The following is a 144179-nucleotide window of genomic DNA, read 5'->3' on the forward strand; positions in this document are numbered from 1 at the left end:
TTGTTATGTAGCCCTGTGAAACAAATATATAGACTTTATGTTCCCTGGCTTAGTTCAGCAGAGCCCCAAAGAGCTAAGGGACAAAGGATGGTTCTTGCTCCCTTTCTGAAGCACATCTCATCCAGCCTGCTAATCTGTCTTCCCTGGAAACATTTCTTGCTCCCCATTACAGGTGCAAGAGCCCAGTAGGGACATGTTAGGGACTGGCTTGGGGCTCTGGGTCCCATCACCCATTAAAGCAGGGTCTGGTTCAATGTTTTCCTCAGAGTTACATCTCACATGGTAGAGGGGGCACACGAAGCTTAAACTTAGTATTTTTCTCCAAACTATTGGAATCGAGATGATGGAATAAGTATTTTATTTGGCTCTGTCAACATCACTTGGATCAAAGCCTCATTCCCTGGCTCACACATGCCCAGCACCAGGGCAAAGGTCATCTTTGTCACTGATGAGGCCTCAGACTGATTCCTGATCAGGGCGTCTCAGACCCTGAGCCCTTGATTGGCTGGTCGGTTGTGATATTATTGAATTCCTCACTCCTACTAATGTCCATCTTTGCTCTAGTGACTTCTGAAAGGTTGCTCTCTCAGGTTGACCTTGATCCAGGATAGAGTCTAGAGATCTAAAGAACCCCATGTGGCGATTATACACTTTGGAAGCTGTGGCCCCTACCAAGTCTAAAACATTTTAAGTCATTCTTTACAAAGTGCCCACTAGGTGCCACTTACTTCCTCTAGTCCTCACCAGAGTCCTACAAAGTAGACTACGATATTGTCACATAATAAGAAATAGCTGGACATGGTGGCTCATGCCTGTAAACCTAGCACTCTGGGAGGCCAAGGTAGGCAGACTGCTTGAGCTCAGGAGTTGGAGAGCAGCTGAGCAAGAGTGAGACCCCATCTCTACTAAAAAATAGAAAAATTAGTTAGGTGTCATGGTGGGCGCCTGTAGCCCCAGCTACTCAGGAGGCCGAGGCAAGAGGATCACTTGAGCCTAAGAGTTTGAGGTTGCTGTGAGCTGTGACGTCACAGCACTCTACCCAAGGTGAGGAAGTGAGATTCTGTCTCAAAATATAAATGAAGAAGACAAAGAAGACAAAACGAGGGTGAAGGAGGAGGAGGAGGGAGAATGGAGGAAGAGGAGAAAGAGGAGGAAGGGAGAGGGGAAGGGGGAAGGAAGAGAAGAAGGACAAATAGACATTTGCTCGTTGCCCCTGGTTCCTGGCACAGTGGGTTCCTAAAACTCTTATAATTTCCTCAATTATATGGGTACCAGGAGCATCTTTTGTTCTACTATTTGGTCTTTTAACCTGGTTTCTAACACAGAGCTTCTAATGCCTTAGAATTTTGTGGTGATAGGAGTATCTTTTGTTCTGAGGAGGTGACTCTTAGCGGTGGGCTTGTCACCAGAGATATCAAGCTGTGATTAGAAGCCTGGAGCTTTCAGCACCATCCTCCATTCTCCTGAAACCAGAAAGGGTTGGAAATGGAGTTAATAATCGATTGTGCCTATGTGATGAAGCCGCCATAAAAATGCTTAAACTATGGGGCCTGGAGAGCTGCTTGGGTGCTGAACCATGGAGGGTGGTGTACCCTCAAGGGCATGGAGGCTCTAGGCCCTTCCCCCATTCCTTGCCCTGTGCTTCTTTTCCATCTGGCTGTTCATCTACATCCTTCATAATAAACTGGTAAATGTAAGTAAAGTGCTTTCCTGAGTTCTGTAAGCCACTCTAGCAAATGATTAAAGGCAAAGAGGGGTCATGGGAACCTCCGATTATAGCTAGTTAGTCAGAAGTTCTGGAGGCCTGAATTTGCAATTGGCATTTGAAGTGAGGGATGGGCTTATAGGACTGAGCCTTTAACCCAAGGGAGCTGACTCTAACTCCATGTAGATGGTATCAGAATGGAATTAAATTGTAAGACACCCAGCTGGTGTTGGAGAATTGGTTGCTTGTTGAAACCCCTACTCCCCATATTTGGTCACAGAAGTGGTCTGTTGAGTGTTAGGAGAAAGAGTAAAGTTTGTTTTTTCCTTTAGAGAGGTATAAGGAATGATGTCTATTTTATAGTAAAGAAACCAAAGCCCAGAAAGGCCAGCAGGTGGCCCAAGGTGGCAAGAGCCTGTATAAGGGATAGCCAGAAGCAAAGCTTAGGCTACCTAACAAAGTCCCCAGCTCTCTCCTCCATCCGATGGCTTCAGGGTCAGCGGAAGGCAGCTGCTCCTCAGTGGGGTCATTAATGCTAACAAAGCATGCCAGATGTTTTGAGGATATGCCCAACCTTTTGAAGCCCATGTTCTGCAATGATGTGGGATTTTGTCATTACATGACCCCCGAAAATGCTCTAATCCCTGCTCCCTCACTTTCTGATTTTTATGTCTCCATTTCAATACATCTGTTCCCAAAGAGTTGCAAGGTAAGTGAGCCCTGTAAAAGTATACAAAGAATCTTATATTTAATGATGTCTTAGTCTATTCTGTGCTGCTATAACAGAATACCTGAGATGGGGTAATTAATCATCAATGGAGACTTGTTTAATCTTACAGTTCTGGAGGCTGGAAAGTCCGAGGTTGAGGGTCCACATCTGGTGACAACCTTCTTGCTGTGTCATCTATGGTGGAAGACGGAGAGCAGGACAGCAGGGAAAAGGAGAGGGTGAGAAGGACAGTTACAGAGGGAAAGAGAGGGAGAGGTAGCAGGGAAAGGAAGGAGGCTGAACTCATCCTCTCTCAGTAACCTCCTCCCACAATAACAAATCTATTCTCTCAATAATTGGGCCAGGCTTACTGGCTCTCTCCTGTAATCCAAGCACTTTGGGAGGGCAAGGTGAGAGGATCACTTGAAGCCAGGAATTTCTGACTAGACTGGGCTACCAACACCCTCTCTCTACAAAAAATAAAGAAATTAGCAGGGTGACATTTGCCTGTAGTCCCAGCTACTTGGGAGGCTGAGGCAGGAGGATTGCTGGAACTCAGGAGCCCAAGGCTGCCATGATCTATGATCATGCCACTGAACTCCAGCATGAGTGACAGAGCAAGACCCTGTCTCAAAAACAAGAAAAGAGAGCTCGGGTTCTCAGCATGAAGAGTAATGTGGAAGTTGGAGGTTGTGGTGTTTGTGGGTTGAGCATCCGGCTATCGTGCCCTCCTGCACCTGGCCTTAGCTCATAGGATAACCCCCACTGGACCAGCCCACAAATTTCCTTAAAGGGCACCCACCTAAGGCCCTGGACCTCCCACCACTAACACTTTCCAAACCTGTCTCTGATGTCACAGGGATCTGTATCTCATTTCATCTTAGCAAATTAGACCCCTTGGTTTCCTAAGAGTTGTCTCTTTTAACTCTTTTCCACACATGCTTGGAACACAGGGTTTCCCAGAAGTCTGATTCAATGTTATTTTGAGCTGGATTAGATGGCAGAAATGAGCCGCCCACCTTTGCAAAAGGCAGACTTGGGAAAAGGCTGCCTGCCCAGAGGGAAACTCTTTCTCTGCACAAGTTTAAGCGAGGGTCATGTAGGGCAAGCAGCAGTTCACACGGTCCCCATCAAAGCTGAACTGACAACAGCTCTGGACAGATCCTGACTGGTTTTGTTCACCCAGCTGTTGTGCACTTCTGCCTGTAAGATGAGACACAGACACCTCCCCTCCCTAGTTGGCATCATTCACTGAGCTGGGTTGGAAAGAACAGCAAGTTCAAAGCCCAGAGAGAGGCTGAGCACAAATTCCAGCTGGAGGCCCACAAGGACATTTGTGTCTTGCTCATCCTGGGGTCATGGCAGGGGTGGGTGAGGTGTGATGCTGTGGGCGGGGCGGAAACTGAGCACCTGTGGCTGCCTGAGCCTCTCCCAGTCCTGGCTCCTCCTCACCCTTCCTTCCTGCCTGGGTTAAAGCTTCCAGAAGCCACTTGTCCACTGCAGGTAGATGCTTTTTTTTTCTTTTTTTTGACGTTTATCTTTTAATTTTACTTATCATTTCATATTGATAATGAAAATCCATTAAGCTTTTGCTTTTATATTAGTTTGGAGAAATAATATTTTTCTACTGTTATTATAACAAATGTAACTCATAGAGCACACAAGCCATATTTATCAACCTAAATGGGCAGTGGCTCTTATTGTACCAGGTAGATGCTTTTTAAAGGGTCTTTTTGTTCTCCTTGAGTATGCTAGAACCACAGATACAGCCACTCAAGGTGGTTACTGAGAACCGAATCTGGGCAGACCATAGTGCCCAGAGATGTCCAGCCTTGTTGCACCAGAAGAAGGCCAGACTCACCAGGTCTCCTTTCTTCCTGTGGCTAATTACTGTTCTCTTTCCTCACGAGTCTTTGGCCTAAATTCTCAGGTAGCAAGAAGCCCACTTTTAAGGTGAGTTATGTCCTTTGCGTAGTTTCCAAACTCCTCTTCCGTCTCTTTATGCTTCCTTCCTTCATTCCGCTCCCCCAATCTTACAGGAAGGCCACCCATTCTCAGTTTACTGGGGCTCTTTAATTCCTTTATCCGTGGGGCACACTTCGTTGTTAGCCAGATAAAGAAGCCTCCTCTCTATTCCCACTCCACGGTAGTGACTGGGTTTGGGGTTGAGGGAGGGGCTAGGCGAGACCAGTTCAGTTCCTCAGGCCCCTCGGGTGGGGCTTGGCCAGAGCTGTTCCCGTCCAAAGGAACCAGGCCCTGTCATCCAGACACAACTGTCTACTGATCCCTGAGAGCAAGGGTGTCCACCGGTGGCTCTTTTCCTCCCCCAGAAACTCGGCCTGGGGCTTTTCCCAGCAGGGGCCTCCCCTTTCCCAGCTTCTTCTCCCTTGCCCTGGGTCCCTTCCCTGGCCAACCCCCACCCCCAGCCCAGCAGTGGGGGCGGTAGCACGTGGCTCTGGGCCGCGGAAGCGCTGCCGAGGTTGGTTTCGCCCTCTCTTCTCAGGCTTCCCCGTGACTTCTTGCAAAAGGCTCGCTTCGCCCCCACCCACCTCCACCGGCCCGCGGCTGCCCCCGCCTCTGGCCCCCGCCTCTCCCCGAGGCTGCGCTTTCTCCCCGCCCCTGGCAGCGGCTGGGCTTAGGAAACTGTTGACTCAGAGGGTGGCCGGGCGGCCAGCGTCTGATGTCAGCTTGGAGCTGGGCCCGGGAGTGCAGGGGCCCGAGGGGCAGGAGGGGAGGCGCGGAGGCAGGGATGCGGGAGGCCGCTCGCGGGCCGCGGCGTGGGGGCCGCGCTAGGCGCTCCTGGCTCGGGGGTGCGCGCTGGGCGGCTGCGGCTTCCCGGGCGCCCGTGACTCACGGTGCGTCACCAGAGCAGATGCCCCGGGCGGCCGGAGGCTCCCGGCTCCTGCTGACTCATCAGAAAGCCCTACCGCGCGACCCGCTGGGCTTGGGGGAGGGAGCGGCTAGCGGGCGGCGGCCGAGGTGGTTTGAAGTCAGAGGGGAGCCGGAGAACCCCAGTAGGCGGTTGTGGCGGGGACCTGCACTGCCCAGGTCACCTGCAGCGCGGGCCCCCGGCAGGCAATCGGGGGAGGGAACCTCTCAACCCCCTACCGCGCCGACCCCCGCAGCCGTGTCAGGGGCCTGATCCCCCTCCCTTCCGCTGCCTTGCTGCGCCCTCCCGGTGTCGCACACGCCCCGTTATCTGGAGAAGGCGGTTCCTGGATACCGGTTGCTTGCGGTTCCGGCAAGGGACTCCATGGCACCCGAGGTCGCTGGAGTTCCCCCCTTCCCTTAAGACTTTGGGTCTGTCTGTGGGAAGAGTGTTCACTCTAGTCCTCACCTGTTCCACCCAGGCCCTCTCCAGGAAAACTGCGCTTTGGTGCTGCAGACACCACATGATGGGCCAATGCGTGGGCCCACCTCTCTCCTGTCACTGACTGCTGACCGAAAAGCCCCATGGCGGTCAGGAACTGCAGCAGAGGGGCCAGAGAACTCTCGGGAAGGGGTGTGGGTAGAGAGGACTTCTGTGCGTGACTGTCCACCCAGTCCTAGAACAGGGACAAATTACATAGCATTCAAGAGATGTGAGGCTTTCTTCGTGCAAAGAGCCCCCGCCCTCAGGAGGAGGAGGGGACAAAAAAAGTCTGATACGTCCTCACCCTCCCTGCGTGATAGTCTGCCTGGGAGACAGCCCCAGGTGCACCTTGAGCAGTGTGACAGGAAGGGGAGGATGGAGTGGGGCTTCCAGGTGGAGCTGGCGTGAGGGTTGGGACCTTGAAGAGGAATGATTTGAACAGAGGGGAAAGTACGTTCCAGATAGCAGGGAAGCCTGCAACCAAAACCCAGAGGGAAGAAAGAGCAGGGTGAGTTCTGGGAATGGCAAGGAGTCTAGTTGGACTGGCAGAACCAAGGCTCAGAAGAGCAGCCCAGCCCAGCAGCACAGATGTGGATCTCTGAGGCAGGCACAGTGGTCCAGGAGGACCTGGAGTCACTGGTTGTCTGCTGCCCTGGGGTACCGAGTCATGCCAGTTCCAGACAAGATGGATTTCTTCCAACAATTCCACAGTCCTGCTCAATCACAGCTGCTGAACCTCCTGCCCTGCATGGCTCTTAGTTGTTATCTAATGGAGATCCTCTTTTGCCCAGATTTTACATTTTTTCCTTTTCTACCCTTTGATCACTATCAGTTTGTCTTGATCTACATCAGCATCTGAACCCTGATAGCACTTTGGAAGCACCTACAGGGGCTGTAGAAAGCAAAAACATGGGCCCCCTCCCAGAAATGTGATATTGATCTGGGGTGAGGACCAGGCATATGCAATCTTTTAACAGGCAGCCAGGGAAGAGAACCACTGATACAGGTGGTCACCACCGGAGGTGTCCAGGTCAGACCTCTACTTAGAGTGGAGCCTGCTGGCCTTCAGACTCCAACAAAACCCTGAGAACAGCTTTGGCAGACCTCCAGGGGCAGTTGGACTCCCTGAGGCTGGGAGTTGCAGTCTTTCCCAGGCATCCACTCTGTAGCCAAGGCCAAAGGTTCCAACAGGAAGGGAGGGTGAGGCTTCTATTTGTTTCCCAAGAGCCAACTGACCTTTACAAGCTAATGATAACCACCAGGAACCTCACTGGTGGAAGAACTAGGCATGAGCAGCAACTGCAGCCATTTCCCACCAACTCTGCATACCTGCAAGGGTGGAGGTAGAGCCTCCCCCACGCCCCACGTACTGCAACACTGGGCCTGGAGGTGGAGGACCCAGTTCAAGACAGACTGGGGCTCTGGAAAACAGGTCTTCTGCCTTCTGGGAAAATGAAGGTGATGATTATTGCCCTAAAGGTTCTTGTTGGGGGTATTTTGAGATAAATCACCTAGCAGTGTTCAGCATGGGGATAATTTTCAGTAACTGTTACCTTTTTCCTGTTTTGCTAGTAACTCTTTTCACAAATTTAGGGAGAATCTCCAAGTCTGGACCTCACAATTCCTCTCCCACCATTTGTTCACCCCCATTTCCCCAGTGTACAGGGTTGGTGGAGGGGGACCTTAAAGCCACATCTGAGGCCGTGTTAAGAAGGTCAGGCTTGGGGCTCCAGCCCCATATACTGAGGGTGGAGGGTTCGAACCAGGCCCCAGCCAAACTGCAATAAAAAATAGCTGGGCAGGCGGCGCCTGTGGCTCAGTGAGTAGGGCGCCGGCCCCATATGCCGAGGGTGGCGGGTTCAAACCCAGCCCCGGCCAAACTGCAACCAAAAAATAGCCGGGCATTGTGGCAGGCGCCTGTAGTCCCAGCTGCTCAGGAGGCTGAGGCAAGAGAATCGCGTAAGCCCAAGAGTTAGAGGTTGCTGTGAGCCGTGTGACGCCACCACACTCTACCCGAGGGCGGTACAGTGAGACTCTGTCTCTACAAAAAAAAAAAAAAATAGCTGGGCATTGTGGCGGGCACCTGTAGTCCCAGCTACCCAAGAGAATCGCCTAAGCCCGAGAGCTGGAGGTTGCTATGAGCTGTGACTCCACATCACTCTACCAAAGGCAACAAAATGAGACTCTGTCTAAAAAAAAAAAAAGTCAGGCTCAGGAAGTTGGCAGGGGCCTTCATGCTGCAAAGGAAATGACATTGGTTACCAGGGAGGTGACCAGCTGTCCTTTCCCAGGACTGAAAAGCAGAAACACAGAAACATGGCCTTGAGCCTGGGGAGGCTAGAAGAACTACAGGAAGAATTTCCGACAAGCAACATTAACTAAAGGACTCATAAAGGTCTGTAAAAGTAGGAGACTCCTCCTGAGCACAGGCCCTGTCACCACCATGAAGTGTTGTTCCCATTTGACAGTTGAGAAAACTGAGGCTGAGAAACAGTCCATAACTTGCTGAACCAGCAAAAGCCAGCAGATGGTACAGTTGGGATTGGAATCTGAGTGGTCAGCAGTTAAACGTAATGGGGCAACCCCTCCTGGCTTCAGCTTTAAAGATCCAGGGATTTTGTGTTTTTCTCCCCAAACCTCCAAATTAGGTGTACCTAATCCTAGGGTATAGGCTTAAACCCAAAGACAAGCGTAGTACTGAAGTGCTTGTGCATTCTCCCTTTGAAGCCCTATCACAGAAAGAAAACTATGCAGAGTAACCAGTGTTTATTTGGGGCACTTCCTTAAAAAAAAAAAAAAAAAAAAAAAAACGAAGGTAAACTATTTTTATGGGCCTTTGGAGATGTAAAAGAGGCGTCACAATCTGGCCCCTTCTTGGTTTTAGGACACACAATCGTTCTCTCCTTTGGCCACTGGAGATAGATAGACAAATCCTGGTAATTTTGTTATTGGATCCTCCCGGCACCTCTTGTGGAGTAACAAGCTTCTCAATGTAAGAGCCCGCGGCCCTACTGGAAGGTGGGTATTCTTTTTCCCATTTTACAGTTCAGGAAATCGAGGCCGGACAGTGGAACCACCAGGACCGAACTGTGGGTAGATCAGTCTCCAACCATAATTTTTTTCTCTGATCCCGTAAAGAGGCCCTGACGACCCGCTGAGGACAGAACGGTAATCCAGCTGCCCTCCCAGGCCAGGCTCCCCCGGCTGCTGGACCGCAGGGCCCGGAGGGGCAGGCAGCAGAAGGAACGGCCTCCGCGGGCGCCCACCGAGGCCAAGGTCGCCAGCGCCGGGGAGGCGCCCGTTTCCCTCCCCTTCCCCTGGGAACACGGCACTGGGGTAGGGCGCCCGGCCGTGGCCCCCCACATCCGCCCTGGCCGCCAGGTGCCCCGAAGCCCGGCCTCCCCCGCCCGCCCTCGCGCCAGTTCCCGGTGCAGCCGGAGTCTCGGCGGTCACGTCTCCCCATCCGGCTTCAAAGTGCGAGCCAAGCGCGACCTGGCCAACCCGCTACCAGCAGAGCCGGGGAGGGCGGTGTCGGGGGCGGGAGGGCGGGCAAGGGCGCCCCTCCTCTCTGCGGCGCGGCGCTGGCTGGTCGGCCTGAGGCCCAGCCCCGCCCGCCGCGCCCGGGTCGGTCAGGGCGAGGCGCTGGCGAGGCCGCCACGCGGTGGCCGCCGCCCCTGTCGGGCGCTCGGAGGGCTGGGCCCTGGCAGGAGAAGCCGGGAGGCCGCGCCTCCCGAGCGACGCGCAGGCAGGTGTTGCTAGGGAGAAAAGCGCGCCGCGGCCCTACCCCAGCCCCGCGGGCGCAGCGCCCTCTGCTGGTGAAACCTGAGAGCTGCAGGGGACCCCACCCGGACCTGAGGCGACCACCCGACTTGGGAGGGCCGGGAGGCTAGTGATGGTCAGCAGAAATGTTCGGGTAATTAAGGCTCATAGTCCTGTTAAAAATATAATAACACAAAAGTGAATCATGCGCATTAAAGGACATTTTGAACTGAGGAGAAGAAAAAAAATCACAATGCCTTTACGTAGAAAACAGCTTAGAATGTTAGTCTGTCCTTCCAGCTATTCACATCTGCAAATGCATGCATTCTTTATAGAATAGAAGATGTAGTCTTAGCAGCTGTGTGAACGCAGAAGCCTTATTTTGTTCACTGCTCTCTCCTCAGTGTCTAGAACACTATATTGTTCTGGGTGCTCAAAAACCATTTGATGTCTCTACCAAAATGGGATCATCACTTTTAACACCCTTAAATTTCCTTGCATGATGGCCTGAGCCCCTAGATGAGAATATTTAAGAGATTGATGGTAAAATGGCCCACTGGCTCCTTTAACTAGACTCTGGAGGCCACATGTCTTTGGAATTTAGAATTATTAGCAGTGTACATATACAGTGATCCCTGCCCTGCAGTCAGTGGGGTCTGGAACAACACCCTGTAATCAAATACACCAAATTCCTGTAAAGTATATGATCATTCATATCAAGTGGGATAAAATAAACAGTTTCATGTCAGTTTGGCCAGGTTTTGAGGCCAAATGAGTTCAGCAAACTAAAGACAAATCTTTGGGTTTCCAGAGCAGTCTTTTGGGGGGAGGGGGAGACAGAGTCTTATTCTGTGCCCTGGGTAGCGTGCTGTGGCATCCTCACAGCAACCTTAAACTCTTGGAGTAAAGCGATCCCCTTGCCTTACCCTCCCATGTAGCTGGGAAACAGACACCTGCCACAATACCCAGCTAGCTTTTCTTTTCTTTCTTTCTTTCTTTTTTTTTTTTAAAGTAGAGACAGAATCTTGCTTTTGCTCAGGCTTGTCTTGAACTCCTGAGCTCAGGTGATCCACCTGCCTCAGCCTCGCAGAGTGCTAGGATTATAGGCACATGCCATTGTGACCAGCCAGGTTTCCAGAGTATTCTTAATTTGAAGGGACGATGGACCTGCACAGGCCTCTGGGTACACCCACAGGTTTGGCTACATGTTTGAGTCTCTGCTACAAGCGCATTCTCTCCAACTTGCCTGTCTACAACCCTTAGTGCACAGTTAACCCCAGGCAACTGAGGGTGCCAATGATGAGGTGTGATTGAAGGGGTTATACTTCTGGATGTGGTCATAACCTCCTCTGCTCCCAGCCTACCACCTTCAAACTGATAGACTTAAGCACTGTGTGGTTATCCCTTCTTCCTCCCTGGTTCACTTCCAGGGCTATGCTTGTCCTAAGGGACCCCTTCTGGGGATTTTGCAGGACAGCAGCAGGCCTCTCTATAAACATCCCTACCCAGAGCACTACTGTGACCAAATGGCCAGTAACTTCTCAAGAGGGCATAGGAACCAAGACATACAGTTGGCTAATAGTCATTAGCTGTGCTCTTGCCATAGGCAGCCTCTGTGCTAGGCCTGCCTCCAAGCTCCAGAGTGAATCTTCAGTCACCTACTGATATTTCCACTTGATTCTCAGCCCAAATTCACCTCAACTGCAACATGTCCGGGACCACAAACCTCCCCTCATAACCTGTCAGTGATGGAGCCCCATCATCCATGTGGTCACACAAACTGGAAACCCAGCTCTCTGCTACCTCCTCCTCCATCCTCTCCAGCACCAATAATGAGGATGTGTTGGCCTGAAGAACAGGAAGGGATGCAATCACAGGCTTGGTCTGGACTGGGTTGGGGCTGGCAGAGAGAGTTCTGGAAGCTTACTTGGCCTGTAATCCTAGCACTGTGGGAAGTTAAGGTGAGAGAAATTGCTTGAGTTCAGGAGTTTGAGACCAGTCTGGGCAAAAGCAAAACACTATTTCTACAAAAAAAAAAATTTTAAAAATCAGCTAGGTGTGGTGGTGCATGCTTATAGTCCCAGCTCTTCAGGAGGCTGAGGCAGGAGGATCTAACCTTTAGCTCAGGTGTTTTAAGTTGCAGTGAGCTATCACATTGCCACTGCACTCTAGCTTGAGTAACAGAGTAAGACTCTGGGAAAAAAATGAAGCATATGGGGGAAAAAGGGTCAAAAGAGGGTGTCATAATTAAGTTGAGGCCAAAGCACAAAATAGTCATTCTAATGATAAAGCTAATTACAGGACAAAGAAAACAAAGTGCAGCCTCACGCAACCTCTCCAAATGGAGGAGGACCTATGCCAAGGGTGATACCTAATGGGCAAACTCACCTGATAACATGGAGGCCAAATGTGGATCACCAAGAAAGAGGGAGGTGTCCGTCCTAGGAAGATGGAGGACAGAAAGGCAATGCCTCACCTTGGCAAATCCATATCTTAGGTGAAAGCTGGTTGGGGAATAAAAAAACACATTTAAAATCTGCTGTGGGCCAGGCATGGTGACTCATGACTGTAATCCTAGCACTCTGGGAGGTCAAGATGGGAGGATCCCTTGAGCTCAGGAGCTTGAGACCAGTCTGCGCAGCACAGTGAGACCTCATCTCTATTATAAAAGTATTAAAAATTAGCCAAGTATGGTGGAGTGCACCCATAGTCCCAGTGTCATGGCAGGCTGAGGCAGGAAGATCATTTGAGCTCAGGAGTTTGAAGTTATAGTGAGCTACGCAGGATTGTGCGACTGTACTCCAGCCTGAAGGACAGAGCAAAATTCTGTCTCTAAAACAAAAATCACCTGCTTGTAGCTGTGCTTGGTGGCACACAAGCCTGTAATCTCAGCTACTGAGAAGGCTGAAGTGGGACGATTGCCTGAGGTCAGGAGTTTGGGACAACCTGGGCAACACAGTAAGATCCTACTTTGCAAAAAACAAAAAAATACTTGCTTCTTGCAAAACACCCAGCTGGACACATGGTAGTATACAAAGACATTTAAGACTTGGGTCTCTGAACAACCAATTGACTGGCCGCCTTCAAGGCATTTCTAAACCACAAAAACAGACCCAGGGATCTAGCAAACCCACAAAGAATCGTTTCTCACAGCCACACAGGGAACTGTCCCCTACAGATAAAAAGGTCCCTTGCTTTGAGACTGAACCAATCCCCTTTTCTCCTAAGCAACCAATCCTAACGTGGCAAGACTGCCTCAACCACTGGACCCTACAAAAACCTCTCCTAGCCCTTGTCACTGAGTGGCTCCAAAGGCTTGCCTGGCACATGGGCTCCTGTGATGCATCAAGCTAAGTAAATAAGCTCTGTGTGGCCGTGGGCATGTCCTTGCTGAGCCTGCCATCTCTAGGTGAAAGAGTTCATAGCCCACCTGGAAAAGCTAACATGGAACTGCACATTTAACAACCACACCCCTGGAGGCCAGAGTCTTCTAGCCTTTGGTTACATTGTTTCACATGCCAGGAACATCCTCCCAAATCCCCAGGGCTGCTTCTGGTTCTGCTCAGAGCTCCAGCATTTGTCTTAGAGGCTGGAAACCTAAATTGTACCTTGGGACTCGCAGTGGCAAAGGATTAAGTGTTGTTGGGAAGGGGAGACAGGAACTCCCTCTTCTTTCTGGCTCCTCCCTACCTCAAAACACACTGTAAGCAATGCAAAGGACAGGGAGGTGGGGGCACCTGTAACTCTCAGAAATGACAGAACATGAGCTTGATACTAAGTGCAATCAGCTGTGCCTTGAGCCTCTCACAATTGGTGGCGCATTTCAAGCAGAATGAGCAAAGGTAACCCAAGAGCGCCATCTAGTGGGACAACCTGCGTTAGCAGCCCATGCCCTGGTCTCTTTCTGCCTGGCAGCTACACACTTGCACACCAAGGCCAGCCGGTGCACCTGTCAGAAACAGCACGTCCAGCTTCATTGCCTCAGGTGCTCTGCTCTGCTCTCCTCTGCACTGTAGAAAACAAGCTTCATCTCTATGCTATTGGACACTGAAATTTTTGAAAACATTTTTTGAGTTTTGAATTAAATGTGTTTCCCTTTTATTCCTGGCCCTGAGGAGCCAAAAGAGTTCTTTAGAAGGATTTTAGGATGATCTTTGTGTAATAACCTTACTTCTAGTTTACCTAATTTTTAAAGCCCCTTTTCCACTGTCATTTTCCTTATCTAGTTTCTTATATGAAAGATATTTCAAAGAATTTTTGGAAGATGGGGTCATCAGCAATTCCACGTAGAGTCCAGAATCTCCATTGCCTTCCAAGACCACTTATCAGGAGTCATCAAGGTAAGAGCAAGAACCCAGGAGATAATTACAATAACTACATGTACTGAACTTTACTAAGCACCTGCAATGTATAAACTCATTTAATTCTTACAACAATCCTACTTTTATAGGTAAACACATAAAACTGGGGATAATTCATCACACAGTAATAAATAATGAATATCCATCCCCATTATGGAAGAAGTATCTAAGGCTCTGAGAGGTTAAATAACTCATCTCTGATCACACAGCTAGTGAAGGTACAGGAGGATTAAGACACCCCAAGCCCCTCATTAACTACTTAAGCTCTACTGCAGAGCTCCGAGACGCACCAGCCAAGAGGAGCAGCCCGTAGAGTGCTGGGGATTTGTGGGGCACAGAACAACTTGGTATGCACTTAGGGTTGTGTGGATTTTATAGTTGATACCTGCCCTGCACAGAATCCCTGCATATGAGGGATGTGAAGGGGGCTATCTCATCTAAAGTGTCAGACTAGTTATTATGCCAGGCCTTGGGATCAAGTGAAGGCAGGTCTCTCCCTCAGACAGAACCTAGAGCTCAGTTGGAAGGTTCTAGAAGCCCACTGGAATGGAAGTGCCATGCAGCAGGGATTTGGGGCTGTTCACTGCTGGTCTCAGTGCTAAAATAGTGTCTGGCATCTAAATATATATATGTGTGTGTGTGTGTGTGTGTATATATATATATAATATGTATATATATATATATATATATATATATATATATATATAATATGTTGAATAAATACTAAACGAATGGATGATACAGTTGAAATCTCTCCCAGGCTTTGCTGTGAAGGGTCAAGGTATCTGAGAGGTGCTGGGATGGGTGGGAAAATGGAGGCTTCCACTTGACGGCCAATCAGGGCCTGAAAAGCACAACCCCATCACATCCCAGATAAAACTCTGAAGGGAGATTTAAAGCAGGTTAATGACTTAATCCAACCAGTTTTGGAAGTTCACTGTATTGATATTGAAACAGTCCAGGCAGGAGCTGGGAGGGGGAGGAAGGGCAGGGCTCTGGAACCAGGCATGTCTGGCACGGCCCAGGTGCTTGAGTGGGGCAATGCTGCACATCTGGATGGCAGTATGTGCTGTTAGCAGGCTGAGGCTGAGGGAAATGAGGTACAAGGAACTGGGCCTGAGTTGCTGGGCTGGGGGCTGAGTTATAAGAAGAGAAAGACAGAAATGTTGAAAATTAAGAGTTTATTTTCAGCTTGGCTCCCATAGCTCAGTGAGTAGGGTGCCGGCCACATACACCGAGGCTGGCAGGTTCTAGCCAGGCGGGGGGGCCAGCTAAACAACAATGACAACTGCAACCAAAAAATAGCTGGGCTTTGGGAAGTGGGGGCGGCGCCTGTAGCTGCCTGATTCTCTGCTGAGTCAAGAGAATCACTTAAGCCTAAGAGTTTGAGGTTGCTGTGAGCAGTGATACTACAGCACTCTACCAATGGGCGACATAGTGAGACTCTGTCTCAAAAAAATAACACAAATTTTCAAGTAAAAGTAACTGCTTTTTGGACATGATTTTATGCCCTAAGTCAGTGATTCTCAACCTTCCTAATGCCGCAGTGTATTTTCATTGTTAAAAAGGGGTCGTGACCCACAGGTTGTGAAGTGTTGCCCTAAGCTGTCTTCTGGGCTGGATCCTGGAGCTCACTTTCCCCTAGAGAAGAGGCATTAGGAGGACTGCAAAGCAGTCACAGCCACATCCTTCTAGAAAGTCCAACTGGCATGAATCTACCCTGTTTCCCTGAAAATAAGACAGTGTCTCATTTTAAGATGTGCTTCCAAAGATGCGCTAGGTCTTATTTTCAGGGGACATCTTATCTTTCCTGTGAGTAGGTCTTATTTTCGGAGGATGTCTTATTTTCGGGAAACAGGGTACCAATTCCATTCTCCCAGATCACCTTGTAGGCATCCCAACTAAGGGCTTGCCTATGGTGGAAGTGACTTCAGCAGCCAGGTCACCCTGTCTCTCTAGACTCTCTCCTGCAGATAGGTGGCATCTGCCATACATACATGAAGGCCATTCACTGGTACTATATTTATTAGAGAAGAAAGGTATAAAGGACTGGGAGTGGCAGAGGTGAAATGCTGGGCAGTTAGCTGTGACATCAGACTTTCCCTGGTATGCAGAGAAGAGAAGAAAATGGCGGCTGGAAGGTTGGAATGAAAACAGAAAGGTGTCTAGAAGGCAGTGCCACAGAATATGAAGGCAGGAGTCTTTCAAAAAGCTATTTTTCGAAGAGCTGTCAGGTGATTTTTTAAAAATGGCTTTTTTATACTTTCCTGTATTATTGGAATTTTGAAAATTTAGTAATAGGACAAAACAAAGGTTTCTTTTTTTTTTTTTTTTTTTTTTGTAGAGACAGAGTCTCACTTTATGGCCCTTGGTAGAGTGCCGTGGCCTCACACAGCTCACAGCAACCTCCAACTCCTGGGCTTAAGCGATTCTCTTGCCTCAGCCTCCCGAGCAGCTGGGACTACAGGCGCCCGCCACAACGCCCGGCTATTTTTTGGTTGCAGTTCAGCCGGGGCCGGGTTTGAACCCGCCACCCTTGGTATATGGGGCCGGCGCCTTACCGACTGAGCCACAGGCGCCGCCCAAAACAAAGGTTTCTTAACTTTGTAGAAAAGAAGACAGAAAGCAGGAACACAATGGGAGCTTGATAAGGAGAGAGAGAGAAGGGGCAGACAACTAGCCACTGAGCAAGGACAGCAGCAAACAGGGGCCACCAAGGCAGATGGATCAGGGTCAAGAGTGTTTCGTTTTTTTCTTTTTTTGGAGACAGGGTCTTGTTCTGTTGCCTGGGCACAGCTCACTGCAACCTAAAACTCCTGGGCTCAAGTAATCCTCTCACCTCAGCCTACAGGTATACACCAACACATGCAGCTCCATTTTGTATTTTATGTAAAGATGAGTTCTCACTATGTTTTTCAGGCTGTCCTCCAACTCCTGGCCTCAAGTGATTTGCCCACCTCCAGCTCCCAAAGTGCTAAGACTACAGGTATGACCCACCACCCAGCCAGTGCTCCTGTTCTGAAGGGCCACATACATGATCGTTATGGGTTATAACCCCATCTATATTCCTATGTTGAAATCCCAACTCTTGGTACCTCAGAATGTGACCTTATTTGAAAGAAGGGTTATTGTAGGTATCAGTTCAGTTAACATGACGTCATTAGTGTGAGACCTAATCCAATATGACTGGTGTCCTTATAAAAAGGGAAAACTTGTACTCACATATAGTATATGGCAAGGACACATTTACATTTGGGTTTTTTTTATCTAAATAGAACTTCCCATAGGAAGTTTGAAATCTGGTTGAGATCTGAGTGGAAGAGAATAGGGTCATGGGGAAGAGAATCAATTGACAGCCAGCCTGCCACTAAGTAAGGCCACTTCCTGTGTGACCTTTTTTTTTTTTTTTTGGTTTTTGGCTGGGGCTAGGTTTGAACCCGCCACCTCTGGCATATGGGACTGGCGCCCTACTCCTTGAGCCACAGGCGCCACCCGACCTTCTTAACTTCTGTAAAATGAGGGGCACGAGCCTATCTTGTAAGGTTGGTCTGATGCTTGAGTTCATTCAGAAGACTAAAGGGGTTAATAACCAAAGCCCTTAGAACAGTGCTAGAAACAAAGTAGTATAATGGCTGCATAATTCTGCAACCATCTAGCCAGGCAAGAGGCCCTTGTGCTATACAGTAATGTCAAATTTCTCACTGATGCCATTGTACAGCACAGGGCTTTCAAAGTTCAGGAAACAGAAGAGCTGTTTAGCTTTCTAAAGTTGTCACTGTCAGTTTTTTTAATTACTATTATACTATTATCCATCCTGAGCCTGTAACTTTAAGTACAAGAACATAAAAGGAATCTTCAGGATGGAACCTTGAAACAGCTAAAGATTTGGATCATATAGATAAGGCCTATCAGGAGATGCTTATTATTGGACTCCCTGGCAGATTTGACATTGGTAATCTGGCCCTACCTCCTATCTCACCTTTATAATCCCTTACACCTTGAAGGAGGGCCTGTGCTATTTTTCCTAACAGATCTCAAACACCCTGGACTTAAAGACCTAATCCTCTCACATTTTACCTTGAGGTTATATGTACAAAGGGCCAACAATTAGTTTTTCTACCTTGAAAGAATAAAGGCCTAGGAACAAAGCAGTTCAAAGCAAGCATTTTACTAAACCTTTCACAACAGCAACCCCTTCCCCCTTTTAAAATTTACAGGCCTAACTAATGGTTGGAACTACTAATCAGCGTTAAGAACCGTTACTCTTGGTGGCACCTGTTGGCTTGAAGGAGTAGGGCACCAGCCCCATATACCTGAGGTAGCAGGTTCAAACCTGGCCTTGTTACTCGGAAAAATTTAATCCCCAAGGCAGCAGTGTTTAGACGTAGAGCCTATTACGAGGTGATTAGGACATGAAGCTGGCATTACCTAAACCCATTCATAACCAATTTTAAATGATGTTTTGGAGGGATTACTAAAGTTCTCTTCCCTCTCTCAGTAACAGGATCATATGTTTCAAAGACTATTATTTAAGTTACAAGTCAAAATCATCCCACTCATTAAGTTTAAAAACAATTAAACTTAAAATGCAGAAATTAAAATTCTATTTTTGTGTATCACTATGGTAAGGGATTGTTGGTTAAGTATATGATCAATCCACAAAAGGTATAAAACTTCATATACTATTCCTGTAATCTTGTGCAGAACCTACCTTTTTATATTTTGGATGCCAGAGTGCCTTAAACTTGCCTCTCAAATTTAGCTCCAAGAGGCAGATGGAGGCAGTTTGGATGGTCTCCGAAAATCTAAAGGGCCCCTTGTCTTGACAATTATGTTTATGCAAGTGATACGTATTAAGGGGCATATTATCACTAGTAGACTGAAAATGCATGCCTTTTCTTAGTCCTTTCTAAACTGAAAGGGCACTTTAAAAAGGGTAAAACTCCACAAGAATGAGATCAGAAGATGAAAAAAAAATGAAAGCTGGAAAGTAGATAAATACTAATTTAGCAGCATTAGGAAAATTGAACCCCAAGACCAGTAATTGGGAAAACAAAATACTCAGAAATCAAAAAACCTACAGGAATTGGCAACAGTCTTGACTTCTGCATGTAGGGGCAAAATAAAGATTAGCTATTTAAGCATTTAAATCCCAGATCCTTTTTCCTACATTGCACAGCTAGCCAAGCGCCCTCTCTTTCGGCAAGACTTCATTCTCTAGAGAAGGTAACCAACTATCTGAGGGCAGACATACTCTCCAGAACAGCAGTTCTCAACCTTCCTAATGCCACGATGTATTTTCATTGTTACAAAGGGGTCACAACCCACAGGTTGAGAACCGCTGCTCAGAATGAGAGGTGACCTCCTGCACACTGAAATCAGACCCAACTCTCTCACACTGTTGGGCTTCTAGAATGCTGGCAGGCAGGAGATAGGAAGAACACGGACTTGACAAGCAGCTAAAACCTTGAAATAATGACATCAAAAGTCCTCGTCTCATTTGCCAGGATGTATTTTTTTAGTCAACAAACTGCCTTCATGCACTCAGAGCTTCCTATTGACTCTTCGGCTCCCCACTCAGATACAGGGTTACCAAACATTTTGAGGCATTGATCCCAAACTTTCTGGCACTAGGGACCAGTTTCATGGAAGACAATTTTTCTAGATCAGTGGTGGTGGGGGAGGGAGGGCGTTGAATAAAGCGCATTACATCTCTACCTCAGATCATCAGGCATTAGATTTCACAGTTCACAGCTCATAGGAGAATCTAATGCCACTGCTCTGATAGGAGGTGGAGCTCAGGAGGTGATGCAACTGTAAATACAGATGAGGCTTCTGGCTCACAGCTTTTCACCTCCTGCTGCACAGTTCCTAATAGGCCACAGACCTCAATGTAGTTCCTGGAATAGGGGTTGGGCCCCCAAGGTTTAAGGAATGCCTGGAATCATAAAAGATCAAGGTTAACTCAATAACATAAGACAAGTTAAGATAAACTCTCCAGAGCTTTTTTTTTTTTTTTGGTGGGGGCAGATGTCAAGGTAAGGAGAGAAACTTCCAAAACACTAACATTCTCAGAGATAAAACATATTGCTATAATCTTAGCTTGGAAATTTAAAATTACATGAGTGAAAGATATTTGACTTGGAATATAGAGTTGAGAAAACTTCCCAGGAAGTGGAGCAATTTGAGAAACCTAAAACAGAAGGGAGGAAATTGACAAAATGCTAAGAATTAAAATCACTAAACTTTAGCCAAGTGCCTCCTCCTATACACAGTTAAAAATCGAGTGGTGACAAAATTCTAGGCATAGGCGGAGTGTCGTGAAATCTGGCACCATTCTTTTTTTGAGACAGAGTCTAACTTTGTTGCCCTAGGTACAGTGCTAGAGTGTCATAGCTCACTGCAACCTCAAATTCTTGGGCTCAAGCGAGTCTCTTGCCTCAGTCCCCAAGTAGCTGGGACTATAGGTGTATGCCACAATAACTGGCTACAGACACTTACGTTTTCAACTGCCTATAACTGATCCAGTGCTAATCTTCACATGGGGCCATCAGCAAATAAAACCAACTCCAAAGAGTTTCTGACAGGCATCAACAATATTATGGTAGATTCAAGGTTTGAAAGACCATTTAGGAACTAACTTGCTTTTGAAGCTGCTTTTTATAGGACAAGGAATTCAGGAGAATGAAAGGTGAGCGTTACCTGCTGCATTTAGTATGCTGAGACAACAAAAATCAAGCATGTTGTAAATATTAAACCATTTCTAATTCCCATTTCAAAAACCTTAGTTTGACCAGGACCAGTTCCTAAGAAATAAAACACAAACCCCTCACCTGTTGACCACTCAAGTCAGATTGCCCTTTGAGCTGTGTGGGTGGTTTCAGTATTCCTGCATCTACACTCCTTTCTAGGTGAAGACATACACCCTTATTTAGAAGACACGTGTAGCACCTACCACAAGTCTGTAAAGGAAAAACAATTGCTCAGTATGAATAGGAACTATTTTCAGTCAGAAAACTTTTCAGGTTAGCTTTAAATTACCCAAAGAGAAGATCATACTTTAGTATTTCTTCAAACTTATTAACATAAAATACATCACTATTTGTCTTTCTATAGACTCCCAAATCAGTCATACAAGGGTAAGGGAAAAAAATCCAAATAATCCTTGACTCAAATTTGATTCCACTCCCAGAAGAAAAAGGCTTCAGAAACCAGACATATCTTACCTTTAAGCTGCCCTTAAAGCTGGAGTTAGCTAATACCTTATGTAGTTAAGCTCACCCTCCCAGCAAATTCCAGTCAAAACCAGAACTAGGTTTTGCTTCTTACTCCTAGGCTAGTTTTATGCCCATTATGAAAGCTTGCATCGCCATTACTTGCACCATACTACTTTTCCCCTTCAGGATAGATGAGACTCATAGGATTTGTTTACAACTTGAATGTGGAAGACTAAGTTTTTGCTTTTATATTTTAATTGATTCCTGTTAGGCAATTTAGGTTTCTATAATTACTGTGCTTTTTAGCTAATACTTCAAGGTTATATTAAAAATCAACTAAACAGGAGGTGGACCAAGATGGCGGGTGAGTAACAGCTTCCCTGCAACTGGACACGGTGAGTCTGGGGAGATAAGACTCCAGGCATCTCTGGTTGGTGGAATCTGCCTATGATCATCCCTTTGAGGATACAGGAAGTCAGAAAGGGACTTCTGCACCCCAAGAGGAGGACAAAAACAGTGAAAAACTGGCAAGTGGCACGTGTTCGATTGACCTAATCCCATTCGCAGCCATGAGACTGCAAACCAGAGTGGCCTTACCTGTGAACTGTTCCGGTGTTTTTGGACTTGGCACTCAGTTGAACTGCCTTGGGGGAGAGCTTGAGCAGGAGTATGGAGGACTTTGGGCATTGTCTAGGGCCCCAGACTGAGTCATTGAGCAGGACGGAGCTAATAGTGTTCAGCTGTGGGCCACAGGGTGCCATTGTGAGAGAACTGCCCCGGCAAGCTCTGTCCTCAGGGTTGCAAAGCAAGGATCCGGCGGGAGCTAGTAACCTAGTGACTGAGCAACCTAAAGGTGGGGACTGAGTTGCCTTACAGGCTTAACCCTCAGGGGCAGAGTGAGACCCGTTTTGGCACACTGGAGTCTCGGGGTGTTGCTCTGGGTAGAGTTGTAGCCCTCAAAGATCTGAGAAACACAGTAGAATCCCTCAGTAACAGAATGGAGCAGCAGAAGAAGGGATTTCTGACATTAAAGACAAGCTTTCAAATGCTCCCAAACTCTCAAAGAGGAAGAGAAATGGAGGGCAAAAACAGATCACTCTCTCAGAGAGCTCTGGCATAATTCGAAGAAAACCAATATTCATCTTATAGGGATCCCTGAAAGCAACAAACTGGCTTCACAAGGTGCAGAGTCTCTTCTCCATGAGATTATGAAGAACTTTCCAGACATGCCAGGAGATTGTTAAATTCAGATAGCAGACAGTTTCAGAACTCCAGGACATCTCAACCCAAATAAGACATCCCCCAGACACATTATAATCAATTTCACTAAAGTTAATATGAAGGAGAAAATTCTGAAAGCAGCCAGAAGAAAACCATCAGCTACAAGGGGAAGAATATTAGAATAACTGCAGATCTTTCTGCTGAAACCTTTCAAGCTAGAAGAGGATGGTCGCTGACTTTTAATCTCCTAAAACAAAATAACTTTCAACCCAGGATCCTGTACCCAGGTAAACTGAGTTTCATTTATGACGGAGAAAATAAATACTTCAATGACATTCACATGTTGAAGAAATTTGCCGTAACTAAACCAGCTCTCCAGGATATTCTCAGACCTATTCTCCATAAAGACCAACGTAATCCTCCACCACAAAAGTAAACCCACCCAGAAAATTGTGATCAAATTCCAACTTCCACAGTTGCAAAAGGATTAAAAATGTCCACTGGACTCTCAAAAGGCTTATCAATATTCTCAATTAATGTGAATGGTTTAAATTGTCCTCTAAAGAGGCACAGGTTGGCTAACTGGATACAAAAACTCAAGCCAGATATCTGCTGCAAACAAGAATCGCATCTTACATTAAAAGACAAATATAGAGTCAAGGTGAAGGGATAGTCATTTATACACCAGGCAAATGGAAAGCAGCAAAAAGCAGGCGTTGCAATCCTATTCGCAGACGCAATAGGCTTTAAACCAACTGAAATAAGGATGGACACTTCATATTTGTTAAAGGTAATACTCAATATAAGATTTCAATTATTAATATTTATGCACCCAACACACCTCAATTTATAAGAGAAACTCTAACAGACAAGAACAACTTGATTTCCTTCAGATCCATAGTAGTTGGAGATTTTAACACCCCTTCTGAAACTCTACTCTCAGAAATACGAAAATCTGAAAGATATCAACCAATACCTGGAAGTACGCCACCTACCAAGACTTAGCCAGAATGAAGTGGAAATGTTGAACAGCCCTATATCAAGTTCTGAAATAGCATCAACTATGCAAAATCTCCCTAAAAAGAAAAGCCCAGGACCAGATGACTTTACGTCAGAATTCTACCAAACCTTTAAAGAAGAACTAGTACCTATACTACTAAACCTCTTCCAAAATATAGAAAAAGGAGAAATATTACCCAAAACATTCTACGAAGCAAACATCACCTTGATCCCCAAACCAGGGAAAGACCCAACAAGAAAAGAAAATTATAGACCAATAGCACTAATGAATATTGATGCTAAAATACTCAGTAAGATCCTAACAAACAGAATCCAACAACATATTAGAAATATTATACACCATGACCAAATCGGATTTATCCCAGGGTCTCAAGGCTGGTTCAATATATGCAAATCTATAAATATAATTCAGCACATAAACAAACTAAAAAATAAGGACCATATGATTCTTTCAATTGATGCAGAAAAAGCATTTGATAATATCCAGCATCCCTTCATGATCAGAAGACTTAAGATAATTGGTATAGAAGGGACATTTCTTAAACTGATAGAGGCCATCTACAGCAAACCCACAGCCAATATCGTATTGAATGGAGTTAAACTGAAATCATTTCTACTCAGATCAGGAATCAGGCAAGGTTGCCCATTGTCTCCATTGCTCTTTAACATTGTAATGGAAGTTTTAGCCATTGCAATTACGGAAGAAAAGGCGATCAAGGGTATCCACATAGGGTCAGAAGAGATCAAACTTTCACTTTTCGCAGATGATATGACCGTATATCTGGAAAACACTAGGGATTCTACAAAACTTTTACAAGTGATCAAGGAATACAGCAATGTCTCAGGGTACAAAATCGACACCCATAATCTGTAGCCTTTATATATACCAACAATAACCAAGCTGAACAAACAGTCAAGGACTCTATTCCTTTCACAGTAGTGCCAAAGAAGATGAAATATTTGGGAGTATACCTAACAAAGGACGTGAAAGATCTCTACAAAGAGAACTATGAAACTTTAAGAAATAGCTGAAGATGTTAACAAATGGAAAAACATACCATGCTCATGGCTGGGAAGAAGCAACATTGTTAAAATGTCTATACTACCCAAAGCAATATATAATTTTAATGCAATTCCTATTAAAGTTCCATTGTCATATTTTAAAGATCTTGAAAAAATACTTCGTTTTATATGGAATAGAAAAAACCTCGAATAGCCAAAACATTACTCAGCAATAAAAACACAGCAGGAGGAATCACAGTACCAGACCCCAGACTGTACTATAAATCGATAGTGATCAAAACAGCATGGTATTGGCACAAAAACAGAGAAGTAGATGTCTGGAACAGAATAGAGAACCAAGAGATGAATCCAGCTACTTACTGTTATTTGATCTTTGACAAGCCAATTAAAAACATTCAGTGGGGAAAAGAGTCCCTATTTAACAAATGGTGCTGGGTGAACTAGCTGGCAACCTGTAGAAGATTGAAACTGGACCCACACCTTTCACCATTAACTAAAATAGACCCTCACTGGATAAAAGATTTAAACTTAAGACATGAAACTATAAAAATACTTGAAGAAAGTGCAGGGAAAACTCTTGAAGGAATCAGTCTGGGTGAATATTTTATGAGGAGGACTCCCCAGGCAATTGAAGCAGTATCAAAAATACACTACTGGGACCTGATCAAACCAAAAAGCTTCTGCACAGCCAAGAACATAGTAAGTAAAGCAAGCAAGACAGCCCTCAGAATGGGAGAAAATATTTGCAAGTTATACCTCTGATAAAGGTCTAATAACCAGAATCCACAGAGAACTCAAACGTATTAGCAAGAAAAGAACACTTGATCCCATCTCAGGGTGGGCAAGGGACTTGAAGAGAAACTTCTCTAAAGACAGACACACGATCTACAAACACATGAAAAAAAGCTCATCATCCTTAATCATCAGAGAAATGCAAATCAAAACTACTTTGAAGTATCACCTCACCCCAGTAAGAGTAGCCCACATAACAAAATCCCCAAACCAGAGGCATTGGCGTGGATGTGGAGAAAAGGGCACACTTCTACACTGCTGGTGGGAATGCACACTAATACGTTCCTTCTGGAAGGATGTTTGGCAGAATACTTAGAGACCTAAAAATAGACCTGCCATTCGATCCTATAATTCCTTTACTAGGTTTATACCAGAAGACCAAAAATCACAATATAACAAAGACATCTGTACCAGAAGGTTTATTGCAGTCCAATTCATAATTGCTAAGTCATGGAAGAAGCCCAACTGCCCATTGACCCACGAATGGACTAGCAAATTGTGGTACATGTACACCATGGAATATTATGCCTTAAAGAAAGATGGAGACTTTACCTCTTTCATGTTTACATGGATGGAGCTGGAACATATTCTTCTTAGCAAATTATCTCAGGAATGGAAGAAAAAGTATCCAATGTACTCAGCCCTACTATGAAGCTAAATTATAGCTTTCAAATGAAGGCTATAACCCAACTATAGCACAAGACTATGAGTGAAGGGCCAAGGAAGGGGAAGGGAGGGGGGAGGTTAGAGTGGAGGAAGGGTACTGGGTGGGGCCACACCTATGGTGCATCTTAGAATGGGTACAGTCGAAACTTACTAAAGGCAGAATACAAATGTCTACATACAATAACTAAGAAAATGCTATGAAGGCTTACGTTGAACAGTTTGTTGAGAATATTTCAGATTGTATGTGAAACCAGCACATTGTACCCCTTGAATGCACTAATGCACACAGCTATGATTTAACAATTAAAAAGAAAAAGAAAAAGAAAAAAAATATCAACTAAACAAGCAGCAGTGCACAACCTTCCCCTCACACCGAAAACTCCAATTTCTAAGGACAAAGCATAATAGCCAAGCACATGCTACAGTCATCTCGATATCAAGCATCAACCACAGGTCCATTTGCATCCATGTAGCAGGACTTAGCCAGGCACTTTTCAGAATATTAGTCTTTAATCACTAATGACCTGGCAAAGAGAAGGTTCTACTGCCTCTATCCTATATACAAGGAAACCAAGGACCAGCTGAACTACTTGCCCCAAAGAACGTAATCTAATGGGTGGTGAGATCTGATGTTTACTGAACCCTTGACTGTGTGCCAAGCATTATCTCTATATTGCTACTTTTATAATTGGCACTTTATATCTGGGAAAACTGAAGTACAGAAAGGTTAGGTGAATAACTTATTTTCACACAGGGAGTAAACATAATTTCAATCAGGCAGACAGGAGTCAAAGTCTACACCTGTAACTATCACCGTATACTGCACCACTGCATTGCCTAAATAAAATCTTTAATGTTCTTCTGGAAAAATAGTGAGAAGACCTATATCAAGCCACCCAGTTAACTAGTGTTCAAAGAACAAGAAGATGCTGATTTTCATTTCGGCAAGAGTTCAGAAGACTTCTAAAAGCCAAGACAAGTTAGCGACCATATACTCCAGAAACAAAGGGGAGGGGAATTGCAGAGGGTGTGGTATGGCTTCTCTAACACAATACTCACTTGAATAATATTAGTGCCCATGTTTACTTGGAATAACATCTAGCTTAATTTATATCAATTTTTTTTTGTATCAATATATTCCTTTAGTCCCAGTTTAAAACTCTTAGGCCAGTGAAGTCAATGTACCTAGAAGTAGTAGCTCTAGTAACATCTAAGTGCTCACATATATATTATGCTTTATCAAAACGCTCATTGTTCTAACAATGAGTTTATCTTTATCTAAAACTCTTATTGTTGTAACAATGAATCTCATCTCCGTATCTTATCAGATTCAATTTACTTTGCAATAAAGTAAGATTCCTAAAGAATGTTTGCAAGCTAACATACACAAAGGTGATACATAAAACTTCACCTCTATTTCAAGATAGAAGCCATCAAAGTAAAACATGAGGAGGAATAAAAACACTTTATCTATGTATTCAGAATCACACACAGTTACCTTTACAGTTCAATTTACTATATAGAAATCACTTGGGTTTTATATTTTCAGTTAAATTTTGAACTGAGATTACAATATTGTAACAAAAAAATTTTACATTAGTTCAGTACTTTTTAGCATACCAAATTGAAATACATAGGTTCAAACTTCAAGATTTATGGCAAACAGTCTTCAAATACAATACAGACATTTCTTAAAGTTACCATAATATTCATATGTGTTACTTGCAACTCTGAGCTGTTTCACAGAGAACAGCTCTCCTATGAATATGGCAAAACTGATATGCCATGAAGTTCAAGGCTATATAGTTAAGCCAAGGACTCACAGGTTTGGCATTTCTGGACCACCACAATGCACAACATGTAAAGAAGGTAGGAAACAATTCCTCCTTACGGTTTAAAAGAAGTTGCATGGTAGCTTGGAATTTTGCATAAAATCCCATATCATACCTTGGAAAAGTCCAAGGGCAATTAGATGACAATGGTTTGGGGTCCTAATTTTTTTTAATTAATAGAACCCAAAAAATTCAAATGGGCATTAATCAAAATCAAAAAAATATTAAGCACCTACTGGTTTAAGAGATTGAAATTAGAGATTCATGATCAATTTCTTTCCACCTTGAAATCAAGGTGTAAAAACCAGTTATTAAGTGCATTCCAAACTTCTCCTATGTAGCACAGGTAGAATTTTCTGTCTATTGGCACCAAAGTGAAGTCACATTTCCTCTTGGGAGACAGAAATTCCACATCTGAACATAGAGTAAGTTAGGAAAAAATGACCCCTGTTGTTAATCATTATTGTGATTTTGAGATCTAGGATTATTTATATACTAGCAGTGAACAAAGCAAATTCCTGGCAACAATCGTCAGGTTAGTGATGCTAACTCCTTTCCCCCAACCACAATATTTTGTATGAAAAGAATTAAAATTACTAAGATGAACAAATGGGAAAAAGAAACTAAGGGGAATATTTCAAACCAAAAACAAAGTCCTAAATTTAAAATCATTGCAATTGAGAAACTGAAGAAAGTAAGTGTGCTTTACCCCACACCCCCCAACTCTGAATTTAAATATTCTGTGCAAAAGAGCATCAGGTGTCTGGATAAACATGTAGCCCTTCTTTTAAGTTTTAGTGCTCTGCAGTTTTCTGCAATTTTATTTCCCTCCCCCCAAGCTTTTTCAAAGTATTTAATAGAATCTTCCATCTCAGCCGAAAGATTTGGGATTCAAAGATTTACTAAGATACTCTATGAGACATAGAGTGCATTCATTCTATCTATACAGAAACACCTATTAATTATTACAATTGGTTTATGCAGGATTAACATTTTTGGTGTTAAAATTGTTAAACATCATGCTTACTGCACATCAACTCCCCATAATGAATCTGAACTTCACAATGATTTACCACTTTACTTAAATTACTAATTAAATAACTGAAAAATCCACTGAGCCAAACTAAACTTAAATGGGCTATAAAGAAAAATAACCTTCAAAACAGTCCATATACACATCTATTTCAAACCTATCCTTTGCTAGCTAGCCCCCTTTCCCAAAGTTTTAGCCTGAAAAGAGTAAAATCTACACAAAATTTTATTGCAATCATACAAGGGTTACATTAGGTCAAATACAACAAATACTATGATGCAATTTTACATTTATTAAACTACAGTTCAAAGCACAAATTTACACATTCTAAATACACTAACGTATCTAATGAAGTCACACTGGTCTTCCACTGACATTGGATATATCTGGGTGAAAGACATTAACTTTACAAGACTTTTTAACACGAATCCTTAGTATAAAAACTGTGTACTTGTATGTAAACGGTTTAATGGGGAACCCAACTAATGGGCTTCCATCTCCACTAAGTCATCCATTTTGTTGCATATTTTATTTTAAACGCTTAAGGGGTAGGACAAACTGTAAAGTTTAAATCTGGATACATTATCTAAATCTCCCATTACCCCCAATGAATTCTAGATGAAAGCTGACTTTGTCTGGTCCCAAATAGCTATTACTAATAATTTTTGTTTCCGAGAGAATTAACAGAATAAGATTGTTTGAATTTTTTTCCACACTGGAATGTCGACCAGACAAGCTTAACCTGCAACTTCAGATCTAAAGAAGCGTTAATGCCTGTTTAAGCTTCAGTGGAAAAGTTGTCTTCTTGGCTCAGCTGAATGCAAGAAGGCACAAAGAAGAAGTTCTTCATCATTGTGTCTGAATTAATTCCAGCATCTTGCATCTCGTACCTAAATAAAAATAAGCAAAATTCTAAATTGAAGCCCAAAGACCACACAATCACATTAAAGACAACGAAAAATTAATCAATTTTCTATTATAGTCATGTGCTACATAGCAAAATTTTGATAAAAAATGAACTGTATATATGACTGTGGTACTACCAGATTACAATAGAGTTGAAATTTGCTATTACTGGCTGGACACAGTGGCTCACGCCTACGATCCTAGCACTTCAGGAAGCTGAGGAACATGGACTGCTTGAGCTCCGGAGTTTGAGACCAGCCTGAGCAAAAACAAGACCCCATTCTCTACTAAAAACAGAGAAAACTAGCTGAGCTTATGGCAGGCACTTGCAGTCTCAGCTACTCAAGAGACTGAGGTAAGAGTACTGCTTGAGACTAAGCGTCTGAGGTTACTATGAACTATGATGATGCTAGGGCACTCTACCCACAGTGAAAGAGTGACACTGTCTCAAAAAAAAAAAAAAAATCCTATCGCTTATTGACATCATAGTTGTCATGATATAAACTACTGTGTTTAAATCTCTTTAGATGGGCGGCACCCGTGGCTCAGTGAGTAAGGCGTCGGCCCCATATACTGAGGGTGGCAGGTTAGAACCCAGCCCCGGCCAAACTGCAACAAAAAAATAGGTGGGCGTTTAGGCAGGCACCTGTAGTCCCAGCTACTTGGAAGCCTGAGGCAAGAGAATCGCCTAAGCCCAAGAGCTGGAGGTTGCTGTGAGCTGTGACTCCACAGCACTCTGCCCAGGGTGACAGCTTGAGACTCTGTCTCAAAAAAATAAATAATAAATATCTTTAGATGTACAAACAACTTACAATTCTGTTAGACCTGCCTACAATACTCAGTACAGTCACATATTGTACAAGTTCATAGCCTTGAGGCTATACTATATAGCCTAGATGCAGTCGGCTCTACCATCTTCAACTAGCCTTATAACATTTCTCAAAACAAAATCTCGTCATTGACACATGACTGAAGTTATGCATTCATTATAGAATTAAACTTATTAGCAAGTCTAAAATGTCACTTCAAATACCCCATCTGCTTTAAAATAAAAACACCTTACCAATCACTGAATGACATCATGTAATAAATAGCTGGCCTCTGAAAATCATTAAAAGCAGATGGTTCATGGAAAGAATCTGCTCCCATGTTTTCAAAGATAAGCCAATCTCCCACATTCAGCTCAGGAAGAAGACAGCTTTCCACAATTTGATCAAGCTCATCACAGGATGGACCCCAAAGGCTGCTTGTAAACAGAGGCTCATCTTCCTTGTATTTCTGTAGGAAAAGTTGTTTTAAAAAATTATTTTTCACTCATACTCACATGGGTAGTGAAGTAGGGGTGGATGAGAAGCATTTTTCACTCTCCCAGGAACCATGGAAGAAAGGCCTAGGCAGAGGGAGGGTGTTCCTTCTTAAGCCTCAGTGACACCATTAACTCCACACATAAAGGTAACTTACTGAAGGGATTCAGCCAGAAAAATGCAAATTCTAAAAAGGGTCCATTTTCTCCCCATCCTAAAATATTTCTCAAAAAATGGGAAGCATCTTAAAAGTAACAGTCTACTTCATAAACTGACAGATAGGCTCTGATATTATTTGTGTTAAATCTTACCTTGTGAACCTCTGGAATGGTATTTAAGTCCTCAGACAGTTTACTTGCAAAAGAACCATAAACACCATCATTCATATAATACATGAAGGCTGGTTCATCACTTCCGGTTTTTTCTACTGAAATAAACAGAAAAAGGGAAGTCAAGTTTATAGTAAAATGTCATACAAAAGGCTTTTTAACAAATAGACTGAATTAACATACTTTAAGCTAATGTAATTTTCACATTTCCCAAAATACTTATCAAGACGACTAATATATAGCCATACCTTAAAAACTGTTAACCTAAAAAACTGAACATACTCTTCGCAAGGAAGCAATGAGCACATGAAAAAAAGTGCTCTACATTTGTCATCAGGTGAATGAAAATTATAAGCTACCACTACCACATAAACGTTACAGACTGCCAATAGGAGACATCACTGAGGATAAGGAAGTGATCAGAACTCACATGTACACGGTGCCAGTGGGAACAGAAAAATAGCAACAACCACTCTGAGAACACTCATTCTAGGGCCCAGCAATTCTACTCTTAGAATAACCAAGATGCATTTCTTGTTTTTTAAAATAACTGCTCTCCACAAAAATGAACCAGAGGTCCTTGGAGAAAGCACGGATTACGTGACTGAAACATAGAAAGGGTAAAATGAGCCTGAACATACTAATATTCTAAAGTAAAGAAGTCCTCAGAGACTATGGGGTGACATGTTAAAAGGACCCAAATCTAGGATGGCAGAATAATGAAAGTAACAGGTAATAGATTACAGAAGCTAAAACTAATGCAGTGAAAATCTGATGAGAAACAGGTGGCTTATTTTAACATAGTCATAAATTACCTTGTCATTGCACAAAGGAGAAACCTATCTGACACCAAGTGATCAAAACTAGCATCAAGAAACAAAACAGAAAAAGCACCATCAGTATTAGAAAAGACCACTATCAGGTGGTGCCTGTGGCTCAGTGGGTAGGGCGCTGGCCCAATATACTGAGGGTGGCGGGTTCGAACCCAGCCCTGGCCAAACCGCAACAACCACCAAAAAAAATAGCCAGGCATTGTGGTGGATGCCTGTAGTCCCAGCTACTCAGGAGGCTGAGGCAAGAGAATCTCCTAAGCCCAGGAGTTGGAGGTTGCTGTGATGCCACGACGCTCTACCCAGGGCGATAAAGTTAAGACTGTTTCCACAAAAAAAAAAAGGAAAGACCACTATCACATGGTCTCCTAATTTGATCCACCAAGAACAATAGAGTGTCTTTGGGGAACTTCATGCCCAAAATGCATAGCCTAAAAAAACTTATGGCTGGATGTTATCAAACAAACCAGAAATGAGGAACACCTACAAACCTATTCTCCAAAAGCATCAAAAAAAAAAAAAAAAAAAAAAACATAGTAATGAGCAGATTAAAAGAGAAATGATAAATGTAATATGTAGTTTTTGACTGGATTCTAAGTAAAGAAAAATAAAAAGGTGTAAAGGACAATATTGGGAAAACAGCTAATTTCCCTACAGACTGTAGATTAGTAGTGCACGGTGGGAAAAATTAAGTCTCATTAACGTAGAACATTATTTCCTACAGCGACATTGGTCAACAAAGACTGTCTACTGCCTCTTTGTTGGTCTAACTTAAGATGGATTAAAAGGACTCTCTGTTGGCTTTTGTTAATTCTATTACAAAGTATGAAGCAGATTCCTCCTGTGACCCATCTGAGGTAAAAGGAACAGAAAAGGATCACAACAAAATTTGGCTATCTATCTAAACAACCAGGACAGCTGGTTGTCTTATGGAATGGGACCTTGGCTATGACATTTTGAAAAGCCCCCCAAAATGCTTACAGCTGGCTGAAGACCAACCGTAACTCTATGGCCATCTACTCATCTCCATACTAATTAGAATTATCCACTAACAAAAATAAAACTATAAACCTTATAACTTACCTCCAGGGGAAAACTTATCATTTTCAACAACTTTCTTCGCTATGATGTTAACTGCAAGTGTAAATGCAGAAGACACATAGTAGCTTCCAGGTTCTGAAATAATCTTAATGCCAGATCCTTCAGGAAAGTAGATATTCAACAGAGGGCTGATAACATGATTAACCTACAAATTTTAAATCCCAGATTATAGTTTCAATATTGGATTACATAACTCACAATACTCAGAGAATTAACAGCTGTTAACTAAATTAGCCAGGAAAACCAAGCAGTTCCAATTATAGGCCATATGAAGCTTACTATTTAGCAGTTATCTTCAACCAATTACTTAGACACATTTTAAAATCAAAGTTTATTTTGCAATTATCAGAATGGCATTACTTTTTTATTTTATTTTTAAGACAGAGTCTCACTTTGTCGCCCTTGGTAGAGTGCTGTAGTGTCATAGTTCACAGCAACCTCTAATTCTTGGGCTCCAGGATTCTCTTGCCTTACTCTCCCCACTAGCTGGGACTACAGGGGCCCGCCACAACACCTGGCTATTTTTAGAGGCAGGGTCTCGCTCTTGGGCTGGTCTCAAATTCCTAAGCTCAGGCAATCTACCCGCCTGGCCCAGAATGGCATTAACTTTAAAAATACATATGTACTCTAATATCAAATACCTACTGGTGTTTGTTTTTTAAGTCATTTTTCTATACTTGATTGGTAGAAACAAGAGGCAAAATTTCAAATCTAGACATTACCAAATGAGAGGCAAAAGACAGAGCAAAACGGTGACTAACAGAGGAAAGATGTGCAACTGAAAGGAGTAAGGCACCGGCCCCATAAGCCAGAGGTGGCGGGTTCAAACCCAGCCCTGGCCAAAAACTGCAAAAAAACAAAAAACAAACAACAACAACAACAAAAAAAAAAACAGCTAAAATTGTGTTATGAATTCATTTTGTGTCATTAAGGACAGAAACACAATTGAAATAGAGAATGCTTTGTAATGTTATAGGGTTCCAAGAATTTTTTCTAACTTTAAGTTAGCTATGTCTTCTTATCACCTAAACATTTTCTAAGAATGAAATTTTAAATAGATGTTATAGGCTTTACTTTCTGCCACTGTAAAGATCATGGCCTACACGTCCACCACTGAAACAGGAAAGAAAGTAATTATTCTGATAGGTTCACTGAAATAGGTTTACCTCTTCTAATTGCAGTTTGGTTCCTGTGAAGCCTCCACCAATGTCTAACATGTTCATTGTAAAGCCAAATTCTCCCTAGGGATAAAAAAAAAAAAAATGTTTACATTCCAAATTATAATAAACACGAAAACATTTCAAAAACGCAGGGAGGTATCTATCTGTTCTGACCTTTAGTACAGCAAGTTCTTGGTTTTTTACTAACAGAAATAGATTAAGTCAAAGTTATATTGTTTCACTGTTCTTATCTGTACTCTCTATTTCACTCCTTTGCCCATTTAAAAAGTACACCTGTATAAAGAGCCCTGAATGCTTGTTTATAAAAAAAAAAAAAATTGAGATATTGGTCATATGAGGTGTAATTAGAGTTAATTCACAATACCTAATCTTAGTCTTAAATAAAATCCCGGCTTAAAATATCAAAATAATTTAAGAAAAGAACTTACAGCCATGTCAAACACACATCGAGCATCAGACAGCGCATGTACATATGCTTGAGATTCTTTGCAAGCACTTGAAACATGAAATCTGGAAGAAATACAGTAATAATAATTTTAAAGCAGCAGTAAATTTTAAGGGTAAGTCTTGTAATTCCTTTCAACTGTCATTCACACTGTAAGTTTTCATATTAACTTTTTCTTGGAGACAGAGTCTCACTCTGTCATCCTGGGTAGAATGCTCTGGTGTCATCAGAGCTCACGGAAACCTCAACTCCTTGGGTTCAAGTGATCCTTTTGCCTCAGCCTCCTCAAGTAGCTGGGACTACAGGCACACACCACATTGCCCAGATAGTTTTTCTATTTTTAGTAGAGATAAGGCCTCACTGTTGCTCAGGCTGTTCTCGAACTCCTGAATCAATAATATTCATATTAACTTTAACAAATATTTTAAATGAAGTACCAGTCCTTAATTACCCAAGCTAATTAGTCCTAATTAGCCTTACTAGTGATACTTAAGCTTCCAAATATTTAACTGAAATATGGTCCTGTATACTAGTTAATATTAAATGTTAAAATTCACAGAACTGTATACCTCATGGTCAATTTTACACTAAATTGACATCAAAATAAAATTTAGTTGAAATATGAGCAATACTAACTAAAACTAACATGTCAATACTGTCATCTAAGGTAGAATTAAAATTTTATCTAGGCTGTCATAGCATATTGTCTGTTGTAGAGGGTACAGCAAGATCCCCTTTTTCATTTGAAAGAATTATGCTTATATACAAAGGGGCTTAGCAAGATACACAATAAACTACCCTAAGGGCAAAATAATACTTGATTTATTGAAATGCCCCAAGGGAGTAAGAAGAGCAAAGTCTTTACCTAGAGAACAGAAAAAAAATGAAATAATACCTACAACTTAGGGGTTCAATGACATTCTACTTTATTTGAGACAGAGTCTCACTTTGTCACCCTGGGTAGAGTGCCATGGCATCTTAGCTCACAGCAACCTCAAATTCTTGGGTTCAAGAGATTCTCTTGCCTCAGCCTCCCACGTTGCTGAGACTACAGGTAACCGCCACAGTGCCCAGCTATTTTTTTTTTTTTCTTTTAGATGCAGGGTCCCACTCAGGCTGTTCTCAAACTCATGAGCTCAGGTGATCCACCCACCTTGGCCTTCCAAGGATTACAGGCATAAGAAACCGCACCTGGCCTCAGTGACATTTTGATATCCATGCACTGGAATTCTAGAAAAATCTCTAATTTAAAAGGAGGTGATTTAAATTACTGTTTACTATTTTTTCTCCGTATCAGGAAGAGAAGGTACAGATGCAAAATCGTAAGAAAACGGACAAAGCATGTTTAGTTTGTTTTTTTACCTTAAAAAAAAAATATATTGAAAAACCGGAAGCTGAATATTAGATTTCATGCAAATGAAATCATAAATCAATAATGCTTAAAGTTTTAAAAGCTTAAAACAAACACTTACTTAACCCCAATTATTTGTACATCAAGTTCCTTAGCACATTCCAAGAGATGCCTACAGTTCTTCAGTGTAGTACCAAACTTCATGTTACCCTCTTCACCTCCAATATTTTCTTCTGTTGCAATATGTAGTAAGACCCTAAGAGAAGGGGAAGATGATTGGGGCAGAGTTGGTTTACATCATCATCAGCACATGTGAAGCCTGGAGATTGTAGGAAGTATGTTGATTATGTTGTCAGTGCTCCCAAATCCAGCGACGGATGAATCAAGTGAACCTAATGAAAAACAATCCTGTATAGAGAAAAAACTAGCAATTAGGGCCTAAAGCATGAAGCTTACAAGGATGGGATTTTGGAAAATGCAGCAAGTTAAGACTCTGTTGTAGCACCAAGAGTCGGGTGGGCTCTGTAATGAAAGACGCGACATTACTTTCAAATGAAGTCCATCAGTCCACAATTCACCTAAGACTAAATTGAATAGCAATGCCATTACTGTCTTTCAATAAAAACATCAGGGCTTTAAATGTCTCCAAATTTCCTCAGTTGTTTAAACTAGCTAACCCTCCACCGCTTACTCAGAATATTCCTCCTATTAACCCAGCAGGTTTCTAACTGGAAAAAACTGAGAAGTTTTGAGTTATTTTATGTATTTAAACATTTCAGCGGCTTTCTAGCCTACTGATTTAAATCTATTTGGTGTTTCCTTTCAAACCAAGATGAGATGATCAAGACTGAATAAATTTTCCCATTTTTAAGAGTTAGGTAATTACAAACCACTAAAAGTTTCAAATATATAAAAATGCTATTTGTAAAACTATTTCCCAAGGAAGTCTTTAACACATTAATGGGGAAGGATTAATGCAATTATGAAAAGATATACCTATAGCCCTAATTTGACAATCAGAGCAAGGCTGATAAGAGCAAAATTATTCTACCTAAGGGTAGAATCAACTCTATCAAGAATGGACCACTCAATTTATAATCGAGCACAGTAAATATCCCAAATTAAAGCATGCCTTCCCTAAGTTCACAGAATAGGAAGACTTTTCAGAAAAATAAGTGGCTTTCTACAATTTTGGCAAAAAGGCTTTTATACAAATAAATGTTTTCAGGGTATCTTAAGAATGCCATCAAAATCAGTATGTCAATAAGAAATTTATATAGAGACATACAAAGGCAATAGAGATACAATACAGGTTTTCAGAAACAATAATTTCAAAATGATACAATATGGTTTTAACATATTCTAAAGTCCTCTTGAATTACCAGTTCATGCCAACACAAATTTTGCCTTAAAACCTTTCTGCTTTTGGGCGGCGCCTGTGGCTCAGTCGGTAAGGCGCCGGCCCCATATACCGAGGGTGGCGGGTTCAAACCCGGCCCCGGCTGAACTGCAACCAAAAAATAGCTGGGCGTTGTGGCGGGCGCCTGTAGTCCCAGCTACTCGGGAGGCTGAGGCAAGAGAATCGCTTAAGCCCAGGAGTCGGAGGTTGCTGGGAGCTGTGTGAGGCCACGGCACTCTACCGAGGGCCATAAAGTGAGACTCTGTCTCTACAAAACAAACAAACAAAAAAAAACCTTTCTGCTTTTAAAAAGTAAACTTTTCAGGGCGGTGCCTGTGGCTCAAAGGAATAGGGCACTGGCCCCATATGCCAGAGATGTGGGTTCAAACCCGGCCTCGGCCAAAAACTGCAAAAAAAAGGGGGTGGGGTGGGTAGGAGGACAGGGATGGGAGGGAGGGGACAAGATGGGCGGAGGGAGGGCAATTGGTGGGATTACACCTGCGATGCATCTTACAAGGGTACATGTGAAACTTAATAAATGTAGAATACAAATGTCTTAACATAATAACTAAGAAAATACCAGGAAGGCTATGTTAACCAGTGTGATGAAAACGTGTCAAATGGTCTATAAAACCAGTGTATGGTGCCCCATGATCGCATTAATGTACACAGCTATGATTTAATAATAAAAAATAAAGAAAAGAAAAAGAAGTAAACTTTTCTTTTTTTTTTTTGCAGTTTTTGGCCAGAGCTGGGTTTGAACCCACTACCTTTGACATATGGGGATGGCGCCCTACTCCCTTGAGCCACAGGCGCCACCCTAAACTTTTCAATTAAAAAACTTTTTGGATGGGGTGGTGCCTGTGGCTCAAGGAGTAGGGTGCCAGTCCCATATGCCGGAGGTGGCGGGTTCAAACCCAGCCCTGGCCAAAAACCACAAAAAAAAAAAAAAAAAAAAACTTTTTGGATGAAGGGTAGGCAAATAAAATGTTCCACAAGAAAAGTGTGAGCCTTAAAAATGAAACCTCTTGAATCTATTGACTAGGTTCCTAAGACACTGTCACTAAGGACTACCTTTCAATAACTAAAGCCAAGGGTAGATAGATTAAACTGTTCCCCCATGTCAAATAACTAAGTTTATTGTAAATATAAAAACTTATAAATGGCCCTAATTTGATTATCACCACCAACTTTTCTTCCTTGAATTAAAGATTACAAGATGATATTCCCATTTTTACTTTATCCCAATTCTACGTGCAGGATTAGAAATACATAGCCAATAAAATGTAATTAACATTTTCCATATGGGAACTTTAAAGGTAGGAGACAATTATGATACACACACCACTGCTCTACCATAAATGCTCCTTCTTCCCAAGCTAAAAGCAAAGCCAACCCCCCTGAAATAGTAAGATAATATTCTCAAGCACTTAAATTTTACACTTACTTGGCATTTGGGTGATTACGTGCAATCTTCTTCAATTCAATTTCATTGTCACATGTCATGATATTCACTCCAATTTTTGCTGCAAACTTTAACTGAGACACTTGCTTGCAAGGACTTATGTAAATAATATTTTCTGGAGATACACCCAATTCTTGCACTAAAGCCATTTCGTTCTGTGAAAATAGATTTTAGATTTGTATCTAAAAGGTAAAGTTTCTCTTAGTTTACATTTGGTTGTTAACCTTATACTTGTTACTTTTTAGTTAAACTAAAATTATATGAGGTAATTAAGTACCAGAGAAATCTTACAGTTCAGAACTATTTGCTGTAGTTGGCAGTAGTTTGGTCTAGAACTAGCTCTAGCCTAAGAATGAGTAATAAATTAATTAATGTTTTCCATTAATAAAGATAAAAAAAGCTTTCCAAAAGCTCTTCACATGGAAAATTCTCTTTCACTGGTACACTTGAAAAGTTTGTAAATCCCCAATGAGGCAATTATTTTAAAACACAATTCAAAAGTCAAACTTCCTTGCATTTGTTCTCCTACTGATATAACTAACTAGAAGGTAAATTTAAAACTGTAGTTTAGTGAAAAAGGAAAAATACTTACTTTACTGGAACAAGCAAATCCAGTTCCAAGCGCTGCCAAAATCTCAAGCACAGCTGGAGTAGAGTTGCATTTCACTGTGTAGAATGGCTTTATCTGAGCCACTACATTCTGCCATTGACTGTGCTTCTTCACAATCTTTCCAAGATCTCCCACAAAAAATGCATTTTTCCCCGTCTGTTATGGTTATGAAAAAAGATAAATATGATCAAATAACCACTGAAAATAAAATATTCTAAGTAGAAGATTATTTTCCCTCCACATCAGTCAAGATATCTATTTATATACACTAGTACATTTAAAGCTTGTTAACAGCAATTTAATTAGACCTAGTAAACATTAAAAGAGAAATCCAAATACAGTCGTTCTTTCTTTGTAAACCTGACTTTTTGCTGTATTACAAATAAATAAATATGGCTGGGCACAGTAGCTCCAGGCTATAATTCTAGCACTTTGGAGGATTGAGTGAGGCCAGGAGTTTGAGGCAGCCGTGAGCTATGATCACACCACTGCAGTCCAGCCTGGGTGACAAAGTGATAGCTTGTCTCTCTCTCTCACACACACACACACACACACAAAATCACTTTCTCTTTAAAATCAACTGCCTTGATTTTACTTTTTAGATAATGGAGGGAAGTAGACTTCTCCTACTCATGAAAATGCTTACTTTGATAGTTAAAGACAGAATTTCTTAACATAGTTAAGTAGAATCAACAGTACTAAACATGAGCGGTGCCCATAGCTCAGTGGGTAGGGTGACAACCACATACACCGAGGCTGGCAGATTCGAACCCGGCCCAGGCCAGCTAAAATCAACAATGACAATTCCAACAAAAAATAGCCGGGTGTTGTGGCGGGCGCCCGTAGTCCTAGCTACTTGGGAGGCTGAGACAAGAGAATTGCTTAAGCCTAAGAGTTTCAGGTTGCTATGAGCTGTGATGCCACAGCACTCTACCCAGGGCGACATAGTGAGGCTCTGTCTCAAAAATAAATAAATAAATAATAAAAAAAGAATACTAAACAAGCTATATATATCTCCATTAAAATGGCATCCAAAACAAAATGGTAAAATAAAGGAAAAACTTCACTAGGAAGTCATTTTTAAGACAAAGTTGTCAGTCTATATGCATAGAGATGGCAAAATTAGATTAAAAAATACAGAGGTATCTCAAATGGCAGATAAACCCGAGTAAGGACAATCTTCCCTCAAAAGTAAGAAAACTGATTTTAATTAGGGATCTGGGAGAGATCTGTAATGATTTTAAAGTTGTGGCTATTCTGGGGCTAAGAGAGATGACTGTGTGTATTGGCCAGAGCACAAATTACTCAACATCAGAATAAAATAATAAAATAATAATCGAAATAATCTTATTTATTTTATACTGTCCAGTTAATAATATACGTTATGTAGCTTACTTAATACAGCTTAATACAGTAGCTGTATTAAGTAAGCTACCCATCCTCACAAGATATGGCATCCATAGTAATCTGGTGACAGAAATTTTGCTTACTTTGATGGGGGAACACTAAGGTATTTATAAGTAAGCATCAAGAGAAATGGGATAAAACAAAGTATTCAATTTTCTTTCTTAGATACAATTGTGATTCTGGAGAATTCTCAGTAGGCAATGAAAAACTAATAAATTTAGGGAGCAGGGAAGCTTTGTATATTATGAGTATTCAACCAAATTAAGCAAACTCAGGAAAAAGAACAAAAATTGAAAAAAGCAGAAGTTAGGAGGTTTCTGTGATGACAGGTACAAAGGTAGATGGAAAATTAATGGGCAGAGAGGAGGGAATAAATATAAGGACATTATGGAGGAAAGACCAAGGCTAAGTAAGGGAAGGGGGTAAAAAAAGACAATGACTCAGGAAAAAACACACCTGAGCCATACATTTAGATGAGGCTGCCAAAGAAGAGAACAGAGTTGAAAACTGACCATCACTGAATGTTACTAAATGTGGGATAATTAATAGAACAAGAATTGATAAAAAGAATATTTCAAGGATTATATCTGACCCAATAGTGTTCTAAAAGTTAGAGGAGAGAAGTTAGGTGACTAAGAGAAAGGTCACCAAAATTTGACCAAGAGCTTCCTAGTGACATGAGAATTAACTAAAGAATAGTTTGGCATTTTTTTCATGAAGTTCAATAGCTGAGGAATAGAGAAATAAAGAGATTTTTGCTGAGGTGAGCACATCTGTACACTGAAGGTGAATAGGAGAGAATTTTGGGGGTATTCTATTGCTGAACAATACAACGAAAATAATTTTCCATTAAGTTTGGGGGAATATAGGAAATTAGCTCCAATAAAGAAATGATTTCAATTAGTACACCAGTAAGTGAAAATAATTTTTTTTTCTTTGAGACAAAGTCTCACTTGGTCACCCTTGGTAGAGTGCCGTGGCGTCTTAGCTCATAGCAACCTCAAACTCTTGGGTTCAACTGATCCTCTTGCCTCAGCTTCGTAAGTAGTTAGGCCTACAGGCGCCCGCCACAACACTCGTTTTTTGTTTTTTTTTTTTTTAAGAGACAGAGTCTCATTTTATCGCCCCTGGTAGAGTGCCGTGGCATCACAGCTCTCAGGAACCTGCAACTCCTGGGCTTAAGCAATTCTCTTGCGTCAGCCTCCTGAGTAGCTGGGACTACAGGTGCCTGCCAGAATGCCCAGCTATTTTTTTGTTGCAGTTTGGCCAGGACTGAGTTTGAACCCACCACCCTCAGTACAGGGGGCCAGCACCCTACCCACTGAGTCACAGGCACCACCCAACACTCGGCTATTTTTTTGGGGGGTGGGAGGTCTCCTCTGGCTCAGGCTGGTTTCGAACCTGTGAGCTCAGGCAATTAACCTGCCTCGGCCTCCCAAGTGCTGGGATTACAGGTGTGGAAAATAATTCTATTTGTAACTCTAAAATGAAAATAAGTGAACTTAAGTAGCAGTGAATATGATGCTGCAGACATTGTCTCCTGGGGCAGTAGAGAGAGAGAGAGAGCAAGCATTTAATATAAATTATCAGGTTCTCAAAGTATATAACCAGGATTATATGAAAGTAAATGAAAATCCACTGAAGCTAAGAAAAGTGAGTAAGAATCCATACACTGATAAGAAGGTTAGCAGGCAACACATACAACAATAACATAAACAGAACATATGAGGCCCACGTGCTAAAAAGGCATAGCAGAGGAAAGGCTACCAAGAAGCATTTTCAACAAGGACCAGGGGGAAAAAAAAAAAAAAATCACATCACAAGGGGAGTGGAGGTGGGGGATCGTGTGAGCATGAAGGGGTCAAGACAACTTGGCGAAGTTAACAGTTGAACCAAGTACTTTAATCAGATTAGTATCTCAGAAATTAGCAAAGCATCGGTATTTTAGAGTTTGAAAAACTATAAAAACTATTTGAGAAATCTGAGATGGCACACTTACCAGAGTATGTTCATAAACATAGTTATCAATAACATTTCCAAGGTTTGTTCCTTCATCCAACAGGCCAACAGAGTAGTTTGCATCGTCAATAAATCCTTTCATCTCAGCCGTATTCCACAAAGCCGAAAGTCATAAACCAGGAAAAACAAGAGACGGGCCACCAAGCCTATGTCTGGGTCCTTAGAATATGCAACAAACTGTTAAAACAAAAGTTAAAATCAAAATCTATTATTTGAATAAACATTATATATGAGTTGTCAATGAAAGAGTGCTAAATGCCTTATTAAGTGAGAAATTAATCATTTAGTGCTTTTAGGAATAATGGCTTATCAATATCCTTTAATGCAGTTTTTAAAAAAGCAAATACATATATATTTTATACATTTATAAATCAAAGTGACTGTAACTGAAGGGTAATCCACATGTGCACACAATATACATACTACAAACCTCTATGGTCACCTTATTTATGCAGTGTTACAGACCCAGTCCACACCATTCATCTTACTTTGTGCTACTTCGGTAATACATGCAATTGTACTCATTTTAAGAAAAGAAAGCTAACGAAGAAAGTTATCTACAGTCAAGAAATCAAAATAGTAGACAGGACATCAATACAATGCTAGCCAATGCTCTACTAGCATAGCATTGCCAGTAACTGCAGGAAAGTTTCTTACAATACAATTCCAAACACACATTTAGAGGGGTACAATTGTTACATATATTTTACAGTGATGTGCTCATTGTGGGAACCAGAAATCAGAATCAGACAGTGAGTAGTATCCTATCTGGTGGACTTGGTACACTTACCAGAGTATATTCATAATGTGGTTCAAATACCACTTAATAATATCACTTTGAAAAAAACAATCCAGGGCAGCACCTGTGGCTCAAAGGAGTAGGGCGCCAGCCCCATATGCCGGAGGTGGCAGGTTCAAACCCAGCCACGGCCAAAAACTGCAAAAAAAAAAAAAAAATCCAAAGTAGGTGTAAATAATAGAATTGAGTAGGAGTGGAAACAGTGGCTTCAGGGAACAACTTGTAACTTTTGACACAGACTGCCTAAGTCTGAAACTAAAATGGTACTAACTATATCAAGTTACTAATACAGATCTCTAGTTGGAAGTGATCTGATTTGCTGAAATAACTAGTTAAGGCAGGAGTTGGAAGACCTAGCCCTGGCTATGTTATTTAATAGTACAGGGAACCTACCTCAATTTTTCTGAACATTAATTACCTATCTTAATTATTTCATCAAAAGGTTGTAAAAAATAAAATCACAGGGCAGCGCCTGTGGCTCAGTGAGTAGGGAGCCAGCCCCAGATACGGAGGGTGGTGGGTTCGAACCCAGCCCCGGCCAAACTGCAACAACAACAACAAAAAAAATAGTCAGGCGTGTGGCAGGCACCTGTAGTCCCAGCGACTTGGGAGACTAAGGCAAAAGAATAGCCTAAGCCCAGCAGCTGGAGGTTGCTATGAGCTGTGACACCACAGCATTCTACCAAGGGTGACAAAGTGAGACTCTGTCTCTAAAAAATAAATAAAATAAAATCACAGATTAGGAAGTAAAAATCTTTATAGAGCTAAAATTAAGTTGCTAATAAAAGTGCTATCACAATCAGAAACTAGGTACAACCTAGGTACATACCTTGAGCCAGCTACTAAGCAATCTGATCTTTTAAAAGGCATCAGGCTAACTCCTACCCCTTTCAAATCAATCAAAATAATCCTCTTGCCTCCCCCAGGCCACCCATTCTCCTCTGGGACAATACATACTGACATTTTTATCTTCTTTGCTAAATTTTGCTGGTCCTTAGTTTAATTTAGGAAAATTGCTTATTTTAAAATAGATATAATAAAAACAAGTCCACCAGATAGGATACTACTCACTGTCTGATACTGATTCCCACAATGAGCATATCTCTATAAAATATATGCAACAGAATTCAACTTGTACCTCTCTAAATATCCCAAAATTAGAAAAGTAAAACAGAAATAAATGAATAAATAAATAAAATAGGCACAGAGCTATCTTGGCAACCTGTTTTAAAACGTGCACACCCTTTCTTGTGTCCTTTATTCCTCCTGCCAACCGACTCCTTCTCCTTATTGCCTCATGCTAAGAGTTCACCCTTGGGGGATGGCTGTCATCCACAAAGTATACTCCATACCAGTGGATCCCAAACAAAGTATTCAGCATTTTGGCTGCACCAAAACAAACTCTTCAATAAGCTATAGTGTTAGTCAAATTTCACAAAATAAAAATAGTTTTAACTTTTAAAACACTAACACTGCTTCATTTCTAAGAAGCCAACTATATTCAGTTCAACTTGTCACACATCTTTCACAGTATGAGACTAAGAAGTTGAGGGTAGTTTTACTTTATCAGGAGTTAATCGAGGGCTTTCTGCATGAGACCTAATACTAATGCAGTGAAGTCAAATCACAGCCTGGACATTCTCTAGAGCAGTGGTTCTCAACCTTCCTAATGCCATAGCCCTTTAATACAGTTCCTGTGGGTCGCGATCCACAGGTTGAGAACCGCTGCTCTACAGGTTGTTACATTGGGATTGATGTAAATTTGTGTCCAGAAAATAGGATGCATATTTCCTTTTAAGCAATGAAATTCTAGCTAGAACTACAACCTTAGGGGGATCAACAGGACACTTAGAGCAACAGACAAAAAGACACATTCCAAGGCAAATTTAAGAACATAAGGTAATCACAGCCTGCTGGGAACAAAAAAAAGACAGAAAAGTAAGGTAGAAACTTCCTATTAAATTTAGCATCATCATCTTCTTGGTACAACCGCCAACTTCCACTTATTCTATTAAGTAGATGAAAAAGTATTTAATCAAGATCTTTAGCCTACATAAAATACACTCTGAAATACATAAAAAGTTTTCTTCTAATAATGTTTCACTTACTTTAACTGAACTGACCCACAAGGAAACCAATTCTTTTCCTAACACTGTAACAAGAGGATAACAATGTTATTCAAGGACTTGCTATGTGCCGTTTAACTTTTATTTTTTGAGACAGAGTCTCAAGCTGTCGCCCTAGGTAGGTGGTATCACAGATCATAGCAACCTCAAACTCTTAGGCTTAAGCGATTCTCTTGCCTCAGCCTCCCAAGTAGCTGGCACCTGCCACAACGCCCAGCTATTTTTTGGTTGTAGTTGTCATTGTTGTTCGGCAGGCCTGGGCTGGATTCGAACCCACCAGCTCCGGGGTATGTGGCTGGCGCCCTAGCCGCTACAGGCACCGAGTCGTGTCACTGGACTTTAAAGTCACAGTTTACAAGAACCTACCAATGCTGTTAGAGGACTTGCTGGATCTCTATTTGCAAATTGTGAAGTATATTCTACTATATATGTGGTATTTAGTATTTGCTTGAAAATAATTAGGGACCAATGCAGGAAACTGTTGCCGCCAAGTACGAGAGATTACTTTTCAAGTCAGGACGAGATGAAGCTGAATTCCCTACAGCTACGGTGTGTTTAGGAAATGGAATTTTCCTGTAATGTTCAGAATCATCAGTACTCACAATAACATTAAGTCCAATGGATCTGACTCTGCTAAATGTCTACTACATTCTTCAGAGCTTTTTCTGGATTAGTAGTATATGACCATATGGATAAAGATTTTTTTCTAAGTATTTTCAAACTACATAATCTAATAGGTTCAACTGTTACTGCCTGCTACACTAGTTTAAATCTAATAATAAACATTTATATAGCAGAGTGCCACGTGCTATTCCAGGTATTATATCTATTCAATATTAATTCTCTCAAACTTTAAACCCACAAGGTGGCGCCTGTGGCTCAGGAGGGTAGGGCGCAGGCCCCATATACCAAGGGTGGCGGGTTTGAACCCGAACCCAGCCAAACTGCAACCAAAAAATAGCTGGGGGTCGTGGCTGTAGTCCTAGCTACTAGGGAGGCTGAGGCAACAGAATCACCTAAGCCCAGGAGTTGGAGGTTGCTAAGCTGTGATGTCACGGCACTCTACCAAGGGTGACAGAGTGACACTGTCTCTAACAACAACAAAAAAAACTTTAAACCCAGAAATGCCAGGTGTGGTAGCTCCTTCCTGTAATCCCAGCACTTTGGGAGGCTGAGGGTGGAGAATTGCTTGAGATCAGGAATTCCAGACTTGTCCGAGCAAGAGTGAGACCCTGACTCATTAAAAAAATCAAAAACAGGGCCACACCTATGGCTCAGTCGGTAAGGCGCTGGCCCCATATACCAAGGGTGGCGGGTTCAAACCCGGCCCCGGCCAAACTGCAACCAAAAAATAGCTGGGCGTTGTGGCGGCGCCTGTAGTCCCAGCTACTCGGGAGGCTGAGGCAAGAGAATCACTTAAGCCCAGGAGTTGGAGGTTGCTGTGAGCTGTGTGAGGCCACGGCACTCTACCAAGGGCCATAAAGTGAGACTCTGTCTCTACAAAAAAAAAAAAAAAAAAAAAGTCAAAAACGCAGCCAGGTGCCCTGGTGCATGCCTGTAATCCCAGCAGCTTCTGGAGACAAGGCAGCAGGATACCCACAGCCTGAGTCTGAGACTGCAGTGAGCTATGATGCTACTGCACTATGCTCCGGGGATAGGGTGAGCCTCTGTCTCAACAACAAAACCACAATGATGATATTGTCCCCATTTTACACATGAAGATACCAAGGCACAGAAAAATTAAGTACTCTACAGATGCTGGTGATCAAACCATGTTTAAAATAAAATGAAATCTGCCCCATCATCCCTTACTTCTAATCATAGGACTCCTGTTTAGGAAACCCAATATAGCTCTTGTCTTTTGATGACATAAACATAGTCAACTAACCCTTTTCAGACACACACCCCGCCTTTAGTTGTTGATAAACAAGTGTATTCACACTGGTACAAGACATCCTATGTCCTTTCAGCCTTTTTATCCTTTTTCATGACTATTCTTTATTATTATTATTGGTACACAATAGATGTATATCTTTACAGGGTACATATGTTTTGATACAGGCTTATAATGTGAATTAATCAAATCAAGGTGATATTTGGGATATCCATTACCTCAGGCAATTTCAGATAACCAGTTTCTACATTTTGATATTGATGTTCTCTTCATATCTTTTGTCTGCCAGAAGATATAAGACCCCAAATTTGAAATATTTCCTTTTTTTATCCACTTTATCAATAGTTTACATGCAAAAATGTGCACTGATTTTGACAAATGTGTACAACTAGGTCACTCCACTACCATAAAAATAAGTTCCCAGGGTGACGCCTGTGGCTCAAGGAGCAGGGCGCAGTCCCATATGCCAGAGGTGGTAGGTTCAAACCCAGCCCTGGCCAAAAACCACAAAAAAAAAAAAAAAATAATAATAAGTTCCCAAAAATCTGTCAAATGGTTTATGAAGCGAGTGTATGATGCCCCATGATCATATCAATGTATACAGTTATGATTTAATAAAAAAGAGAAAAAAAAATAAAAATAAAATAAATAAGGAAAAACAAAAAAAAATAAAATAAGTTCCCTCATGTCCTTCTTGCAGTGTTATCCCTGAATCCTCCATAGGCAACCACTGACCAGCTTCCCGTTTCTATAAATGAGATTTCTACAGATGTGAAATATTTTAAACATCAACTGAGGGCCAAACAAAACAGATAACAAATGGAATTACCAACAAGAATAAAAATATACTATCAATATAAATAAAAACATTGGAAAGTATGGCCTGCTCTAAAGAAAAGATGTAATGCTTACAGAGTGGCTATTCATCTTTGAAATAGAACTGTCACTTCAGAAGTAACTGCAGAGACTCGGCGCCCGTAGCACAGGGTTACAGCACCAAACACATATACCAAGGGTGGCAGGTTCAAACCCGGCCCAGGCCAACTAAATGACAATGACAAATGCAACAAAAAATAGCAGGGTGTCGTGGCAGGTGTCTGTAGTCCCAGCTGCTTGGGAGGCTGAGGCAACAAAATCACTTAAGCCGAAGAGTTGAAGGTTGCTGTGAGCTGTGATACCATAGCACTCTACCAAGGGAGACATAGTAAGACTCTGTCTCAAAAAAAAAAAAAAAAAAAAAAAAGACTAACAGAAGTAACTGCAGAGTTGTTAACTAATCCCTGGCTGGCTGACAAAAGGACTCAGAAAAATGAAATAAAATTCATGTGCTACATTGAGAGTACTTGATAAAAGGGATTAAGGCTCACCTAAAACCACTAAAACAGATGTAGCACATGTAACATCTGTTATGATTTGGTTTCCTCCTCACAATGAGAACCACAATAAAATAGCTAATTTAAAATAAAAATAATACTAATAAAGCTCTGAGTTTATCTTCTTAGATGTTCCCTGATGACACAGATTCTCATGAATTTCTACACCTGAGTAGGGCTCAGAAACAAATGGACAAAGGACTAATAGTGGGAGAGTTCTTTTTTCTTTTTTTGAACAAGAGTTTCACTACGTTGCACTTGGTAGAGGGCCATGGCGTCACAGCTCACAGCAACCTCAAACTCCTGGGCTTAAGTGATTCTCTTGCCTCAGCCTCCCAAGTGGCTGGAACTATAGGAGCCTGCCACCAACGCCTGGCTATTTTTTTGTTGTTGTCGTTGTTTAGCAGCCCGGGACAAGTTCGAACCTCCCAGCCCCGGTTCATGTGGCTGGCACCCTAACCACTGAGCTATGAGCACCAAGCCAGTGGGAGAGTTCTTAACTTAGGGGTGATGGCAATGAACTCTCTGAAAATGCCTGTAGCTCAGCAGATAGGGCGCCAGCCACATACACTGGAGCTGGCGGGTTCAAACCTAGCCTGGGCTTGCCAAACGACAATGACAACTACAACCAAGAAATAGCCAAGCACTGTGTTGGGCACCTGTAGTGCCAGCTACTTGGGAAGCTGAGGCAAGAGAATCGCTTAAGCCTAAGAGTTTGAGGTTGCTGTGAGCTGTGATACCACAGCACGCTACCGAAGCTGACAGCTTGAGACTCTGACTCCAAAAAAAAAAAAAAAGACAAAAGAAAAGAAAGTGGCCCATCTTTCATTCTTTATATTGTTTTGCCATCACATTATGCTGACATTGTAATAAGGCTTGAGGGAGGTACATTTCAGGAGTGTATAAACCTATTCATGACATGAAATTCAAAAGGATCCACCTTTTCCATTCTTACCAGGAGCCCATATCCTTAATATGCAAGTGATCCACATGTGCAGTCATGTGTTACATATTTCTGTCAAGAATGAACCACAAGTAAGAAAGTTATCTAAAGTTATCTCATAAGATCCCATATACATTTTTTCTGTCTAAAGACAGGTTGCCTGGCCTAGAGAACAATGACATCATCACAGCTCACTGCAACCTTAAACTCCTTGGCTCAAGTCATCCTTTTACTCAGCCTTCCAAGTAGCTGAGACTACAGGCATATGCTACTTACTGTGCCCATCTAATTTTTTATACAGAGTCTCACTTATGTTCAAGATTGGTCTTGAAACTCTAGTCTCATGCAATCCTCCCGCTTCAGCATTACCAGCCAAGAGACAAGTTTTCTAATATACTTTAAGTCAACAAACTCTTCATTCAACTGAAATGTTACTTGGAAGCCCAGTATTTCCAACAACTGGAAAGGTGTAATAAAATAGGTGGGTGAGGGCGGCGCCTGTGGCTCAAGGAGTAGGGTGCTGGTCCCATATGCCGTAGGTGGCGGGTTCAAACCCAGCCCCGGCCAAAAACCACAAAAAAAAAAAAAAAAAAAAAAAATAGGTGGGTGAGGGTAGGCACACTGTCTTTCCTACTCCTTGCTTGGGATTTTCTTCACGTTAACAGAAATACAACTCCACTGTCACAATAAAGTTTATGGTCTGGAATTTTTGCCTTACTTAAAACACTAAGCAAAGAAATGTTTGCTGAAATGTTTTTAAGAGCTATTGAAGTTAATAAGCAAGAATAAAAAATCTGAGACACAACATGTTCTAGGGACCAGCATGAAAGTGTGCATGTTTTAGGGATGAGCAGAGTTCATATCTCATGCCAGATTTGCTAAGTTAATACACCTCAATTTTAAATACCACAGGGACTCTTTCTAGGAACTCTCCAGCTTCTTCACTAAAAATGCAAGGTTTAAATGGATATATCAAACCTACCTGCAATTTTGGGTGGCCCTAATAATTCCCAACAGACAACTACACTACCTTTTCTGGCTTACATCTTTAATGGGGCTGATTTACTCACTCCAAAACATTACAGATCACTATAGACTATATAGTCTGGTGCTGATGGACTTTGAATTAGTTACATTAAACTTTAAAAAATCTACTCTAGGCTGGGTGTTGTGGTTCACACCCGTAATACTAGTGACCCTGGGAGGCCAAGGCATGAGGATGGCTTGAGGCCAGAAGTTCAAGACCAGCCTGGGCAACGCAGGAAGACTCTTGTCTACAAAAAATTAAAAATTAGCTGAGTATGACAGTGAATGCCTGTTGTCCTAGCTACTCCTCGTTACTCAGGAGGATCGCCTGAATCCAGTGAGTTATGATTGTGCCACTGCACTTCAGTGTGGGTTACCCAGTGATAAATGTTCAAAAAAGTCTACTCTATGTAAATCTTATAATCTTTTCATCAAAATGCTTAAAACCTCTGATGTTTGTTTATTGGTATCAAGAGGCAAGAGAGGCTTGGTGCCTGTAGCTCAAGCGGCTAAGGCACCAGCCACATACACCAGAGCTCGTGGGTTCCAATCTAGCCCAGGCCTGCCAAACAATGACAACTACAACCAAAAAATAGCCAGGTGTCCTGGTGGGCGCCCGTAGTCCCAGCTACTTGGGAGGCCAAGGCAAGAGAATAGCTTAAGCCCAGGAGTTGGAGGTTGCTGTGAGCTGTGATGCCACAGCACTCTACCCAGGGCGACAGCTTGAGGCTCTGTCTCAAAAAAAAAAAAAAAAAAAAAAGGCAAGAGAAAGTGCATTCTACTCAGGTACTCACATAATTTTCACAACCAAACATGTTAGTATATGGTAGAGAGAATGTTTGGGTTACTTTACACTAATACAGTAGCTATAACAACAATGCTACTTTTATTATTAAGTAATTTCCTCTTAGACTCATAGCTGGGAAGAAAAAAAGGATAATATTCCTTATGTATACCTTCATGTTGGGGTTTTTGGTAATACTGCCAAAAGAAAGAAAAGACTCCAAAGAACACACACACTACTCCCTGGAGCCTTTCATGAGGCTGCTGAGTCCTCATGTTCATCGAGAGGGCAGCTCCAGGGAGTAGTGTGTGTTCTAGTGGCTGCAGAAGCTGGGCACTTGCCTTGCTACACACCTGCTACAAAGGCTTCTACAGTTGATTGTACTTCAGAAGAAACGGAAAGATTTCTCAAATAATCACAAGATAATCCTGGCAGCAACAGACCACTTGACACCAAGCTGGATGAATATGAGTTTTGGATTTCTGAAGTGGACACCTCCCTGAAAGTAGAACAGGGAGAGCTGAAAGGTTGAGAGTACTGTTTCAGAGACACCTAAGCAGGAAACTCAACCTTAACATATCAAGCACTTTCCTAAAAGGAGGCTTTACTCATAAAAAATGAGAACATTAGATATTTTGAAATTTACACTATTACTAGTAACCTCTGACGATGCCTAAGGGCATTTCTACCTTTTCTCTTACAAAGGCATTTGATGACTTAGCATTCAGCTCACAGCTTTAAAAACAGACAATGCTGTTGTTAAGTCTCCTCTGTACTCTACCTACAATAGAAAGAAAAAATATTACTTAACTACACAGAATACCTTTAAAAGTAATTGACTAGAAGCACTGTAAGAGGATTCTAAAGGATGACTCTAGGCCTCACTGTTGATGTGAGGTCTAAAGCAGGTCTCAACCACTAAAAAAAAAGGAGTTACAATGAGCTGGGTCGATCGTAGGATCATCTCAACTTTTTCTACACTGGCCCCCCAAATAAGTGATAGACAATAACAACAGCCTACATCAAGTACTCAGGATAATCAGCACAGGGCTTGCTTAACTGGCAAGCCAATAATTATGACAAACTCCCTTAAACTTATTTTTCAGGTGAAGTTGGAAAGAAAAAAAAAAACAAAAAACAAAAAACTAAGTAACCCTAGCAAGACCACTAAAGGTAAATGTAAAAACTGAAGAATTATTTTAAAAGAGAAGAACAAGAATGACCAAGAGATATAATAAGGGTGGGGGGGACCCCCTAAAGAGAATAAACCCAACAAGTCAAGTTTGAAGTACTTATGTTAAGGTTGCCCAATTAAATGCCTCACAATAAATGCTAAAATATATCCTAATGAAAAAATACAAAATTTTCACAGCAATATTACTTTTGACGTATACTGAGAGTGACACAACTCCCTTAAAAATGAGTCTTGACTACTCAATGTGAAGACTAAATTTTTTTCTCGAGAAAGTGTGTACTGATACACAAGTAACATATTTGAATCCCTTTTGGCAATTAAGTGTGATAATACTAAATTATTATAATACAATATGAAGTACATAACCACATTAATTTCGGGTTTTCTAGACCTCTTGGTTTCAATGCAGCAGCACAGGGAGTAACCCTTTAAAGAAAGGCACGATTCTGGTTTAGCTTACAACAGTTCTCATTTCCCACATGCCCCCCACCTCTCCCTCCCATGTATAAAACATACGCTCAGTACAATTAGTAAAGCCAAGACCAGATTAAGCAGGCTGTTAAGAAATTTGATTCAATACCTAACATCTCCTTTACAATGTTTAGAACTTTCTAATCCAGTTTTATTCTTCTGTATGACCCTAAAACAGCGTTTGTTAGCATGCTACTTCACATTCTGGTACAAGAGATGAACAGTGGATACTATTCTGAACAATTAAGTAAGTTCTAGAAGATGCTACTTTCATGGGAAAATTTCAAACTTCTAGGGATCAAGCCCATACATATATCACAGACAAAGAAAACCATCATCCTCAGAATGACTTTGCTCAATGACCCTATTCTGCTGATGGACAGTTTAAGTAGGTACCAGGCACTAAAAGTCTAGCACACACAGCTGGGAATGGATCTGCTAAGTTGTTTTCAAGTCTTTTGCTCCTTTTTCTATTGTGTTTTGCCATAGGAGCTCTTCACAAATTTAGAATAAACATCTCTTGTGGTCAAGATTGTTTTGTTACATTTGAACATACTAGGATACCCCATCCTACTTTTTGTCATGCCAAATGTAACATGTTCAGCATACTCAGCCTAGATAATGAGCTATAAAGATAGCTATACTTATTCAGGAACTCTTTGCAAACTGGCTATCAGAGGATCCTTGGAGTGATGAGCAAGAAGTAGATAAAAAGTAATCTAAACTCAACACAAAGCTACTAAATATTTCAGTCCATAGGACCTGTCATTATTAAGGACTACTGCCTAAGAATGATAGGCAACTAAAGGATTCAATGAGAACATAAAACCAAAAAGCCCTTACAATTAAGAAACAGATTTTAAAAAATAGATCTAAAGAGAAAGAAGAATGTATGAATGTATGGTTCTTATTAATGTTTTAAGATTATTATAGCTGATGCTACTTCACAATTATCTTAGAGCAGTGCTGCCCAATACAACTTTCTGTGATAAAATAGCCAATAGCTACATCTGAAAATGTGGAGTTCATGTAACTGAAGAACAGAATTTCAACTTTTTTTTTTTTGTAGAGACAGAGTCCCACCGTACCACCCTCGGGTAGAGTGCCGTGGCGTCACACGGCTCACAGCAACCTCTAACTCCTGGGCTTCCGCGATTCTCTTGCCTCAGCCTCCCGAGTAGCTGGGACTACAGACGCCCGCCACAACGCCCGGCTATTTTTTTTTGTTGTTGCAGTTTGACCGGGGCTGGGTTTGAACCCGCCACTCTCGGCATATGGGGCCGGCACCCCACTCGCTGAGCCTCAGGCAGGTTTAAATAGCCACCTGTCTAGTAAATACTGTTCTGAACAGGTAAGTTCTAGAAGATGCTACTTTCATGAGAAAATTTCAAACTTCTAGGGATCAAGCCCACACACAGACAAAAAACCATCATCCTCAGAGTAACTTTGCAAGCTGACAAAGCTTCACAGTAAATGGACAAAAGGCAACAAAACTCTGTAGCAAGTAAGTCCTGAACAGACTTGAAATACACACAAGATAAAGATAAGGCAAGAAGTTTAGAGCAGAGCATTCCAAAAGGGTTTGTTGTCTTGGCTCCTCTGCAAGTCAGTCAGGTAGAGGCACTTCAAACCACACAGTAACTGGGTATGGCTTGGGGAGGTTGACCATCCTTGTAACTCAGTACGCCACACAAGTATTTGCTACTTCCATCTAATGTTAAGAACATGGATGACAAAAAAATCCCTGCTTCAGTAGCCTGTGATAAAATGCTTTATTTAAGTAGTCATGGGTGACCGTGGATTGTAAAGAAAAAATATCTGTTGCTTCTTGGGCCCTACCAGTATGTGAGCAACTCCACTTGGAAAAGCTTCCTTAGGCTTATCTGAACTAATGGCCAGCCTCTAGAAGAGTAGCCCACCATTTACCTAGATTTTACAGTTTATACACATTTCTCTCCACACTTCTTTAACTTGAACATGAGTTAACTATCATAACCCCTCCCTAGGGTGGGGGTAGGAGGTGAGGGAGGAGAACTGGTGAAACCCCAAACTGGAAAAGTATGAAATAAGACCAGGTTGGGTAAAGAGATGAACACATAGATTGGCAATCACTATTAATTTTTTCTGCTCAACTATCCTCTGTAATAAATGCAAAAAAAACATTTATCCCATTTAAAAATTGGTCTAAACGGCTTTCTAATCTTTTTGACTCTCCTAGAAAAATTCTAAATTTGACCAAAGTAAGAATATCAAGTCCTTAAAACCTTGTTTACTCATTAACAGGCTATTTATTCACTTTGTGCTTGTACAAAGTATTTTTCTGCTACTAACACACGCAGTTAAGTACCATCAAACTCTCCTTTATGCATGCCCAGAAGATACACATTTTAAATTGTGTACTTCAATGATAGTAAGTTTCGTTCATCTTTGAAATGGTCAAAGAGCATCAAGCCCCCATTAATGAAGTTCTGTTGAACTTGCTTTCCTCACAGTATCTATTTTTTTATTATATTTTTATTTATTTATTTATTTACATTGTTAAATCACAGCTGTGTACATTAGTGCAATCAAGGGGTACAATGTGCGGGTTTCGCATACAATCTGAAATATTCTCATCAAACTGTTCAACGTAGCCTTCATGGCATTTTCTTAGTTACTGTATGTAGGCATTTGTATTCTGCATTTAATAAGTTTCGCCTGTACCCATTCTAAGATGCACTATAGATGAGGCCCCACCCATTACCCTCCCTCCACCAATACCTCCCCCCATCTCACAGTATCTTTAAATTACCAAATATCAAAACTAAGATGGTTTTTCTCCGTAATCGGGATCAATAACCTCCCATTTCTATTGACAAAAGTAAAACATGAGGAAAGAGCACTAGGCAAATTGATAATGAGCATTTTTCACAGTTAAAATAATCCTAACTTAGGGAGAGCAAGTCCTATATTAAGGCATGCATAAATACTAAAAATAAGGCCTAACACTGGCCAGGTATAGTGGCATATGCCTGTAATCCCAGAACACTGGGAGCCCAAGACAGGAGGATTACTTGAACTCAGGGGTTCCAGACCAGCCAAAGCAACAGTGAGACCCTGTGTCATAGGGTAACATAGAAAAATATAGCCAAAAATTACCGTGATGGGTGCCCATAATCCAAGCTACTGGGGAGGCCAAGGCGGGAGGATCACTTGAACCCAGGAGTTTGAGGTTGCTATGAGCTATGACACCACAGCACTCTAGCCTGGTCAACAACTGAAACTCGGCCTCAAACAAAAGAAAGTTATTTAGGGTAGTGCCTGTGGCTCAGTGGGCAGGGCACCAGCCCCATATACTGAGGGTGGCGGGTTCATACCCAGCCCTAGCAAAACTACAAAAACAAAAAAATAGCCAGGTGTTGTGGTGGGTGCCTGTAGTCCCAGCTACTCGGGAGGCTGAGGCAAGAAAATCGCCTAAGCCCAGGAGTTGGAGGTTGCTGTGAGCTGTGTGATGCCACAGCACTCTACTGAGGACAAAAAAGTGTGACTCTGTCTCTACAAAAAAAAAAAAAAAGTTATTTAAAAATGCTGATGTTGGGGGCGGTGCCTGTGGCTCAGTCGGTAGGGTGCCGGCCCCATATACCGAGGGTGGCGGGTTCAAATCCGGCCCCGGCTGAATTGCAACCAAAAAAAATAGCCGGGCGTTGTGGTGGGCACCTGTAGTCCCAGCTACTCGGGAGACTGAGGCAAGAAAATCGCCTAAGCCCAGGAGCTGGAGGTTGCTGTGAGCTGTGTAATGCCATGGCACTCTACCCAGGGCCATAAAGTGAGACTCTGTCTCTACAAAAAAAAAAAAAAGTGCTGATGTTGGCTCGGTGCCAATAGCTCAGGGAGTAGGGCGCCAGCCACACGCTCTGCAACTAGAGGGTTGGAGCCCACCCAGGCCTGCTAAACAACAATGACAACTGCAACCAAAAAAACAGCCCGACATTGTAGTGGATGCCTGTAGTCCCAGCTACTTAGGAGGCTGAAGCCAGAGAAGCGCTTAAACCCAAGAATTGGAGGTTGCTGTGAGCTGTGACTCCACAGCACTCTACCCAGGGTGACATAGTGAGACTTTATCTCACAAAAAAAAAAAAAAAAATCTGATGTTCTTATAAAGTTCCTTCATGAACATACAGAGTCAACTAATGTCAACCAGCGAAACATTAAGAGTCCATTTAAACAAATCCATTAATTGAATCCCTTTTCTTTTCTTAGATATAGCACATTAAAATGTATATGATAATAATCAATTCAATCTGACTTGATCACCAGATCCACCAGTAGAAGCAAATTTAGATTTCTTTTAAAATATTTTCCAGGCCAGGTGTGGTTGCTCACACCTGTAATCCCAGCATTCTGGGAAGCTCAGGAGTTTGAGACCAGCCTGAGTAAGAGCAAGACCCTATCTCTAGTAAAAATACTTCTCCACAATTAGGCTCACGTTAATCTGAGATGCTGACATTTAATCTATTTTGTTAAGGTATGTTTACAGTACTCACATATGACATACTACACATATTCTAAAGAAAAGTTTTGAAAGGAAAAATCATGAGCTCAGTGCCTTTAGCTCAGTGGTTAGGGCACCAGCCACATACACCGGACTGGCGGGTTTGAACCTGGTCTGGGCCAATGGCCAGGCGTTGTGGCAGGAGCCTGTAGTCCCAGTTACTTGGAAGGATGAAGCAAGAGAACTGCTTAAGCCCAAGAGTTGAGGTTGCTGTGAGCCGCAATGCCACATAATTCTACCAAGGGCAATGCGGTGAGACTCTGTCTCATAAATGAATAAATAAATAGAAAGAAAGAAAGAAAAAATCACATAAGCAATTTTTCTTTTTTTTTTTTTTTGAGACAAAGCCTCAAGCTGTCACCTTGGGTGGAGTGCCATGGCATCACAGCTCACAGCAACCTCAAACTCCTGGGCTCAAGCAATTTTCTTGCCTCTGCTTCCCAAGTAGTTGGGACTATAGGTGCCCATCATAACGCCCGGCTATTTTTTGGTTGTAGCTATTGTTGGTTGGCTGGCCCAGGCTGGATTGGAACCCGCCAGCTCAGGTGTATGTGGCTGGCGCCTTGGCCGCTTGAGCCACAGGCCATGAGCCCACGTAAGTAACTTCTAAAATTTCCAGATAACTTAATGGAATGACCTGCCTCAAACTTCAGATTGTTACTGGATTTAAAGCCTAACCCTGAAACCAAATTCTGGAGCTCAGACCACCTGCACAGAAATTCTATTAGGGTATTGGAGTATAACACAGTTCAAAAGGGGTTCATACAGTTACACACTTTGCAATTCTATTTGCCAAGAAATTTCCATGAAGCTCAACATTTTAAGTCCTTTTAAATTGTTTCCAAATAGTATTGTCGATCCACAGAAAAATCTCAGGATTTCAGTGTCTGGTATTACAAACTGTAACTGATATAACACATTTCTGGAATGTGAAATTTTCTCTTGTCATTTTTACTAATTCTAATCAAGAAAGCTTTGGGACTTAGCTATCTTTCTGGATTCAGAATTTCTCGGATTTTAGAATAGTAATGTAGTACACGCATTTCACATCTATTATATAATAACTCTCCAGAAGAATATGAGTCAGCACCATGTAATCACAATATTTCTGCAGCAAAATTTAGGAATATTAATAAGTGGGATAAGTAAAGATAAAAATAGGCTTAAATTAGCACGGATTCAGGTCAAGCTTTTTCATTCGCCAAATTAGTTTAGGTCCTATCTAGTATAATTCTTTAACAGCTTTTTTGGATTCCAGAATTATATGGATAAGAGATCATAGACCTGTAGCTTCATAGCAAAGAATCAAGTACAAGAATTTTGATTAATATAATATACTTCATTACTGAGGCATTAACAAATATAAGATTCAGTCTTTTTGGCTGTCAGAACCTGTAGAATAATAGTAAGCATTTTCAGGGGCAGCACCTGTGGCTCAGTGGGTAGGGCGCTGGCCCCATATACCCAGGGTGGCAGGTTCAAACCCAACCCCGGGCAAACAGCAACAAAAAAATAGCCAGGAGCTGTGGTGGGTGCCTGCAGTCCCAGCTACTCAGTAGGCTGAGGCAAGAGAATCGCCTAAGCCCAGGAGTTGGAGGTTGCTGTGAGGATGATAAAGTGAGACTGTCTCTACAAAAAAAAAAAAAAAAAAAAAAAAAAAGCCAACAATCCCATATATCAATGGGCAAGAGACATGAATAGAACCTTCTTTAAAGACAGACGAATGGCTAACATATGAAAAAATGTTCATCATCCCTATCTATTAGAGAAATGCAAATCAAAACCACCCTGAGATACCATCTAACCCCAGCGAGAAGGGCTCACATCACAAAATCTCAAAACTGCAGATGCTGGTGTGGATGTGGAGAAAAGGGAACACTTTTACACTGCTGGTGGGACTGCAAACTAGTACAACCTTTTTCGAATGAAGTATGGAGAAACCTCAAAGCACTCAAGCTAGACCTCTCATTTCATTTGATCCTGCAATCCCATTACTGGGCATCTACCCAGAAGGAAAAAAATCCTTTTATCATAAGGACACTTGTACTAGACTGTTTATTGCAGCTCAATTTACAATCGCCAGAATGTGGAAACAGCCTAAATACCCACTAACTCAGGAATGGATTAACAAGCTGTGGTATATGTATACCATAGAATACTATACAGCCATTAAAGAAATGGAGACTTTACATCCTTCATATTAACCTGGATGGAAGTGGAAGACATCATTCTTAGTAAAGCACCACAAGAACGGAGAAGCATGAATCCTATGCACTCAACTTTGATATGAGGACAATTAATGACAATCAAGGTCACAGTGGGGGAAGGGGAGAGCAGAGAGAGAAAGGAGGGAGGGGTGCGGAAAGGAAGAGCAGAGAGAGGGAAAGAGGGAGGGGGGTGGGGCCTTGGTGTGTGCCACACCTTTTGGGGGCAAGACACGATTGCAAGAGGGACTTCACTTAACAAATGCAATCAGTGTAACCTGATTTATTGTACCCTCAAAGAATCCCCAAAAAATTAAAAAAAAAAAAACATTTTCAGTATATCCTATCTGCTCCCATCTCCCACACCCTTACAAAAAGGGAGACACTGTGGACTGAATTCTACAATATTATTCATTATCCCAAAGATGACTTCTCTCTGATGTAGCAGAAAACATCCATTAAAATACCAGCTCATTAATAACAGTCACAAGTCTCTTAAGAGGGAACACAACTGGGATAAGAGACTTAACTAGTGTTCCTCAAATTCCTTAAATTTCCACTGTAGAATCTATTCATCACTATGATGGCAACTATACCCTACCCGCCCCCTCCCTCCCCCAAAAAACCCAAACAACAGTTCTAAGCCAACTTGGGAGAAAAACATCAGATTTATTGGAGGCAGAACTGAGATGGTGACAATCATGCTTCTCTTTAACCTGCAAACAAACTGGTTAAAATGCAGATTCTGATTCAGGTGTGGGTGGGGTTGAGACTCTGCATTTCTGTTCTACAAGACAATGGTAATTCAGCAACTCATCCAAAGACTATGCTTCATCAACAAAGATGGTACACACACCCAAAAAGAAATCATTATCATGTCAGTTTAGGACTAAAAGAACTACTCTAGTCCAGCTTTATTTTATGGGCAGGATTCAAAATATAAGCAATTTACATAGGTAGGGAAAAGACTATATGGGAAACACTCCTGTCATCATTCTAAGTCAGAAACTTCAAGAAATCCTACTATTTAAACGACTTTTCCTTCTCTTTAGTAGCCATAAAAAGCCAAGTCTAAAAATTCTAATTTGTATTAACATTAAATGTATTCAAAAGGATTGCTTTTGGGCTTAGGGGTTCCTAGCCTAAGCAATAGTGAGCAATTGTGAGCAATTCCTACCCTAAGCCTGAGCAATAGGGAGACCCTGTCTCTATTAAAAATAGAAAAATTAGCAGGGCCTTGTGGCAGGGTGGCAGGGGCCCGTGGTCCCAGCTATACTTGGAAGGCTAAGGCAAGAAGACTGCTTAAGTACAGGAATTTGAAGTTGCTGTGAGCTATGAAGCCACAGTACCCTAGCCTGGGACAACAGAGTAAGACTCTCTCTCAAAATAATAATAATTATAAAATAATTAAAAAAAAAAAAAACCTTTGCTTTAATGTACTTTAATTAGACAAAGCAAACATTTTTATTCAATAGAATCTGTTTAACAAGATCAGACTAAAGAAATGCTAAACTGGGTGGCACCTGTGGCTCAGTGAGCAGGGCGCCGGCCCCATATACCAAGGGTGGCGGGTTCAAACCCAGCCCCGGCCAAACTGCAACAACAACAAAAAAATAGCCGGGTGTTGTGGCGGGCGCCTGTAGTCCCAGCTACTCGGGAGGCTGAGGCAGGAGAATTGCCTAAGCCCAGGAGTTGGAGGTTGCTGTGAGCTGTGTGACGCCACGGCACTCTACCGAGGGCAATAAAGTGAAACTCTGTCTCTACCAAAAAAAAAAAGAAATGCTAAACTGATACCCTATGCTTTTCTGAATTTTCAGGAAAGCTAATGCTATTTTCCCTTCAAGTCTCTGGCCAAGTTAAAAATATCAAAATTTTCAACACCAAGAAGTTTAGATATTATAAATTTAAAAAAATGAACCAACCACAGAAACATAGCAGCTCAAACTCAAAGTTTACTGAGGAATTACTTATTCCACGGGAGTTCAATTCTAAAGTTAAATCCCTACGTAGAAAAATCAAGTACAATTCAAAACAATCCTTGAAAATACATCCAAAAGTGAAGTTCTCTAAAAAGTCATTTTCCCCCAATAGCTGAGTATTTTATAAAATCATCTTATGAAAGAGAATATAAATTCTAGAAAATTACATTGGCTCTGCCAAGACGTTCATAACAAGAAAAACAAGAACTAAGAATTATCTTTCATATCCTATGCTTGGGGACATAACTTCACTGGAATGAAAACAGAATCTTTTGCTGTGTTTAAAATGCATGATTTCTGATCAAGACCCAGTACTCAAATCCACTAAGTTAAATGGTTAATGATGTGATAAACTACAACTTACTGGTAAAATCCAAAAATCTCTCTCCAACATACTACATGGAAACCTAAACTAATATTTCCTAAAACTAATGCAGTAGTATGTACTAAAATACAGTAATATGTTATGTGTTCAAGATAAAGTCACTGGTTATCAATGCATACAACTAAATCAGTCAAGTCTATAACTGTCAAGTCTCTATTTTAGAACATTAAAGGGCTTTAAAGATCACTGCACTTAAAGAGGTAAATATAATTTCAAATTTTGAAAAATACTAAGCAACACACTACTTCAATTTTATAAGACCCTCATGGATGTGAAAATACTTACATGGACAAGTTGGGAGATGGAACCCCCCTATCATCAGCTAGGTTCCCAAGGTGGCTCAGCGTTGAAGTCAAACTGCTCTCTATACAGCACTTCTCCTAGGCCCTCTGGGTAGTTGTATACTTGGTCAGAAAGTTCGCCCTAAAGGAGAAAATAAAATAGTGGACAGTCTTACATTAAAAAAAAATGTTTGATGGACTTAAAGATGAACTGTAGAATAAGTGTTAGTTTTAATAGTATTTCATTAATTAAATTCACATTACATAAATGAGGTTTTCAAAGGGCTTACCATTGTGACAAGTATGCTGTTACAGTAAACATGTCCAAGCTGCTGTATTACAAAATTCAAAGAACATGCTGTCAAAGCCACCTTATCGAGTTATTGTGTTTCCAGCCTTTAATTTCATTTTTGCTTTGTACTTCTCCTCTAAAACCTAAATTTACAAGTGACCTAAAATGTAAAAATTTCCAAGTACGCTCACCAACCTGGTGTATATGCAAGACTTGGTATGTCTCATGTTCTAGCATGAGTTAGAAGTAATCCAGATAGAACTAGCCAGAACATCCCTACTCCTCGAATTCTTCTTTGCTTATACAAAAGTCCACTAATAGCAAAAAGATAAGCAATAGATTTTATAATTTAGCCAATACATTATTTGAAATAACCTTTGAAAACTACCTTATAAAATTAAGCAAGTAACCTCTTAAGTTTTATCAATCAACTCGTATCTAGTTAGACCTATTGCACTCTATTATCACCAGGGACAGATAAATGTCAAAGTACTTGGCACACTACACAAAATGCTAAGTAAGTTTTAGAAATGGCTACTACTATTATGCTTTGAATGGATGGACCTACTTGCACCTGATCTAAAATGCCATATCTCTATTCCCATTTGTAATTCAGTGGTTCCTGAATAATATAACCTGACAATACTTGGTATAAGGGGCGATAAGAAACAGAAAATTTTATAAAACTAGAAATACCTAAAGCTTACCTCACCTTACATAGGATTCAAGGCATCCTCAAGTGAGGTAAAATGTTCCTCTATGTAGTAGGGGAAACTGATCACACTCTTTAAAGACGCCTAAAGAAGATGAGGGAAGAACCCAAACCAACATGCAACATTGACTATAAACTTACATTAGATTCCAAATAACATACTACTCCATAAAAGTTCCAATTCTTCCCACACCAAAACGATTTTTCAAATAAATTAAAAGCCGATTCATGATGGGGACAGTTCATTCCCAATTATTGTAAAGGACAGGATAATCATCCTGGATGAGACATTATTCATCTCTTTACTGCTACATACTTACAGCTATTTTGCTGCTTAATGTAACCCAAGCACAGTGATATGAAACATTAAGAACATCAAACTTCAGACATTCAAGAATGTTAGTCAGTGAGATCTCTTAAAACATTTCCATTTAACAAAAAGGTACTAGTAGAGAATGGAGGCCCCAAAATTTGAAAGGCACATTTTGACAGAAAAAGTAAATAAATAAAAGGTATTAGGGTAAGTAGCACATAAATAGGTAATGTACTAGCTAAATTATAAACTTTACTGCTCATCTTTTTGCTATTTTTTTTTTTTTTTTTTGAGACGGAGTCTCAAGCTGTCGCCCTGGGCAGAGTGCTGTAACATCACAGCTCACAGCAACCTCCAACTCCTGGGCTTAAGCGATTCTCTTGTCTCAGTCCCCCAAGTAGCTGGGACTACAAGTGCCCACCACAACGCCCGGCTATTTTTAGGTTGCGGCGGTCATTGTTGTTTGGCAGACCCAGGCTGGATTCGAACCTGCCAGCTCAGGTGTATGTGGCTGGTGCCTCAGCTGCTTGACTTACAGATGCTGAGCCTCTTTTTGTTATTTGAGTGGAATTCTTTTTTTATTTTTATCTTTTTGAGACGGAGCCTCAAGCTATCACCCTGGGTGGAGTGCCATGGCATCATAACTCACAGCACCCTCCAACTCCTGGGTTCAAGAGATTCTCCTGCCTCTGCCTCCCAAGTAGCTGGGACTACAGGTGCCCGCCACAACACCCGGCTATTTTTTGGTTGCAGCCATCATTGTTGTTCAGCAGGCCCGGGCTGGATTCGAACCTGCCACCTCAGGTGTACGTGGCTGGCGCCTTAGCAGCTTGAGCCACAGGCGCCTAGCCCTTGAGTGGAATTTTATATAAACAAAGAAGAATTTTTGGAGCAGGGGTGTTCTGGGTAGTTCTATCTAGATTACTTCTAAATCATGCTAGAACATTAGACATATCAATTAGACAGCCCACACAAACTCTGAACAGTTAAGATAAAAAAGCAAGAAGGAAGAAAGTTAATGGAAATGTGGAGAAAAGGCAGTGTGGAAAAAGACAAATTATTCTCCATTTAGAATAGTGTCGAAATGTTTTAGTTAAGTTCCTTAAAAATCATTTGAAGAGAATTTCTCTAACTACAACAACTGAGTCAGTGGGCCCGGAAGACCAAAAAAAAAATTTGACAGTTAACTACCCCAAATTATCAGTACTTCTCTGAACACACATTGCCTTTACTAAAGATTTTCTGAGTTGCTCTGTAGTACTTTCTATAAACCCCAACCCTGTCTAATCAATCATAAGAACAACAACAGACAAACCTAAGTTGGGGGAAAGGGTATTCTAATTCTACCAGATACCTAGCCAGTATTCCAGACTGAAGGTCATGAAAAACAAGGGAAGACTGGAGCAATCATCACAGACTAAACTGAAGGAAACAGGACAACTAAATATAATGTGGTACCTTGGACTGGAATCTGGAACAGAAAAGGGGCATTTAAAAAAATTGTTGAAATCCACCCACGTCTGGAATTTAGCAGAAACCAAAATCAGTTTCTTGGTTTTGATAAATGTACCATGATATGGTAAGACCTTAATAATATGGTGAGAAGCATGCAGGAGTTCTATCACTGCAACTTTTCTGTAAAACTAAAATATTCCAAATCAAGTTTATTTTTAAAAAATCAGGCAAAGTATTCACATAACTGACTACTACTCAGGCAATACAAAGAAACAATCCACTGATAAAGCCAACATGGATGAATATAAAAAATGTGCTGAGCTGAAGAAAAAAAGCCTTTTACACAAAAGAATGCATACTGTATGATTCCATTTATATGAAAGTTGTAGAACAGGCAAAACTAATGTATGAGTTTGTAAAATATCAGAATCGTGGTTGCCTCTGTGGAGAATAGAAGACAATCTGAACTGACAAGAAAAAACTCTGGGGACATCATCTTAATAAGGGCTTGGGTTACACGGATTAATTTTTGTTAGATTTTAACAAATGGTATACTTGATGTCTAGTGTTATGTAAATTTTAGTCCCCCAAATTTAAAAAATAGTCAAAAGTACTGGGCTAAACTTAATGACATACACAGACTAAGGTTGGAGGAGTGAAGTGTTCTGCTGTCTACACTTACTTTGATAATGTATCAAAAAAATAAGACAGGCCAAATACAGTAAATGTTAACTGTAGAATCTCGATGAAGGTACAACCACCTTCTAACGTTTGAAAATCTACATAAGGGGAGAAAGGCACTAATAATTACTTGATTTCATTTATTTATAATCATTTACTTAGGAGTCTATCTTTCCTACTGTAATCTAATGTAAAACTCCTCAGGGCTTATCTTTATGACCAGGATCTGCAGGTTCTATATACGTAAAAGAAATAAAGAATTATTAAGGTCTTTCCAGACTATCATTAGCCATATTTCCACCAGACTAGTCCACACAGCAATTGTCTGAATCCTTAGATTCCTACCTAAGCTGGGGGATTCAAGATGGAAACACGACGAAACACAGAACTTTAACGTATCCAAGATACCACCCCAAAATCCTGTTAAATCTGCTGAAACATCATGGGGCTGTAGAAACTGTCCCTAACCTTTTCAGGTTTCTGAACCAGCAGCTTTGTCTGAGAAACACCAATATATACACACTACGTAAGGGTTACAACACGTCAGCAACCATTAATTGTCGGCAACCTAGACTCGATAAGCCAACCCGGCCTGCTGTTCTTTCTGCCCAGGAACCGTGCCGCGGACTGGAAAATGAAGCCATGGTGACTAATCCTAAGGCTCCAGGAGGTGACCGGGTGAGTGAAGGCGACTCGGCCCAATCACGAGAGCTGCAAGGGCGGAGCAGCAGCCCCGAGGCTTCCAGAAGGGGCCAAAAGCCTCTCGCTAGCTACCTGACACCGGGGCTTCCCCGCCGCCAGGCCTCGGGTGGCGTCAACTTTCCTCCACCAGAGGGGAATCGCGTTCCCCGCAACCCCCCTTCCCCAAGAATCCGACTTCCTCCGCAGCTGTCACCACAGGCCGGCGCCCAGCCCGCCCCGCTTCATTCATAACCCAGGACCCCGGCCGTTGTAGCCCATGGCGCCGCCCGCCCACCGGGCTCCCGGAGGCGAAGGCGGCGGCGCCCGGCCGGGTTGGGGCTGCAGGACCCTGGCCCCTCTGCCGGCCCCCTCCCCGGAAACAGCAATGCACCACGGGAGAGGGGTGGGGGCCGCGACCCCCGAAGGCTAGGCCCCCCTCGCGCGCCCCCACACGCACACGCCCCCTAGCCTAGACCGCGGTGTCTCCGGCTCGGCTGAGAGTCCAGCGACCGCCTGGGGGTCCCCAGGGGCAACCCGCCGTCCCAGCCCCGCCGGCGGCGGCACCGACAGCCGCCACACACGCCGCCGTCCGCCATGTTCGAGGCGGTCGGCCCCGGGCGCTGCAGGGACTCCCGAGGGCGGCGGGGCCCAGTCGGAGGCACCCGCCACCCCCGAGGCCGGCCCCGTGCCCCAGACCCTTTCGCGCCGCCCCGCGCCCCTCGGCTTGGTACTCACGTGAGATAACGGCCCAAAGAGTCGGGTAAAGCGTCTTCTCTTTTTCGGCGGAATTTTTAAAGAGGGATGTGGTTACCTTGAGCAGAAATACCCAAGGCGGCCTGGGCCATAGGCTGCGGGAACGACGTGGGGGGAAAAGCGCGGCACCGACACCAGCTGTGCAGCAGTGGCGGCGGCGGCCGGAGGAGAGAAATAGAACAGCGCGGGCAAAAGAAGGCAGGCACCGGCTGGGTGGGGAGAGGATTCGGCCTCGTCACACCGCAGAGCAGCAGAGCGAGAAAGAGCGAGAAGAGGCAAGGGAGACAGTAAAAGATAAGAAGAAAACGCTGCAGCCCAAAGGAGAGCCAGAGAGTGTGGGAAGGTGGTACCAGCGACGCCAGTATTTATATCGAGGGGCGGGGTCCTGTGACGTCACAGCCGGCCGGGCTGCCGCGCGAGCGGGGCGGAGCCCGGCTGCCGCCCGGGTAGAAGGGAGAGGGCGGAAGAGGAAGGAGCGCTGAACTCGGACAGCAAAAGGGGAGGGGCGGCGCGCGCCCGGGTCTTGCAGGTGCAGACTGGTCAGCCGCTTCCCGCCCTCCCGCCACCCGCGACTGTCCGGCTGGCTGAGGGCCGGCGGCACGGACGTGGGCGGAAAAACGGGAAGGCGGCTCGACCCAACGTGCCGCCCACCCCGCGCCCTCGCCCCACTTGGGCGCCTGCGCTCCTGCTGCGGCGGGCCCAGCAACCCTGTGAGGTGCTCCCGGCTCCGCGCTGGCTTGTCTCCCACTGAGGTCCTAGGCCAGAGGCGGCGCGACGTCTGTGCTGCCCCAAGTGAGTGTAGGGGAAGCCTGTGAGCACCATCGCTGAAGCTTTCTTGGTCTAGATCAGTCTGCTTTGTGAGGACGGCAGTCTACACCCGGGGACTGCCCTACCAAGCTGAAGCGCCAGGCGCCGCGGGATGTGGCTCTGCTTTATGGAAGCGAAGTGCTCATCGCCAGGAAAGATCGGCCCACCGCTCGTGTAGTTACAGAGGCTTGAGACCCCGTAGAAATGTACTCAGTGCTCGTACTTTGCAACATGGAGCAGTAGGAACTTTTTAGAGGAGTGTGACTCTTAATATCTTCATTTTTTTTTTCTTTTTTGCAGTTTTTTGGCCGGGGCTGGATTTGAACCCGCCACCTCTGGCATATGGGGCCGTCTGTTGAGCCACAGACGCCACCTTATATCTTCATTTTAAAAAGGATTAATGCAGTTAGCACCAGTGTTGGGGAGGGGGTGACTGATATTTCAAGCGCACTTTAATCTCTTAGGTCTTGTTTTCACGGTCATTTTAACTTTTCTACTTCATAGCAAACTTTTTTACTAGAGGATATAGGATGACCTACATAGCCTTTAACTTATTCTCATCTGTTTTGAATGTCTTAACACTGATGATCAGTCCTCCCAGTGCCAATGCTTTGCAACTCAGATTAACGGCTCAAATAAAATACGTGTTGACACTTCCCTCCAACGTTAAGATTTTCGCGATCAAGGCCCTTTTCCCTTTCACTCTTCGTGAGCATTACTGTGTAGATTAATAAATCATCGAAAGAGAAAAAGGAAAAGAGAGCCTTTCTAAGTGGAAAGGCCGGATGTCTGTTGACGCTGTAATGTAATCTCTCAGATGAGAGAGTATTAGGGAGAAATCAGGCTGTGGACTCATTCTTCATTTCGCTTTTCCGTAATTTGCTCTGCTCTATTATGGCTCTTTCATTTCTTAAAAGTTCTTTTCTATTCAAAACGTTAAAAAGCGCAACAGTTTCACTACTCTTTCCGGGTAGGGAGAGGAAGGAAATGAGTGGACTGTCTGGTTCCAACGTAATTCACGATTGCAAATGAGTTTGAAAAAGTAGATCAGGGTGAGATCAAGAAAGGATTAGAATGGGACTTTATTCTAGAACCATTTTAGCAGGAACAAGATATACTCAAAGATACTTTTAATTTTTTTGTTTTTATTAAATCATAACTGTACATTGATACATTTATGGGGTTCAGTGTACTGATTTGATGATATACAACGTGAAATTGCTTACATTGAACTGATTAAGACATCCATCACAATTATACTCTTTTCTTAATAGTTTTGAAATGTACCATTGCATCATGCAGCTGGCTCAATGGATGGGATTGAAAAGAGAAAGTTTGGAAGTGAAGAAAATGCTTACACTGTTGAAAAGAGTACCAAGGAATTGAGAATGAATGGAGGGAAAAGGGATAGAAAGACCAGAGGTAATCTTGACTTGAAGGGAGATGAGAAGGTATTGTTTGATTTGGGAATATCAAGCTTATCAACAAGGAGAATTCAGGAACAATGAACAGCAGTAGAAATAAAAGGACTTGGTTTGGAGGGAATAAAATGAGGCTGCTTTGAATCTAAAGGGTTTGAACTGTTGATGATACACCCAGATAAAGATGGTCCAAAGACCTCTGGAAATGGGGATATGCAGTTCCCTTTGGGCAGGCGTCCTCAAACTGCAGCCCATGGGCCACATGAAGCAGTGTGAATTTTATTTGTTCCCATTTTGTTTTTCACTTCAAAATAAGATATGTGCAGTGTGCATAGGAATTTGTTCATAGTTTTCTTTTTTAAACTATAGTCCTGCCCTCCAACGGTCTGAGGGACAGTGAATTGGCCACCTGTATAAAAAGTTTGAGGGGTGGCATCTGTGGCTCGAAGAGGTAGGGTGCCGGCCCCATATGCTGGAGGTGGCGGGTTCAAACCAGCCTGGGCCAAAAATCACACACACACACACACAAAAAAAAGTTTGAGGACGCCTGCCTTCGGGTGTGAATTTAGGAGCCGTTTCCACACACATGACAATGAATTGTTGAGGTGTGCAAGAAAAGGAATATAAACACAGGACCTAGAGAAATGCCAAAGAGTCAGAAGCTGAGAAGACCAAGCGAATTAGCCAAAGAAATAGAAAAAAGAATCACAATACTGCAATATCCAAGGCATTCAAAGGAGAGAGGGTGCTTGTTCTAAGATGGAATAAGTATCAGATTTGTCATATCCCTCAAACAGGATAAAAGGGGGTTCTATTTTAACAGATGGCATATTATTGGTAAACTCCAATCTCATGTTAAGAAGTCTTGATTTGAGCTCGGTGTCCATAGCACAGTGGTCACTGTAGTCATATACAGAAAATAAGGGCCGAAAAAGAATTTATCTATGACCTTTAACTGAGTGATTTCAGTTAACTAGAAGAAACAGAAGGCCACAGAGAGTTGAGTGAAGAGAAGCTGAAGTGAATGTTGACCTCTATTCGAGTGGATGGTACTGGACTAGGGACATCATTTACACCATGAAGCAATTCAACAACTTTTATTATTAAAACTATGTGCCCACGATGATTAGTATTTGTGTATATAAATTTAAAGAATAACACTAGCTTTTAATGAATACAGTAGAACCTTGAAAACTTGTACTACGTTGGAATAGACAGCATAGTATGTAACTTTAATAGAATGCTAGTTATCTAATGAGAACAGCATATTTAATTGTGTTTAGGTTTTGGGGTTTTGGTTATTTTGCCAAGTCAGGTTACTCAGACATGAATACACAAGTAGTGCCAGCTAAAATATTACCATTAAATAGAGAGCCTTAAGATAAAATGATGTAATACCGTTCACACTTAGATCATCCTGGTTCATTGGTTCAAGACCTTTGCTTGTATGCCAGTAGATATAAAAGATTGAATGAATTAAGGACTGGGCCCGGTGGCTCATGCCTGTAATCTTAGAACTCTAGGAGGCTGAGGCAGGTGGATTGCTTAGCTCATGAGTTCGAGACCAGCCTGAGGAAGAGCAAGACCCCATCTCTAAGAAATAGCCAGGCATTATGGTCCTGTAGTCCCAACTACTCAGGAGGCTGAGGCAAGAGGATCACTTGAGCCCAGGAGTTTGAGGTTGCTGTGAGCTATGATGCCATGGCACTCCACCCAGGGGACAAAGTGAGACTCTGTCTCAAAAAAAAAAAAAAGATTTAATGAATTAAATTGTTGATTATGGTAAGTCACTCAAAATAACAGGTAAATCTAAAATCACCAGCCCATAATATTAATGTATTTCATGTAGTCACAGATATAAAAGTGACAAATGTAAAGAGCCCAGTGGTAATTGAGAATTAAAATCCAATTTAATTCTGTGGTTTGAATGTGTATCCCAAAAAGTATGAATTGAAAACTTAAGCCCCAATGCATCAGTGTTGGAAGGTGGTGCCTAATGAGAGGTGATTAGGTCATGAGGGAATAGCTAATGGATTAATGCACTGATGCCAGGAATGGGTTCCTTACAAAAGGATGAGTTCAGTCCTTTTTCTGTCTCTTTATGCCTCTGTTTGCCCTTCTTTCAAGGGATGACACAGCAATAAGGTCCTTACCAGGTACTGGACATTTAATTTTGAACTTCGTAGCTTCCAGAACTGTGAGCCAATAAATTTCTTTTCATTATAAATTACCCATCTGTGGTATTCTGTTATAGCAGCACAAAATGGACTAACAGTGGAAATGTTTAAAGAGAGCTTACTATGAGCAGCGCCTGTGGCTCAACGGGTAGGGCGCTGGCCCCATATATCAAGGGTGGCAGGTTGCAACCCGCCTGGCCAAACTGCAACAAAAAATAGCCAGGCCTTGTGGAGAGCGCCTGTAGTCCCAGCTACTTGGGAGGCTGAGGCAAGACAATTGCCTAAGCCCAGGAGTTGGAGATTGCTGTGAGCTGTGACACCATGGCACTCTACTGAGGGTGATAAAGTGGGACTCTGTCTCTAAAAAGAACGAAAAGAAAGAGAGCTTAATATGAATTCTTATTGCTAAGGTAAATTTCTAGAGTGCTCATTATGTAGAAACCCAAAATATTTGATTTGAATTTTTAAAAACATTAACATTTTAAAACATGATATTTTAGGCTCTGCACCTATATCTCAGTGGCTAGGACACCAGCCACATACACTGGAACTGACAGGTTTAAACCCAGCCCGGGCCTGTGCAACAACAATAACAATTACAACAGAAAAATCGGCATTGTGGTGGGCACCTGTAGACCCAGCTACTGGGGAGGCTGAGGCAAGAGAATGGCTTAAGCCCAAGAGTTGGAGGTTGCTGTGAGCTGTGATACTACAGCACTCTACCGAGGGTGACATAGTGAGACTCTGTCTAAAAAAAAAACAGAAAAACATATTTTAGTGGCCCACCACATCTTTTTATGCATTGACAACCTTTCTAAAAACTGACTTCAAAATCTGATGCTATGGTTATGGACTAGTAAAAATGGGTAAAAGTGTTTCCAAATGACTTTGCTGGGTACAGAGCTTAGATTATACACCATTGATTCTTTGCACTGAATAGATGATATTCCTTTATTTGCTAAGTATCTGTTATTAAAATCCTTTGGAGTTGAAATTCTTTTACCTGGATTGGTTTTCACCTTAGATAAGAAACCATTTAATTTAATTTTAATTTTATTGTCACATTTAATCTTTTTTCACAAGATATAGGACTGGGTCAGTAGGATTAAAAGACATTGCAGTAAAGTGGTTAGATACCTTGCATCCCAATACTGGTTGGTATCCATCACCTATATCTTTGTCCATAGTATAATTAACCTATATAATTGTATGAATGGCAAGCAAAAGATGATAGAGCCCAGATTAAAATCCAGATATAAAGGGGAAAGAAAAGAATTTTTCTGTTTTCATTTCCTTGGTTATGTATGTTACTAGATGTGGGTCATCATTTAACTTCTCCTGAGTGACTTGGATAGTTTCTGCAATAAGCAAGTCATGAATGATATATTGATACTTTTGTTAGCTATTATTTGTAACTAATTTAAGAGGATAGCTTTAGAAACCTATATGAGGCCAAAGCAATAGTCCAATTTTATAAATTAAATGTAACTTAGATGATTAGAATAATCAATGGATGTGATCCACGAGTTTGCTCCCTTGTATCTTTATATAATCCTTAGAAGTAAGGAAATTCTTAGAAAATTGATTTTATTTTTACTTTCCTAGAAGGCAGTATCTGATAACAAGTTTATTGTTTGTTGAGTGATATAGAGTAAGATAAGATTATCTCTTTTTCTTTTTTTTTGAAACATGTCTCATTCTGTCTGCCAGGCTAGACTGCAGTAGCAATATCATAGCTCATTGCAACTTCAGACTACTAGGTTCAAGCAATACAACTGCCTAGCCTTCCAAGTAGGGTCCTGCTAATTTTTCTCTGTATAGAAATGGGTTCTCACCATGTTGCTCAAGCTGGTCTTGAACTTCTGGCCTCAAGCCATCCTCCTACCTTAGCTTCCCAAAGTGCTCGGATTACAGGCAGGAGCTACTATGCCTGGCTTGAATTGATATCTCTATATCAAAATAGTTGCCTGGCAGATAGCCTTAAAGTTTTAACTAGCAGTTTAGAAAATGGGAGCTCTGAAGTGTAATCTTGTCTAATTTGAATTGTGGTTTACTTTATATTCTCCAGTGACTGAGCTTGGGTGCTGTCACATGAACTGATTTTGCCTCCTAAATGATTGGTTTTCTTTTTTGTTTTTTTCTTTGCCCAGGCGGGTCTTGAACTCTTAGCCTCAAGTCATTATCCTGCCTTGGCTACCCAATAAACTACTACTTGTGGTCTAAATGATCATTGATAACAGTAACTGCAGGCTACATTTTATTTAATGTTTTAAATTACTTTGTCATTTAATTTGAAGTTTTGTCAATTTGCTTATAAACATTTATCTTAGTCTAAATTTACTGTATCTCATTTTTACCTGGAAGAAGAAATGTTCATGCAATAAAGTCAATAAAATATTAGTTCTTATCAAAATAGGGTAAAGAAACACAAACAACTTACTTTTACAAAAATGATCTTTTTGTGTCTTACTCAAAAAGATCGTTCAATCTCCTATAGTGTAATAGTAGTTAAAAGACCTTCAGTTAGTCCTAACCATGCTTGGCTAAGGGACTTAATTCTAAACCACCTCCATTTCTTTGACTAAAATATATTCCCAGGCTGGGTGTGGTGGCTCACACCTATAATCCTAGCACTCTGGGGGGGGCCAAGGCAGGTGGATTGCTTCAGCTCAGAAGTTTGAGACTAGCCTGAGCAGACCCCATCTCTACTAAAAATAGGGAAACTAGCCGGATGTGATGGGGAGCTACTATGGAGACTGAGGCAAGAGGATCGCTTGAGCCCAAGAGTCTGAGGTTGCTGTAAGCTATAATGCCATGGCACTCTAAGGCAACTGAGTGAGACTCTGTCTCAAAAAAAAAAAAAAAAAAAAAGTATTTCCAATTCCTTTGGGAGTACTCTTCCCTTGCCATACCCTGAGTTCTGTTAGGAATTGTCATCTTAATCTGGGCTTTCTGGCCGTAGTAAATGACTGTATAAGGACTGACAACTTATCACCCAGTCTTGAGTCCCGGGAAGTTCAATAATGATTTCCTGGAATTTTTCTACTACTAAATGGGTGTGGGAAGGAGGACTTGAAGAGAGAATCATTTCTTTTGAGGCTCAAGTTATGATAATATGAGCGAGGAGCTGCCAGTAACCAGGGTCCCAGAAGAAACATGTGAGAAAATGAAGCCAACATTCATCATGATGGGGAGGTGAGTCAGCATTTCTGTTGTTGCATTTTTCTTGCTCTTCAGTTACACCAGTAAAAAATGTCTGTTTCATCGAAGGAAGGTCCAACTACCCTACTGTAACTTGAAACCAGGAGTCTAGGACTACACAAGACAAAAAAAAAACAGGCAAAAAGACCTTTATTTAAGTTGAAAAAATCATTGCACAAATACACGACAGAGGGGGCCTGATTGTTCACTATCTAAATAGTGCCTAGAGATATTAGTTTACCACAAGCTTGCAATGCACTAACAAGGGCAGGGAATTGCTTAAAAAACAAACAGATCTTGAATGCAATTTGGGTTGCATTAGTAAAAATTGTATGTCAGAAGAGAAGTACAGTTTGGTTTATTATGTTTGGTCAGATGCCAACTATAGCTTTTCTGGTGGAGGGAAAGTTTTACTATTGTAAAGTTTTAGATAGCACATTGTACAGGAGAATGAAAAGTAGATGGTTTGAAGAAGGATAGCCATAAAGGTGAGATCTAGAAAGCAACAAATTATTAGGAATGGTAACAATGCTAGAGAGGGATTGGAGGGAAAAAAATAGACAGAAAATGAAAAAAAGTAAAAACAAAACCTACCATCTTTAAACACCAAGTACCATGCACTGTGCTAAAGCACTTTATATTATTATTTAATCCTATGATAAGCTTGTCAAGTCGATCTTACTGTGGCCATTTTACAAATGAGAAAACAGGGGTGGCGCACAGAGGTGCCCATAGCTCAGTCGGCAGGGCACCAGCCACATACACGGAGGGTAGTGGGTTCGAACCTGGCCTAGGCCTGCTAAACTGACAACTGCAACCAAAAAATAGCCGGGCGTTGTGGTGGGCACCTGTGGTCCTAACTGTTTGGGAGCCTGAGGCAAAAGAATCACTTGAGCCCAAGAGTTTGAGGTTGCTGTGAGCTGTGACGCCACAGCACTCTACCCAGGCCGACAGCTTGATACTCTGTCTCAAATAATAAAAAAAAAAGAAACGAAAAATGAGAAAACAGAAGTTATGTAACTTGTTTAAGGTCACCCAACTAAACAGAGAAGGTCTAGGTTCAGATCCAAAGATGTCTTAATTACCAAGGCCAAACTTAAAGCTCCTCAACTATGTTGTCTGTTTGGATAACTTTCATCATAGAACACATCAAACTCTAACAGGTAAATAAGAGAAATTGCACAGTGCCAGTACAGAGGTAAGACCAGTGGGTTCCCTTAGTCAGACAGGCTATTTATCTCTCCCTCTGAGTTTCTATGAGCAAGATATTAACTTTTGGGGCAAGGACTTTGATTCTTTTTTTAATCTCACAGAACACTCGGTACAGCGCCTTGCACACAAACCTCTAATAACTTCCTAAGAGTGGAGTAAATGATAATGCAGTGGGATGTGTCATGGAGCAGAAAGCTATCCTGTCACTGGATTTGTTCAGAGATACTGAGGGAATGTATGCACTGGGAAGATAGTGGACCAGAGAGATCCCTTACTTCCCTTCCTTAACCACAATGTCAAGATCAAGCGTATACATTGCTATTCCTTTATATTATATATTTTAAAAAGAACTTAACATTATTTTAACCTTAAATATGGTTGTGTATTAGCATATAAAGAAGTTATATTTCTTCATAATTGTTTGCTTATCCATACAAAAATTAGGATACTTTTCTGTGCTTGGCCGTTCTATTGCTTTCTCTTCCTCCCCAGGGAAATAGATAGTGTACAGTAGAAAAAATAATGCCTGGGTCTAATTTGAGAGGAGTTTATAAATTTTAGTCAGAAAAGAGTGTTTGCTATTCAAAGAAAGTGAAGGAATAGAAAATAAGGGACACTGTCATAGTATACATCAAGAACGCTTTAAAAATCCAGTCTCACATATTGTTCTTTGTACACAAAAGCAATGGTGCTTAATAGTACATTGGTTCCTAAATCAAAATTCCAGCTGCCAGCAGCTGTCCTTGAGTGGGAGATGATTTAATGCCAATGGATCTGGGTTGCAGCACACCTCCTGCTTCCTAGGTGCTGTAACCCACTGGCAATAGAGTTACAGGACTGTTGGATACTTGGATCCAAAATTTGGCTGCTCACACCAAGAGTAAACAAATGAACTAAACCTTTAATTGTTAGAAAATAATTGTCAGAAAAGCAGAATCAGTATTCTCCCATAACACTATGAACTGGATTACTTAGGGCCTCCCCACTGCTGCTTGTTCCTGCCCTCTAGTTGCTTAGTTCTTGGGGCCTCTAGTTAGATGGATCAAAGCTTGTGTGAGCTGACGAATCAGAGAGCCAGCCAGATTTTTAGGGGATAATATGGGACAGCCTATTTTATGGTGATGGCTTTCTTATTATGGAGGGAAACCTTTGAAAAACCTACCTAATGTTCTGTCATTTTTGCCATATGGGGAAACTGCCAAACCTGCTTTATTGATTTCCATCCATACCCTTAATCCTAAACGTCCAGAATACCAAATCTATAAACAAAGAAAGCAGGAAGGTACTGAAATGTGGGGCAAATGTGGAGACCTTCAGAGCTCACAGAATTAGTAAAATCAACAATAAAAAATAAAGTAGAATTTCAACTTTATCATCATATCCTTGAAACATGGGAGAATAGCCTTTATGTTTTTCCTAGGTGTGTTCTAAAGTGTATTCAATTTTTGTTTGTTTTGGGACAGGGTCTCACTCTGTCATCATCTGCTGTGGTGTCATAGCTCGCAGCAACTTCAAACTCTCAGGCTTGAGTGATCCTCTTGCCTCAGCCTCCCAAGTAGCTGGGTCTATAGGTGCCAGCCATGATGCCCAACTAGTTTTTCTTTATTTAGTAGTGACAGGGTCTCACTCTTGCTCAGGCTGGTCTTGAACTCCTGGGCTCAGGTGATCCACCCACCTTGGCCTTCCTGAGTGCTAGGATTATAGGCATGAATCACCTCACCCTGCCTGAAGTATATTCTTAAAGAATATAGTATATTCTTTAAGTATATTCTTAAAGAAATGTCTGAACTGGGCGGTGCCTGTGGCTCAGTCGGTAAGGTGCCGGCCCCATATACCGAGGGTGGTGGGTTCAAACCCGGCCCCGGCTGAACTGCAACCAAAAAATAGCTGGGTGTTGTGGCGGGCGCCTGTAGTCCCAGCTACTCGGGAGGCTGAGGCAAGAGAATCGATCGCTTAAGCCCAGGAGGTGGAGGTTGCTGTGAGCTGTGTGATGCCACGGCACTCTACCGAGGGCCATAAAGTGAGACTCTGTCTCTACAAAAAAAAAAAAAAGAAAGAAATGTCTGAACTATACCATGCAATTCTTTAGTTGATCAATGTGCTCATAAAAATATTTTTAGAAAATAGAAGTTTGGGAGTGCTAATTTAATAAAATGGCTATTAAGATCTTAGGGAGAAAATTAAACCATTAGGATTCCTCAAGATATGTTTGAAATCAAAAGATAAAATCCTATGAGTTGCTCAATATTTTACATTTTAATAAGACTGGAGATTTTTCAATATTGTGCAATATTTCAAATTATGCAATATTTTTTCATGCCTGCCATATTTCCACTCAGCCTTAAAATCAGTATAAATAAATTCTAATCAAAATTGTAATCTTTGAATAACCTTTAAACTTTCCCCTCTTGTCTCCTGATAAGCTCCTATTCATTCTTCAAGAATTGGTGCTATTGTAATTTTCCTTTTTTGAAATTACTATAAATTTTTCCTCTGTGCAAAACTATTTTTGCCTTCCTTGTGCCCCAACTAGGCCTGTACCTAGCTCAATTGCATTGCCCAATGTGGTGAACTTTGTTATAAAAACAAAGAAATGGATATTGCTGCAGTTGGAATGTCATCTCCAGAACTTATGTTGAAACTTGATCCCCAATGTGGCAGTGCTGGGATGTGGCCCTTTATGAGGCGATGGACCATGAGGGCTGTGCCCTTATGCATAGATTAATGTGTCCATTACATCTAATGGATTAATGGGTTATCATGGGAGGGAAACTAGTGGCTTTATGGAAAGAGGAAGCACATGAGCACGGTCAACCCCTCACCACGTGATGCCTTACCTCACCTGGGGATGCTGCAAAATCCCTACCAGCAAAGAAGTCTCTCACCAGACTAGGTCCTTCAACCTTACACTTCTCAGCCTCCAAGACTGTAAAAAATAATAAATATCGGGCGGCGCCTGTGGCTCAGTGAGTAGGGCGCCGGCCCCATATGCCGAGGGTGGCGGGTTCAAACCCAGCCCCGGCCAAACTGCAACCAAAAAATAGCCGGGCGTTGTGGCGGGCGCCTGTAGTCCCAGCTGCTCAGGAGGCTGAGGCAAGAGAATCGCGTAAGCCCAAGAGTTAGAGGTTGCTGTGAGCCGTGTGACGCCACGGCACTCTACCCAAGGGCGGTACAGTGAGACTCTGTCTCTACAAAAAAAATAAATAAATAAATAAATATCATTTCTTTTGTTTGTTCTGGAGACAGTATTCTTGCTCTGTTGCCCAGACTAAAGTGCAGCGATGTCATCATACTTCACTGCAACCTCAAACTCCTGGGCTCAAGTGATCCTCCTACCTCAGACTTGCAAGTAGCTAGCTGTCACCACACCCAGTCAATAGTTTACATGTTTTCTAGAGATGGAGTCTCACTATGTTACCCAAACTGGTCTTGAACATCCTTGCCTCAATTAATCCTCCCAGCGCAGCCTCCCGAAGTGCTGGGATTGCAGGAGTGAGCAACCTCACTCAGCCCCACGTTCTTAATATATCTCTCTAATCAGCCATATTCAAATTTTTTAAAAATTTTAATCCCCTCCCCATGTGGAAAATAAGTTCCGTTTGTTTTTATTTTGAAATTATGTTTTTCTTCTTCTCCCTAGTCTAAGTCTGCACTATATTTGGATATTTGCAAAATCTACAGTGTCCAATTTTTCCTGCCTCAATCTACTTTACATGGATATTTCTCACAGTAATCATCCTTAAATGCTATTTTTATCTATCCCTCCACTGGTTAAAACACACACACACAATCCCAACTGTTATGAGCCCTTGTTTCTTACAAATCATGTCTCAACTCCTCTGCTGGCTTGGAAGACTCTCTAATGGCCAGCCCTACTCTTGGGAGAAAGCCTTCTAATCCCCAGCACAAACCCTTTTTTTCAGTCTGTCTGGCTTGCTCTTTGGCTCTTGAGTTATCCAAGCTAGTGTCTGCCTCTGGGACTTTGTATTGTTTTTTTTTGTCTACCCAAATTCTGCCATCCATGGCATCCAGCTGAAGTCTAATATCCCGCTCAGATCCCAGGAGGCCTGTTTCACTCTTGCTAAACTTGACACCACAGATTACTCTGGGCCTGAAAGGCTATTATTTCCTACATACATCCCCTTATTTCCATACTTTATAAATGCCTGAAATGTAAGTGCCTGCACCCATCCATCTTATCCTGTACACTGGTGCCTTCCCTTGGTCATTTCCTCACTGCTCCTTTCCTTTTCACACCTGTGTGTTGTACCCCCTGGAGCTTCCATTTTGTGGTGAGCAAACCGTCCTACATCCCCAGCCTGTCTTAACTGAAACTTGGCCACCTTACAAGAACATAGCTTCCCCTGCTGCTGTCTTGAGTTGAGGGGTGTTTACTTTACCAGTCTTCATATACTGCAGGGTTGGGAGACAGGGTTGGCCTTCTCCCAGCTCCACAACGCTACTGCCAGACCATTGCTCTGAAAATAAATAAGAGATTAAGCCAGCTGGCATGCCCACCTTCACATCCATCCATCCCTGGATCATCTAACACCTTCCCATCACTCCCACGATGATTTCTCTTTTAAAAAATCCACTTAGTTCATAGTTTTTCTCTCCTAAAGTTCCTGAATTACAGCTTTAAAACAATAATTTTTATTATTCTTTCTCTTTAAAAAGATACTATAATAAAATCCCTTCATAATCCTTTCTGTCTCTACTCCCTCTGTTCACAGCTTGGTGTGTATGCTCCCTAAACTGCAGTCTTGAATCGCTTTGTAAAGTCACTGTCTTCTGGATTACCTTTGGAGCTCCTTACACTTCTCCACTTTTATCTGCTCAAAGGGACCTTCCCCTACCCTAAACTGTTCTGAGTTAGAGGTCCTAAACCCCAGCATTCCTCCCTCTAAGGACAACTTCTTTTCACTTCCAGTTGCCTTAGGCCATCTCCATACCTGCCTTTGAGGTGTAATCACCCAATCTTTTTTTAGATTGAGCTGAACTTCACATAACTCACAATTAACCATTTAATGTATACATTTCAGTAGCATTTAGTGCATTCAAAATGCTGTGTAAATACTACCCACACAATCCACAGACTCAATGCAACCCCTATCAAAATTCCTATGGTTTTGTTTTGTTTTTCATTTTCTTTACCAAAAAAACTGGTGCTAAAATTTCTATGAAATCTCAAGGGACCCTGAACAGCCAAACAACCTTGATTAAAAGCAAAGTTGGAGGGCTTACACTTGATTTCAAAACTCTCTACAAATCTACAGTAATCAAAGCAGTATGGTACTGGCATAAGGACAGATGTAGACCAATGGAGTAGAATAGGGAACCCAAAAGTAAGCCCTCAAGTACTGTGTAAATGGTCACTTGATTTTCAAGAAGGGTACTAGGACTATTCAATGGGGAAAGGACAGTCTTTTTAACAAATGGTATGTGTGTGTGTGGGAGGGGGGAACTGGATATCTACATGTATTTGGACCCTTGCTTTTCATCATTTATAAAAATTAACTCAGGGGCAGTGCCTGTGGCTGAAAGGCAGGGTGCTGGCCCCATATGCCAGAGGTGGCGGGTTCAAACCCAGCCCTGGCCAAAAAAAAAAAAACACACACACACACAAAAATTAACTCAACAGGTTGGCACCTGTGGCTCAAAGGAGTAGGATGCCAGTCCCATATACTAGAGGTGGCAGGTTCAAACCAGGCGCTGGCCAAAAACTGAAAAAAAAAAAAAATTAAGTGGGTCAAAGACTTAAACCTAAGACCTAAAACTATAAAATTCTTAGAAAAACACAGGAGAAAATCTTTATGACAGTGGATTTGGCAACAGTTTCTTGGATGTGATACCAAACGCACAGATAAAAAAATATAAAACAAATTAGACCTCCTAAAAATTAAAAAACTGGCTGGGCACAGTGGCTCACACTGTAATCCCAACACTTTAGGAGGCCAAAGAGGGAAGATCACTTGAGGCCAGGAGTTTGAGACCACTGGGCAATATAGTGAGACCTCAGTCTCTACAAAAAAATTTTGTTTTTTTTTGTTGTTGTTGTTGAGATAGAGTCTCACTATGCCCTGGGTAGAGTGCTGTGGCATCACAGCTCACAGCAACCTCAAACTCTTGGGATCAAGCCATTCTCTTGCTTCAGTCTCCCAAGTAGTTGGGACTACAGGTGCCCACCACAACGCCCAGCTATTTTTTGTTGTAGTTGTCATTGTTGATTAGCTGGCCTGGGCTGAGTTCGAAACGGCCACCCTTGGTGTATGTGGCTGGCGCCGTAACCACTGTGCTACGGGCGCAGAGCCACTACAAAAAAATTTTTCAAAAGAAGAAAATTAAAAATTTGGGGGCATCAGAAGATAGTATCAACATGGTAATAAAGCAACCCACATAATGAAACAAAATACCTTCAAATTATATATCTGATAAGGGATATATCATAGACACTGACAGAATATATCAATTATATTTTAAAACAAAAATGGGCTGGGTGCTGTGGCTCACACCTGTAATCTTAAAACTTTTGGAAGTTGAGGTGAGAGGTCATTTGAGGTCAGAAGTTCAGGATCAGCCTGAGCAAGAAGGAGACCCTGTAATCCCAGCTACTCTGGAGGCTGAGGCGGGTGGATTGCCTGAGCCCAGGAGTTTGCTGTTGCAATGAGCTATGATGATGCCATTGCACTCTAGCCAACATGACAGAAAGAGACTCTGTCTCAAAAAAAGAAAAGATAAATAAAATAAAACAAAAAATGTTCTCACACTATTTCTGTGAGCTAAAAGATAATTAAAATTTAAAAGTTTAGGGTGGCGCCTGTGGCTCAGTGAGTAGGGCGCCGGCCCCATATGCCGAGGGTGGCGGGTTCAAACCCAGCCCCGGCCAAACTGCACCAAAAAAAAAAATAAATAAATAGCTGGGCGTTGTGGCGGGCGCCTGTAGTCCCAGCAGCTCGGGAGGCTGAGGCAAGAGAATCGCGTAAGCCCAAGAGTAGAGGTTGCTGTGAGCCGTGTGACGCCACAGCACTCTACCTGAGGGCGGTACAGTGAGACTCTGGCTCTACAAAAAAAAAAAAAAAAAAATTTAAAAGTTTATTCTATGTATTTGTGTAAGTGTGTGTATATGTACAGAGAGTTTGCAACTTACGATAGTTTGACACAACTTTTCCACTTTATGATGGGTCTATCAGGGTATTAAATGCATTTTTATTTCATTTTATTTTATTTATTTTTACATTTTCTTTTTTTCTTTGAGACAGAGTCTCCCTATGTCACCCTGGGTAGAATGCCACGGCGTCACAGCTCACAGCAACCTCCAACTCTTGGGCTTAAACAATTCTCTTGCCTCAGCCTCCGGAGTCGCTGGGACTATAGGCACCCTCCACAATGCCTGGCTATTTGGGGGTTGCAGTCTGGCCGGGGCTGGGTTGGAACCCGCCACCCTCGGTATATGGGGCCGGCGCCCTAACCAATGAGCCACTGGGCACCACCCCAAGTCCTTCCTAATTTTTGATTTCTCGAGAGGCAGGAACTATTCCAAATGGCCACACGGTGGTTTTCGTACACAGCCTGTGATCCCCTCTGACCCAGCCTGACAGGGTTGGGTTGGGTGTTATGTCCTGGGCAAGGAGACATCCCACATAAGTCACCACACACTTTGACACTGTCCCCACTCTCAGGCTCACGGCAATATCCTTCAGACGAGCCATGGCTACTCAGTGTCACCATTTGCCAAACGCGAGCCAGCTGCCTCCCTCCCCTGACAGCCCCGTTTGGCCTCCACAGCTCTTGGTCCTCAGGGGCTCTCGGTGGGGTGTGTCTAAATGCATTTTTGATCTACGTATTTTCAGCTTATATTGGGTTCATTGGGATGTAGCCCCATTGTAAGTTGAGCATCATCTGTTATTTATAAAACGTTTGTCAAGAAAGGCATTTATGAGCTATAAGCCTCACAAGATTTGAGGATATGTCCTAGTGTGTAACATTTTTTTCTATAGTGCCTGGTACAAGGTCTTGACCTACAGTAAGACCTACCTATAAATTTTCAATATATACTTTTAATTAAATGATTGAAGAAGAGAGAAAAAGAATACTCTAAGCCCCGCATTACCACCAACATTATTTTTCAAAAATTCAGATCTGAGTGTGCCATTTTTTCCTCAGAAATCTTGCACAACCTCCTAGTATCTTCAGAATCTGGTGTGAGCTCCTTAGCTGGTGAGGGCAGGGGGCTCCCTCCATCTGCTATTCCTGCTCAGTCCTGTCATGGTACAGCACAGGGAGTGCCTTCTGGCTTTGTACACCCTGGTAAGTAGGGACAGTAGATGCTACCTCAAGGATTGTTGAAAGTTTAAATGAGGTGTCATCTGAAAATTTCCAGCATGTAGTTGAGACCAGTCCTTTAGCACTGGATTCTTCTTCCTCCTGCGCCTGGCTCTTCAGTGTTTGCCCTCTGAGCAGGAACATGTTCCCTTCTCCAGATTTTGCTTGTGCTTTCCCCACTGTGTCATGTGTGTCCTCCCCATCTCCCTCCTCTATGAAAATTAAAGGAAGGCTTCAGGATATTTCGAATGACACTCTGTGGAAGCTTTCTGACTCCTCTGGGAAACTTAATCCTTTTTTTATGCATCCATGTAATTTTATGTGACAGTTTCTAAGAAGCTTTCATAGACTGTCTTACATTGCAGTTATTTGTGGACATAACTTGTGAATATGGGTGTTTGTCTTAAGAGCCCAACACAATATTGACTAAAATGAATTGATTTTTTTTTGACCAGGAAATTTGGGTCTTCAATCTCGTAACTGGAATACATCATAAAATTGTTCAAAGTATGCTGTCTCTATAAATAGTTCCTCTCGTTATGTGATAACACCCAGCCTGGCAATTTAGCACCCTTGCCTCCCACAGCTGCTGGAGACAAAGTGAGATAATGTGGCTTGTAGGTGTGGGTGGTAGTGATGGTGGTGATGGGGAAGCCCACAGCTGGTTGGACCAGGGTAGACACACACCTGACCCAGCACCAGCCAATGATTTGTTCAGAAATGACTTGTGTGATCCAGCCAGGTTCTCTCAGAGGAGCCAGGTTAGTTCATGTCTCCCTGAGGAATTTCCCTAAGTGCTGCAAGTTGATTGCAAGTCCTGGAGTTTAGTGATCCTATGGTGGAGACAGGCTGAGCAGCCATGTTGTTCCTCCCACAGGATGAGCGTGCAGAGAAGAGCAGGCAGAATGCAGGAGAGGCTGATGCAGGCTTACAACCTGTTGCTGAAGAGTCCCCAGTCCTCTGGCCAGTCTGAGTGAGGCCCAGCCACACCTGGTGTTCTGTCCTTGGATTCTGTGAGATCTCTATATATGCTCCCAGTAAATGCCCCTTTCTACCTCTGTGGACTAGTACCTCTTACAGTCACGTGCATCCTGACTACAGGGAAAGAAATAGTTTATCTGAATTGACTCCACCCATTCCATGTGCAGGCATCTTGATTTATCTCTCATCTTTGACCTTCCTTACTAGCTAATTATGACTTTGGGCAATCTTTTGTTCACTCTGTGTCTTTTTCTTTAATAGGCAAAATGCAATCATTTCATATGTTCCTATATCACTTTCCATACATTTTCTTACATGCAATTTTTTTTTATAAAGAAAGTCTTGCTCTGTCACCCTGGGTAGAGTGTCGTGTTGTCATAGCTGAGGGCAACATCAAACTCTAGGGCTCAAGTAATCCTCTTGCCTCAGCCTCCCAATTAGCTGGGACTATAGGTTCTTGCCAGGACACCTGGAGCTTTTCTATTTTTAGTAAAGATGGGGTCTTGCCCTTGCTCAGGCTGGTCTCAAATCCTAAGTTCAAATGATCCACCTGTCTTGGCCTCTCAGAGTGCTAGGATTATAGGCGTGAGCCACCGCACCTGGCCTCATGAATTTTTTTTTTAAGTTTTCAGCCTCAAAAAAGGCTAAGAACTTTTCCCCACATTTTATAATCAAAGGAACTTTCCCAAGACCTCACAACTAAATATGAGTGAAGACCTCCTGGGATCGCATCTGGAGAGCCCCTAGTGTGCTGCCAGCTTCAGAAGCAGGCAGGAAAGCAAGCCTAGCAGAGGTACCCATTCCATCCCCAGCTTGTTCTATAGCTGGTGATTGGAAAACACTCGGCAACAAGTGAAAGAAGATAAAAAAGAAAAAAAGGAAAAAATATATGAGTGAAAATGGTACTCAAACACCAGTCTCTGACTTCTGTCTCCACAGGAGGTCATCAACTCTACCTCAGAGAATATAAAGAATAAAAAAAAAATGATAAATATTTGCAGATTAAATAAGTGAATGGATAAACAAACTCTTAAGATTTCTTTCTTGAGAATTTTTGATGACTTTCAAGTCATCAGAGGTAATAATGACTTCATATTATATTTTTATGAGTCCTGTTTCAAAATACTGACATTGCGTTGGACCACTAGATTGAAGTACCCTGTTTCTGAAAATGTGCATATTACTCCTGCCTGCAGCATGGAATTCAGGAAGAATTCCAATTACCATCTGGAGGTTTAATTTCAAGAGTTTGGGCTTAAGCCCTTACCTATCCCCATGGGAAATATTTGATATTTCCCCACTTTAAAGTGTATTAGCTCAGGTCACAAGGAGCTTTCACTGCTAAGATAGCCCCAGAAAACTTCCCAGTGTCACCATGGCCACTCACAAGCCTGATCCGGTCTCACCATTGATGGGTTTTTTCCCTTCCTTCCTCTCAGCCAGGGCAAACCATCCTGTACTGCTCTGATGAGTCACCACACTTTCCTTCACCTGCTGCCACCAGACCATGTGGATTTTTCTCAATCCTCCCCCCCGCCCCACACACCCTGAAAGAGAAGAGTACGTTATGCAAACTAGGTGTGAGCCTAAGGACCAAAGCCCCTTCCTCTCACCCCAAAAAAAGCACATTGAGGGCCCTTTAAGTAATTTAGAGATTAAGCAACACATCATGTTGCAATCAGACCTGTATGAAAAAGAGATGGAAGGAGAAAACAGGTTTGGTACAAGTTCATTGCTGAAAGGGCTCAGCCTCAGTTTGACCTGACAGAAGCACCAAGGGTGTAGGTTGGAAGAGAACATAATGCTAAGCTCTTTTCCTGTAATGATGAGATCTACCATGATAGTGATGTATAGTGATATTAGTAACATTAAAGTCTTTACTACATGCCATAGCTTGGGGTGAGTCATTTATGTACATTGCATATGTAAGAAAACACATGGAAAGCCTTGGCTATGGTGCCTGGCACAACGGACATGCTCAATAAATTACAGATAATAGTAGTATGAGCACCCTATTTATCCTTACAGCCATCCAAACTCTTTACCAAGCCTTTGCTCTTTAGTTATTCATCACTTCAGGATATATTGAGCATGTACCATGAGCACTTATTATCATGTTTAGCCTCTGGGCACACGTGGAGAATAGGGCCTATTGTCTTTCATACATGGGTTTGGATCTGGTAGTACCATCTTGCTGGGTGAGTTAAGGCATACTTCTTGTATTTTCTGAGCCTAAATTTATTCAACTTTATTTATTTGTTAGTAAGTACAGTAATTTCTGTTTCATAGGATTGTTGATAGGATTAGAAACACATACGAAGGGCTTAGCTTTGTGTTCAGGCAGGAAGCTCCTATTAGCATCACGTAATATGGGATTTCTATATATCATTCTTTTTTTTTTTAGAGACAGAGTCTCATTTTGTCGCCCTCAGTAGAGTGCCATGGCGTCATAGCTCACAGCTACCTCCACCTCTTGGGCTTAGGCGATTCTCTTGCCTGAGCCTCCCGAGTAGCTGAGACTACAGATGCCCGCCACAATGCCCCACTATTTTTTTGTTGCAGTTTGGCCAGGGCCAGGTTTGAACCTGCCACCCTCGGTTTATGGGGCCGGCGCTCTACTCACTGAGCCACAGGTGCCACTCTATATATCATTCTTCAAAAAGGATACAAAGAGAGAATCCCTTTCCAGAGACACATAGTCTGGCATTTGAACCTTAGCTTACCTGAAGTCTTTCTTTATCAAAGCAGTAATTACCACATGACTGGCCAATGTGATTCAAAGTTTGAGGTCAGCATTTCTTGAACAATTTGGTATATCTAGATTTCATATCTCTGCTGGACACATGAAGTGCTGCTGTACACAGAAGGGAGATTTTTTAAAAATTGAGGAATCTGACTCAAGAATAAATTTGAATTCTTTAGAAATCTTCAGACATTTGGCATAACATGAAGTTAAATATAACAATATCTGTCTTGGTTCCATGACACTTCTGATGAAAAAGTAAAGAATATGAAGCCATAGAGCCAAACGCATCATGTAAAACCCTCCTGAAAAGAAATTTTTCTTTGTTGATTACCATCCAGAGACAACATTTTTGGGAACTTCAAACAGAATCAGTTCATGAGGATGAAACCCTCACTCCTCCCCACCCCCAATTTCCATATCTTGTACTTTGAGAACTTTAAATTGGATGATTTGCAGCCCCAACAAAGAACCTAAAGTCAAAACTGATTTGGGGAAAAACCATTAACTTTCTGACTTCTTGGTACGTACTTTTCAGAGAATTTTTTATGTGCTTGTTTATTTTCTTGGTTGTTTTGTTTTTGTTTCATACGTGAAAGGTTCCATCTGTGTAGTCATTTTCTGGATTTATTCCTGAGAATTTTAAGTTAAGTCTGTGTGTTCCTCAAACTTTTTAAAAACTCCAATCCTTGGTAAAAAATGTATATTGCATTTTAACCTAAATACACGTATATTTATGTATATATCTAAAACAAAAGTTTCATGAAATCGTAGCCTTGGAATGAATTGTTCCCTATGTTTTGGGGCTTAAAAAAAAATTCTATTCTATCGTATGTAAAAAAAGTCAGGGCAGAAGTTCAGGAGGAGCAGGGAAGGGATGAATAGGTAGAACAAGCCACTTTTAGGGCAGTGAGACTATTCTATATGATGTAGCAACGATGGATTAATGACATCACACGTGTAGTAAAACCCATGGAACTATAAAACACAAAGCGTGAACCCTAATGTAAACTATGGACTTCAGTAAATAGTGGCATATTGATATTGGTTCGTCAATTATGACAATTACTTTCTGTACAATTTTTTTTTTTTTTTTTTGTAGAGACAGAGTCTCACTGTACCGCCCTCGGGTAGAGTGCCGTGGCGTCACACGGCTCACAGCAACCTCTAACTCTTGGGCTTAAGCGATTCTCTTGCCTCAGCCTCCCGAGTAGCTGGGACTACAGGTGCCCGCCACAGCACCCGGCTATTTTTTTGTTGCAGTTTGGCCGGGGCTGGGTTTGAACCCGCCACCCTCGGCATATGGGGCCGGCGCCTTACCGACTGAGCCACAGGCGCCGCCCGCTGTACAATTTTTTATTTATAATTTTTTATTACTTTTTTTAAGGGAGGGAGGGAAGGTGGACAGAGGTAAGATAGAAAGAAGAGAAGGAGAGAAAAGAGAAAGACACAGGTAGAAAGGGAGGGAGGAGGGAGGAGAGACAGGAAGGAGAGAGAGAGAAAGAGGGAGCTCTGTACAATTTTTATTAACCTAAAATAATTTTTAAAATAGAGTGTAAAAATAATTTTGAAGTTAAAAAAAAGTTGGTTTTAACCTATTAAAATTGATTTTCTTACCCATTAATGACCTCTCCACAAGTTGAGAACTTGTGGCTTAGAGAGAGTGCCCTGGCCTTCTGATTAGCTCTGCCAACCACAGAGCCTTAGACAAGCCACATAATATTGTGTCCCTACTTTCTCGTTTGAAAAATAGGAGGTTTGATCAGATGAATGCCAAGGTCCTCTCCAGCTCCGAAATATTACACCTATAAGTATAAATTTCAATGTTTGAATGTCAATAAAAAGGATAACATGAAGCATCAATAGTAAATTATATGCATATTATTTAATCCAACCCTATTTTTTATAGGCATCTAATGGACACTTCTATTTTATTTGTCCTATGTAAAATAAATGCAGTGAAAAGTAATGATTCTCATGCAAAACCATAACTTACATTTCTCTCTAGGTTCCTGATTCAAGATCTTCATGGAAGAAGCAAAATAGCATCTAGGAAGGATACCAATGATACTTCCAGTTTTGGTATTTATCTGCCGTGGCCTGGTGAGAACATCTGTTTACCTAGTTTGGTGTTTGCTCAGAGCCTACTGTGGGAGGCTGGTGTGAACCTCAGTGCTGTTGCTTAATAGCTGTAGACCTCTGGGTACCTTATCTAACTACTACTCCTACAGTGTTTTCAGATAAAAATGGGGTCATGATACAGATCAGTTAAGGATATGGAATGTAGCTATCATCTTGGTCCCAGAAATCTGCAAAGCATATGAAGTTGTCCTTGGAACTTTCTTCTCATTCTTCATATTTGCTCTGCTCTCATTAAAATCTGTTCCTTAATGAACACCCCAGCCCCACTTTCTGTAGCCAATCATGTTAGATTGGCTAACAGATACCTAATGCTTCCTCCCATTTATTCAGTTATTCACTTTATTTTCTTTTTCTTTTTTTTTTTTTTTTGTGATTTTTTTGGCCAGGGCTGGGTTTGAACCCGCCACCTCCAGCGTATGGGACCGGCACCCTACTCCTTGAGCCACAGGCGCTGCCCTATTCACTTTATTTTCTAAGGAGTTATGGGACAGATCACCCCCACCTCCCACCAGCCCCTTACGTCCATGAGATGAACCCCATTGACACTGAACTTAAGGGGCAGTCCAGAGAAGGAAAAACACCTTGTGCCAGGTGACAATGCCCTCTGAGAGCTGCAGTTCCAGTCCTGTGGTTTGGTTTTAGTGGGACTGCTTTTAGGTGGTTTGAACGACTAACAACAATTATAGCATCTAAGTTATTATTTAATGGAAGTCTGTAATTTGCTAGGCATGTGCTAAAGAGTTTCCATAAATTATCTCAAAGCCTCACAACAATCTTGGCAGGTTAAATTTTTTCTTTTACAGATAAAGAAATTTAGTCTTTGATTCATTCATTAACTCATTAAGGAACAGATTTTAATGAGTGCTTCTATGTGACCAGTGTGAGATGAGACACCAGGGAAAGAAAGTGAAATGACATGTAGCCCTTGCTCTTAGGAAACTTAAGGTCCTTTGGTGAATCTGGCAGATCCACAGACAACTGCAACCCTGGAGTAAAGCCCAGGAAGGGTTAGAAAACACAGAAGATGGCACCTGAGCAGACTGAGGTCGACATGGAAGTTGGTCTTTTTCTGGTCTGTTCTTACTTTCTTAAACCCATTTGATCTGAAGTCTTTCCCCTTCCTCACCCCTTCACCTCCCCTGACACACACACCAGATGAACAAACCTAGAGCAATTCTTCCAAGGCCCTGTAAGTCCTTTTCTGCCCTCTTATCTGAACTAGTAAATGCCAGTGCTCAGGGACCATGTGCATCTTGAACAGGAAGCTCCCAGAGATAAAATGTACTAAAACTAAGAGAACCACATGGTTTATGACCCAAATCAAGGCACTTTTGAGGATGAAAGAGGCCCTGTGAACAATTATGCACCAGGACAACAAGCGTGAACTAGACGTGTCCTAGCAACCTGGAACACAGGTGTAGGCTGCATATAACCCACAGGAATACCTGTGACAAAGAGACTTGGAGCAGCAATTCCTTGGTGTGTGTCAAGCCTCTCCTCTAAGCAATGCCATGGGCTTGAATCCTGGGCCTCCTTTCCCTATGGGCAGGGAGGCCCTGCCTGGCAGTAGGCTGTAGGCTGGGGGATGGTTGCTGTGACAACAATCATAGCAGTCCCTTAGGAGTTGTTACCAGGGTGAAGGGACCAGCAGGGGAATACCCAAGAAGAAGCAGCCCCCAGTGGGGAGGGGGGCACCCACTCTGGGGACTAGAATCCACGATCCCACTTATTGGAGGTGGTGAGCCTGTCATGCCTCACTGATGCATGGCTGAACCGAAGAAAGAGCTCATTGAATTGTTCACAGAAAAGAGTGGTGCCCAAAAGGCCAGGGCTCCAGAATGAGGCTGCCTCAAGCACAGTGCTTGGCAGGACAGCAGGGCTGGAAGGTACAGCAATTGCCTCCCAGAATCACTTCTCAGAGTAGGGATTTGAGTCACCAACTGGCCACTGCAGAGTCAGATGGGAACTCACAGGTTTTGTCTGTTTGTTTGTGGTTCGCTGCTGATGGGAGGTGTCAAAAGGCATCTGAGCTGCAGCCCAGCCTTCAGGAGAGAGAAAGCCCAGAGCCAGCTGTGCCACCAGGCCTTTGTCAGCTCCTTGCTTTCTAGAATCTAAATGCACAACCAAGAGCCAGAGGGCTTGGGTCTACTCCTGGGTTGTAACCTCCCAGCTGAGTAAATGAGACTATAAAACAAAATTTACTGTCTACCCAGTAATACCCCGAAGCCCTTGTCTATTTCTCTCTCTTGTTTTTCTTAGAAACTCTGGATACTATTATTATCTGCAATTTATTAAGAAAAAAACTGGGGCGGCGCCTGTGGCTCAGTCGGTAGGGCGCCGGCCCCATATACTGAGGGTGACGGGTTCAAACCCGGCCCCGGACAAACTGCAACCAAAAGATAGCCGGGCGTTGTGGTGGGCGCCTGTAGTCCCAGCTGCTTGGGAGGCTGAGGCAAGAGAATCGCTGAAGCCCAGGAGTTGGAGGTTGCTGTGAGCTGTGTGAGGCCACGGCACTCTACCGAGGGCCATAGAGTGAGACGCTGTCTCTACAAAAAAAAAAAAAAAAAAAAAGAAAAAAAAGAAAAAAACTGAGACGCTGGACAGTGGTGGAGCCAGCATCTACACTGGCTGTGTGAGCATTAGAGCCCTATTCCCTGCTGCCCCGGTTTCATGAATTGTAAAATGGGGGTGAATGCAGCACCTCCTCCCTAGGGGTTGTGACATTCAAGTGGGATAATCCGGTTACAGCATGAGCACAGTGCCTGCATGCAAAACAGAGTTAGCTCCCGTTGGTATGATTAGTTCTGGCCTTTCTGTGGCCTTGCTACTGTGTGTTTCTTCTCAGCATCCTTCAGACAGTTTTCTGACTGAATATCACAAGACTGTCAGCTTCTTGGTTAGGCCACATTGTCTATTTGGCATGTGTGTGAAGGGAAGCAGGCAGTGGAGATCAAAATCCCTGCAGGGGAGAAGGACAAGAGAAGTGGGTATCCTCTGCTCTCCTGAACAGTAATCTAGAAATCCTTCACTGATTGAAGTTCAAGTTTGGTCTTCTGAGCAAAAAGTTTAGAAAAGGTCCTCTATGTATTTGTTTAACTGTAAAATAAACATCTCTATAGCAATAACAACACACTCTCCTGTTTGTTTGGGTTTTTTGGGTGTGTGCCTCCCATGCCCACACAGAAAAACAAAACAAAACAAAATACCAGATGAACTAGCTCTGTTCTCCATCCAAAGCTACCATATGTGAGAGAAAGAAAGATTTTTTTTCTTCTTGAGCAGGGTTAGATGTATGTCTGTAGGGAGTGGGGTGATGGTTCCACCATCCTGTTCCCAAAGCTCCAATTCCCCTGCAATTCCAAAAATGAGTGACCCAAGAGAAGCCCCAGGGAATTTCCAGCTCTGGCTCCCCTGCATACCAAGGGGATTCTCGAATTTCCCCTCAAGGTAGGAGCTTCAAAGATGTAGCCCAGACACTCCATGGGGCAAAATTCCTACTCACAAAGAAAGTGTGTGGTGGGTTTCCTGCACGGGGCTATGGATGAGAAGACTCTGGCCCCCCTTCTTTGATTCTTTTTCTAGTCCTATTGGGCTCAACTGCATGTTGCCTGGTCACTGGGGGACCTGCAGGCCCAGGAACTTTATCTACTTATGCTTACCCACAGCATTTTTTTTTTTAATTTTTTTTCCTTTTATTTTATTTATTTATTTTTTTTGTACAGACAGAGTTTCACTTTATTGCCAGAGTGCCGTGGCATCACACAGCTCACAGCAACATCCAACTCCTGGGCTTAGGCGATTCTCCTGCCTCAGCCTCCTGAGTAGCTGGGACTACAGGCGCCCGCCACAACGCCCGGCTATTTTTTTGTTGCAGTTTGGCCGGGGCTGGGTTTGAACCCTCCACCCTCGGTATATGGGGCCGGCGGCCTGCTCACTGAGCCACAGGCGCTGCCCACCCACAGCATTTTAATTGCTTTAGTTTGGATGTCAGCATTCCAGGACCACTAAGGGAGGGATAGAGCAGAGAGGGCGAGGTCAGGTGAGCTGCTTCCAAGAACACTCCGGGAGACCTGCGGGGATGCTGGGCTGTGCAAGAGTCTGGATGCAGCAGCCTTTCCCAACTGCAGACCCACTCGCTCCCTTTGGTGTGGTCCTGGCTTTGTAGGCGTGAGGATTAAAGACATGAAAGAGTTCACAAGCCAGTGGCTCAAGACTTCTCTTGATGTTCCCAGACAGTTCGGCTCAGAGGGTGTTAGCCATCCCAATATGCTCTATAAGGCTTGAAGTTGTGGCACAGTTTGCATGTTCAACCTTCTTTACTCCCACATTCCGGCTTTGCAATGGACGGATGGAGCTGATTTGCCTTCCTCCAAAAATGGCCATAGAGGGGAGCAAAGAAGGAACTAGGATGAGGAGATAAGGGGGGGGGGAGAAGGAAAGCCAATACCAAAGAAACTGAGTAGGAAATTTTTCAGGAAGGTTGATCTGTATACAAAAACATCATGTGTTTTTAGAGCCAATAATATGTGTATGTGTGTATAATCACAGCCCCACTTAGAAATGCCACAAGGCATTTTGCTTAATCTTAGTTCCCAGTTTCTCTTTTCTTCCCCCACCCCATTGGACAGAAAGCTCCAGTTTGATAAATGCAATAGAGGAACTAGGGTACAGCCACATATATTACATCAACTTTCTAAAGCAGGAGGAGAGAACTGAACACTCGCTGGTGGGAAAGACTTTGGTGGGGGGTGATTCTTGGCTAAGCACCCCATGGAGAAATATCTGGTTCACTCAAAACCGGTGGAGAGCAGCCTGTGCTAGAAACCTGCTTGCAGCAAAGAAAGCCTGGCTTTGGCTAGGTGATAAGCACGGGCATGTTTGACCCTTTTATGACCTTCATTAGATATTAACATAGCTAGGCAAGAAGGGAAGAGGCTGACCTCAAAGAGATAAAGACTATTTTCCTTTCAGCTAGAGCACCCAAAGATCTCTGTTTTGTTTCTGCCTGGAGACAGGTAGAGCTCATTCCAACCCTGCAAAAAGTCACTGAATCCCCCGCACCCTTGTTATAGTAACTGTTTCTGTGAATTCACTTTAGAGGAAAACATACTGCTTAATACTGGACAAAGACACCTGGGGTTGTGTTGTTTGTTGTTCTTTGTTGTTTTGGTTTGTTTTAGTTTGCAAGAGTGGATTATGATCACTTTGGAATCTGGTTTCCCCTGTGCCAGAAACAAATCCTAGTACGTCCTGCTTCTGGCTCAGTTGTCCCCAACCCTCGCAAGCTGGAACGAAGAGAACAGAGAGCAACTGACTTCCCCTTCCTGGGGGTGGGTGGGTGTCCTTGGAGTTCTTTCCCAGATCAGCACGCAGCATCCGGGACCCTGCCGTGGTGCTCCACTCTATGGGGAACCTCCCTACTCCAGCCCCAACCTAAATTACAGAACAGCAATAATTAGTTGCCTGTGGCAAATGGTCCTTGGCAATGTACACAGCTGAAATAGTTTATCACAAGCTGGTTTGTAATTTTAAATATACCTGTACCCTACCCAGATTTCAACACATTAGTAATTATCCTGTCCTAAAACCTGGTGACTGGGAGGAGGGAAGGCAGAGAGGTGGGGATTTGAGAGAGCAGCTGCAGGGCCCAGATCTGCTATCCTCTGCTTGCTAATAATAGCTCCCATTTTAGCCAGCGCTCACTCTGCCAGGTTATGCCTGTAACCCTCACAATAGTGCTGGGAGATGCAGGTGATTCTTATCTTGATTATGAGGGAGTGAAGGCTCTGAGACATGGAGAAGTTCATCTAAACTTACACAGACAGTTAGAGCTGAAAGCAGCTCTGACCTTCTGATCTCAAGCCCTGACTTGTCCTCAGGCTATACTGTGGGTTCAAGCCAATGAGTTTAACAAGAGGGGGTGCCAGGAAATGCCAGTGAGACAAGAGGGGAGCCATTGCCAAAATGCCAAACCAGAAGGGGTTTGGAACCTGAGAGTTGGCAGTTCGCCACCATGACACCTTAGGGCCAAGTAGAGGTGTTCTTTAGGACCCTGAGTGCCTTTTTTAGATCCTAAAGGGTAGCATCCCATCCTTGGCTACTGCCTGCCACTAACTCAGTTTGGAAATTGCAGGTTTGGAGAGCTGAGGATGGGTTTTTAAATTTATTTCAATGTAATCTCTGTGCTAAAGGCTGGAAGAAAAAAATAATGAAGCTGCTTTGCAAACTGGTCTTCTTTGAAATGAGTATTCCTTCACTGGAAACCTCCCAATACCTAGCCCCAAAAGAGCTCAGTGAGGCTTTCTTATCCTTCCTCACCTCAGCTTCCTGCCCTGCTGGCTGCAGGTGTCTCTGTGTGATAATGGTGGCAACCACTGTGGTTAAGCACCAACACCAAGGCATGGTACCATGCTATCTTCACGGTCACCACACGGCCAGATGAGCTGTGCGGTGGGTTTGAGATCACCCTCTCCATCTGTCTCTCCTTGATAGTTACAATTCCCTTCCACTGTGGTGTGTTTAGTGGTTGGTGATTCCAAAGCATTACATACATCTTTAAGAGAGCACTTGCTACATGCCATGCATTGTTTTAAGTCCTACATACTACTCTTTATTCTCATAAAACAGAACAAAGTGAGTAGTACTATTATCTCCATTTTACAAATGATCTAAATCAGAGTTCGGAAAGGTTCAGTAATTTGCCCCTTCTTTTTTTTTTTTTTTTTTTGTGATTTTTGGCCGGGGCTGGGTTTGAACCCGCCACCTCCTGCATATGGGACTGGCACCCTACTCCTTGAGCCACAGGCAATTTGCCCCTTCTTGCACGGACGATGAATAGGAATCCAGGCTGTCCAACTCTTAGCTTCTCTGTCACAGCGATTCCAGCCTGTGCTCATTCAAATGACTCTTCCTGACATGCTAGCCCTATCTCTGGTTGGGCTACTACTGCTGCTACTATAATTGGCTCTTGGCTGCAACACTGAAATTATATCAAGTTTCCAGGTGAATGAGATGCTATTTTAGGTTGTCAAGGAAAATATCACAAGGTGCTGTTGATGTTCTCCATGGAGTGGCTCTGAGACTGGGCACACCCTCTTCTCTTGCTTTGTATCTGGGCACTGTGACTCAGTTTCTAAGGTTATCAAATGTGGTTGCTGGACAGCTTTGGTGGCATCATTGCCTATTCGTAGAACATGCAGTCAGCCATCCGGGAAAGACACAGAGCAGAACACCATGGGAGAGCAGTATTTGGGGTCACTCTGATAATTTCAGAGCTTAAGAGGGATCTTGAAGGGCACGAGGATAATAATAGCCCATGTTTATTAAGCCAATGTTAATAGCCATGCTGTTTCTGGTCTCAGCACATTCTGGAAACCATCTCATTTAATCCTTCCCCTAGCCAGCTAATGTAGATCTAGAAAAAAATGAGGTACAGAGAGGTGACAAGATTTCCCACAAACACAGGGCTCCTAAACAAGGGATCTGGTATTCAAATACAACCGGCAGCTCCACAGGTTGAACTCAACATGGCTCTACAACTGATGCCTGAATGTCCTTCCCCAAGGCTCTATTTTGGGGAGATGAGGACTTTTAGCTAGCTTATTACCATCTCCATTTTCTTTTCTTTTTTTTTTATTAATATTAAATCATAGCTCTGTACATTAATGCGATCATGGGGCACCGTACACTGGTTTTATAGACCATTTGACATATTTTCATCACACTGGTTAACATAGCCTTCCTGGCATTTTCTTAGTTAGTGTATTAAGACAATTATATTCTACATTTACTAAGTTTCACATGTACCCTTGTAAAATGCACCATCTCCATTTTCAACCTCAAATGAGCACCTAGAAGCAAAGTGAAAAGAAAACCTGGCCTGGAACAACTGTACACATCCTGATTAGGGAACAACAAGGTTGGGAGGAGAGAGGGTGGGGACAGAATCTTACACGGGTGTAATTCATTCACTGATGTCTCTCATTGATCGCTGGGGAGAAGAATCAGAACAGACAGTCTCAGCCAGCATTCATGGTGGTAGGCAGGGTGAGGAGGGCGAATCTAGCACTTGATCCTCCACATTCGAGAGATAAGACTCCAGCCTTGTTCGTCCTTCCCCTCCTGCACCTGCTCTGCTGGGCTCCCACTCTTGCCACCTGTTGCTGCTGGGTACTTGCCCCCATTTCTAAGATGCTGACAGGAAGGAAAAGTGTCTCTCAGCTGCAACATCGGTTTCTTTTAGCATCCAAAAAGCTGAGTATTACAATCTGGGGACTATTAATCATAGCATTGCTACTTTCTTTTGGATGAAGTTTAAAAAGTTATGCTAAGATATTTGCAAATTATATATCTGATAAGGAATTAATATCTAGGATATACTGGGTGTGATAAGGAACTACAACTCAACAACAACAAATCAAATTAAAAAATGGACAAATTTTGAACAGTTTTTTTTTTTTTTTTTGAGGCACAGTCTCACTATGTCACCCTTGGTAGAGTGCTGTGTCATCACAGCTCACAGCAACCTCCAACTCTTGGGCTTAAGCAATCTTCTTGCCTCAGCCTCCCAAGTACCTGGGACTAAAATACACATAACACCCGGCTATTTTTTGTTGCAGTTGTCATTGTGATTTAGCTGGCCCTGGGCCAGGTTCAAACCAGCTACCCTTGGTGTATGTGGCTGGCGCCATAACCACTGTGCTACAGGCACGAAGCCTGAATAGATATTTCTTCAAAGAAGATATAACAAATGGCCAATATGTATGTGAAAAGATGTTCAACATTACTAATCATTACAGAAACACAAATCAAGACTAAAATGTCCATTAGGATGGCTGTTCTAAAAAAAATGGAAAATAAATGTTGGCCAGGATGTAGACAAAGTGAAACCCTTGTGCATTACTGGTGGAAATGTAAACTGGTACAGCCGCTGTGCAAAACTTTGTTCTTCAAAAAGTTAAACAGAATTATCATATGATTCAGCAATTCCGCTTCTGGGTAAAAGAATTCAAAGCAGGGGTTCAGATCTTAATACACCCAAGTTCATAGTCGCAATATTCACAATAGCCAAAAAACAACCCAAATATCCATTAACAGATAAATGGATTACCAAGTATGGAAAATACATACAAGGGAATATCATTTGGCTATAAATAGGATGAACATGCTACAACATGGATGAACATTGAAAACATTATGCTAAGTGAAATAAAGCAAACACAGAAGGACAAATATCATATGATTCCACTTTCTTGAGATACCTAGAATAGGCATATTTATAGAGACAGAAAGTAGGACAAATTTTCAGGGGCTGGAGGGAGGGGGGAAATGGGAAAATTTTTTTCTTGTGGTTCTTTATTTTCAGATTAATATGAAATTACAAACAATTAGGTTGCATTGCTTGTGTTCGTTATGTAAAGTCCCTGTTGTAGTTGTGCCTTTCACCCAGGAGGTGTGCCATATACCCTTACATTGTGCCTGTTAGGTGAGAGCACTACAATCCCCCTCCCGCTTCCCCTCGCCCCCTTCCCCCAAGTTGAACTTAATGGAATTTTTCTCTTGTGTTGGCTCCTATTAATTCATCTACTGGCTTCATGTTAGTAGTGAGTACATTGGATACTTGCTTTTCCATTCTTGTGATACTTTGCTAAGCAGAATGTTCTTCAACTCCATCCAAGTTAATACAAAGGATGTAAAACCTCCATCTTTTTTATGGCTGAATAATATGCTATGCGTCCATATACCACAGTTTACTAATCCATTCATGGGTTGATGGGCACTTGGGTTGATTCCACATCTTGGCAATTATAAATTGAGCTGTGGTAAAATAAACAATCTAGTGCAAATTTCCTTATGATAAAATGATTTTTTTTTTCTCCTGGGTAGATACCTAGTAGTCAGATTGTGGGATCAAATGGAAGGTCTATTTTGAGTTCTTTGAGGATTCTCCCTTCTTCTTTCCAAAGACACTGTACTAGTTTGCAATCCCACCAACCATGTAGAAGTGTTCCCTTCTCTCTGAAACCACACCAGCCTCTGCAGCTTTGGGACTTGGTGATGTGGGCTTTTCTCACTGGGGTTCGGTGGTATCTCAAGGTGGTTTTCATTTGCATTTCTCTGATGATTAGGAATGATGAGTATCTATCATGTGTTTGTGTGGCAGCCATTCATCTGTCTTCTTCAGAGAAAGGTCTGTTTATGTCTCTTGCCCAGTGAGAGATGGGATTGTTTGCTCTTGAAATTATTGTTTAATAGATATAGAGTTTCTGTTTGGAACGATGAACAAAGTTTTGGAAATGGTTAGTGGTTGCACAATATTGTGAATGTACTTAATGCCACTGGATCTTACACTGTAAAATGGTTAAAATAGTACATTGTTATGTATATTTTACAACAATTTTTAACATTACAAAAGATTGTTGCAAAAAGTTCTATGGGGTTTAATCTTTTCTCAGTTTATAAGCCCATTAACATTCACCACAATTACCCTACAGAAAGGAGACGTACCATGTGAAAGCCACACTTGGCTCTCCAAGCTGGAACTCAAAACATTACTCTTTTCTTGGAGTCTCCCCAAAGTCAATCTGTCCACACATGGTTGCTATTGGACCCTACCTGTTGCTACAGTATCACTGTGCTGTGTTACTAATGAATGTGACATGTCCTGACTTTCAAAGCATTCACATGGTGAATAAAACCATTTTTGTGCTCCTTGGGTATAAGGCCACATCTCTTCCAAGTACTTTAGCATTAACAAAAAAAGGTGAGCTAGGGATTTATCTGGCTAGAGTTTAAACTCCAATCATTATTTTTCAGGGACAGAGCCAATTGTAGTGTTTAAACTGCATCATTATTCAGACAGGGACAGAGCCAAGTTTACAGAATTCTGGAAGGCAAGCTTAACCTCAGGGCACCTTAGCAGTTGTTCTGTGTGGCTGGTGCTGAGGATTTAATTCAGAGCAAACTGTTCATGTATAACCCAAGTTTCCTCTACAATACTGGAAATGTAAAGACAAATAAGGCTTAACTCATGTGGCTGTAAGGCTGACGGTCCAATAAAAGCATGGGAATAATGCTAATAGAGTAAAATGAGTGTTGATACGCACATGTTCAAGGTGCCTTCACGTCAGGGGCTGTGAAGCATCACAAGATGAGACAGCACTTAAGCCACATCCTTTATCTGAAGAGTGGGGTTTCCCAGGGTGATGAAACGCAGAGGGGGACTTTGTGTAGAAGGAATTTCACGTGCAGAGCCACAAAACTTGGCAGATAGGACATTCAGAACACCACGAGTGGTCGTGTGTGGGAAAGCAACGGTGAATGGGGGAAGGACATCGGAGGAATTGAGATTTCAATTACCAGTTGAGTTACCAGTTGAGTTACCAGCTCAACTGGTAACTTAGAGGATTTTAAGGATGGAGGGACCCTGAAGGGGCATGATCAGGTTTTCATTTTGGAAGACAAGTGTAAAGTTTAGTGGATGGAGTTGAGGAGTTAGAAGCTTGGGACAAGGAGGCTAGCTGGAAGGTTGTCAGAGTAATCCAGATGAGAGATGAAGAAAACCCACAGTCAAGAACTATTTCCAAGGCGGCAGAGGCAAGATAATAACTGCAACTGTTTTCCTAGACTGAAGTTCAAAATGAGGTCACAGTGCTTCTCATCTCGGAATTACAGCACCGTGGGGCCCTCAGAGCTTAAGGGCAGCTGGTTCCTCCTCTGTCCCCTTCTTGTGACCAAGCTGCAGGAGCCCCAGTGTAGTGATGGGGATGGGGCCTGCATCTGCCTCTCCCTTCCTCCCTCTTCTCTAAGCCTGCCTTACTCAGCCTGCCTACATTATCTGAAGACATGGGCTTTTATTTTACTATCAATGAATTTTACTTTTTACATATTTACATATTTTACTTATATACCTGCATCCACCCATTTCCCATCCTAACCTGCAAAAGGTAACCATATTGCTAGTTTACTAGCTTCTTTCTTTTCTTCTCTTTTTTTTTGAGACAGAGTCTCACTTTGTTGCTCCAGACTAGAGTGGCATCAGCCTAGTTCATAGCAACTTTAAACTCTTGGGTTCAAGTGATTGATCCTCCTGCCTCAGCCTCTGAGTAACTGGGAGTATGAGGCTCAACTAATTTTTTTCTACTTTTAGTAGAGACAGCGCCTTGCTCTTGCTCAGGCTGGTCTCTAGCTCCTAAGCACAAGTGATCCACCTGCCTCAGTCTCCCAGAGTGCTGGGATTACAGGCGTGAGCCACCTTGCCCAGCCTGTTACAAGTTTCTTATGTATCCTTCCAGAGATTTATTTTTTATACTGAAATTCAAACAAATACACATAGGATTATATATTCTTCCCTTCCTCCTTTTATTTCTATTCCTTTTGGGGGTCTTTCTTAGGATAAATTTAGGAAAGTACAGGGGGCTCATTTAGTCCTAAGGAGCCAGTCCTGTCTGATGATGCGCCCTTCTCTGCAATGCCTTAAGGCATAAGGACCCCAAACACAAAGCCTTCCAGTGGGGCAAGGCCTGACTTCCTCAGGAGGCCCCATCATGCCTGGACCTCCTGTGGTAATGCATCCTGGGTGGCAGCAGGCAGTGCAGGCAGGACCCTGAACACAGTAGAAATAGGTGTCACAGGGGCCCCCAGCTTCAGGCCAAGGAGAGCAAGGCCCTGTGTAATGCTGAGATGTGACTGCTCTGCAGCCAAGAGAGCCTGTGTTCTTAGGGACTACTCATCTACCGCATTTAGCCATTTCCCCCCAGGCCCGCTCTTGGGAACAGGTGCCTGGTCCACAGGGGACCAGCTGCACATGGCACCCAGAGTTGGTTTCCCCAGAGCAGACCTTGACCTTGAGGCACTGCTGCTCTTTTCTGCCAGGTGATCTCAGCCCTAGCCACCTCTCTGAATACAGCAAAGATATTGCATTAATTTTGAAATTAAAAGGAGAGGCACTAGGTCTTGCTACTTCCTTTCAGAAAGTTCTTTTGCAGCTTGCAAGCATGGGTCCCTTTGGGAGGAGCACAGGATCATTTTACTCACCAGAAGTAGCTCAGCCCCAACATCTTGGGGACACAGTTAAGCCTTTGATTTCACATAGTTGGGGCTGAGTTCTTTTTGGTGAGTGAAGTGGATTGATAATAAAGGAGGAGGATCTGGGAGATTAATTCAGTTCTGGACATGTTGAATTTATCTGGATGACCTCTCAGCTTCTTATTATAAACATAAATCCTGATTTTTAAAAAAAAAAATTAAATAGACTCCTTTATTATTCTTTTTTTCAGTTTTTGGCTGGGGCCAGGTTTGAACCTGCCACCTCTGGTATATGGGGCCAGCGCCCTACTCCTTGAGCACAGGCACCACCATAAATCCTGATTTTAATGGAATTTCAAAGCTGCCCATTGCTGAATAATCTCAAGTCTATAGCACTTTTCATGGTGAAGGTTTTCCTGAATTTTCTTAACTAATGAAGGTCACATTCTGGAATTATTAACAGGATAGCTGTTTATAAAGAGTACAATATATTATGCTCAGGGGATACAATGTGATACCAACCAAATACAGTTGTAATAGTAGTTAGTATTCAAACAAAGGTATTCAAATGCCAAGGAGAAGACGATGGCTGTACAGAGGATGAACTTAGAACTATGAGGCTGCTGTCACATCATGTATACAATTGGCATTGAGTAATTTTTACTTTAATAGTAACAGTAGTAGTAATAGTAACAGTCTGTACAGTGTGCCAGAAACTCTTCTATTCATTTTACATGCCTTATGCCTATGAGGAAGGTATTATTCCCTTCCCCACCACATCTTACAGATGAGAAAACAGTAACCCCCAGAGCTTAAGTAATTTGCTTTTAATTATTGTTACTTTTTAGGATATTAATATAACTACTAACAAGGCCAAAGTAACTATGGTTTACATAAGATAAAAGTTTAATTCTCCCTCATGTCAGTCCCATCATGACAGTGCAGGGCTGATAAGACAGCTTGGTCGTGGGCGGCGCCTGTGGCTCAGTGAGTAGGGCGCCGGCCCCATATTCTGAGGATGGTGGGTTCACACCAAGCCCTGGTCAAACTGCAACAAAAAAATAGCAGGGCATTGTGGCGGGCACCTGTAGTCCCAGCTACTTGGGAGGCTGAGGCAAGAGAATCGCCTAAGCCCAGGAGTTGGATGGGTGATGCCACGGCACTGTACCGAGGGTGACAAAGTGAGAGACTCTATTAAAAAAAAAAAAAAGAAAGAAAGAAAAAAAAGACAACTTGGTCTTACTGGGGAGACCCAAGTTTTTTCTTTCTTCATGCTCTGCCTTCTCTAGGGAGCTACTCTATTCCACCTTGTCAAAGGTGGAGTAATGTCACCCCTGCATTCCAATAAAGAAGAGAGGAAATGTAAAACACAACCTGCCCCTTTAAAGACATAACCTGAAAGTTGTGCTCATGTTCCATTGGCCAGAATGTGGTCACATGGCCATACCCAGTTGCAAAGGAAGCTAGGAAATTTACTGTGGGTGGCAGGCCATTAATTAAGTTAAAATTCAGGGAAGGAGAGAACAAATGCCAGAGAACAATTAGGAATCTCTGTCCCAGACAGAAGTACAATAGAACTGAGATTTGAACCCAGCAGTATGACTTCAGAACAAAAACTCTTAACCATAACCTTTATTACACTGATGTCTAAGAAGAATTAAGTGAGATCAAGAGTTGGTAAAGCCTATCCCTACAGTTTGGGGGATTTAGTATTCTACTTTGGGTACATGAACATGAGCATGCACTGTACACACACACACCCCCACAGTTTTGTTTATAACTCTTCAAGTGCAAGTAGTTTAATGTAGTTGTACATGGATGGGGAATCAGGTCATGTTGCCTTACAGACTTTCAATTTTAGTTCTTTTTTGTGTACATAGGTGTGAGTTGCCAAAGGCCTCACACTTTATAATGCTTGGGCTTGGAAATAACTCCCTACAAATGAAACTTCCCATTCTTTTATTGGCAAGTAGGAAAAGCCAGGGTAACCTTTTAGAACACTTAGAGACCCCCAAATAAATCCAAACATACGGTCAGTTAGTTTTCGATAAGGACACCAAGAAGACACACAGGGAAAGGAAAATCTTCTCAATAAATAGTGCTGGGAGAACTGGATTTCCACGTGCAAAAGAATGTAGTCGGAACTTACAGCGTATACAAAAGCAACTCACAATGGATAAGAGACTTAAACATAAGACCTGAAACTGTAACATTCCTAGAAGAAAGGTTAAGGGGAAAGCTCCTCAATATTGGCCTTGACAATAACTTTTTGGACATCACACCAAAAGCTCAGAGTACAAAAGCAAAAATAAATGGGACTACATCAAACTAAAAAGCTTCTGCATAGCCAAGGAAACAATCACCAAAATGAAAAGACACACCATATACCTGCTAAGGGGTAAGTATCCAAAATGTACAAAGACCTCATACAACTCAATAGCAAGAATGCCCAATTTCAAAATGGGCAAGGAAAAAAAATGGGCAAGGGACCTGAATAAAGATTTCTTCAAAGAAGATGTAAAACATAGCCAACAGGGATATAAAAAGATGCTCAACGTCACTAAATCATGAGGGAAATGCAAATCAAAACTGTTATGAGATATCACTCACCCTTGTTAGGATAGCTATTAACAAAATTACAAGAAATAACAAATATCGGCTAGGGTGCAGAAAATGGGACCCCTGTGCACTGTTGGTGGGGATGTAGATTGGTGCAGTGATTATGGAAAGCAGTACAGAGGTTCCTAAGGAAAATTTAAAAGTAACTACCATAAAACCCAGCAATCCCCCTTCATTTCCCAAAGGAAATGAAATCACCACCTCAGAAAGATATTTGCACTCCCATGTTCATTGTGGCATTATTCACAATAGCCAATGTATGGAACCAACCAAAGTGCACCTCAGTGGACAAATGGATAAAGGAACTGTGGTGGGCTGGGGGCTGTGGCTCACACCTGTAATCTTAGCATTTGAGAAGCTGAGGTGGGAGGATTGCATGAGGTTGGGAGTTTGAGACCAGCCTGAGCAAGAGCAAGACCCCATCTCTACAAAAAAAAAAATTTAAAAATGATCTGGGCATGGTGGTGCACACCTGTAGTCCCAGCTACTTGGGAGGCTGAGGAGGAGGACTGCTTGAGCCCCAGAGTTTGAGGTTGCAGTGAGCTAATGATGATACCACTACACTTTAGCCTGGGCTATATATATTTATGTATATATAGAGAGAGACCCTGTCTCAAGATAAAAAGGAAAGAAAGGAAAAGAGGAGAAAAAAAGAAATATATATACACACACACACATAGATAGATATGTCTATATATAATGGAATATTATTCCGCCTTAAAAAAGGAAGAGATCCTGAAAATTTCTGCAAAATGAATGAAACCTGAAGGACATTAGGCTAAGTGAAATAAGCCAGACAAAGACTGAAAAATATTGTAAGATCTCACTTATATGTTCAATCTAAGGGGAAAAAATGTCAAATGCATAGAGATAGAGAATAAAACAGAAGTTCCAAGGGAGTGGAGGAGGGAAGGAAGTGGGGAGCTGTAGGTCAGAGGATACAATGTAACAGATATATAGAAGATAGGAACAATGTGATATGCAATGTTTGTATCAGATGTTGCTGATACAAAGTAACAGGTGTATAGAAGCTGAACAAGTCTAGAGATCTAATGTACAACATGAAGAATATAGTTAGTATAGGGTATTCAGGATTTTTGCTAAATGAGTGGATTATAGCTGCCCTTGCCACAAAAAAAGGGGAGTAACTATGTGAAATGATGACTGTATTAATTCGCCTGCCTATTCATATGTATCTCATAACATCACATTGTATACCTCAAATATACACAATAAATTTTTTTTTTGTCATTACTAGTGCTTTTTAAAAGTTTCAATAGATTTAGGGTGTATAAGTGTTTTTTGTTACATGGATGAATTGTATAATGCTGAAGTCAGGCCTTTCAGTGTACCTGTTACCAGATTAGAAATTTATTTTTTAAAGAAAATACTTAGAAAGTATGAGAACATTTAAACTTAGGATATGTCAAACATCATGAGTTGCCACAATTTGAGGATTTTCATTAAAAGACAAAGGTATTTCATTTTTTGGCCAGTGCTCTACTTTAGAGTTGGCAGGACGACATTGTTGAAGTTGGGGAGCTTTATAGTGACCCAAGTACAACCTCACTCTGGCTGCCTCTCTCTTCTCTCACCTCTGTAAAAACAACTTTGTTTGAACCTCTTAAGACACCGGAGACATGTTTTACAAAACTAGTTTTAAGTGAGTATTAATTCAATTGAGCATTTCTAGTGTGGCTATTTCAGCTGTGCAGAATGCCACAGCAGTGAGGAAATTGTTTATTTCAAAGCAGGAGATGCCAATGCGATGACAGACTTTTTGAAGGCATGTAGCTGGTGGCTGTTAAATCTACATTTCCTGACATTCATAATGGTCCTTGAGCCACTGGACGTGAGCAGAGAGTTAGTTAATAATCAAGCTTTCTTTTTCATAGTGTGTTCAACAATGCAGCATGCTCTTAAATAATTGTTTCAACTAATCTTAACAATAACTCAGTGAGATCGGTAGGGATATCCTGGGCACATAAGAACACCTTAAACGTCATTCTCGTAAGACAAAGGTCTATTTTCCTTAGTTTAGAACCTCCCTAAGAAGTAGAGAGCACACTCGAATTACATTATTTTCAACAAATGTTCTTTGAGCCCCTCTTACAAGCCAATGGGCATGACAAGATGTTAGGGAACTGCAGATGATCAAGACAGTTGCTTCCTGCAAGGAACTCCATCTGTCAGGGGAGAGACATGAACACTGCTATCTGTCGTCCGATGCTAAAAGTGCCACAATGTCTTCTGGGAAAATGAGGGAGGGGAGAGAAGGATGTCTGTGCTGAGCCCTGCAGTGTAAGTAGGACTCTACCTGGCAGGGAGTAAAGAGAGCACACTCTAGGAGTGGTCACAGCATATATGGGGGACAGAGGCATGGACTGCATGATTTCTTTTTTTTTTTTGAGACAGAATCTCACTATGTCACCCAATTTGGAGTGCTATGGCATCACAGCTCACAGCAACCTCAAACTCTTGGGCTTAAGTGATTCTCTTGCCTCAGCCTCCCAAGTAAGTGGGACTACAGGTGCCCGCCACAACGCCTGGCTATTTTTTTCTTTTGGTTGCTGTTGTCATTGTTATTTTTTTTTTAACTTTTTTTTTTTTTTTGGCCGCGGCTGGGTTTGAACCTGTCACCTCCGGCATATGGGACTGGTGCCCTACTCCTTGAGACACAGGCGCCGTCCTTCTGTTGTCATTGTTGTTTAGCAGGCCTGGGCTGGGCTGAAACCCACCAGCCTCAGTGTATGTGGCCAGTGCCCTACTCACCAAGCTACAGGTGCCGCACTGCATGATTTCTTTAGAGAATTGGTGGGGAAGGAAGGATGGATTTGATTAGGTAGATGGTGCAGAGCCTTGCTTGCTATGCTAGAAGATTTTGATTAGTCTTGGGAACAAAGGAGGTAGTAAAGAGTAGATGTAATTGGGTGTCAGAACTTGCTGACTTGGGGAAGTTACTTAATCATTATCTGTACAATGGGGTAATACTCAACCTCATGGGTTAGTTTTGAATATTACTAAAGCTGGTATATACAAAGTGCATAGCACAGGACCTGGCACACAGTAAGTGTTGAATAACTATTAACTGCTATCTAGCTGATATTTGTTTATCTTTTTTTGAATCCAACTCTTTTGAGAATGAATGAATTCTCTCCCTATATACAATGTTTTGTATGTAATTCAATGGGTTCCTGCTATCTCCAGAAACAGGACTTCAAGAAACCTGCTGTAGACATAGAGAGTCATCTGAATTTTTTTTCAACTTAATTTTTTTAGAGAAGTTTAAAGTTCACAGCAAAATTAAGAGGAAGATACGGTGATTTCCCACACACCCTGTACCCCCACATTGTCCCGTTATCAACATCCCTGACCAGAGTGGTGCATGCATAACAAGTAATAGGCCCCCATAGAAACATCATTATCACCCACAGTCCATAGTTACATGAGGGCTCACTCTTGGTGTGTACGTACTGTGGGCTTGGACAAATGCTAGTGGCATGTGCCTGTCATCACAGTATCATACAGAGTAGTTTCATGACCCTACAAAACCTCTGTGCTCTCATAAGGATTTTTAAAGCAGGAGAATGTTAACGTCAGATTTTATTTCTTGGGAGGGAAATACTGGATATTAGAGAAGAAAACCATCTTTGGTTCTCAAATCTGACTGTACATTATAATCATCTGTAGAGATTTTTAGAAATATTGGTACTCCAGCTTCACCTGCAAACATTCTGATTTAATTAATCTGGAGAAGACACATTTTTAAAATCAAGATTTTAAAATCTTGGGGTTTGTTTTTGTTTTGAGACAGAGTTTTGCCCTGTTGCCCAGGCCGGAGTGCAGTGGCATGGTGGTAGCTCACTGCAGCCACAAACTCCTGGGTTCAAGCATAAAATCATGATTTTTTAAATCTTCTGGGTAATTCTGATGTGTAGCCAGTTTTGATAGCCACTCAGACTACTGTTGGTCAGCTGGAAAAAAGATGCTAGCAGAGTAGGAATGGGAAGGAGAAAAGAGGAAAGATTCAGAACAGTTGGAGGCAGAAGTCACGAGACCAGGTGACCACTTAGATGTAGGCAGACAGAAGACAAGAGGTATGTGTGTTTTGTTTATTGTTTACCACTTTTTTTTTTTTTGGCCGGGGCCAGGTTTGAACCTGCCACCTCTGGTATTTGGTGCCAGTGCCCTACTCCTTAAGCCACAGGCGCTGCCCCTATTGTTTACCACTTTTTCTTTAATATTTAGGAGGAAGGAGTGGGCAAGGAGAAAACAATTCATTCAATAAACATGTGCTTAGAATACACTTATCAAGTGCAAATTGTGGGTCTAGGTTTGGTTTTGGACATCATTGACATGCCTATAGAACAGTGGTACTCAACATTCCTAATGCCGCGACCTTTTAATACAGTTCTAGTAGCAACGAAAATAATTTTATGGTTGGGGGTCACCACAACATGAGGAACTGTATTAAAGGGTCGCGGCATTAGAAAGGTTGAGAACCACTGCTGTAGAACGTGGAAATGTCACACAGCCAGCAGACAATACGATTAGAAAGTCACCATTCACAACCAGGTGATTGTGAAGGGTATGGATGAGCTCATCAGGACAGAGTCAAGTGGACACAAGAAGGCCAGTCCTGAACACAGAGGATCAGGGAGTCTGCAGGCCACCCCAGGGGGAAGGAAAGCATTTGTGTGAGATGCTGAGGACCCAGAGAGTGTCCAGGAGCAGTGGGAGGCCACTGTGTGAAAGGCAACAGAGAGCTGGCCTGAGGTGAGGACCAGCAGGGAGCAGGCCCCACTGTGATTAGGAGGTGGCTGTGGCTTTGGGACAGAAGCAAGTGCAGAGGCAGGGATGGAAGCCAGATGCCAGTGGGTGCAGACGGGCAAGAAAGTGAGGAAGCACAGCCTTATGTAGGAAGTTTGGGGTAAGAGCAAAGAAAGCAGGAGCTGGGGGGGGAGGAAGGGTGGAGGAACAAGCTTTATTTTAGGCCAGAGTGGCATTATTGTAGTCTGAGGGGAAGGAGCCGGGCGGGAGGAAGCCAGCAAAAACACAGAAGAGGGAGGAGACGGCTGGTGGAGCCAGGGTTTAGCTTTGACAGACTGCGGGGCTCACAAACAGTGGGTGAGGAATCACTCATGGCTGGGACTAGGGATGCTAGTTTCCTGGAGGTCAAGATGAAGACGTTTCCAGAATGATGCCTGAGAAGACATCCAGGGCCATTACTGAATCCCTAACAGTTCCCACCTCGGTTCTCATTGTCCAGGCCTGCTGCCTGGACTCAGCTGGTTTTATTCTCCTGTCCAAGCTGTTGCCAACCCAGGACCTGAGGCCAGCTGGGGGGTGAGATGGAATTGCTGAGGTTTCTCCTCCTTTACTGTCCTGAAAGAAAAGCACGGGGCTCTTTCTGTTTCCAGTTGATGGCTAATCACATGCATGAAGGATCTAGCTACAGTTCCAAAGATTTGTGGGTTCTCACAAGTGCTTCAGTCCTTCTTGCTGGTTCCTTTCTCAGACAGTCCCTCTTCTCAGCTGTTGGCTCTCTCCTGTTGACGTGCCTCAAGCTGCATTGCTGACAATTCCCTTCCCTGGAAGTCTCTTCCCCGGCATTAGTGACGCTTGTCCCCGGGTTGTCCTCCTGCTCACTGATCCAGACGCTGGATGTGCAGGGCTCCTTGCTCCCTCTCTCCCCTAAGCACACATTCTCCCGAGGCCATCTCCTCTGGTCCCATCACATTAAATTTCATCTCTACACTGAGGTCTCCCCAGTCCTGACCTCCTGCTTCAACACCTGAAGTGCTCACCACAAGACTAACGTTTCCATCTGAATGTCTCATAAATGTCTAACACTTAACATGCCCCAAAGAGAACTATTGCTTTTCTCCCCCTCACCTGCCTTCCTTTCATTTTCCTCTCTCAACATATGCTGGAATTTGTTCTCTTGTTCTCTCCGCTGCTTGACCAACAACTCAAAGTCAACAGTGGTTCTTCTTTTGTGCTTGTCCTGCAATCTGTCAGTAAATCCTGTTGACTCTACCTCCAAAATACGTTGACATCCATCTACTCCTTGCATCTCTAGTCCAATGCTACTCAACGTGGGCTTTGCAGACCAGCAGCATTGCCTGGGAGCTTGTTAGCAATGCAAAAATCTTGGGGTCATTTTCAGAACCAGAAACTCAGGGGGTAGAACCTGCCAGAGGATTCCATCACCTGCTAAGGTTTGAGAAGCACCACACTGCTTCTTGTCTTCATGATCTCTGGTCCAAGCGACCAGAACAGCCTCCAACTGGTCTCATTTACTCTCTTGCCCTACTGAAATCTGCCAGAGTGATTGTTTTTAAAAACAATGTCAGATGATGTCACACATCCACCTCCCACCCTCCAGTTTCGAGCCTCCTGTGGCTTCTCCTGGACACAATGCAATCCAGGTTCTCTTTCCTGGTCCTCAGCACCCCACCACTCCAGCCTCTGCCAGAACCCCCCTTCCTCCTGCTACTGGGCTCCAGAGAGACTGGCCATTCTCTCCCACAGAGGCATCAGCTTGTTCCTGACTTGGGACCTTTGTATGGGCTGCTCCCTCTGCCTGCAATGCTGTCCCCTTGACCTTCAGTAGCTGGTTACTTCCCAGTGTAAAAGGCCTCTCCTTTAGAGAAGGCTTTGCCAGTTAACAAATCCAAAGTAGCCCCTTTTTTCCAAACACACTTCTTTAACCCTGTGCATAGCACTTAATACTACCAATTTTTTAAATTTTTTTCTTATTTATTTCTAATGCAATGTAAGTTTTATGATAACGGGGACCTAGTTTGTCTTGTATACTGCTGCATTCAAGCGTCTCAGCAGTGCAGGGAACATGGTAGATGCCGAGTAAGTACTTGCTGGATGAATAAATGAACTTCTTCCTTACTTGTAGTTCATGCGCTGTTCTTTCTTAATAGCATCCAATCCCTGCTTACTCCTCTCTTGTGGCTGCGTTTCTGGGAGTGTCCCGCCAATGTGAAATGTCCTGGCAGAGGGCCTGGGTCCACATATTAGAGTGATCCTCTCAGAGCACATATGAGAGGACAATAGCAGCTACTTTTCTTGGAATTTGAGAAAGGGAACTGAAAGTGGATGCCTAGGGCCCTCTATGTGTGTTGTTGTTATGTAGATAGTGAAGTTGCCTGACTTAATAATCTTAGTGTTATTGGAATTGGTAAAAAGGCCCCCCGTTGCTAAATTTGACTGGCTTTTAAAAACTGAATACACTTTCATGAGAAAGAAAATTCTCTTTGTGGTCAGCGAAATCTGGGTTCAAGCCCTGACTCTGCTGCTTATTGCGGTGAGACCCTGGACAAGTCACTCTGACTCAGCTCAACTAAGCTTCAGTTTCCCCATTCATAAATCAGGGATGATTACAGGACTGTCGAGAGGCTTAAGGAAGATGCCTATAACGTATTTAGTGAGCCACTTCATCTGTGTCAGTTATTATTATTATTATTTTATACCTGGAATGAAGGATGGCTGGCACTGAGAACTCAAAACAAAAAGGACAGCCATACTCATAATAAAGAAATGCAAGCTAGAGGTACATTAAAATATCATTCTTCATCTTCCAAATTGACAAAGCCTAGAAGCTGGCAATTGATAGAAATATAGGGAAGCTGTTGGAGGGTAAATTGGAGCAACTTCTATAGAGAGAACTTGGCAGAAACTAACAAAATTCCAAATAAACATACACTTTGGCTCAGCCCATCCACTTCTAGGAATTTATGGTACCGATATTCTGGCACATATACAACATGGTGCACATACAGGTCATTCACTGCAGTACTGCTTAGGGAGTAACCAAAGTGTGCCCGAGTAAGGAACTGGTTAAATCAAGGCATTTTTGTAATATAACAAATAAAATGAGGAGTTTCCTTCATACACTGATGTGGAACATTTTCTTTCTTTTTTTTTTTTTGAGGCAGACTCAAGTTGCTGCCCTGGGTAGAGTGCTGAGACGTCACAGCTCACAGCAACCTGAAACTCTTGGGTTCAAGTGATTCTCTTGCCTCAGCCTCCCAAGTAGCTGGGACTACAGGCGCCTGCCACAATGCCTGGCTATTTCTGTTGTTGTTATTGCAACTGTCATTGTTGTTTAACTGGCCTGGGTCAGATTTGAACCCGCCACCCTTGGTGTATGTGGCTGGCACCATAAGCACTGTGCAATGGGTGCCGAGCCAGTGGAACATTTTAAAAACTAGATTGTTATGTGAAACAGGCAAGGTGCAGGCCGGGTGCAGTGGCTAACGCCTCCCAGTTCTGTGGAGGCCTACATGGGAGGCCAGGAGTTTGAGACCAGTCTGGGCAACACGGTGAGACCTTGTCTCCACAAAAAATTTAAAAAGTAGCCAGAGGGCGGTGCCTGTAGCTCAAAGGAGTAGGGTGCCAGCCCCATATGTCAGAGGTGGCAGGTTCAAACCCAGCCCCCGCCAAAAACCGCAAAATAAATAAATAAATAAATAAATAAAAATAAATAAATGGTAGCCAGACATGATGGATGTGCCTGCAGTCCCTGTTACTTAGGAGCTGAGCCAGGAGGATCACTTGAGCCCAGGAGCTCAAGGTTTGAGTTTACAGTGAGCTATGATTGGTGCCACTGCACTTCAGCCTGGGTGACAGAAAGAAAGATGCAAGGTGTAGGACTGTGTGCATAGGATACAACAAAAAGTAGGCAATCAAAAAAATATTTATGTGTATGTAGGTAATTTCCTGTATAACCAGAAAATATCCAAAAGGACAGAGTAGAAGAAAAATTTGTATTATACACTTTTTTATAACTCTTAAATTTTGAACGATGAATGCATTATCTGTTAAAAAAATGAAGATTTCAATTTTTAAAAATTTAATTATGATTACTAATGCTCAATATCTCTGTTAAGTGGTGACAGCACAGGAATGATGAATGGTGAATCTTATAATAACTAATGTCAGAGGCAAAAGCAATGATAACTGAGGCATTAAAACTCCAGACGGTTTTTGGGTTCGTGCTTGATGACACAATAGTTGTCTTGCAAAGGGGATGCTTGCAAGGAGATAATACCTTGATTGTGCCTCTGGGAATCTGTATCCGCTTGCAGAGAACATTCTGATTCTCTCCCAAGATTTTGAAAACAAATTTTTTCTTTCTCATTTTTCTACCTTAAAAAATACATAGTTAACATGCATTTGGAAAACCATTTTTAAGCCATATGGTTTTAACTGTGCTTTTCTTTAGAAAGAAGCAAGAGAAGAGTGGATACAGATTTTTTTTACATTTCTTCTGCATTCAATTTAGTTAGCAATTTGTGAGACAACCTTGCAGAGCTTAGAGGAAAGTGAAGGCAGCTTTCCAATGGGCACTGTTCCTCCATTTTGACTTACTCTGCATGACAGCTCCCTTCACCCCTGCCAAACCCTTTTAGTCTCCCCCAACTTCCTCACTACAGTTTATAAAAACGGAGGCAGACTTTGTCCCTTTCCCTATGATCTATATCTAATCTTCTAACTCCCTGAAAATCTAGTTGCTAAGACTCAGAGAATTTAAATGGGTGTTGATATCATTAACTGATTCTTTAATTCCATAAACATTTACTGAATTCCTAACATGTATCTGGCACACCATGTTGAGTCCCAGAAACTCAGAGAAGAATAGGAAATAGTTCTGATTTTTTTTTTTTTTTTTTGACTAGGTCTTGCTCTGTTGCCAGGGCTGGAGTTCAGTGGCATCATCATAGCTCACTGCAACCTCAAACTCCTGGGCTCAAACAATCCTCTTATCTCCTCAGACTTCCTAGTAGCTGGGACTATAGGCACATGCCATCATGCCAGGCTAATTTTTAAATTATTTTTCGAGATGGAGTCTTGCTATATTGCCCAGGCTGCTCTCAAACTCCTGGACTCAGGCAATCCTCCTGCCTTGGCCTCCCAAAGTGCTGGGACTACAGGTGCTAGCCACTGTGCCCCGCTGATTCTGATCTTCAAGTGCTCACAGTCATTGTGGGAAGGACAGAAATGAAGTTCAGTGTGGGACAAATGTGTTATATAAGCACCAGGAACGGGCAACTCACCTTGCTTTGGTGGGAGAAGGGTGTTAAGGAGAGATTCCTGGGAAAGTGAGGCCTGAGAAGAGTCATAAAGAATAAATGGGAGTTAACCAGGGAAGGGGAGGATGAGTGAGGTATTGGAGATCAGAACTGGAGTGAGAAGAGGCCTTCTGTGGTGGTAGAAGAGGTACAGTTTCAGAGAAAAAAACCCCTGTTTTGTGTCTGTGTGTGAGTGCGTGTGTGTTCATTCAGTTTATCTAGGGCATGATGTGTACAGCAGGAAGTAGCAGTAAATGAGGGAAGGAGGAAGTGACAGAGAATGCCAAGTTCAACAGAGGGGCAGAGACACAGGCTGAGAACATTTAAAAGTAGTAGGTCATAGGTGACCTTTACGAAGCAGTTTCTCAGGAGTGGGAGGGCCTGAACCTGGTTCTGGTATATTGAAGAATGAAAGGGAGGTGAGAAGGTAGACTCAGATAATAGTCTACATTTATGGAGCACCTTCTGTATGACCAGGCTCTGTGTTAATGCATGCAGTTCTCACAACACCCTAAGAGCTAGATATTATCCATAACCTTGTTTTACACATGAGGAAACTGAGGCACAGAATGTTTAAGTGACTTGCTGAAGTTCATACCGTTGGAAGTGGCAGGACTGAGAGCTACATTTTCTAGAAACCAAACTCTTGACCAGTAAGAAGCAGGGATTCCAGAAACGTGCCCATCCCTCAGAGAGGGACTGGAAGTCATTGGAGATTGGAGCACATTCTCAGAGAAAGATGCCTGGAGACACGCAGACAGCAGCGATTACCGGAACAAGGTCCAGAAGGTTAGGGCTGAGCCCTGAATTTGGCAATAAGAATGTCAGTGGTGACCTCTGAGACAGTAGTTCCAGCAGCCGGTGGGGGAGGAGCTAGATAAAGTGGAAGGAAGAGAGTAAGGGCTTAAGAAGAGCCACCATTAGAGATGAGGGGTTGCACTGGCCAAGGACAGCCTGTCCTCAGAGACAGCAGAAAGGGAATGTATTCGTCATGGTTCTCCAAAGAAACTGAACCAATAGCACGCGTGCACACACACACACAGTGAGAGGGAGAGATTTATTATAAGGAATTGGCTCACACAGTTATGGAGGCTGACAAGCCCCAAGATCAGCAGTTGGCAAGCTGGAGACCCAGGAGAGCTGATGGGGCAGTTCCAGTCCCAATGTTCGCAGGCTCAAGACCTGGGAGAGCTGATCTTTTAGATAGAGTCTGATTGCAGGAAAAAAGTCAACATCCCAGCTTGAAGAAGGCAGGCAGGAGGAGTTGCCTCTTACTTGCTGGAGGGGGGAATTAAGTCTTTTTGTTCAAAGAAGGCCTTAAACTGATAGGCTAAAGCCCACCCCTACCAGGGAGGGAGTCTGCTGTACTCAATCTGGTGACCTAAATGAGAATCTCATCCAGAAATGCCCTCACAGACACACCCAGAATATTTGACCAAATAACTGGTTACAATGTGGTCCAGTCAACTTGACACATAAAATGAACGATCACAGGGAGATCAGGCCTTACATATGACTACAGATAAATCTGTTTCAGAAAACAGAAAGTTCACAAGGGATGGACCTTTGCCTCTCCCAACATACATGTATTAAACTGAAACAGCTACCGGAGGGCAGGTTGACCTTTGCCATTCCTCAGATGTCACAACTGGATGCTGAGCTCTAATGAATAAATGATTGTTTACAATATTTATTATTAGCCAAAAAAAAAAAAAAAATACATATCTCTCAGCCAGGAAACTTCACAGCCAGAATATAAACCTACATCTGCTAGACTTGAAAACCAATAGCCTTGCCATTATGCAAGCAACCTGGAATCCCAGCCGCCGCATTTCCTTTTAAAGTGTCCTACAGGAGGAAGAAAAACCAGAGTATTAGGAGGAATTTTAAATGAAGGGTTTAAAAGGCTCTCCAAGAAAACAGACAGGAAATATTTATTGTTTCACATTGTTTTTGCTTCAAAATGCATAAAACAACTTAGATTTTTAAAATTTAAGAATTTTTGTATTAAACAGAATTCAAATGTTTATTTCAAATGAATAAAAAAGGAAGCTTTTTTTTGTAATTTGTACTAGAGCGATTTAACTGTTCTCTATAGATTGGAGGGTGGTGCAGAATAGAGGTTAAGTGTACAGGCTCTCAAAAGTCAGACTGCCTAGGCTTGACCCCCGTATCATCACTTGCTAGTTGTGTGACCTTGAGCAAGTTGCTTATCTTCTCTGTGTCTCAGTTTCCTGATCTATATAAAAAAGGGGAATAATGGTACATAAAGGAGTTAGCCCATGTAAAGTGCTTTGAAGAGGGTCCTGTAACATTCCATACATGTTTGTATCTCAAGATACATTTGTCTGTACTCATTCATCTGTAAACATTCAAGTTGCTGAGTCATTTAGTCTAAGAAAAACCAGAGCCACTTTGACACAGCTGAGGGAGATACAGGAGACTCCTTTTGGGCTGATTCTGGGGGTAAGAACTTAGACTCTGTATTTTTGCAGGACTCTCCAGGTGACTGAGTCAGCTGTGTATGAGCCACTGGTCTAGCACACTGGGCACAGTCAGATGGAAGGGTGGTGGTTGAGACTGAAAAGATTCAAAACAGTGAGTTTGAGATGGCTCACCCAGACACACAGTGGCCCTTTGTAGAAAACAAAGCAAGGTGATGTGATATTAAAACTAGAACTTTGGGCTCAGCGCCTGTAGCTCAGTGGCTAGGGCGCCAGCCACGTACACCGGAGCTGATGGGTTCAAATCCAGCTTGGGCCTGCCAAACAACAGTGACAACTACAACCAAAGAATAGCTGGGCATTGTGGTGGCGGCCTGTAGTCCCAGCTACTTGGGAGACTGAGGCAAGAGAATCACTTAAGCCCAAGAGTTTGAGGTTACTGTGAGTTGTGATGCCACAGCACTTTGCCGAGGGTGACAAAGTGAGACTCTGTCTTCAAAAAAAAAATTTAAAAAGACTAAAACAAAACTGGAACTTGGTCAGCTGAAAATCAGTTCAGATAAAGAGGGACAAAGGAATGGAAAGACAGAAGAAATCTACAGACTGCCAGCCACAGCGGCTCACACCTGTAATCCCAGAATTTTGAGAGGCCAAGACAGGAGGATAACTTGGATCCAGGAGTTTAAAACTAGCCTAAGCAACATAGCAAGTTTCTCTCATACAAAAAATAAGAAAAATTAGTCAGGCCTGGTGGTATGCACCTATGGTCCCAGCTACTAGGGAGGCCGAAGCAGGAGAATCACTTGAGCCCAGGAGTCTGAGTCTACAGTGAGTTATGATTGTACCACTGCACTCTAGCCTGGATGACAGAGTGAGGCTTTACCTCAAAAAAAAAAAAAAAAAAAGAAACCTGTAGACAGAATAATAGGTTTCTTTCTGAAGTGACTCAGTTCTTTCTTGCAGGGATTTTTTTTCCTTGTTTTTGTTCCACATGGTTTTGTGTATCTGGTTTTTAAAAGTGTTCAGAGATGCATTTTTTTTCTTCGTATGATAACAGCTAACATTACTTAGCATGGGTCCTCATTGGACTAGCAGGTTTTATGCTTTATTTCATGTACCTTCCAGACAGCTGGATGATGCATGCACTGTTCTTCCCATTTTAAAATGGAAAAACTAAAATGTGAGGAAGTTAAATAACTTGAATGGGGGCTAATATCTGTTCTCCCTTTCTTCTTTAGTAACTGAATGCTAGTTTTATTGGAGGTATAACACGTTCAGAGAAAACACTACATTTCCCAATAGCCCTGGCAGCTATGCGTGATCCTGTGACTAAGTTCAAACCAATGAGAAGGGAATGAAAGTACCACCAATATCTTATGAGTATTTATTGGCCATCAGGTAGATCCCTATTTACCCTTCTCCCTTTCTACTTTCTGGTACCTAAAATGCAGACTTAGTGACAGGAGTTTCTGAGCCATGTTGACTTTGGGGATATAAAGCATGCATTTTATGGTGGTAGAGAAAGAAGGAGTTTGGTGCATAACGAGTGTGAGCAGATAACTGCTGCAACAGCCCTGGGCTGCCTATGGACTGCCTCTATTTGAAAAAGAAATAAACTTTTATCTTGTTGAAGTTTCTATTATCAACAAATGTGATCCAAACCATAGTTACACTTTATGCTTAAATTATTCTTTATCAAAGCCAGCTAACTCAGTTCGAGATACTTTTCTTTTTTTTATTTTTTTGTAGAGACAGAGTCTCACTTTATGGCCCTCGGTAGAGTGCCGTGGCGTCACACGGCTCACAGCAACCTCTAACTCTTGGGCTTACGCGATTCTCTTGCCTCAGCCTCCCGAGCAGCTGGGACTACAAGTGCCCGCCACAACGCCTGGATATTTTTTGGTTGCAGTTCGGCCGGGGCCGGGTTTGAACCCGCCACCCTCGGTATATGGGGCCGGCGCCTTACCGACTGAGCCACAGGCACCGCCCTCGAGATACTTTTCTACATAGTTTTTATATATTGACTCATTTAATCCTCACCACAACCCTATGATGTATATTCTGTTATTCCCATTTGCAAATGTATAAATTGAAGCAAAGAGTGGTTAAGTGACTAGCCTGAGGTCACACAGCTAGCAGTGGCAGAGCCAGCAACACACCGCTAATAAGAATGAGAAGTAGGCGGCGCCTGTGGCTCAGTGAGTAGGGCGCTGGCCCCATATGCCGAGGGTAGCGGGTTCAGGCCCAGCCCCGGCCAAACTGCAACAAAAAATAGCCGGGCGTTGTGGCGGGCGCCTGTAGTCCCAGCTGCTCGGGAGGCTGAGGCAAGAGAATCGCGTAAGCCCAGGAATTAGAGGTTGCTGTGAGCCGTGTGACGCCAAGGCACTCTACCCGAGGGCGGTACAGTGAGACTCTGTCTCTACAAAAAAAAAAAAAGAATGAGAAGTAGAACTCTGTTCTGTCTGACATACAAATCCATGCTTGTAGCAATTATGCCATGGCTTCCTACATACTCAGCGTGAATGTAGTGTGCTTTGTGGTTTTTCTTACCTAAACTTTACCTTTTGCTTTACATTCACAAAATGAAGAACTACTAGCTGGTGGCCATTAGAAGGAAACCTATGGTTTCTCCAGAAGATCAAAACAGACTCATTAAGGCCTAAATTAAAGCCCTAACTTGTTAGTAAGACATCCAAAAGAAAGGTCCTGAGTGCATTCCAAAAACTCAATTATTTTAAAAAATAATCATGGTACTTGCTTGGGCAGCACATATACTAAAACATTGTAATGATACAGAGAAGATCAGCATGGCCTCTGTGCAAGGATGACACGCAAATTCATGAAGCGTTACTTATTTTAAAAAACAAAAACAAAAAAAATGCCATCATGGAATCTCATTCACCATTGTTTCCATTATAATATTGCTTTTCTTTTCTTTTATCACATAGAACTCTTTAGTATACAGAGCTGACCATCCGTCCATCTGTCCATTTGTTCATTCAACAAACAGTAAGCATCAGCGCTGAGCCAGCCACTTTCCTGGTGCTGGGATACAGCAGCCCTGGATAGACGTCACCAGGCAGAACTCACATTCCAGACAGGGGAGGCTGGTAACTATCAAGCACACAAGGAAATATCAGATGCAGGCAAGTGCTACAAAGAAAAGAAGTAGTGGCAGGGAAAGTTTTACTGAGAAGATATTTGAGCTGAGAACTTGGAAGTAAGAAGGAAGCTCCTTGAGGAGAGTGGGGGAAGGATTTTCCAGGATGAGGGAACAGTTATTCTCTTGGGTCAGAATGAGCATGGAATGTTCAAGTGACAGACAGAAACCCATGTGACAGAACACGAGCACCGAAGAGTGGCATATGGCGAGGTCAGAATGTTAGGTAGGTCCAGATCGCGCCAGCCTTGGGGCTGGTGACCTCCCCTATGCAGCCCAGCAGATGAGGGGATGTGGAGTGGCTGCTGCTGGCACCTGAGGGTCAGAGGAGGCACAGTAAGCTTGGTACTGACAGTCCTCGGAGCTGCTGGAAGCTGGGCCAATCGTGTGTTGCTGCTGAAGCCACGGTGGAAAGCAGGAAGGAAACAGGAAAGAAGTCTCTTCTTCCCTCCTGCCTTCCGATGTCCTTCTCATGCCTCACAGTGGAAAGCCTACTGGCTTAGAGGTGGACAGATTTAGTTTGCATCATCCCAACCCTAGCGTTACAGAGAAGAGCAGAGAAGGGTACCTTGGAGACCACAGAAAAAAACCAACACAGAGAGCATCAAGTCCAACTAGGAGGCCATTCCAGTAATGTCGGAGAGAGAAGGTGACGGCACAGTGAAGGGCGCTGGCAATGGAAATGGCAAGGAAACAGGTCAATAAGACCGCAGCCTCTGACGGTGCCTGTGGCTCAAAGGAGTAGGGCGCAGGCCCCATATGCCGGAGGTGGTGAGTTCAAACCCAGCCCCGGCCAAAAACTGCAAAAAAAAAAAAAAAAAAAAAAGACCGCAGCCTCTAGCACGGAGCTGTGGTTGCTGGTGCAAAGGAATGAGTTAAGATCTACACTTTGATTTTAATGGTGTTATGAAAGATCTAGTGCAAGCTCCTTTCTCTGGCCATTGGAGGCCTTGGTGGCACAGGCTTGTCACACAGCCACTGTAACTAGCCGCAGGCAGCTGCTTACCTTCGGGAGCTGGGGCCCAGGTGCATGATGATCCTTGAGGCCCCCGAAGGAGCCAGCTGAGACCCGGCAATAGAACATGGATCACCTGCTGTGGCTGGAGCAGCCAGAGAATGCCCCAGTAACTGTACTTGAAGTTCTAGTTAGTCTAATAACTATTGTTAGTTGCTTTGATATATTTGAATATCAGCTGGATCCAGAAACAGCATAGCATCCATCCCTAAGTCACATGTCACCCTGTCATGGCAGCTTCCCCTTCCTTTTACATTATGAGAGTTTCTTGAGTGCCAAGCCCATGTTTAATGTTAAAGTTGTTACTAATAAGTTAAAAGAAAAAAGCTAGCAATAAATAGATTTGAAATTAGTGATAAAATTGATTAAAATAGCCTCTGGGAGTTTAGATATGAATTAATATTATCAATTCAGCCACTAAACAGCTGCATTCTGGCAGGATTAAGATTCCAACATTCCAACACATATACAGAGGGAAAACTGCCTGAGGTGTGGGAGGGCACTGCAGTAGAGGAAGAGGGGACACTGGCCGGAGATGACCTTAAGTAGGGGGCACAGCCATTGCCAAACTGCAGGGCAAGGAGGCAGCAGGAGGAATAAGCACCCTGCCTGGCCTTTCTCTCCATAATCTTCTGCCTTCTGCTGGATCACCCATCCTGAAACCAGAGGGTTAGGGAGTCCTAGTAGTGCAGTTGGTGGAGACTAACCTACCAGGACAGGGTAAGGGGGTCATGGATATAGAAGGAGCAAACACAAAATTATAGACAATTATAGAAAATTTTTTCTCCACTTACTACATGGCATTAGTATAGCCCTTAAACTATCTAAGGCAGTTTCAAATCAATTATTTCACTTTTTTTATTTTTTTAGAGACAGAGTTTCACTTTATCGCCCTCAGTAGAGTGCCATGGCGTGACAGCTCACAGCAACCTCCAACTCCTGGGCTTAGGCAATTCTCTTGCCTCAGCCTCCCGAGTAGCTGGGACTACAGGTGCCCACCACAACGCCCAGCTATTTTTTGTTGCAGTTTGGCCAGGGCCAGGTTTGGACCCGCCACCCTTGGTATAGGGGGCCGGTGCTCTACCCACTGAGCCATGGGTGCCACCCCAATTATTTCATTTTATACTTCAGAATACTGTGATGGTTAATATGATGTGTCAACTTGACTGGGCAATGGGATGCCCAGACATTTGGTCAGTTAGTTGGTGTTTTTGGTTGAGTCTGTAGACTGAGTAAAGCAGACTGCCTCCAATATGGGGAGAGGGGGCAGGGAGCCTTATCCCATCCACTGAAGGTCAGAATAGAACAAAAAGTCTTACCCTCCTGCCTGCCTGTTTTCAAACAGGGACACTGGGGTTTCATTCTGCTTTCATACTCAAACCAAAACATCACCTCCTCCTGGGTCTTGAGCCTGCTGATGTTGGGACTGGAACCATCCCATTGGCTCTCCTGGATCTCCAGCTTGCCAACTGCGGATCTTGGGACTTGTCAGCCTCTATAACTGTGTGAGCCAATTACTTATAATAAATATAGACATAGATACAGATATAGATGTAGACATAGCTCCTTTTGGTTCTTTCTTTAGAGAATTTTAATACAAGTGTCTTGTGAGTTAGTCAGGGAAGGTATTATCTCTAGAAAAAAAGGGCAAATATTGCAGTTTGGAAGACTCAGTAAGAGGACAACAATGAAAATGTAGCTCTTAACTCATTCCCTTGCACCATCTGTTTAAACCATGCTTCCTCAGTTTAGGTAACTCTCAACAAGGGTGAGTTTCCCAGCGTCCTTTCTGTGCTTCTTTCTACAACAGCATCTGCGCACTCCCCCAGAGAAGAGACACTCCCTCTCCCTTCTGCCCTATCCAAATTGCTACCAAATCATTCAAATTATCTCTATAGTCTGTTCTCTTCCATATTTCCCCACAATTTAGGCCCTTTTCTTTTCTTCCCCGGAGTATACTGGTAGTCTGTGATTACATGTTTGTGTGATTGCTGATTAAATTGGCCTCCCACACCAGGCTTTAGGCCCTGTAACCTGGCTCTTGTGACTCCAGCTCTTGTCACACACAAAACTCTCAAAAAGCTTGCTGTTGAATTAAACAGTCTTTCTGTCTCTGATCTCTTGCTCTCTCTAACCATACTGCCAAGAATGAACTTTTGGTATGCAAATCTGATCTTTCCACTTCTTTACCTAAAAGCTCCCTTCAGTCTAGCAGAGGTGATGGACTGGAAGCCCTTGGCTGCATCTAAAGATGTTTTGTTTTACTCCCACAATGATTTTTGTTTGTTTGTTTGTTTTTAATTTGGAATAATTGCTAACTTAAAAAAGTCTAGAACTGTCTGATAAAAAAAATCAGTAATTCCAGTTTTGGACAACGCTGAAGAGCCAGTAACCCTGGGCCTGCATCCCTCCGTGCCAACAGCTCAGGGGCAGTTATTTCCTTCAGTCCAGAATAGACTGGATTTGACAGATTTGCCACAATCCCAGCGGGGCCCTTTTTACTCCCTTTCTTATCCTTCAGGGTCAAGGAAATCAAGTTTGAATTTTTGACCTTTGGTTCTAGGGTTTTGCATGGCCTTATCCTGCCTATAGCTACTCCTACAGTGCCTCCTGGGCTATAGATCTATTGGACTGTCACAGTTCTCAGGCACTGCTTTTGTCCTGGCAAGAGTGATGAACGTCCACACCTCACCAACCCTGAGGACTCCTCTTCAGCTGTCAAGGCTCGACTAGGCTCATCTCTTCTGGGAAGACCTCTTCTCTCATAGGAGTCAGTCCTCGTCCTAATGTACTAGCCACAGTGTTTAGGAATTATTTGTAAACATATGACCCCATTCTCCCAATGAAAGTACCAATACAATCACATCTGTTTTGAGTATGAAATAATTTGATAACCAATTAGTGGGCACTCTAGGAGCTCACATTCGAGAAAGGAAATTGGAAAACCTCATCAGTCCTGAGTTTTTCACTATTTTTCACAGTGGTTGATTGTGTTACTGCTTTATGGAGTTGATATTAAAAGTTGGTTTTGTAGGGCAGCGCCTGTGGCCCAGTGAGTAAGGTACTAAGGTACCAACCACATATACCGAGGGTGGCGGGTTCCAACCCAGCCCTGGCCAAAATGTGACAAAAAATAACTGGGCATTGTGGTGGGCGTCTGTAGTCCCAGCTACTCGGGAGGCTGAGGTAAGAGAATCGCTTAAGCCCAGGAACTGGAGGTTGCTGTGAGCTGTGACGCTACAGCACTCTACCAAGAGCAATAAAGTGAGACTGTCTCCAAAAAAAAAAAAGTTGGTTTTGTAATCCAGCATGTGTTTGTCTAGAACTAAGATGATAGTTTTCCTTACTGACCAAGTGGTCCTCTGAGGGAAGAGGACCTCATGCCTACAGTGTTGTCCTTAGTTAGAAATATTTTCTCTCTTTGGTGCTTTAACCTACAGTTTTATGCTCATTTTTTTTCCTAAACCCACCTTTCACACCAGGGTGGCAGGGACATAGGGGGCCTTCCAGGGACTCCCCTTGGGTTTCTGGTAAGTTCCTCTCTGATATTTTCTTTTTCTTTCTCACTAAGGGATTTCAATTGGGGCCACCCCATTTATCAGAAAGGTTATAATGACATTGAGCCTCAAAATGGAAATGGCTCTGTTCCAGGTCTCCATTTCTCTCATGCAAGGAAGCTCCTGGCCCCCTATGCAAAATAGTTCACATTTGTGGGTGGTGCCTGTGGCTCAGTGGGTAGGGCGCTGGCTCCATATACCTAGGGTGGTTCGAACCCAGCCCCTGCCAAACTGCAACAATAAAATAGCCGGGTGTTGTCCCAGCTACTCGGGAGGCTGAGGCAAGAGAATTGCCTAAGCCCAGGAGTTGGAGGTTGCTGTGAGCTGTGTGATGCCACGGCACTCTACCGAGGGTGATAAAGTGAGACTGTCCCCGCTAAAAAAAAATAATAATAAATAAAAAATAAAAAGTTCACATTTGTTGGACAGAGCAACTGTGTATACTGGGACAACTAAGCCAGGCGTTTCACACTACAAATACTCTATTCTCTCTTCCTCTAGCCTAGGGCCAATGGCTGCCTCCTTTCCTGTATTTATACAGTATGGAGGGGCTATCCAGGTAATTCTTCTCCAAAACCTTACTCCAAGTTAACTCCAGTATTTACTACTAGCAACTTGTGAATAAGACAATTTTTCCTGATAAGAATTTTCTAAGTGGCACCTTGTCTTAGATGGGTTTCCTGTAAAATAGAGCCAGAGATGGAGATTGATATACAGACAGTTTTTTAAAGGATGTTCTCAGGAACAGCACCAAAGAGGGCGAGAGGAGCAGACTGAGCAAAGGAAGTTGCTGAACTGTGGTGCGATTGCAGCAGAGGCCTCAGCTGACTGGGATGAGTCTTCAGTGTTGTCTTCATTTGAGGACTTTGTACTCTGAGGACTTTGTACTCCCTCAGTGACCAACTGTCGACCAATCCCAGGAGTTGTACCTTTTGGGAAGGCAGCTCCCTTACACCCTGGGCAACACCTTGGGATGGACTCACCTGTGAGTCTTTAATGGGCAACTCTCCAAAGGTGGAGAAAGAGTGTCTCTGCCTTAAGAGGTCATCTGGGCAATGTACCACAGTATCCACTATACACCTATCAAGGCATAATTTATTTATAGGTCTGAGTCAGAGCTCTGAACTCTTAAGTACCTTGCTATGGATTGAATGTTTGTGCTCTGCCCCCAAATTAGTATGTTGAAGCCCTAATCCCCAGGGTGATGGTATTCGGAGACGGGCCTTTAGGGGGTGATTAGATCCTGAGGGTAGAGTCCCCAAGACTGAATCTGCCAGCTCCTTGACCTTAGACTTCCCAGACTCCAGACCTATGAGAAATAAATATCTGTTTTTGTTCATTTATTTTTTTGAGGCACAGTCTCACTTAGTTGCCCTGGGTAGTGTGCCATGGCATCACCGCAGCTCACAGCAGCCTCAAACTCAGGCTCAGGCGATCTTCTTGCCTCAGCCTCTCCAGTAGATGGGATTACAGGGGCTCGCCATTACCCCCAGCTATTTTTTCTATTTTTTTAAGTAGAGACAGAGTTTTGTTCTTGTTCAGGCTAGTCTCAAGAACTCCTGAGCTCAAACCATCCACCTGCCTCGGCCTCCCGGACTGCTAGAAATATCTATTGTTTAAATCAACAAATCGATGATATTTCATTATAGTAGCCTGAACAAATGAATACATACCTTGAGGGCAGAAACCAAGGTGTCCAACAGATTACAGGGACTAGAGTCTCCACTAGATTAGTACATAAAAGATGAATGAGTAGGTACATTAGCACACAGTAAGCGTAAGCCCAATGACTCTGTAATTATTTATCATTTATCATATGTAGAACTTTACACATGCAGATGATTCTGCTAAAAATGTGTTATAAATATGTAAGTGCTGCAAGCAATAATTTTTAAGAAAACTTGTCATCAAAATAAATTAATATTTAGTGGGCACAAAGTAGAAGCATGTCCCTGCATTCGTCAGAAAGCATCTGCCTTAATAATAGAACTATTTAGAGGTTTCAGAGCTGGCATCCTAATTCATCTTTTAACTTGTATTTTAGACCCTCTACGTTGTTTCATAAATCTCCCTTCCTTTGCCTAAATCCTGTTTTCATGATATAACTGTTTGATCTTGCCTATTTTTGCATCTTTTCTGATATTTGTCATTTTCTTGCTGGTAGTCCACTTTCTCAGAGACAGTTATTGTTTTGACTATTGAGAACAGAAGCTGTCATCAAAGGGCTCCATTAAAGTCCCATGTGACTCTAAAGGCGGGGTGACAATCATAGAACACAGCTTTCAGGTCAATAGTGATTGCCCTATGGATGGGCATATGACCCAAGCTGGACCAACCTATATTTTCCCTGGGAATTTCTTTTTTACCTTGGGGGAAAAGAGGGAAATAAGCTGGGAAGAGAGAGGACGTTTTTTTCTTTTTTCTTGTGGGGTTGCTTGCTAGACTGAGAGCACGGGGTACCAGAAGCCATTCCTTACACTTGAAGGAATGCTCCTGCAAGAGAAGAAGTCAATCCACTGAGAGAAACATGTGAGGAGTGGGACAGTCCTGAAAGCCTTCAAATTCTTGCTTCCCGGAGCCAAAATCTCAGAGATTCTCTAATTCCTGACCTCCTAAGATGTAGCTGTCAAATTCCCCCTTCATTCTGGAAATCACCCTGGACTGCTGCCAAAAATCTCCACTTCAGCTTAAGCTAGTTTTGGTTGTTTCCCATCTCAGTACTAACCAGGCCCATCCCTGCTTGGCTTCTGAGATCAGATGAAATCCGGTGCATTCAGGGTCAGTTGTGTTTCTCTCACTTCCCATCCAGAGAATCCTCCTGCACCCTGCCTCACAACACACATTTGTTAGGATCACTTTGTAGAATTCATTGGATTTCAATATTACTCTGAATACTAACCTTATAAATCTTAAGTCCTTAAGGCAGGCCACTCTCCATGAGGTGGCAGAAGACAGGGTTAAGATCAGGGCTCAAGAGTCTTGAGTTCAAATGTTACCTTCATTACCAACTAGCTAAGTGACCTTGGGAAGAAACTTACATTGTCTCTGCCTTAGCTTCTCATTGGTACAATCTGCGAAATGCCAAGAGGATCATTGTGCACATTAAATGGGGTTATACCTGTAAAGCGATAGGATAGCACCCATCACATAGCAAGAAGTGAATAAATGTGTCTATTTTGACCACTCTCCTCCCTTGTCATTGGTGTCTCCCCGGCATGATCACCCCAGAGATTCAATACACATACATTCATTTCAGAACCTTGAATTTACTTTCATTTTTACTTTTGGATCCTTAAACAAATATTTATTTTTGAGATGGCCTTTCTCTTAGACTATGTTCTACTTCTTTTTCTTTTTGGTAATGATTCCATCTGACTGTGGCTACTTCCATATTTTTTCTTTGTTCTTTTTCACCAGTATCTTCTATTCCTATTTTCAACACCAGTTTTCTTCTTCCTTATAAAATGCTTATTACACCCATACAGTGGCCTTTCCAACCACAAGAAATAATTTGCTGTATGTTTATTTTCTTTGGAATCATCTCTCCTTTATGAAGCAGGGTTATTTAATAGCCTAGGATGGAGCTCTTCCTGGTTTGGTTAGGGCATGCTGCAAACTGTCTCTGTTATAGCAAGTCCCTGTAATAATGCTTTTTTTGGACAGGACACAAACCACAGTCAAAAAGTTCTTCCTGAGTTTCGAAGGTTAAGCAATTAAATTTTTCTCAGGCTTGTAGAAGAGTGGAATTCCTGAAACAAGGCTTCTCCTCAAGGGAAGATCTTTTGGTAGTTCTTTAGGTAAATACTGGGAGGTAGTTCTTTAGGTAAATACTCCTAATGGTGATACCTGGGAGCTTGTCCATACTCTACAACTTTCTGTCAGGGTACCTGCCAGACAACTCACTTTACCTCTTTGAGCCTCAATTTTCTCATCTGTAATATGGGTTTATAGCAGCATTATCCTGACTTTGTATTGTATTGTATCAGAAACTAATACCCCCAAATAAAGGCCTCAGAAGCAAAAGTTTTTCTCTGACCTCCAGCTGTCCTCCTGTCCCTGTTCCTTCATTCTCCTCCAAGTACTGTGTACTGATGGTGCTCCTGGAGCTCCTGAGGCTAGCCAGAGACACTAGAATCCTTCTTCCCCAAGGCAGTATATAAGAACCAGAAACCCTTTCCTCTAAAGCAGGCATCCTCAAACTCTGGCCCACGGGCCACGTGAAGCAGTGTGAATTGTATTTGTTCCCGTTTTGTTTTTTACTTCAAAATAAGATATGTGCAGTGTGCATAGGAATTTGTTCATAGTTCTTTTTTTTTTTTGCGGTTTTTGGTTGGGGCTGGGTTTGAACCCACCACCTCCAGCATATGGGGCCAGCGTCCTACTCCTTTGAGCCACAGGCGCTGCCCTAGTTTTTTTTTTGTTTTTTTTTTTTTTGTAGAGACAGAGTCTCACTGTACTGCCCTCGGGTAGAGTGCCGTGGCATCACACGGCTCACAGCAACCTCTAATTCTTGGGCTTACGCGATTCTCTTGCCTCAGCCTCCCGAGTAGCTGGGACCCTAGTTTTTTTTTTTTTAAAACTATAGTCTGGCCCTCCAATGGTCTGAGGGACAGTGAATTGGCCCCCTGTTTAAAAAGTTTGAGGACGCCTGTTCTAAAGCCAAGCCAGCCATAATACCTACAAATACTACTCTAACTCTTCTTGACACCCCCCTCATACCTTCCCGAATAAAAACTGGCCATAAAGAAATTAACTCATCTACCTTGACTATAGGTCATAAGACACCCAGATCCAGAAGGAAGGAATGCTGCAAAAGAGAGGCTGAGAAAAATTTAAACAGGCCTTGCTGGGTTTCCCTGCTCTATCAGCATTAGATTATATCCTTTTTGGCCAATCATATTCTGCATGGCTGTCTATACTTTGTTAAACCTAAGCGTAAAAATGGTCAATTTCCCCAGGATCTTTGGGCCTTCATTCTGAAGGCTCCTGTGTCATGTAAAGCTATGACCAAATAAATTTGTGCCTTTTCTCCTGTTAATTCACCTTGTGTTGGTGATTTTCAGTGCAACAGAGAAAGGGAAATTTTCCCTTGGCCCCTACAGTGGGGAAATTAAAGTGAAACATGGTAGTTTGTGAATTAAGTGCCACATAAATGAGAGATGCTGTTAATGCAAATTTTAATAGGAACCCAGTGACAGATTAGAGCCGGGGCTGCTTCTCTTTAGTTTGCTCTGCACAGTGCCATGTGCAGATAGACAGGACTAATTCAAACATCAATCTAAAGTCTCGGCCACCTGTGCTCCTGACCAGCCAGATGTAAACTGGATGTTTGATAATTTACTGGAATGGCTCACAGAACCCAGAAAAGCACTTTACTTACTGGTTTCCTGGTTTGCAATAAAGGCTACAACTCAGGAACAGCCCAGTGAAAGAGATGTGCTGGGCAAGGTACCGGAGGGGAAGGGGTGTGAAGTGCAGCCATGGCCTTCTGGGCACACGGCCCTCTCAGCACCTCCACCTGTTCACAGAGCTGGAAGTTCATCAAATCTCCTTGTTCAAGAGTTCTTACAGAGGGCGGCACCTGAGGCTCAAAGGAGTAGGGTGCCAGCCCCACATACCGGGGGTGGCGGGTTCAAACCCAGCCCCAGCCCAAAACTGCAAAAAAAAAAGAGTTCTTATAGATATAATTGTCAACCTCTCACCCCTTCCTGGAAGTTAGTGGGTGAGGCTGAAAGTGACAACCCTTTTTGTGCTTGATCTTTCAGTAACTAGACTTACCTAAGCTACCTCATTAGCATAAACTAGGGTGTGATCAAAAAGGGCTTGTTAGAAATAACAAGAGACAGGTGGTGCCCGTAGCTTAGTGGGTAGGGCACCAGCCACACATACCCAGGCTGGTGGGTTAGAATCCAGCCTGGGCTTGCTAAACAACAATGACAATGGCAACAAAAACATAGCTGGGCGTTGTAGCAGGCACCTGTAGTCCCAACTACTTGCGAGGCTGAGATAAGAGAATCTCTTAAGCCCAAGAGTTGGAGGTTGCTGTGAGCTGTGATGCCATAGCACTCTACCGAGGGTGAGGTAGTGAGACTGTCTCAAAAAAAAAAAAAAAGAAAAGAAAGAAAAAGAAATAACAAAAGACACTCCCAACAATCATGAAATTCCAAGAGTTTTTAGAAACTCTGTCAGGAACTTGGGACAAAAACCAAAAAGAAATTTTTTTTAAATTATAACACAAGCACCTCTGTTGCGGGAAGACAAGGCCCAATGGAGAGAATGAACACCCAAACACCGTATTTAAGAGGAAAAGGGCTTTTATTCAGCCAGCGGAGCTATGGCAAATCTAAAAATCTCAAAATATCTGTGCTCCCCAACTGGCTTGGTCTTTCCCTTTTTATCTCCAGTCAAAAAGTTCCAGCTCTCGGGTACCTTTCTCATTGGTCAGTTTGAATCAAGCTGGAAAAGCTGTTTCAGCCCCCACAGAACTGTAGGATTTCACAGAAGTGGAAATTTCCAGGTCCCAGGAAGTTAAGTTCCTACTAATTCCTAAGAGCTGAGTCACCATGGGGAGGACCCAGCAGTCCTTGGGGTCTCCCGGAGAAGACCGCTGTTCTCCTAGACCTCAACCTTCCCCAGTATCCTCTCTCACCTCAAAGGGCAAGAAGCAGTGACATTTTCTGGTCACCCAAGTTATTGAGGGTTATAGCTGTTCAAATTCTTGGTTGTAAGGGCAATCAATCCATCTCAGCAATCCCCTCCCCCACCCAATCCTGGGCAAACTGGGACAGTTGTAAAAACAGAAACTGTCACAGTTTGGGTTGCCTGGGAAACTGACTCTGAAAGGGAGATCAGCTTGCAACAGGTATTAAGGAAATGCTCCTGGGATTACCATCTAAGAAAAGGAAAAGAAAAAAAAAAAGGATGGCAGCAAAAGGGGCAGAAGGAAGAGAGGGGCTGTAATTCAGTCTCAGTGGAGGGCTCAGCCACCCACATGGACGCTTGAGGCTGCCCTGAATGTAGTGTTGCCAGAGTTAGCAAATAAAAATGCAGGATGTCTAGTTAAATTTGGATCTCAAGTAAGCAATGAATAATTTTTTAACATAAATATGTTCCATATAATCTTTTGCAACAAACATATCTGTTTCATTATTTATCTGAAATTTAAATTATCTGAGCATCATGTATAGCATCTGACAACTCTACTTGAGTTGGGGGCGAGAGGGCCAGGCCTTTTATGCCCTGTGTTGACCAATCTCTGAATCCAAACTGCTTCATTGATGGTGTGTGACCTTAAATAATGAGACTGTGCTCAGCTGAGGCCATTGTGAGGAGGGCTGACAGGTGGGGTCTGTGTGACAGCAGCCCACTCAACAGCTGAGGGAATGAATCCTTCAGATAGAAAGAGGAATTTGGAGAGCCCATCACAGCATCTACTATTGAAACGACTCTCCATAACTTATTTCCTGGAATGTACTGGAAGGATATTGTATCACACAGAATCAGTGAGCGGGCTGAGGAATCAGCTTCAGAAAATAGACACAAAAGCTAAGCAGCAGGAAAAAGCATGCCAAAGTCATACTGCAGTAACAATCTGGCTGAGTTGCTGCTGCGGGTCCTACAACCTATGCTCACCATCCAGTAAACACTCAACCCTGCTGGCGCCATATTGAAACCCTCCCTCCATTGTGGTGTCAGTCCTTCACAGTGCCAAGTCCTGATGTCAGCATCTGATTGACAGATTTGGGCCACCCTAGGAGATTCCTGTCTCTTGTTTAGTCTTCCACAAATGGGGATTCCCCAGAAAGATTAAAAGGATATATTATGGCTTAATGCTAAGAAGAACATTAAGAGCTGTTACAACATTAACAGCCATATCACTAAGAGCACCTCACTATACTAGGAATGATGGTCCAGGTTAATTTTCTTTAACTAGTCCCAAGGAATGTGATCATGAGACATGGAGAGAAAATCCCATGTGATCATAGAAGATCTGATTTTCACAAATATAATACCAATAGTAACTCTCAAAACTCCAAAAGTGGGAATGAATCTAATTATGTAGGTGCTTTACTCAAACACAAATGTGACTTCCCTTTCTGTTTTTTTTTTTTTTTTTTAGAGTCTCACTTTGTCACCCTTGGTAGAGTGCCATGGTGTCACAGATTACAGCAACCTCCAGCTCTTGGGCTTAGGCTCTCTTGCCTCAGCCTCCCAAGTAGCTGGGACTACAGGTGCCTGCCACAACCCCCAGCTATTTTTTTATTGCAGTTTGGCCGGGCCAGGTTTGAACCTGCCACCTTCAGTATATGGGGCCAGTGCCCTACTCCCTGAGCCACAGGCGCCACCCAAATGTGACTTTCCATTGCAGATAAAAATGACTTAGTTGTGAGGAATTTACTTTCCGTGGCTATAGCAACCAGCACTGCCTGTTTTACATCTGAGTCCCTACAGAGAGGGAAGACTAGGCATAATACTCCTCCAAATGGTAGGTGATACCTGTCTCATGTTTAGGAAATGTTCTTAGATTTGAAGGGTAATACAATGTATCAATAGGGTATAAATTTTTAATATATGGCATATATTTTGTAAATAAACAAATTTGGAGGTACATGACAACAAACCTATAAAGGAGCTATTTCAGGGTAGGTCTCAATGGGTATATTTGATACATTAGGGTCCCCAGTCTTTATAGATCCTCAGTTCTGTAGATTCCGAAACTTTATTTTTGTCTTTCTTCCATCTATCTAGCCATCCTTCCACCATTTATCCTTACATTATCTATGCATCCATCCAACCATCTATTCAACAAATATTTATTAGGCATCTAATGTGTATCTTGTGAATGTTGGTCCTGGGGATACAATGGTGAATGGGAGAGTCCTGGTTGTACCTCGAGAACATTCACTGGGAGGAACAGACCAAAAACAAGTACACAGACAAATTAATTGTTAAGTTTCCATCTGCAAAGAAGGAAACAAATAGGAGGCTGAAGTAGAAAATAAAGTCTGGAAGAGAAGAGAACTACTTTAAATAGGATGGAGGGAACTAGTTCTTGCTAAATAAAACTAGTTTGTAAACCAAAATGCATCTCTTTAAGGATAAAGAAACTAATTAAAAAAAAAAACTTCCTATAAAGAAAACATGAAAAAAAAAAAAAAAAACTTCCAGAAAGGCTAGCCTTCACCATTTTCTGTGTCTCAATGATTTCTTTTTGCAGTTTTTGGCCAGGGCTGGGTTTGAACCCACCACCTCCGGTATATGGGGCTGGCGCCCTACTCCTTGATCCACAGGCACCGCCCAGTGTGGCTCAATGATCTCATATACATTTGTCTTGCACTTGTTCCCTAAAGGCATCTGAGTTTTTAATTCTGGACTAGTCTTCTAACCGGGCTGCCTTCTTCCTGAATTAGTAAACAGAAGGTTGCTTGATTGGCTTGGAATTAGCGTGTAAACCGGACATCCGTGTAGAACACTGTCCTAACATTTTGAGTCTCAGTTCACTTGTCGGTTGTAACACCAATCCTGACTTGTTATTTATTATCATTATTGTTATATTAAATAGAAGAGACATATCAGAGTACATGGCATGTGGGCTGGTTGCTACTGCTTTATGAAAATTTTGCTATGAAAACATATACTGGGCTGAAATTCAAATCTATTTCTTACTATGGACACAGAAATTTCTAGAAGTCTAATTTTTTTTTTGTAAAAAAGAAGAGGTAAATATGCAAGAAATATAAGAGTGTATATTAAAAGCATAGCACATCTATGCTGTAGAAATACACATAATTCTGAAAGTCAGAGTAGCCTGGAGAGACCCGGAAGCCAATTGGACTAAAGTTTAAATCCTACCTCTGCCTTCTTCAGCTGAGTGTCAGACAAGTCACTAATAATGATCAATGATTGACATTTATGAGAAGTTACTTCTTACAAATATGAATGATTCGCATGTGTTAACATTTAATTCTCAAAAACACCTCCTTCCTTCCTCCTTCCCTTCATCCTTCCTTCTTTCTTTCCTTTCTTTTTCTTTCATCAGCACCATAGTGTCTTAACTACATTTTGAATTAGGTACCATTAGCTCTGTTTTTCAGATGAAGACATTCTGGCTCAGAGAAGTCAACAATCTTACCTAAGATCACACTGGTGGGTGCTGTTAGGATTGAGCTGGCTTTTGCATGCACACTCTTAACTACAGTATAGTTATCCTCTTATCCCAAATTTCTCCTTGTCTTTGAAGAGCTGCATTTGCTTCATAGGTGGCTGGTTCTTGTCTGCTCTTCTCTTCTGTGCTGGTGAGGAGAATCTGTCCTGAGTTAGTGCCCACCTCCACCACACATCTTGAGAATCACATCTCTCTGCCTTTGATCATACTGTTCCTTTTACCTGGAATGTTCTCCACATTTCCCCCTTTCCAACTGCCACCTGCTTCTCCTAGCTAACACCTACTCAATCTTAAAGGTAGCGTTCAGATGTCCCACCTCCAGAAAACCTGATACCCCCATCCCTTTCCCCTGCCCGTCTGTGTCCCAGCACTGTGTCTCCATGCTCCCCAGCACCAAGGAGTACCACCACCATGGCTTTAACTACAAGACAGTGATCCCTGCTGTCATCCCTCAGCCTCCCATGACACGATCTAATGAGATGCACAAGGGCAAGGCCATGTCTTCATCTCTGTAGCCTCAGTCTTAGCATAAGCAGTGCCCGACACATGGTAGGAACTGTGTGTGGAATGAATTGAATCAGACTCACACATAACTATTTCTGTGTGTGTGTGTAGAGTCACCTTTAAACACATCTGAATGTTCTCTATAGAAAATAACTTCCCTATAGAAATAACCAGAAAAAGTCTGTCCCTAATACATGAAATCAAATTTATTCATTCAGCAACTTCTAGTTGTATTTCTACTATGTCCCAAACACTGTTGCAGGCAGTAAAACAAACAGAAAAAAAAAAAATCTATGTCCTCATGGGGCTTACATTTTTTTAGCATGGAAGAAGATAGACAAACAAATAAGCAAACTACACAGTTTATGAATGTATTAGATGATAAGTGATATGGAGAAAATTAAATGAGGAAAAAGAGATAGAATTCACTAAAAGTAAATGGGTTGCAATTTAGATAGCACTGTCAGAGAAAGCCTTTCTAAGAAGATATTTGAAGAAACACCCCAACAAGTGAAACAGCCACGTGGAGAGCTAGGAGGAAGACCTTTCTGAGCTGAAGGTACAAAAGCCCTTAGGTGGGAGGGGGCCGGCATCCTTTAGGAACAGCAAGGAAGCCATTGTGAGCAGGGGTGAGAGTTATAGAAGGTCAGGTTAGGGAGGTCACAGAGGTCAGAAGGAGGGAATAAATCAAGAAGGGCCTTGTCGGCCATTGAGGATCCTACTCTATCACCCAGCCTACAGTGCCATGACATTAGCCTGGCTCACAGCAACCTCAGACTCCTGGGTTCAAGCGATTCTTCTGCTTCAGTCTCCTGAGTAGCTGGGACTACAGGTGCCTATCAAAACACCTGGCTAATTTTTATTTTTAGTAGAGATGGAGTCTCACTCTTGTTTGGGCTGGTCTCCAACTCCTGACCTCAGACTATTCACCTGCCTCAGCCTCCCAGAGTGCTAGGATTATAGGTGTGAATCATTATGCCTGGCTGAGGATTTTTGTTTTCAAAAATGAACAGATTTAGAGTTTAGGACAAGGCTTCACATTATTTAAGTTCTAAGATGAAAAGTTTAGGCATTTAAGTCCTAAAAGATTGTTGCCACTTTTTTTTTTTTTTTTTACAAAATCAACAATAAAACAAGATTTCATTATTTATTTATTTTTAAGAAATTAAGAATTTATTGTTAAATTTTTAGGTGTAATAATGGCAGTACAATGATGTATGAAAAATCTGTATCTGACTGGGCGTGGTGGTTCACGCCCGTAATCCCAGCACTTGGGAGGCCAAGGTGGATGGATTGCCTGAGCTCACAGATTCAAGACTAGCCTGAGCCAGAGCAAGACCCTGCCTCTAAAAATAGTCAGGCGTTGTGGCAGGCGCCTATAGTACAGCTATCTGGGAGGCTGAGGCAAGAGAATCGCTTATGCCCTGGAGTTTGAGATTGCTATGAGCTATTACGCCACGGCACTCTACCAAAGGTGACTAAGTGAGACTCTGTCTCAAAAAAAAAAAAAAAGAAAAGAAAAATCTGTGTCTGTAAATTATGATATATATACACACTCACTCACATACACACACATTTATTTCTGGATAAAATATGATCTCCAGGATTTGCTTTCAAAAGAGGGGGAAGGGTGGTAGTTAGAGATGAAATGGATTGGTCATTTGTTGATAACTGTTGAAGCTAGATGGCAGGTACATAGAATTTGTTTATTATACTATTTTCATACGGTTCAAAAATTACACGTAAGAAAAGGAAAAAGAATATGTGCAGATGATAAGCGCAAGGGAACAGATTAACTGCACTTATAGGGACTTGGGGCTATTCTGTATAAACACCCACTCTATTGTTTGGCACAGAGGGGGTGGTTAAAGTTCAATAAAATTAAGTTAAATTACATAAGGGAAAACAAAACCGAAAAGATGAGGGCGGCGCCTGTGGCTCAGTGAGTAGGGCGCCAGCTCCATATGCTGAGGGTGGCGGGTTCAAACCCAGCCCCGGCCAAACTGCAACAAAAAAATAGCCGGCTGTTGTGGCGGGCGCCCGTAGTCTCAGCTGCTCAGAAGGCTGAGGCAAGAGAATCGCGTAAGCCCAAGAGTTAGAGGTTGCTGTGAGCCGTGTGACGTCATGGCACTCTACCCAAGGGCAGTACAGTGAGACTCTGTCTCTACAAAAAAAAAAAAAACGAAAGGATGATCACTCCCTGACAGGTTAGGGTACTGATTCCACCCTCAGATTCTTGCCCAACTGTCCATCTCTTTTACATACACACAGTCCTCCACTTTTCAACAAGTTTTTATTAGTAGTTAAGTCATGATTCAGAATCATCAGGCACCCACGTCCCCCTCTGCTATCCTGGAAGAAGGATGGAGACAGAGGAGGTGGCGTATAGCCAGTTCAAATCTCCAGGAAGTGTGCCTTCCGACCGACAGTCATCCCAGGCTGAGACCCAGGACACAGGGCAGAGCAACTTGTACACACGCTGGTACTATTCACACACAGAGACATCACCCCCTTTTGCAGTTATTGCCTCTGTCAGAGGTGGAATTCTGGGTAGCTCTGCCAGCAGTTCCTGGTCTGATTCTGGTTGGGGATGAGGCTGTCAACAGGGGAGGTCTTGTAGTTCTTGATTTTGATATTGATGTCTTCTGCCATGGTACTGACCTGGAAAGACACCCCCGATGCACCTTGCAGCTCAATGTGAGATTTCATTATTTAAAAGACAAGCATAAATGCCTGTCTAGTTTCAATATTATTTATTTCAATATTAAATATATTAAAAGAGACTTAAGAATGTTTTCCCTAGGAATGTGCTCTATGTGAATTTCTCTGCTATTCTTACTAAATTATCAAGCCCAGCTGTATAAGCATATCAGACAGTAGTGGGTGTTCATCTAGCCAGTGTCCTTGGCATTGACTAAAGTAAATTAAATACACACACCCTCATCCCATCCCTTTCCTTTGCCCAATTTAGATTCTAACAGATAATTCTGATAAAAACATTGTAATGGCTAAACTGGAAGTTCAGCAATGGTGCCCGGGACGCTATAGGCCTCTTCTGCTTAAGCTTCCCATTTCTTCTCAATGCCAATGGACTGTACAACTCATGCCCTTCTAGAGTTTCCATCCAGTGGCCACCTTTCTACTCCTTCAAGCCCTAAACTTTCATTAGATCCAGGCTTGTAGCCAGCCTCTAGCCAACGAAACCTGCTCATCCCTTATCTCACTATTGTCTGGTTTTTGAGCTGCTGTAGAAGTCATCTCTGCTCTTCATCTAACATCATGTACTTTCACTCTTGCCTTTTATTCTTCTCTACATTTATTCTGTTCTTAAAGAGTTCACCCATTCCTTTAGCCTTTTATGGATCACTCCAAAAGCTATACCCTTTGGGAGTTCCAGACCTTTCTTTTCAACGTCTGATACACATTTCTAAGTAAATGTGGGACTATCGAATTTCATGTCTGCTGGTGCTTTCCTATCTGTGGTTCCTATATCCTATATCTACTCTGCATGTCATGTTCTTTAATTCAACAAAGCCCCAGAACAGAAATACCCTTTCTTCTTCTCCTTTTCCTTTGTCCATCTGTCCATTCATGGAAGTTTCCTACTTTCAGGCAGAGCCTTGAAAATGTGGGCGAAATCTGTTTAATCAGTCACTAAGTTCAGAGTTGAAATTACCTTTCTGATTCTATTCATGATTGCCACACCCCTCAAACTCTCATGCTGTTTATAGTTGGAGTAAACCAGTGGCCTCCAGTCTCTTTCTCTCCTAACCCAGTTGGAGAAAGCAGGAGAAATAGTCCTTTTGTTTTGTTACAGTCTTTTTAGGGAAGACTAAATTAAGAGATACCTTCCCTTTTTGGATAAACCCACATTTTGATCAGATCTTCAAGAGACGAAGACCAATCCAACTTGCCCAAGTCTTTTATTTTTTTTTTTTTTTCATTAAATGCTAGAGTTAAAACACCTGCAGATTTCACCCACATAGTTTTCAATGCTCTGCCTGAAAGTAGGAAACTTCTATGAATGGACAGATGGACAAAGCATCCCTGAGCTCTAAGCAGGCATTATTTGCTCATGATTTGATCGAAGTGACTGGTCCTAGTAAACTCTTTAGCAAATATTGTAGTTAATCCTTCAGAGAGGGAAGAAAGGTGTTTTGACCCTCTTATTTCTTTCCTTGGAGCAAAAAACTTGGCAAAATTTAATGAAAACCTTTGCCTAAGGTTGGGCACAGTGGCTCATGCTGGTAATCCTAACACTCTGGGAGGCCGAGGCAGGTGAATTGCTGGAGCTCGAGAGTTCGAGACCAGCCTGAGCCAAGAGGAAGATCCCATCTCTAAAAACTAGCTGGTCGTTGTGTCAGCACCTTCAATCCTAGTTACTTCAAATGCTGAAACAAGAGGATTGCTTGAGCCCAAGAATTTGAGGTGGTTGTGAGCTATGACACACGGCACTCTACCAAGTGTAAAAAGTGAGATGCTGTCTCAAAAAAACAAAAACAAAACCCTTTGCCTGATGCAGTTATGATTTTCACACTTAAGATTTCACTATGAATTTCAAATAATTTATGTAGATACTCCATCCCGGGAAGAGTTTGGGCCCTATATAGTGACTTCTTTCCAGAGAAGATAGTGTGGAAAGGAGGGGAAAGAATAACCATAGAGTTTAGGAACCTACATATACTACTTCAGCCAGGTGATCGATTTCAACACCAACAGTCAAAAATCATGTTGATGTCTGTGCATCAACATGAGCGCAGACATCAACAGATGTGGATGTAGATAGGATGTGATAAAAATGGTGCTTCACCTCCGTGATCTTCCTCCCCTAAGTCCATAACCCAGTCTATTCATGAGAATAGTACCAGGCAAATTCCAAGAGAGGCGCACTCTACAGTATACCTGATCAGTACTTCTTAAAATTATCAAGGCCATTAAAAACAAGGAAAGTCTGAGATGCTCTCACAGAGGAGCCTGAGGACGCATGATGACTAAATGTAATATGGGATCTTGGAACAGAAAAAGGAAATTGGGCAAAAACTGAGGAAATCTGAAAAAACTATGACTTAAGAGTAATGTTTTGACATTGACTGATTCTGCAATCCCTGACCCCCGGTCCAAGGACCAGTATCAGTCCATGGCCTGTTAGGAACAGGGCCTCACAGCATCACTGTCTGAGCTCTGCTTCTTGTCTCATACTTCCCCAACTACCTGTTCGGTGGAAAAATTGTCTTCCATGAAACCATTCCCCGGTGCCAAAAGGTTGGGGACCACAGGTAATTAACTATAATACATGTACCATACTAATGTAACTACTAATAGGGATAATTGTGTGCTGTGTGCTAAGATGTATGGAAACTCTACAGGCTTCTGTAAATCTAAATCTATTTGAAAAAATAAAGTCTAGGCCAGGGGCAATGACTCACTCCTATAATCCTTGCCCTTTGAGAGACCAAGGCGAGTGGATTGCTAAAGGCCAGGAGTTCAAGACCAGCCTGGGCAACATAGTGAGACTCCATCTTTACAAAAAATTTTTTTGAATAATTAGTCAATGTAGTTGGTGCATACTGGTAGTCCTAGCTACGTGGGAGGCTAACGCATGGGAGGATCACTTGAACCCAGGATTTTGAGGCTGAAGCTATGATGGTGCCACTGCACTCTAGCCTGGGCAACAGAGCAAGAAAAACAAGTGTTTTTTTTTTTTTGTGGTTTTTGGCCGGGGCTAGGTTTGAACCTGCCACCTCTGGCATATGGTACTGGCGCCCTACTCCTTGAGCCACAGGCACTGCCCAAAACAAGTGTATTTTTTAAAAGAAATTCCATTATCATTCTTGCTTCATTTTTAATACAAGAATAAAATTTCCTTTGTAATACAAGAAAATGGTCTTTATTTCTTTATCTTCCCTGATTGCTCTGTCTAGGACTTTATTATATTTCATAAAAGTTGTGACATCCTTACCTTATTCCAGTTCTCAGAGGAAATGCTTTCAACTTTCTTCTATTCAGTATGATGTTGGCTGTGGGTTTGTCATAAATGACTTCCATTATTTTGAGATATGTTACTTCTATGCCTAGTTTGCTGAGGGTTTTTATCATAAAGAGGTGCTGGATCTTATCAAATGCTTTTTCTCCATCTATTGAAATGATCATATAATTTTTGTTTTTAATTCTATTTATATGATGAATCACATTTATTGATTTGCATGTATTGAACCATCCTTGCATCCTTGGGATGAGACACACTTGATTGTGATAGACTATCTTTTTAATGTGCTATTGGATTTGGTTTGGTAGTATTTTGTTGAGGATTTTTTTGCATTTGTGTTCATGAGGGACATTGATCTATATTTTTCTATTTTCTTGTTGTTGTGTCTTTTCCTGGCTTTGGTATCAGGGTGATACTGGCTTTGTAAAATGAGTTAGAGAGAATTCTCTCTTTCTCTATATTATGAAACAGGTTCAGTAGAACAGATGTCAGTTCTTCATTGTAGGTCTAGTAGAATTCAGCTATGAATCCATCTGATCATGGGTATTTTTTTGTTAAGAGATTTTTTAAATTATTATTTTAATCCCACTACCTATTATTGGTCTATTTAGGATTTCTATTTATTCTTGATTCAAGATTGGATGGCTGTTTGATTCCAAAAATACATACATTTCTTCCAGATTTTCTAGTTTGT

General features: G+C 42.4%; 1 protein-coding gene and 2 non-coding genes across 5 annotated transcripts; 2 read left to right on the forward strand and 1 right to left on the reverse strand.

Annotated features, from left to right (window-relative positions):
* Nucleotides 1-27275: 27275 nt before the first annotated feature.
* On the reverse strand, nucleotides 27276-68312 carry AZIN1 (antizyme inhibitor 1). Of its 3 annotated transcripts, none has more exons than XM_053559621.1 (12): nucleotides 67898-68312; nucleotides 63033-63170; nucleotides 43018-43214; nucleotides 39594-39767; nucleotides 38984-39156; nucleotides 36259-36393; nucleotides 34770-34851; nucleotides 34327-34401; nucleotides 33143-33305; nucleotides 31212-31324; nucleotides 30660-30874; nucleotides 27276-29580 (listed from the first exon to the last, which is right to left on the reverse strand). In XM_053559621.1, the coding sequence occupies exons 3-12, from the start codon at nucleotides 43117-43119 to the stop codon at nucleotides 29469-29471; spliced, it is 1344 nt and encodes a 447-aa protein (XP_053415596.1). In that variant the 5' UTR covers nucleotides 43120-43214; nucleotides 63033-63170; nucleotides 67898-68312; the 3' UTR covers nucleotides 27276-29468. The 3 variants fall into 3 exon arrangements, with proteins under 3 accessions (XP_053415596.1, XP_053415594.1, XP_053415595.1); XM_053559619.1 differs by having other exon boundaries at nucleotides 31212-31327; XM_053559620.1 differs by lacking the exon at nucleotides 67898-68312 and adding an exon at nucleotides 64033-64051 and having other exon boundaries at nucleotides 31212-31327.
* Nucleotides 68313-86750: 18438 nt separating this feature from the next.
* On the forward strand, nucleotides 86751-86890 carry LOC128564156 (small nucleolar RNA SNORA7). Its single transcript, XR_008374026.1, has one exon. It is a non-coding gene; the product is annotated as a small nucleolar RNA SNORA7 (small nucleolar RNA).
* Nucleotides 86891-121848: 34958 nt separating this feature from the next.
* On the forward strand, nucleotides 121849-121957 carry LOC128564100 (U6 spliceosomal RNA). The gene has a single exon (XR_008373987.1). It is a non-coding gene; the product is annotated as a U6 spliceosomal RNA (small nuclear RNA).
* Nucleotides 121958-144179: the final 22222 nt, after the last annotated feature.

This window comes from Nycticebus coucang, chromosome 13 (genome assembly GCF_027406575.1).
Source record: "Nycticebus coucang isolate mNycCou1 chromosome 13, mNycCou1.pri, whole genome shotgun sequence".
NCBI classification, from domain to species: domain Eukaryota; kingdom Metazoa; phylum Chordata; class Mammalia; order Primates; family Lorisidae; genus Nycticebus; species Nycticebus coucang.

Coding starts and splice junctions, on each gene's coding strand:
- AZIN1 (XM_053559619.1), bottom strand. CDS start 43,119: ATGAAAGGATTTATTGACGATGCAAACTACTCTGTTGGCCTGTTGGAT. Junction 39,768..43,017: donor ATGTTTATGAACATACTCTG/GTAAGTGTGCCA, acceptor TAACCATAACAG/ACGGGGAAAAATGCATTTTT. Junction 36,394..38,983: donor CGTAATCACCCAAATGCCAA/GTAAGTGTAAAA, acceptor CCCTTCTCTTAG/GGTCTTACTACATATTGCAA.